General features: G+C 36.1%; 10 protein-coding genes, 1 long non-coding RNA gene and 2 pseudogenes across 13 annotated transcripts; 6 read left to right on the forward strand and 7 right to left on the reverse strand.

Annotated features, from left to right (window-relative positions):
• The first annotated feature begins 3,188 nt into the window (after positions 1 to 3,188).
• Positions 3,189 to 10,378, forward strand: LOC132624891 (transcription factor CYCLOIDEA-like). Of its 2 annotated transcripts, XM_060339631.1 has the most exons (3): positions 3,189 to 4,458; positions 4,555 to 4,605; positions 9,985 to 10,378. In XM_060339631.1, exons 1-2 carry the CDS (start codon positions 3,612 to 3,614, stop codon positions 4,593 to 4,595), a joined length of 888 nt encoding a protein of 295 aa, XP_060195614.1. In that variant the 5' UTR covers positions 3,189 to 3,611; the 3' UTR covers positions 4,596 to 4,605; positions 9,985 to 10,378. The 2 variants fall into 2 exon arrangements, with proteins under 2 accessions (XP_060195614.1, XP_060195613.1); XM_060339630.1 differs by lacking the exon at positions 9,985 to 10,378 and having other exon boundaries at positions 3,191 to 4,458; positions 4,555 to 4,804.
• A 26,843-nt stretch (positions 10,379 to 37,221) lies between these two features.
• Positions 37,222 to 41,818, forward strand: LOC132623105 (cyclin-B1-2-like). Its single transcript, XM_060337815.1, has 4 exons — positions 37,222 to 37,429; positions 37,506 to 37,606; positions 40,111 to 40,208; positions 41,607 to 41,818. The coding sequence occupies exons 1-4, from the start codon at positions 37,304 to 37,306 to the stop codon at positions 41,705 to 41,707; spliced, it is 426 nt and encodes a 141-aa protein (XP_060193798.1). The 5' UTR covers positions 37,222 to 37,303; the 3' UTR covers positions 41,708 to 41,818.
• A 3,847-nt stretch (positions 41,819 to 45,665) lies between these two features.
• On the forward strand, positions 45,666 to 50,521 carry LOC132621932 (probable translation initiation factor eIF-2B subunit delta). Its single transcript, XM_060336416.1, has 7 exons — positions 45,666 to 46,202; positions 46,472 to 46,594; positions 48,140 to 48,504; positions 48,895 to 49,639; positions 49,749 to 49,845; positions 49,939 to 49,993; positions 50,108 to 50,521. The coding sequence occupies exons 1-7, from the start codon at positions 45,758 to 45,760 to the stop codon at positions 50,168 to 50,170; spliced, it is 1,893 nt and encodes a 630-aa protein (XP_060192399.1). The 5' UTR covers positions 45,666 to 45,757; the 3' UTR covers positions 50,171 to 50,521.
• Positions 50,522 to 53,006: 2,485 nt separating this feature from the next.
• Positions 53,007 to 61,377, forward strand: LOC132623910 (nuclear matrix constituent protein 1-like). Of its 2 annotated transcripts, XM_060338720.1 has the most exons (8): positions 53,007 to 53,289; positions 55,414 to 55,623; positions 56,667 to 56,920; positions 57,067 to 57,337; positions 57,419 to 57,502; positions 57,938 to 59,949; positions 60,148 to 60,316; positions 60,730 to 61,377. In XM_060338720.1, the coding sequence occupies exons 1-8, from the start codon at positions 53,167 to 53,169 to the stop codon at positions 60,982 to 60,984; spliced, it is 3,378 nt and encodes a 1,125-aa protein (XP_060194703.1). In that variant the 5' UTR covers positions 53,007 to 53,166; the 3' UTR covers positions 60,985 to 61,377. The 2 variants fall into 2 exon arrangements, with proteins under 2 accessions (XP_060194703.1, XP_060194704.1); XM_060338721.1 differs by lacking the exon at positions 53,007 to 53,289 and having other exon boundaries at positions 55,477 to 55,623; positions 56,671 to 56,920.
• LOC132625374 (U6atac minor spliceosomal RNA) lies at positions 54,286 to 54,359 on the reverse strand (annotated as a pseudogene).
• Positions 61,378 to 61,690: 313 nt separating the features above from the next.
• Positions 61,691 to 74,680, reverse strand: LOC132623032 (probable histone acetyltransferase HAC-like 1). The gene is made up of 17 exons (XM_060337727.1): positions 74,547 to 74,680; positions 72,812 to 73,029; positions 72,589 to 72,688; positions 72,119 to 72,350; positions 71,716 to 71,958; positions 70,026 to 71,338; positions 68,537 to 68,824; positions 68,179 to 68,451; positions 67,937 to 68,065; positions 67,459 to 67,659; positions 67,219 to 67,361; positions 64,893 to 65,196; positions 63,796 to 63,935; positions 63,143 to 63,221; positions 62,689 to 62,931; positions 62,282 to 62,505; positions 61,691 to 62,200 (listed from the first exon to the last, which is right to left on the reverse strand). The coding sequence occupies exons 2-17, from the start codon at positions 73,006 to 73,008 to the stop codon at positions 62,140 to 62,142; spliced, it is 4,170 nt and encodes a 1,389-aa protein (XP_060193710.1). The 5' UTR covers positions 73,009 to 73,029; positions 74,547 to 74,680; the 3' UTR covers positions 61,691 to 62,139.
• A 1,607-nt stretch (positions 74,681 to 76,287) lies between these two features.
• Positions 76,288 to 81,308, reverse strand: LOC132622584 (uncharacterized; annotated as a pseudogene).
• A 4,523-nt stretch (positions 81,309 to 85,831) lies between these two features.
• LOC132623503 (uncharacterized) lies at positions 85,832 to 87,319 on the forward strand. Its single transcript, XR_009576258.1, has 3 exons — positions 85,832 to 86,000; positions 86,339 to 86,393; positions 87,026 to 87,319. It is a non-coding gene; the product is annotated as an uncharacterized LOC132623503 (long non-coding RNA).
• Positions 87,320 to 87,905: 586 nt separating this feature from the next.
• LOC132622227 (cinnamoyl-CoA reductase-like SNL6) lies at positions 87,906 to 90,398 on the reverse strand. The gene is made up of 5 exons (XM_060336791.1): positions 89,954 to 90,398; positions 89,643 to 89,812; positions 88,857 to 89,042; positions 88,550 to 88,703; positions 87,906 to 88,413 (listed from the first exon to the last, which is right to left on the reverse strand). The coding sequence occupies exons 1-5, from the start codon at positions 90,159 to 90,161 to the stop codon at positions 88,100 to 88,102; spliced, it is 1,032 nt and encodes a 343-aa protein (XP_060192774.1). The 5' UTR covers positions 90,162 to 90,398; the 3' UTR covers positions 87,906 to 88,099.
• A 25,605-nt stretch (positions 90,399 to 116,003) lies between these two features.
• On the reverse strand, positions 116,004 to 121,407 carry LOC132621554 (proline-rich receptor-like protein kinase PERK8). Its single transcript, XM_060335874.1, has 8 exons — positions 119,636 to 121,407; positions 118,901 to 119,314; positions 118,662 to 118,748; positions 118,198 to 118,268; positions 117,943 to 118,022; positions 117,690 to 117,837; positions 116,589 to 116,750; positions 116,004 to 116,494 (listed from the first exon to the last, which is right to left on the reverse strand). The coding sequence occupies exons 1-8, from the start codon at positions 120,588 to 120,590 to the stop codon at positions 116,303 to 116,305; spliced, it is 2,109 nt and encodes a 702-aa protein (XP_060191857.1). The 5' UTR covers positions 120,591 to 121,407; the 3' UTR covers positions 116,004 to 116,302.
• A 4,841-nt stretch (positions 121,408 to 126,248) lies between these two features.
• On the reverse strand, positions 126,249 to 128,841 carry LOC132623339 (glucan endo-1,3-beta-D-glucosidase 1-like). The gene has a single exon (XM_060338082.1). The coding sequence runs from the start codon at positions 128,507 to 128,509 to the stop codon at positions 126,413 to 126,415; it is 2,097 nt and encodes a 698-aa protein (XP_060194065.1). The 5' UTR covers positions 128,510 to 128,841; the 3' UTR covers positions 126,249 to 126,412.
• A 1,974-nt stretch (positions 128,842 to 130,815) lies between these two features.
• Positions 130,816 to 131,362, forward strand: LOC132624731 (uncharacterized). Its single transcript, XM_060339462.1, has 2 exons — positions 130,816 to 131,069; positions 131,179 to 131,362. Exons 1-2 carry the CDS (start codon positions 130,816 to 130,818, stop codon positions 131,360 to 131,362), a joined length of 438 nt encoding a protein of 145 aa, XP_060195445.1.
• A 5,678-nt stretch (positions 131,363 to 137,040) lies between these two features.
• LOC132621152 (glucan endo-1,3-beta-D-glucosidase 1-like) lies at positions 137,041 to 139,797 on the reverse strand. The gene is made up of 2 exons (XM_060335307.1): positions 139,584 to 139,797; positions 137,041 to 139,481 (listed from the first exon to the last, which is right to left on the reverse strand). Exon 2 carries the CDS (start codon positions 139,437 to 139,439, stop codon positions 137,292 to 137,294), a length of 2,148 nt encoding a protein of 715 aa, XP_060191290.1. The 5' UTR covers positions 139,440 to 139,481; positions 139,584 to 139,797; the 3' UTR covers positions 137,041 to 137,291.
• Between the last annotated feature and the right edge of the window lie 4,382 nt (positions 139,798 to 144,179).

A 144,179-nucleotide genomic window follows, 5' to 3' on the forward strand; every position in this document is an offset into this window, starting at 1 on the left:
AATAGTTTAAGGGTATTTTTGGACCTTTTCCGTATAATTTATGGTATAAGTATTCATTAGGTGTATAATTTGGAAAGCTCATTATACCAGTGAGGGAAGCTGTGTTCGTACACCGCACTTATATATAATGAAAATGAAAAAAATGTTCATCATAAAGCGTAACGAGCTTTCCAGTATTCACAAATCACAATTAGACTAATCTGACAGAAGGATAATTACTACATCACTGAGGTGAAATCACATCACTATGCAAGTATGAATGCCATTTTCGCCAAAAAGCATCTAACACATATTTGATTTTGGAATAAATTCTTGATGACTAAAATAATCAAACGCGTGCTAATTAATCAATAATGAAATTATTGACCAAAACATTAGTACCTCCCCTATATAAAAATTTAAATTACATCTAGACTTTTAAGCACCTCTTACATGTACGCATATTCTTGTACAAACCAAACACTCACCTACAACATCTTTGCTTGCTTGTTTGTATGTGCATACGTCGATACATGAGAAGAGAATAAATATTAAATATTATGACATATGTCTACGTGAAATATAAAAATAGTTAGATAAAATGTACAAGTTATATATCTCATGGTACAAGCATTCATTGCGTGTATAATTTGGAAAGCTCATTGTACAAGTGGGCAGCTGTGTTCATACCCCCACCACACTTATATATAATGAAAATATAATCAAATTTTGCTTTTTCTTCAAAATTTTCGACCAATATAGAATTTATTTCAACTTATACAAAAAGTGTTTAACAGAATGACGGATTATCATAATATTATTACACATCAGTACAACTATGTACATTCTAATCTTAATGAGAATATATTATATTGTTTTCACTTTTTTAAATTTAGAAATAACATTACTACTTATAATAAGGGGGAATTTAAAGATTTTGTAGTCACTTAGTTAGATTCTAACTAATGATTAGGCTTTCCTTTTGACTTTCTTAGCCTATTCTCATTTTCCACTTTATTTTCTTGCCCATTTCTATGTGGGTCCCTAAAATTGGTATATATTAATATTCATAATACTTTTTTGTGAATCTTTTTTATATGGTACTTTTAGTTTTTATATTTAGTCCAAATAGATATTTTTTATATATAATTAAGAAGATATTAATAGTTTTATATATATCAAATTTATCATTATTTAGATAAGTGAATTTTTACACAACCAAATAATCATATTAAATGGGACTCTTTAATTAAGGTGATTTAGTAAAAATGCTTCTTACTTTCTAAGGATAAGTAATTTCTTAAGGAGTGTGTCTAAGCTAATATGTACCGAGTTGACTATTAGATTACCCTTTATATTATTTGCCATTGTACATTTTGACAAATTTTAAGCAACTTTGGAAAGTGCATGCATTTGTTTGAAAATAAAAAGGAAGTCGAGATAGACTCTAAGAAAAATATTGTTTTCTAACTTAAGGGCCCGTTTGGCCATAAATACCAAAAACTTTTTCATTTTTTTTTTGGAATTTTTGAAGTTGGAGTTGTGTTTGACCATAGTTTTTAAAATTGTAGTTTTTGGTGAAATGTAGTGTAAAAAATTGAAAAAAGTTGAAATTTTTTGAAGGTTTTTCTTGTTTTTAGTATTCCGGAATACAACTCTGAAAAAAATTGAATAATTTTTATGGCCAAACGCTAAAAGTAAAAAAAGTGAAAAAAATTTCCAGAAAAAAGTGAATAATTTTTATGGCCAAACGCCAACTTACAAAAACTTCTATATGATTCAATATATTAGAAACAGTGAGAAAGTGTCGAACTACTTTTACAGCTATTATAATATTACAAAAACAAAACAAAATGCAAGAGTAGAAAAAAAACACAATAAAAAGTTATAAATATAAATTTTAATATATTTTGAGTCCGGACTCAGCATGGGTCGAGCGACACTAGTTTTAGTTATAACGGGAAAATGAAACACAGTGCACAGACATTCACACATGGAAAAAAGTGTACAATAGATACTGAATTGGACTTTCTATATTTGTTTGACAATGATTGAAGGACCCCCTCTCATAAATAACAGTTCCTACCAAAATTAATAAGGAGCTCCGGAGGATAGACATGTATAATTTCTAAAATATTTTTTTATTTAAATTTTCTATTTGAATTGATTTTTTAAAATATCAATTTTTGACTTTTGACTTATTTTTATATTTTTTTTACCTAAAAATAAGTGTTTTTAAACACTCTTTTTCTTTGCTAAATATCACAAATATTAGAAAAGTGCTTAAAAGTCAATAAACACTTACTTTTTTATGCATGATCACATCGTGTTATTTCTTAGGTGACCTAATTAATAATATAGAAATTTAATTAAACTCATGCGGACAAAATTAAGTAGATGTGTGGAGCGAAAATACAAAATCAGCCCATTTACGTTTGTTGTAATACCTCACTCAGAGATGAATAACTAAAGAATATACAATTTTATTTTCTTATTTCATTTAACATTCCTAGGGTCTAGAGTCTTAGAAAGGTATATCTATTATAGGCTTATTGTTCAAGAAGTAGATGAAAATGTATAAATTAGGGTTTTGTTGATGGTGAAAGTTAAATTGAATGAAGTCTGACGGAACAATAAAAGCAGAAACAGTGATAAAAGTTGTCGGTTAGCGTAGGACGACAGACAAAATAGTACAACTATACCTAGCCACATTTTATTGATAGAGTCTACACATGAAAAGCTCACGGCGTTAAATCTACATACTAATTAGACCTAGCTACTGGCCTTTTAACCCTCCCCGCTAGTCCATCCTTAACTAATTCGTCCGTCCCATTTTATGTAATGCACTTCGACATAAATTATGTGATTATAAAACAACTCATAAAGAGTGAAATATAAAGTTTAATGTTAGATGTTATCTAAAATTAGAATCATAGGGGTTGAAGCTATAGTTTTATTTACGGATTAGGCAAAATCAAGTGGCTTAACCATATATTATATGTTTAAAGAGTCATTTAATACTTATAAATAAACTTTTCTAGAATCTCAAATTCATAATGTAGGAAGATAAAATTGCTTTACAGACCAATTAAAAAATGAAGTACATCTCATAAATTGGGATAGAAGATTTACTTTATAACTATTGGAGTATCTGCTGTCCAGTAGCTTTTGTTGCGTTCCATCAAACCTAATGAATCATATCTTCTGTTTGTCTATAAATGTTTGCCTTGACTCTTCACTGGCTACTGCCAATAATTGTTTAGGGGTTTCCATCACTCTTAAAGTGGATGAGGATTACGTTTTTAAACTGTTAAAAGGAATAGTTGATGTTGATATATATGAACGGAAAAGAAGTTGTTTAAAAGATAGATTTTTAAGAGTAAAAGATGGGAAAGTAGAAACACAACGAACAGAAGAAGAAAGAGTACATCGTCACCGCACTTGAATTTAGAAACCCTTCAAATCTTTCCGTCGCTTCTCTACAGTATTTTTAGAGCGATAGTGATGGAAACAATAGAAAGCTCCCATCAAGCTTTCGAAAGGCCAATGCTGTAGTGCTACTAGTGTTTAATTGTTTATCAGCTATTTTAGTTCTTCAAGATTTCATACAGAGAAATTCTAAGGTTAAAAAAATGTTCCCTTTCGGAAACAGTAGAAATGGGAACCCTATTCTCCACTATTCAGTACCATCCTTTCACAGCTCTCTTGGCCTCAATGGCAACCAAATACTCCTTCATCAACACCAAGATCAGCTCTCTACTCATCATTACTTAGCCCCAAATGCTCACTTAATCGACAACAGCAGCTCGTTGGTCTTTGCAAATTACAATGTCATCAACAGCAACAAGTCATTTCAAGACCCTTCCAATAAAAAGAAACCTTTGAAGAAGGATAGGCACAGTAAGATTTTGACATCTCAAGGGCATAGGGATCGGAGGGTGAGGTTGTCGATAGGGGTTGCTCGTATGTTCTTTGATTTGCAAGACATGCTTGGTTTCGACAAACCAAGTAAAACCCTTGAGTGGCTATTCACTAAGTCCAAATTAGCCATTGAAGAGCTCACTGATCAAAATGCCAAGATCAAGAGTACTATTAATTCAGAATGTGAGGACGAGGTTGTTACTGCTGCCTCAAAACAAATGAAAGAGGAGGAGGCTATAGTTGCAAGAGAGTCAAGGGCCAAGGCTAGAGCAAGAGCTAGGGAAAGAACTATCAAGAAAATCTGGACCCAAATTGAAGCCAAATCTAACTCAAAGGAGCACACAAAGATGGAAGAAATCAAAGAAATGAATAACCCAAATATGAAGTCCTCCTTGGGTTTTCACTCGAATCTCATGAGTGGTCCGAATAAAGATGCTGCAGCTTCACATTACAACAATTATGCACGAAATTGGGATCATGACAACGTTAATCGAACAATTATGAGTTCCGGCTTAAGTGCACCCATCGCTGCTACCATTTGTTGTACCTCATCGCAAGGTAAAACCTCTAACGAAAGTACTATAGTACAATTTAGCCATGTACTTCCAGCAGTACACATTTGTAATTCCAATATATCTTTTGTTTAATTTGCAGTTCAGAAAGCATGGGACTCGTATCACGGCAGCCAAATCTAAAGGGAACAGTGTAAGCATAGTATTTCCTTCCCGTTTTCTAGGTTTATTTTGTATTACTATAGAGGTTGCCTTCCGTCGTTGTTTTTGCAATCCCTCTCTCAGCCATAAGTATTGGATGTGTGCTGAACATTTTGTATGCAAAACATTTCTATGCAATTTCCATGCTTGTAATATATATGTATCAATCGGTGCACTAAAAGTTCTGGAGTTTTTGGTGGAGTACTACTGTATTGGAAGTAAAACAAGATCACAAGTGAATTTAAAAACCAACCAGAAGATCTCAGAATCCTGCCTGTTGCCATACGTACCCCGAATTCGATCGGGTGAAATAACAGCCAGTTAATTCCAGAAATTGAACTGGAATCGGCTGGGCTTTCTCTGGTGAGTTTCTCTAAGTCATACACATCATTTGCAAGTTTTCTATATTCCAAAACATGGGGCAAAAGTATGTTGACCTTTAGCTTAATAGAAATTAATTAAGCTGGAGGATCATACTTTCAACTTGACCAATGAGAAAAGAAGGAATACTAAAACCAGATCAGAAACACTTGAGTTCTTCACATAACAAATTAAGGGCAAAATTCACCTGAGAGATAACTTACCCTATCAAGAACTGGTATCAGCCACAAATGTAAGCCCTTCTCTGATCTATCAGCCATAAATCTCACATGAAAAGAAGTCAAGTTACTTGCATATTAATTCTAATGAAACTTATTAAATTAAAATATTAATATAGGTAGAGGACTTCTGAATCTATAAACATCTACCACCTCTTTTTTAGTTAAAGTCCATCATCCAGGCTACATATTAACCCAGAAATATACACTGAGGAGGACATATACTTTAGCCTCCATGCTTACATGTAGTCCTCATTCTATAGAGATTATGTGCAAAAAAAGTAGCTTGTGATAAAAGGCGGACTCCTCACCCTTTGATATCTAAGTTCTATAAAAAGTTTAATTAGAAGCCACCTTCGAATAAGTGGGGGGTTAGGCATGACCCCTACCTCGTAAGTAATAAAAAGTAGCAAATACATGTGCTAGAGATATGTTACCTAACCTCTTCAAAGTTCTATATTTGCTTAAAACATACTAACCCTAGCTACTGTAACTCATAATTTTAGCCCAAATAACAGTTTTGAAAAGAAAAAAAAAGAGATGCAAATTACATAACTGATCATGAGTGGACGTTGTTAAATATTATAATATACTTCAATAATTTAGTATTGCCATATACATCTAACATAGTAAGCATATTTGTCTGCTCAAAGGCACAATTTGTCATAAGGAAACATGTTAGCATTCTGTTGTGTTGTGATTGATCAAGTTGCTTGGCCTATTTGCTAAACATTGTTAGGTTCACTAGTTCTTATTCCTTTATTTTTCTTTGATTTTGATTTTCTTGTATTTTTTCTTTCCCTGCTTTAGGGGTATGGTTCATGCCCTCCTCACTCTTACCTTCCTTGGAGCTATATATATTAAAGGAAAAAACATAGGGTTGATCTACTTCTAAGTATAACTTCTATAAAAAATTAGTCCTTTCAACAGACATATAAGTGCTGATTTAGGTTGCTCAGTTAACATTGTCATATTGAGAGAGCACGTAAGGCTGTCAGCATCCCACCAAAATCTTAAGGCAATGGGTGAAGTAGCCTGTGACTATTTTAAACCCCTTTGGAAGGTTTTATACACCCAAAGAGGGGCAATATTCCTCTAAGGTTTTGGGTTAGATGTTCACATTCTTTCTCATGGTGTAAGATCACGGTGAGATCCTGGATTCAAGTAGCCCTGTCACCCCATTGGACCACACATGAGGGAGCGTGTAAGCAAATATAAAAATGTTCATCTCTAAGCTAAAGCTTTAGATGAGGTGATCACATAATTGAACGAATAGCAAGGCTTATGCATCTCTAAGCCATTGGCTGCCTTTATTTGAAAATTTAAGGGTGTCATAAAAGCTCAGTTATCTTTATGAGCTATACTGCACAAGTTTGTGATCTTAAATTCTTGCTATGTACTGTTCTTTACATTTTTGTCATGATTAGCTAGCTCCGCTCACTGAAGGCCCCAATATATGCCCTAGCTAGATGCCTCCAGTTATTGAAATGATATTTAGAAGACACTTACATGTGCACATCATGTGAAAATATCAAAAGGCTCCTTCTGCTTACTGTGTTGCATACCACTAGGAATTACATGGCTTAAAGCGCATAAATCACTTAAAACTTATCTTGTATAATACAATTCTCAGTATTTTATGTTGCATTAGATAGTTGTAAGAATCTGGAACTCTGCACCAGGCAGAACCAGAAAGAGATTATTGACAATTAAAGATGTCCCCACCTATCTCTCTATTGCTAGAATCCATCTTCAGAAATGTATAGTATATGTTATACTTTTCTACACCAGCATAATTAGTTTTACACCAGCACTAAATTAGAATCTTCTTTCCTAGTGGATGTCTTTCAAAGCGTCTATGATTATACACAGGTCACTTTGTGTTATATATGATTCTTTGTTTCACTTTATGTGATGTAATTTTTGAAGTTTGTCGTTTTAAAGGTGTCATTATAATCGTTTGATGTCATAACGTTTGTGTGGCTATAAAAAACTTCTTATAGCCAATTATTTTCAAAATATAAAAATGATGTCACGTAAACTAATTAAAAGGGAGAGAATACTAGTTATAACCCTCCACCATGATTTTGCTCGTCAAAATGGTTAGTCGGCCACCCACCCAAGGGCGAAGCTACCAGCATGCACGTCTACAGGTTTGACAGAACCTAAAAAAATTGGTTGAACTTGTATTTGTGTTTATAAAACCCCTCAATATATATAAATACTTTATTTAGAACCCAATAAATTATTTTTTCTAGAATTCTAAACCCAAAACTCAAAATTCTAACTTTGACTCCACCCCCACTATTGATAGAACTTGCAGGAGTAAATGTTAAAACTAAAATTTCTAACTGGTGATGGAGAGGGTACCAAAGCTATTCTATTACCCATATTCAGGGATACCTCCTTGTTGAGCTACTGTTGTACCTGCCAGCACTGGGTCAAAATCCTTTGCAGTTTCACTGAAACTCCAGCAAACCTTTTTGATGGGAGAGATTGACCGTCTCCCAATTAACTAAGCAAAAACTTTTAATGCAAATCATTTGGCTGCCATAAAGTTTGGTGCGGTTTCTTTGACTAGAAGATAATTGTGTGCACCAAATTTTGAATTGGATCAATTCTGCACTTGTTTGATAAAAATCTTATATTATCAGGTTACTTTAAAACTAACTACAAGTAATTGTTAAACATGAATATCCTAGAGAAGATGATATGTAACATGTTTTAACTAGTTAAACTACGTTGATTATGCAGAAGTTCTTTATTATATTGTCATGTATAAATCTTAAATCTTTTGTACGAAGTTAGTGGACAATATAATTCAAGACTAGAACATTTTAATGAAGAAATTGCACGTTTTATCCTTCAAATGAGTGGGTCTTTAATTTTTACCCTTTGAATAGGTTGGTCTTTAATTGTTGCTCTTTAGCAATCGAACTTATGCCTAGTGGGACATAAGTTCTTTAGTCATGCGGGGCATAATTTGTGAAGTATTATGATTTTGACAATATAAATTTATGCCATGCGAAAAAATTGTTTGTTGTGAGGGTAAAAAATTAAAGACCAGCACAAAATAGGGTCATAAGTGCCAATGATTCCATTTTTTTCTCAGATTATAAGCTATATTGCGGTATAATATCTTTGTAGGATTTTATATTATTTGGTAGCATATTTGTAAGGAGATAATTACCATATATTAGTTAGTTTTCTTGTTTCACTAGGATCTCAGTTTCCTTGTTTCACTAGGGTTCAAGATTGTATCCTATATATATTCTCTCTTGGTGAATGAATGGGACAAGTCAAGATTGTATAGTTTCTACATGGTATCAGGCCACACATTTTTTTTTCTTCTCTTCATCGTAAATTTCCATGGCCGGTGACGACGTCCCTCCTCCACCACCACCCAAAATTGAGTCTAATTCTCCCTATTTTCTCGGTCCTCAAGACCGACCCGGGGACTATATCACGCCTACTATTTTCAAGGGCGACAATTTGATGAATGGGCAGCCGACATACAAATGGCGTTGGAGGCACGACGTAAATTTGAGTTCTTGGACGGCACTATCACTAAACCGCAGCCTCCTTGTACAAAGTCCGATTGGACTGCAATTAACGCGATGTTAATCTCTTGGATCACAAATACCATTGATGCTGATGTCAAATCTTCCTTGTCAAAATTTAGGGAGGTCAAACCCTTTTGGGATCACCTTAAAAGGAGGTTCGCGCAGACTAATGGACCACGAGTTCAACAGCTTCGGTCTTCCCTGGCTAAATGTGAACAGACCAAAACCATGTCAGTGTCCGTATATTATGGAAAATTACATGCTCTATGGAAAGAATTGGATCATCATGAGCCCCTGATTTCTTGTACTTGTTGCTCCGGTTGTACGGCAGGTCGTTTACATAAGGTTCGTCGTGAGCAATCTAAACTTCATGATTTTCTGATGGGTTTGTATTCCGAGTATTACTCTTCGTTGCGGACTAATATATTGTCTCAAGATCCGTTACCAAGTCTTGATAGGGCTTATCAGCTTGTGATTCAAGAGGAGCGTGTTCGTACGGCCAAACAAGAATCCGAGACACAGCCGACCGAGGCTCTTGGATTTGCGGTTCGTGCTACTGCAGGACGGAGTCGTGGTTCTGCAGATCGTCCTGTGTGCTCACTTTGCAAGAAGGTAGGACATGTGACTGAAAAATGTTGGTCGCTTTTGGTGTGCTTTCATTGCAAGAAGCGTGGTCATGATGTTAGTAAGTGCTATGACATCGTGGGTCATCCCGAAGGTTGGACTGAAAAGAATGGAAGGCTGTCTTCCGCTGGTCAAGGTCGTGGCTTACTGCGTGCAACTGCCACGCCTTCACCCGTGGCAAATTGTGTAACAACCGCATCAAATAACCCTGTCGTCGGTCAGCACTTTACTTCCGATCAATGGAAGACTATTACGGGATTTTTTTGTAATGCTACAATTCCCGAAAATCGCTTGAATGGTAAGTTTGATGTTTTTTCTTGGATTATTGACACTGGTGCTACTCATCATGTTACCGGTTTGAAATCTTGGTTGTTTGATGTCCATACGGTTGATTGTCCTGTTGGTTTGCCTAATGGTGAAAAGGTGTTTGCTTCTTTGGAGGGTTCTGTTCGACTGTCAGATAAAATCACCTTACATCATGTCCTTTAAGTGCCTTATTTACGTTGCAACTTACTCTCCGTCCCCCAACTTACTGATAATTTACATATTATTGTCTCTTTTATTTCTTATATGTGTGTTATTCAGGACCCACTGAAGGAGCTGATTGGAACGGGAGTTAGGAGGGACGGACTATACTATTTTAGCAAACTGGACGTGGTGCAACATGTGTCTACTGTCGTGGCAACGTCCGCATTGGAATTGTGGCATCGACGATTGGGGCATCCTTCCGAGAGAGTGGTTAAGTTGCTTCCTCATGTCAGTAGTGATAAGAGTAGTTTAGCAAAGGATTGTGAAGTGTGTTTACGTGCTAAGCATCCTAGAGACAAATTTCCTTGAAGTGATAATAATGCATCTAGAATATTTGAGAAAATACATAGTGATTTGTGGGGCTCATATCGCCATGTTTTGTCGTGTGGAGCTCGTTATTTTTTAACAATTGTTGATGATTTTTCCCGAGCTGTTTGGATTTACTTGTTGGTTGATAAAACAGAAGTGTTTCCGATGTTTATGGCTTTTGTTGCTATGGTTGATCGACAATTTAATCAAACAATTAAAGTTGTACAGAGTGATAATGGTACCGAATTTAATTGTTTGATCGATTATTTTTCCGCCACTGGTATTTTGTTTCAAACCTTTTTGCGTGGGTACTCCGCAACAGAATGGAAGGGCAGAGAGGAAGCATAAACATGTGTTGAATGTTGCGAGGGCTCTAAGATTTCAGGCCAATTTGCCTATTTTTTTCTGGGGTGAATGTGTTCTTGCTGCATCTCATCTCATAAATCGTACCCCACACCCAAATTGGAAAATAAAACACCTTTTGAAATTTTATTCAATAAACATCCTTCTTTTGATGCTATTCGTACTTTTGGATGTTTGTGCTTTGCTCATAATCAAAAAACTCAAGGTGACAAATTTGCTAGTCGGAGCAGAAAGTGTTTGTTTGTGGGATATCCATTTGGTAAGAAGGGGTGGCAGTTGTTTGATCTTGATACGAAGGAATTTTTTGTCTCTGGTGATGTAAAGTTTGTGGAGGATGTGTTTCCTTTTGCTTGTCCGGAAGATGTTAATATTTCGTCAAGTTTTTTTTATGAAGGTGCTTAAATTGATGGTGATTTTATGGTGTACGGGGATGGATTAGGGGGCGAAGTTGATAGTTCGGAGGCTGCCGAGCAGCAGCCGCAAACCACAGCCCAACCAGCGCCTGCTGGCAGCTAGGCCGAGCTGCAGCCAACGGCCACTGTCCAGCCCGCTGGCAGCGAGGGGGGGGGGCAGCAACACCATACCCCAGTCACGAATGTGAAAGGTGTCTTGGGGCGTGGTTTTCGGGAGAAATTTCCCTCTGTTGTACTTCGTGATTATGTGACACACTTAGTTTTTGCTAATAGTCCGTCTCCTACAACTCCTGTTAACAATCAATCCTCAGGTACTCCCTATCCTTTGGCACACTATATTAATTGTGACAATTTTTCTGTAAATTATCGTAAGTTTCTTGCAGCTATTATTTCGGGTAAGGATCCTAAGACCTTCAAAGAAGCCATGAAACACGAAGGTTGGAGACATTCAATGAAAGAAGAGATATGTGCATTGAAAGACAATGGTACATGGACTTTGGAACATCTTCCTCCGGGTAAGAAAGCACTTGGTAATCAATGGGTGTACAAGACCAAGTTTTTGTCAAATGGAGATGTGGAACGGCTCAAATCGCGCTTGGTTGTGTTGGGAAATCATCAACAAGCGGGGATTGACTACAATGAAACTTTTGCTCCAGTCGCCAAGATGACTACTGTTCGAGCCTTCCTAGCCATTGCAGCATCCAAAAATTAGGAACTTTACCAAATGGATGTTCATAATGCCTTTTTACATGGTGACCTTGATGAGGAGGTGTATATGAAGCTCCCTCACGAGTTTGAAAGTCCAGATCCTACGTTGGTGTGTCGTTTGCGCAAATCGCTGTATGGGTTGAAACAGGCCCCTAGATGTTGGTTTGCAAAATTGGTGACTGCCTTGAAAAGGTACGGTTTCCTTCAATCTTATTCTGATTATTCTCTTTTTACATTTAGTAGAGGGAATATTCAGATTAATATCTTGGTTTATGTTGATGATCTTATTATTTCTGGGAATGATTCCGCTGCACTTGCAACTTACAAAGCCTATTTGAGTGATTGTTTCAAAATGAAAGACTTTGGGTCTCTCAAATATTTTTTGGGTATTGAAGTAGCTCGTAGTTCATCAGGGTTGTTTTTGTGTCAACGCAAGTATACTCTTGATATTATCTCTGAAGCAGGATTGCTAGGTGCAAAGCCAAGTGGGTTCCCTATTGAGCAAAATCATAAACTTGGCCTTGCAAATGAAGATTTGTTGTCGGATCCGGAGGTCTACCGTATATTAGTCGGGCGTTTGATTTATTTGGGGGTCACTCGACCGGACTTGGCATATTCTGTTCATATTTTGTCTCAATTCATGCAAGAACCCCGGATTGAACATTGGGAAGCGGCCTTACGAGGGGTCCGTTATTTGAAAGGCACACCAGGACAGGGTATTTTATTACGTGCCGACAGTGAGTTGACTTTGCAGGGATGGTGTGATTCTGATTGGGCGGCTTGTCCGCTTACTCGTCGTTCGTTGACAAGTTGGCTAGTATTTCTAGGTCAATCTCCCATCTCTTGGAAGACAAAGAAGCAGCACACAGTTTCTAGATCTTCTGCAGAGGCTGAATATAGGTCCATGGCTGCGGTCACTAGTGAGTTGAAGTGGCTGAGAGGTATGTTATTGAGTTTAGGTATACAACATCCCAAGGCGATCAAATTGTTTTGTGATAGTCAGTCCGCTTTGCACATTGCAAAAAATCCGGTTTTGTATGAACGAACAAAGCACATTAAGGTAGATTGTCATTTTTTTCGTGATGCGATTAATGAAGGTTTGATTTCTCCGTCACACGTTTCGACATCTTCATAATTGGCAGACATTTTTACCAAAGGTCTCGGCAAAACTCAGTTTGACCTCTTGCTTTCCAAGTTGGGCATTTTTGATTCTCATGCTCCAACTTGAGGGGGGTATTGCGGTATAATATCTTTGTAGGATTTTATATTATTTGGTAGCATATTTGTAGGGAGATAATTACCATATATTAGTTAGTTTCCTTGTTTCACTAGGATCTCAGTTTCCTTGTTTCACTAGGGTTCAAGATTGTATCTTATATATATTCTCTCTTGGTGAATGAATGAGACAAGTCAAGATTGTATAGTTTCTACAAGCTAAGTTTCTCTTCTTTTTTTCTTCCCCTTTTTGGACTCAACCTTTTTTTTTGTCTTTTCTTCACCAAACGATTATGTGAGGAATGAATGAGCCCTTGGTAATCTCACAGAGGGTCACAGTGTAGTCATATATACTCAAAAGAGTTTAACTTAGTGTATTGACAGTATATAGTTTTTTATTACACTACTAAACTAACCTATGATAGTCTGCTACTTTGGTTATAGCACATTCGATGACATGCATATTTTTCAAAAAAAAAAAAAAAAATTGGTTTCTTTTTCCATTTTGAATATTGAATGGTAGAACTTAGATTCTAAAGAACCTTTTTCAAGAAAAGAAGATTGTACAAATAGTCTGCTACTTTGGTTATAGGCTTATAGCACATTCGATAACATGCATATTTAAAAAAAAAAAAAAAAAAGAATTGGTTTCTTTTTCCATTTTGAATATTGAATGGTAGAACTTAGATTCTAAAGAACCTTTTTCAAGAAAAGAAGATTCTACAAAAAAATAGTATTCCTCTCTTTTAATTTGTTTATCTTATTTTTCACCTTAATCTATTTAAAAAAGATCTTTTTTTTTTGTAAATTTGGCAACTCTTTAATTTGAACATTTCACGTGACATGTTTAAGACCATAAGATTAAAAGGTATTTTCATACGCTACACATACCTTTGACTTTTTCTTTTCTATGTTTCTACATCGGTTATATTTCTCTTGAGCCAAGTGTTTATCGGATACAACCTCTGTATCCCATAAAGGTAAATGTAAGGTCTGCTACATTTTACCCCCCCCCCCAGCAGACCCCACTTGTGAGATTACAGTCATTACACTGGGTATATTATTATTATACAGAAATATTTAATTAAGATCACAAAATTCAAAAGTCTTCTTTACATTAAAAACTCATCATCAAGTCAAACTAATTAAGACAAACAAATAAAAAAGACGGAATGCAAACTTAATCTAAAGTAAGAGTAGCAAGAATCAAGTGAATAAACCAATTTAGCAATACGAACAGTATATGAAATTCAATACAGAAGACGTACAGTAGATTTGTGAGAATCTTAACGGAACTCAAGTCCTCGAGTGCTCTTTAGTAGCTTTAGTTTATGGACTATGGCCAGGAATTTCATCATTACACCTTACTCTCTAGAACACAAAGGAGAAAACCCATTTGCTTTCTTTAAATTTTAGCTTTTTGCCTGAGTAAATACCATATTAACTATAAGCAAGCTTCTTTTTAACGGTATATAAGCGACAAAAACAGAACTGTTATTTCTACCCTCTCATAAACATCATCATGATCACTTTTTTTTTTTTTGTGTGTGTGTGTGTATGTAGTTAAAATAGACTAATATTAGTACTAGTAATTAAATAGCGGCATGAGTAGTCAAAAACATAATAAAGCAGTAAAAAATATCAAATGCAGTTCAAAATTTAAACACATGTAACTTTCGAGTAAACTCTTATAGTTTAAAATCGGCCCAGAAAAAATATGCAACTTTATATCATTTTAAGCATCTCTACACCATAGTAATAAAAACGTGCATATGTGTCCAGCTACACTACAGAATTCTGCTCATCCACCCAAACTAATTAAACAGTAAGTAGAAATCTTGCAAAAAATGAGATTTTACATGAGTACTCACCTTGAGCTCAAGCCTCAAGTGGTTGCTTCTGATGAGTCTCATTTTCCAGATCAATGAATTCTTTTAGATTATGAGGAGAAAGAGAAATTGGAAGTAACAAAATATGGGCTTTGACGTTTTTTAGGCGTTTCCTTATGTTTCTATTGACCATGTTAAGTCGTCTGGTCAAACTTATGCTCTGATGGAGACCCAAGAACTCACGGTCCTCTGATAGCATCATGTAATAATCCTTATTTAATTATATCCTTTCACTTCAGGTAGACAAGTAATGAGTACTACAAGTACTCCTACATTTAACACAAACAATAATATATATAACTGCAGTTTTATATTTTTTTAATATATAATTAATGACATCTCTGTACAAATACAATTATAGAAATTAAAAGAAAAGATTCAGTACCTAGTTTTAATGTCTAGCGTAAATCCTGTAACGAATAAAAAGTTAAAAACAAGTGCACAGAAGAAACTTTAGACAGGAGAGACTGTTTAGTTTTCCTCTTTTTCTCAGTAAAATTAAAGTTACTCCCATTTACTTCCATTAATCACAAGTCCAAAAATCTGAGTAGTAATAGTTCTTGACATCTTGTTGGTCCAGCAACCAACATTAAAGAGAAAGAAATGTGTAGGCATGCATTCCCAATACTCAGAACTCAGAAGATTTAGTAGACCTTGGACTTTATCCTATTTGAGGTTTGATGAGAAATAAAGTATTTGAAGATTTGGAAATTACTTAAATTTTTCATTTTAAGTTGAAGTGAAAATAATGAGCAAATAACAAACACTTACCCCCTCTGTCTCAATTTATGTGGCACAGTTGTAATTTCGAGATTCTAACTTCTAAACTTTGACCGTAAATTCGGACATAGAAGCTGTAAGTTTTTTGAAATACCATTTATATATTTGAAAACTATGTAAAAAGTATTATAAATCACAATAATTAACAACTTAAAATATTTAATAGACATATACCCGTAAAAAAAAAAAAAAAAAAAAAAAACTTGGTTGATTCTCGAATTCCAACTGTTTTACATAAATTAGAGAGAGGGAGTAATTAATACAATACTCTCCTTATTACTTAATTATAGCTTAGACATGTCTTCTCACAAAGGGGAGCTGATTCATTTTCATGGGCTAAACATATGAAAGTTTTCATTAATAATAGATGTCAGTAAACTTGAACTCAGGATTTTCCGTGGGCATGTATGACCATCCCATCTAAAGAGTTTAAATTGTTATGAAAAAAACACTTACATATATTTACTTAATCGTATCTTCGAGGGTTCTCCAATGAAAGAAGTTTTTCCCAAAGAATCGCCTTTTAGTGATCTCCCCACTTATTAGTGAGTTAAAATTAGCTAATAACAACATAATCCGTCCAAGTTTTGACGATTTAATGATCCACTCATTTATTACTTCAACCTATTTGATCTATCTTATTCAGCCTATTGGAAAGTTGGGCTAATTTGCGCTAAATAAATAACTCAAATTAATTCATGAGAAATTATGTTAAATTATTTCAATTTTTTTCGTCGGACAAGTCATATATAGCCATATTACTGATAAAAATATTAGGTAATTAAATAAATTATAAAAAACGTAAACAAAAAAAACTAAAACTTGGTAAGAGTTGGATGGGTTGGTTATGACCGGTTATTAGCCTAACTTTGCCCAACTCATCTCAACCCAATTAATCTTTAGACAAATTTCCCAATTATTAAACCATCTGTCTATTAACTTCGCCTACTTTCACTCGTCTAAATTTAGCTCAGCAGCCCCCCTCGCTCCCCCAATTTGAGACCCCTTCTACCTATTATAATTACCCCCTGATGCCTTTAACATAATCCTTATACGTACCAAGTCTCTCTGTAGAACTAGAAAGAAAAATAAATTTTGTACAGGTTTCAATTTAATTTGATTATTTCGTTTCACAGCCAGCCATCCGATGCAACACGGGATCGTTGATTCACTTTTCAGTCGCTTTGAAAGCAGACCAGATGGGACAGGCTAGATTTGTTTAATTAGTTTAATCGATTCTGTATTTTGTAGAATATTTTACTCTGCAAATTTGACCGAATATATGAATAAATATTGAAGTTGAAACTTAGGTTAGCCATCATGAGTAGTTAAATGGTTATTCCTAAATCCTAACGAGTTCCGTGCATACCTTTTCATTTACTTTGGTCAAATCATATTATTTTATCTTGCTCTAGATATAGCTTTAGGTTTTAGATATGAATTTCAAATGTCTTAAACGAGACATTAGAGATATCTTTTTACTCCAGCTCACTGCAGATACAGAGGAGTTGTACGCCCATATCTTAGCTGGAGAACCACGAAACCCAAACCACACTTTTACTACAGGATTCGACAACCATTACTAATGTTCTTATAATTTTATTAATTTAGTACAATTGCAAATATGTTCGTGTCACATAATGCGACGACAAGACTGAAAATTTGGTGGAAGATATGGGTACCAACTACCACAGAAGCTGTAGCTGGGGAAGCCAGAAAACGATAGTGTAGAAACTCTAAAACTTGAGAAAATCATTCAATAAATTAGTAACCCCTAAACCACAAATTAGTTCGAATCAGTTATTCCCTCGTTTCAGTTATGTGAATATACTTAATTGGGTATGGAATTTAAGAAAACAATGAAGGGTTTTTGACATATTTGTGGTCCTAAACAAGCTATACTAGTTTGGACATGATTTGAAGTTAAAATTTTGTTTGAACATGCAATTTAAATTTCTTAAGTTATATTGTTTTTCTTCTTATAGACATAATAAAAACCCTCCACTAGTTGTGAAAACTATCAAAATTTTCCCAATTCTTATACCATCTTACCAAATGAGCAAGTCATAGCTCATAACAAAATTAATACGCTACTAGAAGGCCTTTCTAAAAAATACAACATCGATTGATCAAACTTTAGTTCAGTAAAATGAAAAAATTGAACATAAGTTGTAGTGTAACTACTCTTTAATATAATCTCCCCACATGGTTGGTAAGACTGAATTTGTTATAAATAAACTACCAACTTGTAGATCTTTTAATATTTGTTATAAATGGTTGCTAAACATGATTAGTAAATATATATACCAATTTATGGATCCATTTTTACAAAATATAAACTAATAGGTCAACTTTTACATTTTTTTTTTTGAAATCATGGAATTCTAAATCATGCATTTTTGGATGATTTGGGATTTCATCTCATGTCCAAATACTGATTTCATCTCGTGAGATGAAATCGCCTGTCCAAACGCCTACTATGTGTGGCTATATAACTGTCACGACCCGGCTAAGGGCCGCGACGGGTACCCGTGCTAACCACCGAGCACCACTCGTGTTACTACTCCTTAGCCTCTTTGTCAATCGATTATCCACTTCATAGTTAATTTATAAGAAAAACATTTTCATTTGGAAACAAAAGTACTGTATATACTTGAGCCCTATAGGCTAGCAAAATAATACATATATGTACATGCATGCAAAATGACCATTACCTGAGACCATACAACCCACATCGAGTATCTACGAGCCTCTATGAACTGACACATATGCAACTGTACACAAAAGATTGTCATAGGCACCTCCGGAGCAATGGAGGGCTTTTAATCGGCTGGCAACTCTAGGAATCTGGAGGAACGTCTCCTCCCTGCCTACCTGTGGGCATGAACACAGCGTCCAAAGAAAAAGGACGTCAGTACGAACATTGTACTGAGTATGAGAGGCATAAACAATGAAGAAAGACAGTGATAATATAATGTGAACATCAATATGAAACATCTGAATCTGAATGGCAATCATAAAAGAAGTATTGCATGTTGTCTTACTCATACTCATCATAATCTCATATATGCATAATATGCAAGCTGCCCGTCCATATCGGAACGGTGTGATAATCAATAACATTAGCCCGCGTCCAGGCCTCCCGCGTCCGGGGTACCATCTCATGCCGCCCACTAGTGGTGTCTGCCCATGCCCGAAGGTCATGGTGTCTCCGTATAGCTGTCCGCCTTGGCGGTGACTGCCCGGCCAACTAGGCACGGTGTAAAATGCTCATGACATGCTCAATGCAAAATACTCATAATAATATGCTCATCATAAATTACTTATCTTATCCTAATGCGTATATAAGACTCATGATAAACTTTACCCTATCGGGGTGACGTAAGGTCGTGATCCCCCGGTTACGTTATGGAGCCATTATGGACATTCTGCCTCACCTTGAAAGGGCTAGTACATAAGGTGAGTGTAGGCAAGGAATAACATCCTCACATCGAATAGCTTAATCCACATAGACATTCATAGGCATAAGCCTCTAACTTCTTAGAAGGTGAGAGCTCATGAAAGGAATAGGAATTCAAGCTAAGAGATTCATGCCATTAGAAGGAAGGACTAGCCTCACATACCTTTGTCGTTTAGCTAAGCTATCGGTCTCTCGTTCACCTCCGATGTTACGCCGTCACCTTCATTAAAGAATGCGAGGTACATTAGCTAAATAACTATGAGAACGCGTCGTTATTTCTAGAAAAAATTGGGCAGCACTTCCTTTGTTTATACTACTTTTCCCATGTTCTATATCAACTCCCAACCTTCTCAATGCTACTCACAATATCACAATCAACAATCATCATCTATGTGCATTTAGCAACATCCACCATTTCTCTCCAATTTCATCACATTTATGGTTATAGGTTCGATATCGTATTTTCCCACGTATCACATTTATCTCAGGGTTTACAAGTCATTTATAACCTATTCATACTCACAACACCCTATAATCCATGATTCAATTCAACTACTAACCAAACATGACACTATTCACTCTTGAATGACCCATTTGCTATGCTTCTCTACAAGTCGAGTACCTTAACCTTCCAATATCTTAAACCACATGTAATAGTCATGAAACTTACCTTGGATGATGGTTGGACAAGCCTTGAGTGGAGTTTTCCCTTCTAGCACCAAAACCCTACTTTCCCTCTTTGGATTTCCTTGAGGAAGATGAACCTTACTTGGGTTTCATACACTTTGATTCATGGATTTGATGTTGTTAATCTTGGTTTCCCTTGATTTTTCTTGTGGATGAAAGTTTGGAGAGGGTTCCAAAGGTTTTAGGACTAAAATGGTGGAAAAAAATGAGTTAGAAACGAAATTGGGTCTATATATAATTGTCCAGAAGATTCTGGACTGGCACAACATGCGACACCATGTGCGAGTCGCATGTTGTGTCGCAGGTCTTTCCAGTCGATCGGTTCTCACTGGCACAACATGCGACACCAAGTGCGAGTCGCATGTCATGCCAGAACGTGATGAACTGTCTGTCGTAAAATGTCCATAACCTTTGATCCCGATATGATGTGAGGGCTCACGACCTATGGTTGGAAAGATATTTCAATTATCTACAACTTTCATACTGTGGTGTTTTTCCCAAATTCCGACTTAAAAATGGAGTTTTGACCCCTACAAACCAGATCCTCCGAAAGTGTTTCCTTAACTCGCCGTTTTTGGATGGCTTATGCCCATATTTGGCTTATGGGTCCTTCTTGAAACTTACTTGGCACTTCATTACCAACATAAGGGGAATTATAATTCTTCTCCTAAATATCATTAAGACATCACTAGTTCGATACTCGAAATTGTCCTTCGCCAGTCGATCCACTGTGCGCGAACGAAAATTTTCCGGGGTGTAACATTCTCCCCCCCTTGGGAACATTCGTCCTCGAATGTTAAACGCTCGGGAATTCTACGAAAATTTCGCCAGAGTTTCCCCTGTACTATGGCACTACTAACCTGTCACAACAACCCATAATATCATCGCCTCACAGGGCTACATCACAATAGCAACATATTTGTGGCCACACACGACCAAAATCATAAAAATTAGTGCATACATACCTTATCTCGTTGGCGTTTCGTCTTGGATTTCTCCTGGGGGTTGGAATAAGTGGGGATACTTTGACTTCATGCTCTCTTCCGCTTCCCAAGTCATTTCTTCCCGGTTGTTGTTCCGCCACAGGACCTTAACGGAAGCTACCTCTTTGTTTCGAAGCTTTCGCACTTGTCTATCTAAGATGGAAATAGGCACTTCTTCATAAGTTAACTTTTCCGCTATTTGCACATCATCTATCGGGACAATCTTTGTGGGATCTCCAACACACTTGCGGAGCATTGAAACATGAAAGACTGGATGGATTGATTCAAGCTCTGAAGGCAACTCTAGTTCATAGGCTACCTGTCCCACCTTGCGGATGATTTTGTAGGGTCCGATATACCTCGGACTTAGCTTCCCTTTCTTGCCAAATCTCATCACCCCCTTCATTGGCGACACTTTCAAGAACACCCAATCATGAATCTGAAACTCCAAATCTCGTCGGCGGTTGTCCGCATAGGACTTTTGGCGACTTTGGGTTGTCAACAACCGATCTCGAATCACCTTGACCTTTTCTATTGCTTGTTGGACCAATTCAGGGCCCACTAATTGTGCTTCTCCTACTTCGAACCATCCGATTGGAGATCTACATTTCCTTCCATATAACGCTTCGTATGGAGCCATTTGTATACTAGAATGATAACTGTTGTTATATGAAAATTCAATGAGGGGTAAATGATCATCCCAGCTTCCACCAAAATCTAACACACACGCCCGGAGCATATCTTCTAAGGTTTGAATGGTACGCTCGGCTTGCCCATCGGTCTGTGGATGAAATGCTGTGCTAAATTTCACTTGCGTGCCCAAACCTTCTTGAAAAGACTTCCAGAACTTAGCTGTAAATTGTGCTCCCCTGTCTGTGATAATAGACAATGGTATGCCATGGAGCCGCACGATTTCCTTGAGATATAGCCTTGCATAGTCTTCTGCTGCGTACGTTGTTTTGACTGGAAGGAAATGGGCTGCTTTCGTCAATCTATCCACGATCACCCATATCGAATCATACTTACCCCGAGAGCGAGGTAATCCCACAATGAAATCCATGTTGATCACTTCCCATTTCCAAGTAGGTATTTCTATAGCCTGCAATAAGCCTTCTGGCTTCTGATGCTCAACTTTCACTTGCTGGCAATTTGGGCATTGAGCTACGAATTCCGCTATATCTTTTTTTATACCATCCCACCAATACATTATCTTTAGATCATGATACATTTTGGTCGCACCTGGGTGGATAGAATACCGAGTACAATGTGCTTCTGCTAAGATTCGTCGGCGCAGGTCCGCCACATTTGGCACGTATAATCTCCCTCGGTATCTGAGAACCCCATCACTAGAAACTTCAAACGAAGAATTTTCTTTTCCATGAGATACGTCTCTATAATGACACAACTGAGGATCTTCGCGTTGCCGTTCTTTCACTTCCATAACCAAGGACGAAACTGTAGAATTTTTGATACTAGTACCTGCCTCACCCCCATCAAGCACACGCACTCCAAGATTAGCCAACCGATGTATTTCTTGAATCATTTCTCTCCTTTCCGGAGGGACTTCGCATAGACTGCCCATCGATCGGCGGCTAAGTGCATCGGCTACTACATTGGCCTTCCCGGGGTGGTACTAAATGTCAACATCATAATCTTTTAATAGTTCTAACCACCGCCTCTGTCGCAGATTCAATTCCTTTTGCTTGAAAATATACTGGAGGCTTTTGTGATCTGTATAGATATCCACGTGCACACCATACAAGTAATGTCTCCACATCTTTAAGGCATGAATGACTGCAGCCAATTCGAGATCATGTGTGGGGTAATTCTTTTCATGCTTCCGCAATTGTCTCGATGCGTATGCAATAACCTTATCATGCTGCATCAATACACATCCTAGCCCGACACCCGAAGCATCGCAATACACCACGTAACCATCTGATCCTTCTGGAAGTGTTAAAACTGGAGCTGAGGTTAACCTGTCTTTCAACTCTTGGAAACTACGCTCACAAGCGTCGTTCCACTGGAATTTAGCCGCCTTCTGGGTTAGTTTAGTCAATGGGGCTGAGATAGATGAAAAGCCCTCTACAAATCTCCTATAATATCTAGCCAAACCCAGGAAACTACGAACTTCTGTGGGCGTCGTAGGCCTTGGCCAAGTTTTCACCGCTTCAATCTTTTGAGTATCAACTCGAATACCATCATCGGAAATAACATGGCCTAGAAATGTCACCGAATTTAGCCAAAACTCGCACTTTGAAAATTTCGCATATAATTCCCGGGCTCGAAGAATGCCTAGAACAATCCTCAAATGATCTGCATGTTCCGATTCCGTGCGAGAATACACCAGAATATCATCGATAAATACGATCACAAACAGATCCAAGAGAGGCCTGAATATGTTGTTCATCAAATTCATAAATACAGCCGGAGCATTAGTTAACCCGAATGACATCACTCGAAATTCATAGTGGCCATATCTCGTTCTGAAAGCCGTTTTAGGGATATCCGCCTCTCTAACTCTCATCTGATGGTAGCCCGACCTCAGATCTATCTTGGAAAACCACTTGGCACCTTGCAATTGATCGAACAAATCATCAATCCTTGGGAGTGGATATCTGTTCTTTATTGTCACCTTGTTCAATTGCCTATAGTCAATACACATTCGTAGCGAGCCGTCTTTCTTCCTCACAAACAATACCGGTGCTCCCCACGGTGATGAACTAGGTCTAATGAATCCCTTCTCGAGCAAGTCTTTCAACTGCACCTTTAGTTCTTTCAATTCTGCCGGAGCCATCCGATAAGGAGGAATAGAAATAGGTTTTGTGTCTGGAAACACATCAATAGCGAACTCAATTTCTCTTTCTGGGGGAAGACCTGGAAGTTCATCCGGAAATACATCTGGGAATTCATTCACCACTGGAACTGTCTGAAAAGTTGGCGGCTCTGCCGCAGTGTCATGAACCCGAACTAAATGATAAATACAGCCCTTTGCTATCATTTTCCTCGCCTTGAGGTAGGAAATAAACCTACCCTTCGGCGATGCTGCATTACCCTTCAATTCAAGCACGGGCTCTCCCGGAAATTGGAATCGAACCATTTTTGTCCGGCAATCAACATTTGCATAACACGATGCCAACCAATCCATACCCATGATTATATCGAAGTCAACCATCTCTAGCTCAATCAAATCAGCTTGGGTCTGACGATCACATATCACAATAATACAATTTCTGTATACCCTTCTTGCTATCACGGGTTCACCAACCGGAGTGAGTACCTCAAAGGGTTTAATGGACTCGGGTTTCACCCCAACACAGCCGGCAACATATGGAGTAATATAAGAAAATGTAGATCTTGGATCTATCAACGCATACACCTTACGGGAGAATATAGACAATATACCTGTGACAACATCTAGGGAAGACTCAAGATCCTGTCGCCCCGCTAGAGCATATACACGAGGCTGAGCAGCACCTGAAGTGGATACTCCCCCTCTACCCCTGCCTCTACCTGCTGTCATCTGGGGAGTCGGTGTTCTCTGGCGTGCTGATGAAGAACCCGCTGCTGAACCTGTGGGCTGAGTCCCAGCCCTATCTCTCGCTGAGGGGCAGTCCCTCATCATGTGACCGACTTGCCCGCAGGTATAGCAAGCATCCGACCCTAGGCGACACTGTCCCAAATGCAACCTACCGCACTGATTACACCGCGGTACTGGGGGCCTCTGCTGACCCTGATCTCTCCTGGACTGAGAATCTGAGGCTCTCGAACTCTGTCCCTGTCCCGGCTGAAAAGAACAATCGAACCTCCTATCTGAGAATCTGGGGGGCGCACTAGTCGCGGACTGACCTGAGTGCCTGGGATGTGTCTGTCTCGGTCCCCCTCTATACTCACTGCTCTCTCCCATAGATCTAGCCCTCTTACCCCGTCTTCTGTCACCATCACGATCACCTCCTTGCTGTCGTTGTCGGTCCTTGAGATTCTGGGCATGGGCCTGTATCCGGGAAATATCCATCCCGTCTTGCAAGGAGGCCGTCAGACAATCTCTGTACAAATGTGGCCCTAGGCCACTCACAAACCTGTAAACCCGGTCTCCCATGTCTGCCACCATAGCTGGAGCATATCTTGCCAATGAATTGAACTGCATACTATACTCTCGAGCACTCATGCCTCTTTGTTTTAAATTCAGGAACCTGTCCGCTCTAGCTCGGCGGACCTCGGGTGGCAAATAATGGCGAGTAAAAGCATCTACAAACTCTTGCCAAACCGGAGGAGGAGCATTCTCCCCTCTTGATAATACCCAATTGTTGTACCATAATACCGCCAAGTCCCGGAGTCTATAGGATGCCAACTCCACGGATTCAGTCTCGGAGGCATGAACAACCCTCAATGGCCTCATTATATCATCGATAAAACTTTGTGGGTCTTCCTCTGGCTTTGACCCGAAGAATTCCGGAGGATTTAGACTCATAAAATCACGGGCCTTTGTACTTGCTGCCCGATCACTTGAACCCACGTTCTGTCGTTGTGCTTGTGCAGCCACCAACTGGGTCAATAACTGAATAGCCTCGGTCATTTGTTGGCCCGAAGCGACCGGCGGAGGAATTGGAGCTGGGGCTCCTGCTTGCCCTTCCACATTGGGCAAGGTAGAAGAAGAAGTGGGAGTGGCATGCGAGGAAGTGGCATCCTGAGCCTCGCTCTGTCCCCACTCAACTGGAGGTTCTCGGCTGGTGCCTTCACCGGCGGCATTTAATATCGCGCGAATTTGTTTCTTCTTTGGCGGCATCACTGAAATCATAACGCACAATTAGAATAAAGGAAATCTTACATCACAGTTCTATCGCACGATCTTATAGAAGAAAGATGGTCATTTTTCCTAAATGCCCTGTAGCCTCTTGTTTATCGATGTGGCGCGCAATACACCATAAACAAGACTCTACTAGACACGGCTCGTAGACACCTCCTAAGACCGAACTGCTCTGATACCACTTTTATCACGACCCGGCTAAGGGCCGCGACGGGTACCCGTGCTAACCACCGAGCACCACTCGTGTTACTACTCCTTAGCCTCTTTGTCAATCGATTATCCACTTCATAGTTAATTTATAAGAAAAACATTTTCATTTGGAAACAAAAGTACTGTATATACTTGAGCCCTATAGGCTAGCAAAATAATACATATATGTACATGCATGCAAAATGACCATTACCTGAGACCATACAACCCACATCGAGTATCTACGAGCCTCTATGAACTGACACATATGCAACTGTACACAAAAGATTGTCATAGGCACCTCCGGAGCAATGGAGGGCTTTTAATCGGCTGGCAACTCTAGGAATCTGGAGCAACGTCTCCTCCCTGCCTACCTGTGGGCATGAACACAGCGTCCAAAGAAAAAGGACGTTAGTACGAACATTGTACTGAGTATGAGAGGCATAAACAATGAAGAAAGACAGTGATAATATAATGTGAACATCAATATGAAACATCTGAATCTGAATGGCAATCATAAAAGAAGTATTGCATGTTGTCTTACTCATACTCATCATAATCTCATATATGCATAATATGCAAGCTGCCCGTCCATATCGGAACGGTGTGATAATCAATAACATTAGCCCGCGTCCAGGCCTCCCGCGTCCGGGGTACCATCTCATGCCGCCCACTAGTGGTGTCTGCCCATGCCCGAAGGTCATGGTGTCTCCGTATAGCTGTCCGCCTTGGCGGTGACTGCCCGGCCAACTAGGCACGGTGTAAAATTCTCATGACATGCTCAATGCAAAATACTCATAATAATATGCTCATCATAAATTACTTATCTTATCCTAATGCGTATATAAGACTCATGATAAACTTTACCCTATCGGGGTGACGTAAGGTCGTGATCCCCCGGTTACGTTATGGAGCCATTATGGACATTCTGCCTCACCTTGAAAGGGATAGTACATAAGGTGAGTGTAGGCAAGGAATAACATCCTCACATCGAATAGCTTAATCCACATAGACATTCATAGGCATAAGCCTCTAACTTCTTAGAAGGTGAGAGCTCATGAAAGGAATAGGAATTCAAGCTAAGAGATTCATGCCATTAGAAGGAAGGACTAGCCTCACATACCTTTGTCGTTTAGCTAAGCTATCGGTCTCTCGTTCACCTCCGATGTTACGCCGTCACCTTCATTAAAGAATGCGAGGTACATTAGCTAAATAACTATGAGAACGCGTCGTTATTTCTAGAAAAAATTGGGCAGCACTTCCTTTGTTTATACTACTTTTCCCATGTTCTATATCAACTCCCAACCTTCCCAATGCTACTCACAATATCACAATCAACAATCATCATCTATGTGCATTTAGCAACATCCACCATTTCTCTCCAATTTCATCACATTTATGGTTATAGGTTCGATCTCCAATTTCCCATGTATGGTGGAAAAAAATGAGTTAGAAACGAAATTGGGTATATATATAATTGTCCAGAAGATTCTGAACTGGCACAACATGCGACACCATGTGCGAGTCGCATGTTGTGTCGCAGGTCTTGCCAGTCGATCGGTTCTCAATGGCACAACATGTGACACCAAGTGCGAGTCGCATGTCATGCCAGAACGTGATGAACTGTCTGTCGTAAAATGTCCATAACTTTTGATCCCGATATGATGTGAGGGCTCACAACCTATGGTTGGAAATATATTTCAATTATCTACAACTTTCATACTGTGGTGTTTTTCCCAAATTCCGACTTAAAAATGGAGTTTTGACCCCTACAAACCAGATCCTCCGAAAGTGTTTCCTTAACTCGCCGTTTTTGGATGGCTTATGCCCATATTTGGCTTATGGGTCCTTCTTGAAACTTACTTGGCACTTCATTACCAACATAAGGGGAATTATAATTCTTCTCCTAAATATCATTAAGACATCACTAGTTCGATACTCGAAATTGTCCTTCGCCAGTCGATCCACTGTGCGCGAACGAAAATTTCCCGGGGTGTAACAATAACTTTTGAAACTTTGTAACTTATTATATAATTATGTCATAATATTTGTGGGGCTATAAAATCTTGTTTTTAACGATAAACAAGAAGTTAATGTTGAATTGTTTCCAAAACTTAAGCCTGAGATATCACAACTCGTGAACCAAACGACCCCATATGTGTATCCACTTTCGATTTAGGTCCATTTTAGATAATCTATGTATAATATAAAGTTAGACATAGACAAGGTGATGTGGCATCTCTCAATGACTAACATTTATATCTAAACATAAATAAGGTGATGTGACATCTCTCTATGACCAGCATTCACATTTATCTTTTATCTCCTTTTTTGACATTTTATCTTTGTTTTTCTATTTATCTTATTTTTTAAAATTTGAAAGTATTTGAATGCATACCCCATTAATGTTTTTATCACGTCCCTGGGACATATATATAATAACATTAAGACACCAAACAATTAATTGGGAATCACATCCCCGGGACATCTAATGTTATTAAGACACCAACAATTAATGGGGAATCATGTCCATCTGAAACATCCGTTTACAATTAAATAACAGCATTCAAGTAAATGAAAGATGAAAGATCAAAAGCCTTTCATTTTCTAAAACGATTCATTCTTAGCATATAAAATAAAAGTGTTGGAGTATCTACCACCAACAAAAGTTTGATTGAGGAACATATAAGAAGAGAGATGAGAGTGTTCAAAGGGTAAGAAAAATTATTTGGAGAAACAATCATATTTTAGAAATTCACGGCTAATTAGGAGGAGAATTAGGAATTTTCTTTTGTGATTTGGAAGAACATATTGTTCCACTGTTACTGAAGTGAAGAAGGTGATAGGCCTGGGAGGGAAAAGGAAGAAAAATATCCGTGAAAATTTAATAGTTTTAAGTTTAATTTCTATTTCCTTTTTTAAAATGCTTTTATAGTTTTTAGTTTGTGAATTTTTTTGACAAGAAAATGAATCCTATTTTGAAAGCTAGTACACTTAACACGGAAGGAGTAACGGAACAAGAAGTGATAACTCAAATATTGTACTCATTATTGAAAGAGATATATAGAATAACTGGATAGCCAAAATCTTGAATTGATGAGTTTGTTCTTATTTCTAAAGATCATTTTATGGCTCTGCACTCGGTAAGTGTTATATTTTTCTTGTCTTATCTTATCTATTGTGTAAGTCTTCTGGAAATTTTTATTTATGTCAAATGTTTAGTACGTATTGCAAATTTTGTTTTCTGTTGGGCTGTATTGCTGGGGCTTGCAAGATTCAACGTATTTGTGCGATGAGCGACAAATAGAGAAATATCAGGCGAGAAGTTACAATAAATACGGTGCAAACTTTGTCCGAAACCATTGTGCATCATTTTGCTTCTTATATCTCATGGAATCGCAATCATTTTTCATTTTTTGTGTCCCTTCTATTCTTTAAAATTTATCTGAATAGTATTGAAGTCATGTCATAAAAAAATTAAAACAGAATTTTAAGAATCACAAGAGTTCTCAAGACATATATGGCTTAAGGAAAAAGAAATCTAAAAATTATTGTTGGTACCTGATGTTAGAAAACAACGAATTCCTATTTATTTTTATTTTTTAAAATTTGCTAAACTATTTTGGAAGTATGGTTTGTATTTCAACCAAGCAGCCCTAAAAATAGCTTTCTGGCGCGATTTGTGCTTTCACTACTTTTCGTTAGGCCTTAATTGCACATTGTAATCAAATGTATAATCATTTGTGGAGGCCTCATTTGTTTATGGCTTAAGGAAAAAGAAATCTAAAAATTATTGTTGGTACCTGATGTTAGAAAACAACGAATTCCTATTTATTTTTATTTTTTAAAATTTGCTAAACTATTTTGGAAGTATGGTTTGTATTTCAACCAAGCAGCCCTAAAAATAGCTTTCTGGCGCGATTTGTGCTTTCACTACTTTTCGTTAGGCCTTAATTGCACATTGTGATCAAATGTATAATCATTTGTGGAGGCCTCATTTGTTTGCACTTAATTGAGGTCTGAATCTGAATGGTTCAGACTTTAGGTCATTAAGTGCATTTGTTTACATTAAGATCTACACACTTATTTGATCTGAATAGGTCTTAATAATTAAGATCTAGAACAAAGTCTTCATATCATTAAGAGGAATTTTGTACGGATAATTTTTACCACCAGCTCCACCCGCCCCACACTAGCCACCCCCAACCTACCCAACACTACGCACCTTACCTCCACCTTACAACCAACCAACCCACCACCACCCACCTAAACCCATCCCCCCAACACTACTCCCCCCCCCCCCCACTCACCACCACCACCCAACTCCACCCTAACCCCCACCTACCCACCACCACCACCCAACTCCCACCCCATTCACCACCCCTACCCCCAATCCCCTTCCATCCACCTACCTTAACCCCCAACCACCCCTACCTTACCCTTAGACCCACCACACTACCACCACCTATCAACCCCCCCCCCCCCACCCCAAAAAAAAAAACCCCATCCACCACTACTACAAACATCTCCATCATTACTAGCAAACATAATTATTCATTTTTTTATCAAATAATATTTTTATTTTATTAAATTTGTATTTATTTTCTAATATTTAGTTACTTTTTTATTTGAATTGTATATTTATTATGTTTAAATAAATACATTATGCACATTCAGATGTTGAAAAACAAACAGTCTTAATCATTCAGTGTTCAGATCTAGAGGCAACATCTTAATCATTCAGATGTGCATTCAGATTCAGACGTCTTAATCTTAATGAAAACAAATGAGGCCTAACTTTTGCTTTCCAATAAGCTGCATAAATCATAATAGATGATAATTATTTTCTATTATAATGATTTTAACGTGTAGCTTTGGTTTCTTCACTTTTTATTTACTGTTCATTTTGTTACGTGAAGTTTCAATTGTTACAGTTTTGCTATGGAAATTAGTGAAGTACATGATCAATTACTACAAAATAGTAAGCTTCTTATTACTAGGATTTGGACGAAATAATTTTGAGGATATATATGTACGTATAGATTAAAATATCTCATCTATTCGCCATCTTTTTTAATAACCGCGCGAAGCGCGGATAAATTCACTAATTTCCAATAAAACCAAATTAATGATTTGTCTGAGCCGACGTAGTACCACCACCTAAACAGCCTCAATAACTATCCCTCCATCTTTTCATATTCCATGGTAAGCAATTAATACCCATTAACGCTTAATTTCCTTGATGATTACTTATTCCACATTAATCATCGTCTATAGTGAAAGTTAAAAATTTATTAATATGTAGAGGTTAATGGATGAAGAGATTCATGGATTATTTAATAAGCTTAGCTTGTGAAACGGTGAGTGCAAGGATTGAGTCAAGTCACTCAAAAATAATTTTGTGTTCATGCACTTTTTGATCAGTAAGTTTGATACGGGAAGTCCGCTATTTCTATTTCTTAAAGAATTTGTGATAAGAGAGCTTTTCACAAGTTTTCGCTATTCTAAATCCTTTGATTACTCTTTTTGTAAGCTTCTTTGTTTTTTTTTCTTTTTCATTTTTTAGCGGTAACAAAATTGTATTGAAAATAAATATTATACGAAGCGAGCAACGTGGCTTGACTAAATGGAAAGAAAGATGAAGAAACTAGTTCATAGGTTCATCATAATAATCTTGTGATTATTTTATTAGCCTTCTTCAAGTGTATTCACCATCATTCTTTTAGCCTTCGAATGTTTTAGGGTCTGATTATAAAGTTTAATTGCGGGTACAATGCAAAATTAAGTGTTCAGCGCAACATATTAATCTAATGTATTACTCCGACATCTAACCGGGTACTTCTATCTTTCAGCTTTGCTCATATAATTGGTGTAAATCAGAAACATATAATATAAATGTAACTACTATGTAGCATAAAATATCAATTCATATTAACTGTTGCTTTATACATTAACGGGTCCAAAATGTTATGTCCTTATGGATGTTAATAAAATTTTAAATTTAGTTATAATTACCGTTGTATTTATTTTTTCCTTTCGTTTGGTAATCGGTAGGTAATTTTTATTATGTTTCTTAATATTCCTTTATTTTGTCCTCGGGATTGTAATTGGTTTTAATTTTAATTTTTTAATATTTTCATGTCAAGCAAATTCGAGAAGTTCAAGGCTAATAAACTCATATATGTTCTTATTTCCCTTTTTATGTTTTTCTCCGTATTTCTTTCTTTAATCTTTAGTTTTACTTTTTCATCATATATATTGTAAAGTTGATAGAAATAAATATTTTCCTTAATAATTAATTAAATTTAATATTTTTATATATTCGTAAAAGAATATATATTTCATAATCACTGGTGATCATTAATTGACATGACATAGTTACAACTTTGATCTCGATGGAGGATCTAATTGACGTTCTTACACTAAATACTAGGAGAAAATCTGGCATACTATTTGAATTTATATGACCACATTTAATTGCAAGATCCAATTTAGTGCATTCAATTTAGGGTTCTACTAATGTTTTGCAGTCCAAAGGGGAATTAGTCAAGCCAGTGTAGTACATTCACCACTGGGCATATCCCCGATCTCACTTCCTTCCCAATCCTCTCCCTGCGGTGTACCAAAATAAAATTGTGTTCAAGGGGATAAAACCTAAAATTAGATTAGTGAAGAATGAAGATATAATTTGGAGTCAAATTTCATCTAATTTCATTTATCCATATTACATTCAATCTAATAACTAGTATAAATATATGTTCATTAAACTCCTTTCCCCGATTAAAATCTCGCTTAATTAAGCATGTGATGTGTTTTTTTTTTCAAAAATAAAACTTTTTGGCAAAGGGTTGGACTCATAAATGTTTATTAATGGATTTATTTAAGTTATCATATGTATTTCATTCTAAACTCCCAAAACTCCACCATCATACATTCTACATTTCTGGTACAATTCCAGGGTTGTTGCTTCATTTCCTCACTCCAGTATGATTAGTTAACTTATCCGTGTAGGTAATTTGCGGAGGTTGAAAATTGCAATTTACGGAGGTTTTAGCCATCTCTAGCAACTAGTGGAGGCTAAAATCTCCGCGAATTGCAACTTTCAACATCTGCAAATTACCTTTTTTTTTATATATATATAGTGGTGCTTCACACGGCAAAAAGATTAGAGAATTCACGAAATCATGTTTTAAAATTGTAGTCGAGTTTGAAAGAGATCAATATGCTGTCAAAAACGACAAGTAAAAACGGCTACTTGTGCACTTGCCCTGTGAAAATATGGCCTAAGAAATCCCAAAACCAAAGGCTTATCCATGCCTTCTGGGAGGAAGTGCACAAATAGACGCTTGAAGGACCGTTATTTAAGCCAGTCAATTACAAATTATTTAAATTTTAACCATTTCAAACTTGAAATCTCAGATCTGAAGTTTCAACTTCAAATCCTTTACGTCCAAATTAGGAAAGTGGCAAGTCCAAATTCAAATATCAAGTCTGAAGTTTGTGTGGCAATTTGAACTTTAGTTAAGTTAAGTTTAACCAGTTCATAACCTCAATTTCATTTTAAAAATTCGACTTCAGCCACAAGGTGTGAAGTTGAGAACTAGTCAAACATACGTTAAATTTCAAACTTTAAATATTAGATTTTTCATACCAAGAAGCCATTTTTAATGTTAGATATTTAATAGCAAGGGTTTGTTCCCATTTGACTGAACTCTAACCCTCAGTTTGGATGGTTGTTTCCCGTGGTTCATTAATGTACAGTATGGTATGGTACAGTATGGTGTTGTATTATATTGTACTGTATTAATGAACACAATGTTTGGATAGACTGTATCGTTTGTTGTGGTTTAATAACATTTGTATTGTTTGGTTTGACTGTATGGTATTGTATAATAACTTGTAAGTTTACCAAAATACCCTTAACTGTTAATTAGAAATTAGTTTATATATATTAATAAAACTCAGGTAAAAAATAAAATAGGAACTTTAAAAAATAAGTAGGTGGTGGAGGGGTGGGTGGTGTGAGGTGGGTGGTTGTGGGATGAGGGTGGTGGTGGGTGGTGGTGAGGGGTAGTGGGTGGTGGAGGCGTGGGTGGTGTGAAGTGGGTGGTTGTGGGATGAGGATGGGGGTAGTGGGTGGTAAGGTGGGGGTAAGTGGTTGTGGGGTTGGGGTTGGGTGGTGGTGAGGGGTAGTGGGTGGCGGAAGAGTGGGTGTTGTGGGATAAGTGTTACACCCCGCACTTTCAGTGTTACACCCCGTATCTCGGAGAAGCACTGGTTAAATTTGAATGTAAGTATGTCGAGCTATGGCTAGGTAAAACAACTTTGAAGTGTGAGGAACGAAGCATTATTAAGTATATTGTTTAAGTAAAAGATGAATTATGATCTTGTAAGTTGTAACCGGGAAGGGTAATCTTGAAAACACAAATCTTGAAAACACGAGAACATGACCATTATCAAGTATAATAAATGATAAATATCATGTAGGGGGAGTTTTGGAAGATTTCAGGACCAAGCAAATTAAAGAAAATAAGTTTGTCGAAAATTTGGAAAAAGTTGGCAGAATTAAGGATAGAATTTTGGGTCAACTTTGAAGGGATATATCTCCAGGTATATTAGGAGTTTTAAGGTGTTTCAAAAGCGTAAAATGAAGTTCGTCGAGTCTAGTGTCTAACGCAACAAACCGCTCATCGATAGGACATCAGAGTAGAGAATTATGAACGTTACAAGTCAGGCTGACAGAGCAGAAACGCGTGCTACAGTACTGCTACAGTAACAGAACTGCTACAGCAAAATGCTACAGTGAACCCGACCCGAATTTGACCCTTATAAAAAGGGTAAGAACCTTTTTTTTCACCAGATTTCCCAGAAAATTCTAGAAAATTTGAAGAGGGAGTGAGGGAATCAAAAAGTAAGTAATTTTCAAGTGACGGATTATTAATCGAAGCTCGGATAAACGCATAGATGTTATTCTAGTATGGTTTTGCGGCGGATTCAAGGTAAATAGTGAAAATATCGTTGTTTTAACAAAAATAAGGTATGAATCTCTCCTTATTAATATTACTTTTGGTTTATTTACGACGATAGAGTGATGAAATGGTTGTATAATAAAGTTGTTGGTTGAGAAATTGGACAAACATCGCGTGAGATGTTTTATGGAATATTTTGGTATTGATGATGATGTTGTTGATGTTGGTGTTGTTGTAGTTGTTATTTTATTGGTATTGTGATTTCGGGCTAGGCATATAAACAGGGGAGGTGCTGCCTGAATTTCGGTAGATTATAAATGGATTTATTTGAAGGACTAAGACAAGCGTATAACGATGAGTCTAACGATTGTGTGAATCCTCTTAAATGTAGACTTGCGAGCTCGGACGAATAAGTGTAGATAATTGGAGGCTGAACAGGTATGTTAAGGCTAGTCCCTTTCTTCTAAAGGCATGATTCCTTTCTTATGAATCTAATAGGTGTTTTCCAAATGTCCCATGATCCCTTTCTGTGAATCCATAACTGTCTTCCAAGAACATTCTTATTCTCAAAAGATAGAGATTCATGATTCATAAAGTTCTTATGCTGCTAAAGATAAATATGTTTTATGATGACGATGGTCCTATTTCTAGAAACTCCTATGTTATAATTCCCTACATATGATTCATAACTTCCTTACTTCTAAAAGTTAGAGTTCACGATTCAAAGGTATGACTTCTTTCTTGATAATCCATAAATGTTTTCCAAAATGTCCCTATTTTCTGAGTCAAAGATTTATGATTCTATAAGCTTTTATGACAACAACAACAGACATGTTTTTACAATGTTAATGACGATGTTAAAGATGAGAATGTTTCTATGATGATTACGACGATGATTTCATATTTAAAAGTCCCAAGCTTATGATTTCAATGTAAATATGAGAATGTTGAGTTATTTTCGAGATTTTCTTGATTTTTATTCATTCTTGTTGATCTCGCCTTAAATTAATTGTTCCTTCAAGGTGAGATAGAATGATGATGATTATTCCATAATATAATCGGAGGTTACCGACCTTACGTCACTCCGATGTATTTATAGCTCTTATTTGGCTCTCATGCATGCTTTATATATATATATATATATATATATATATATATATATATGTATTTTCTCACACCGCGCCGCGCTATATTCGACCGGGCATGACACGTAGATGTGCACACCACTGCAGTGGACATGTTATGATATTGCCCCGGACACGGGAGGCCCGGACGCGGGCTAATGATGATAACACCGAGCCTTAATGGCCGGGCATGATACTATATATATGACACCGAGCCTTAATGGCCGGGCATAGTACTATGTATATATATAATTTTTTTTTTTGTTTTAAAGGCTAAGCATGCATGGCATCCGCCTTATGAGGCATCCAGATGTACAGGTTATCTCTCATATTCCATGTTACCTTTTATATCTATATTATGTTGTTATTCATGCCTTACATACTCAGTACATTATTCGTACTGACGTCCCTTCTTGTGGACGCTGCGCTCATGCTCGCAGGTAGGTAGGAAGACGGATCAGACCCGTAGGTGTTTTATCAGCGGATTCTCAGGAGCACTCCACTTACTTCGTAGCTGCAGTCTATTTGGTATTGTCCTTATAATCATTTGTATTCTATGTAGAGGCTCGTAGACGTGCGTGCATAGTTAGATGTTTTATAGCTCCACCGGTTCATATTGTTGTATAATATATTGGTGGCCTTGTCGGCCTTATTTTGAGCTCTTGATACTTTACTGTTAGCCTTGCCGACTTTATGAAATACATTATGTTGTGGCGACCTTGTCGGTCTGCATATGTACATATGTGCTGAATAAGCGGATATTCCTATGTTAGGCCTTTTCTGCGTGCAGATATTCGTTGAGTTATGGTTTATAATGTTCAAAATCACGGATGAGTCAGGTGGTTCCCGGCCTACGGGTCGGAGCCCGTCATACTCCTGGTAAGGGTGTGACAATAAGAGTGGGGATGGGTGGTAGGGCGGGGGTGAGTGGTAGGGTGAGGTGGGTGAGGGTGAGTAGTAAGGTGGATGTGGAGGGAGGGTGGATGGTGGAGCAGGGGTGGGATGAGGGTGGGTGGGGTGGATGGTGGAGGGTGGGTTATAATGAGGAAATGAAATATATAACCACGAAAAACCACCAAATCTGTGGTTACAAAAATTTAGACTTTTCAAGGTTATATAACCATGAGATGAATCACGGGTTTACAACACCATACCACATAATTTTAAGAAGAATAGAAACAAACATGATTTCCTACAAAACCATACATCAGTGAACCACGAGAAACCACCGTCCAAACGGGCGGGATGGATGGTGAACCACCGGATATGCGCACATCTAAAAGAGGCCATATGAGAAAATAATTGTAGAGAAGCCCAACTACCATAACAATAAAGGCCTATAGAGACTCCACAACTAAGAGGCCCAGCTATACTATAACAAGAGTCCGTCAGCCCAGTTCTACCCCTTGTTTTCTTGTTCAGAAAGATTTGTTTGCTTGAATTACTCTCACAGAGCAAGAAGAAGAAGAAGAAGAGAGCAATGGAAGATTCAAAGACGATAGCACACGAAATCGGAGGAGTGAGAAACGATGCGTTTCGATTCGGTCTTCATGGTGTTAAGAGCGACATCGTTGGATCTCATCCTCTCGAGTCTTCCTATCACTCTGTAAATCTCCACACTATTCTTTTGCCTATACATACATGTTTCTGATTATCTAATCTCTCTTTTGTTTTGGGGGCAGACGAAGGTTAGGCAAGCGGAGATGAAGCGGAAGATACTTGCAAACACTTACGGCTCCGCTTTACCTATGAAGTTAGAGCTTGATCGCCAAATTCTTTCCAGGTTATTGTTTGTTACTCATCGTTTAAACGCATTCTTAGTATTGATTTGGTTTGAACTGAATGAAGGGTTTTGATTGCCCTTTTTTGTGCTTAGCTAGGGTTTTATTCATGTACAAAATAAATACACTGTTTGGTTTGCAATTTAGAAACCAGCATAACTAATTACGAGGAAATGTATGTATTATTTTACCCAGGATACAAGGTGGAATGACAATACATGAATAACTATGCTCCTTTTTCAGTTTTTCTTTTCTATAAAAGTCTAATTACACTTGGATAGACCGAAATTGATACAGAGCTAGGTGTGGTTGATAGCGGTATTGAAGAAAGTCATCAAGAGGTGAATCCCTCTTGGTTGATTGATGAACTAATGAAGTTCGAGCTTTTAATTTAAATCGACAACTGCTATGCCTCTATCTCAACTATTTTGTTTAGACTCGGGTAAATTTATTGGGTTTTCCATGGTCGCGGTTTGTGAGTTGTTACTCATTTTTCTTTTTCTTGTTTGGATTTTGAGTCATTGACCAACTAAACTGAATCACCTTGTTACGTTGATTTGAGTTATATTGAGTTAGGAGCTTTCTCCGTTTGTATAGGTAAGGAAATGCTGTGTGGATTAGTTGAGAGTTTTGGATGTAGATGTATTTGCTGTTCTTCCGAGCCATTAAGTATTGATGAGGTCTTAGAGTGAACTGGGCATGTTCCTACAAGCATTAACTGTCCATTCATACTTGTAGCTGATATCATCTTCCTTAACAAGCATTAACTGTCCATTCATACTGGTAGCTGATGCTTATGTGTCTGATTCTTATATCAGCTTCAAGCCCTTCACAATATGGATATAAGAAGCATGCCTTTTTTATTTTGTCCTGCACCCATCATTGTGAATATGCACCAAGGTTTAATCACTTTTATGTGGGTGGACTTAAAAGGTCAAGCTTCATACTTGACTATTATCTTGATACTTGTTAGAGTGGGAAAAGAAGGTGACTTACTGATACCTTTTCTTAGAATGGGAAAAGAAGGTGACTTACTGATACCTTTTCTTCAGTTGAACAAAACTAAAAGGACTTCCTCTGTTATCGTTTAAGTGATACCAAAGACCACTTCTCTGGTCTGATGTCATTGCAAAGATTTTTCTTGCTAGTTGCCTCCATTACTATCATACTTAAATGGCTGTGATGGCGGCTAGAAACTCAGCTTATTTTTTCAACTTAGACTCATGTAATTTACAAAAACAATTGTATGGAAAAGAAAAAGCTGTCTTCAATTTCCAGATGTGTCAACATCTGACCCATAAGCTACACAAATGAACATTACTCTTAACCCCCATCCCCCCTCACTGCCACCACCCCCTCGGACCCCTTTACTATTGTCGACTTCTCCCACTTGCCACTTTCCTCCTTGCTCCCTCTCACTTTTGTCCCCCTACCCTGCAATCTCTCCGTCACACCATTATGTCCAGCATGCTCGTCTAGTTCAGTATATTTCACAAAAGAATATATGGTTGATCTTGATTGATAAGGGGGGAATTTGGTCAAATTATATTCATCATTTATGCAATAAGAGAGGGAAAGGTCTCAGGTATTCTCAAATTAAAGAGGAGGTCATTTTAGTTGCCAACTTGAAGAGGGTAGTAGTTCAACCGATAAAATCCCAATATTTTGAATAAATGGGAACTTTCACAAGAAAGGTGGTAAAACCAAGGGCTTAAATTGGGAAGATAAGCTAGTTAGGGCTTAGAATTACAATTGAAAACTTGCACCATTTTTAGTTTCATCTTCTAAGTCCATTAATATTTCTTTTACACTAGATTCAGAAAGCTCATTAGCGAGAGACACGGATGCCCCAGTGCGGAGGTGTGAGAGGTTGGCCATGGATGGTTTCAGACGAGGTAGGGGTAGGCCAAAGAAGTATTGGGGAGAGGTAATTAGACACGACATGGCGCAGTTACAGCTTACCGAGGACATGACCTTAGATAGGAGGGTTTGGAGGACCCATATTAGGGTAGAAGGCTAGTAGATAGTCTCATTACCCTGCCTTATTAATAGTCGCATTATCGTAGTATAATTTCTTGTGCTCTAATTTATGCTATTATGCTATTATCTGTTATTTCCTGTGCTTTGATTATTCTATGTTATCTGTGTCGCTTGCGTTACTTCATTTCCATATCGCTTTGAATCTCTTAGCCGTATCTGACCTCTTTTTATGTTTTTATTGAGTCGAGGGTCTCTCGGAAACAGCCATCCTACCTTGGTAGGAGTAAGGTCTGCGTACACTCTACCCTCCCCAGACCCCACGTTGTGGGATTTCACTGGGTTGTTGTTGTTGTTGTTGTTGTCAGAAAGCTCATTAGCAGATTTTCTAAGTAAAATTCTACTGTAAATTGTTACTTTCTCTTTTGGTGTAATTATTGAAACCTTACTTTCTGGGTTTTGAACATAGTACCCAGAAGTTGTGGGTCTCCCTTTGTTCTGAGTTTCTTTTCCCTTCTAAACTTTGCAGATTTCAGAGGCCACCAGGGGCAATACCATCTTCAATGTTGGGGCTAGAATCCCTAACTGGAGGGCTGGACGACTTTGCTTTTGAGGACTACCTGAATGGTATCAAAATCCCTATGATATACTATCTTGTTGAAGTTACTTTTAATTTGCTGCCAACGTAAAACTTGGCAAGTCATGATGAATCCTCATAACACCCCAACTTGTTTGGGAATAAGGTGTAGTATTGCCTATAGCCTATGCTATTCCATAGGAGATGCCTTTAGTTGATGGCTTTTCTTTGGTTTCCATTAACTCATAAGATATTGGAGCGTGATTGCTTATTGGCACTTCTCGAAGGTCTAGTAGAACTGTTTACCTTATGTGGACAAGTTTTAACTATCTACTCTCTCCGTATCATTTTATATGACGACCTCTGGCTGAATTTTAAACTCTTTGACACATAAGTTAAATGTATATAACTTTTTTGAAATTGCCTTGAAATATTGAGTCTTCATCATGCTAATATATTTCCAATAAAAGCAGATCATTAAAGGTAGAAAGATAATGTCAAAATTAAAATATTTGTAGAGAAATGTGTCAATATTTTTGGGACGGCCCAAAAAGAAGTGTGTCATAAAAAATAGAACTTGTGGAGTAGTAATTCTCATCTGCGGTTGTCTTTGCAATATACAAAGAAATTTGTTCTCATTATTCTTCGAACTAATCCAACTTCTCTGGTACTTCTACATCTGAATTTTAGGTAAGTAGAAAGTAGACAATCTGCTCAGCTTGATTAGACCCCGGTCTGCTGATTAAGTCAGATTATATGATATCAGATTGGATGAAAGCTGATTCCATTGTAAAGAATGTATTAACTTCTTCACCAAAAAAGAATGTATTAAAACCCTCAGGGGTTGGCCTGGTGGCAATTGACTTGAGCCTTGGGGTGCTCCCTTTCAAGGTCTCAAGTTCGAAACCCACTGGGTGCAAACAATTTCTGAGGGCCATCGGACTGGGGAAACCCTGAATTAACCGTGGTGCACTTGCGGGAAACTCCTTGCCGAGGGCCTGTGCACCCACGGGATTAGTCGGGGCTCAAAGAGACTCGGACACCCGTGGCTAATAAAAAAAAAAGAATGTATTAACTTGTGTCAAATGTTTCCTCCCACTTGCTGGAACTTGTTGATGCTAAACGTATAGGACATTTCCACGATTTTTCACCAAGTTCTTCAGTGCATAAGAATACCAGCTCCCCTCTAATGCCATCTAAGTCAATAGCTTTAGCTTTGGGTATTATTTTCCATAAGTTTCTTGTGACAATTGAGTACCTAGTAGTAATGTTCTGTTTCTATCCAGCTGTGTGTGGATTTTTTCGTGATATCTTGAGATGTTGGTGAGGAAGGGGATTCAGTTGGATACCATCACTTGATGACGTGACTTTGTATTGTTAAGTATGTCGGTATAAATGTATATACTTGAGGTCTTAACTTCTTATGTGTTTCTTGATGCTTCTTGCAGATCCTAAGGATTCTGAGAGCTTTCGTCCAGTTGACATGCATCATGGCGTGGAAGTGCGCCTTGGGCTTTCTAAGGGGCCTGTGTGTCCCAGTTTCATTTAAACCATTTGCAATTGATATGTAAACTTATAATGCTGCTGCTGTATACTAATCTTCTAAAAGACTTGGGTGTCCTGGGTATTCTTAATATTAGCTGGATTTGGAAACCAACAATTACTGCTCTTTTTTCCTTCTCAATTTTCGTCCTATTTTCATTCTTGCTTTTATTTCCTTATCTTCTGCTAATCCGACCACCGGTACCACCTCCACCTCCACCGCCTTCCTTTGTCATTTTATCTTTTCATGTTTGATTGAAGGAAGGTGCTTGTGATTGGATCAATGAGGGTTGATCCAATATCCTCACTAGTAACTTACCCTCACTTAGTATTTATATCAAATCATATATACCTTTAGGGGGATTAGGGTAAAAGGAAGCAGCATAACCGTATTGCTGTAGGGAAGGAAACTCTAAAGAGCATGAGGAAGAGAAAACTAAATAGCCAAGCGAAGAGACCAGTAGGGGTGGACATGGTATGGTAGATACTGATTAGCGATTATCATATCGAAATCAAAATTTTTTATATCGTGGTTTCGGTATTATGGTATTTGGTATTCGGTATTCATAAAGAAAATATCGAAATATCAAACACTATACGGAAGTATATAGTTACATATACAATTAATGTAACTTAGTATTATAATACTAATAAATATATAAACTAGTATTATTAGAAAATTAATTGTTTAAACGTTAGAATTTTGATTACTCTATCTTGATTTAAATGTATTTTTTGTATAATTGATTAACGAAGGGATTGCTTGTACTTTCTTTTGAATATTTTTACATGTATAAGGTGTTTAGTACATAATAATTGAGACGTTTCTTAAGTAGCGGAAGTTATAATTCTCCACGATATGAGTATATGTAAGTTGAAGTCGGACAAATTATGGTACCGATTTACTGTACCGTAAAATATCGAAATCGAACTTTAAAATACCAAACCATATCGAATTAATTAGGTATGGTAATGGTATACTATTTTTAGAAATCGAGAACTAAAATTACCGTACCGAAGCTTTAAATACCGTACCATGCCACCTCTAGAGACCAGGACCAGTCAGCCATATTTAGTGAGAGCGGCCAAGAGGGATCATCGGTTCTACTTCCTTGAGAAGTTAGTCCTTAGATGTTTTTGGAAACTCTTGTAGCCCAAACTCAAGGTACCCAGAAGATCTCACTAATTTTTTCTCTGGCTGCGTCGCATCTAATCTAAAAGCGTGTGTACCGCGTAATATAGTCTGTACACTTTCTCTTTACTAACGCACTTTTGGAAGAGTTAGTTGATAGGATTCACTCACAGAAAGAATTCAAGTGAAATTGTTTTTGAGTTCAAAGAAGACACCTCCAACTACATAGGGGACCTAATATGAAAAAGGCTCAAAGAATGAGACAAATCTAGCTCCCCGATGAACTAGAACCACTGCGAGTGATCTAAATTAATCTATCTCTCTACGAAATTAAAAAACTTTCTCAAAAACTACTATGAGCGATCCAAACTAATTTACCCCTCTCTACAAAAGCAAAAAACTTTCTCAAGAAAAGGAGTCTCAGTAACAACTCAATGTGCCAAGCTCCTGATATTTTGGTTTGATTTTAAAAAGTCGTTTATAGGTAGCGGAAGCATGCACATTTGGTCCATTTAAGTCTTCCAGCCTTTTTGACAGCTTTCGAGAGGAGTATTCCCTTTATTGCATTATTTGAATGGAGTCCTTAATAATGACATTTTTTTCTTTCCAAAAATCAGGTGATCTTATTCTCCCTTCGGTGAATCTTATTCATTTTCTTCCGCTTTCATAGATTGAGAACATAATATATGTAGTTTCCGCTTTCATAGATTGAGAACATAATATATGTAGTTTTCTTTTTTATTCTGCCTTCACCATGCCTATCATGTAAAAAAGATTTTCCAACTGATGATTTTTCTGTTTTGAATGTGAAGGTTTAGGCTTTCATGTTTGTTCTAGGTTTTCTTTATTCGCGCGGAGCGCTCAGTTATTACTTTTCGTAAACGTTCTATAATAACAATCCATAAATATAATTGGGAGCCATGGTTTTTGTTAAGAAGAAATCAAAAAATAAAGAATTGAATTACTTTTCGTAAACGTTCAATAATGACAATCCATAAATATAATTGGGAGCCATGGTTTTTGTTAAGAAAATTTAAAAAATAAAGAATTGAACACACTAAGAGCCCGTTTGGATTGACTTATAAGTTGCTTATAAGCTGTTTTCAGCTTTTTTGAGTGTTTGACTGGCCAACTTAAAGTCATTTTGTGCTTAAAATAAACTCAAAAAAATAATTGGGCCCATTTGACTTAGCTTATCTAAAGCAGCTTATAAACTGAAAACAGCTTATAAGCCAAAAAAAATAAGTTAGACTACCCAACTTATTTTTTTAGCTTATAAGCTGCAAATAACTTATAGGCATAAGTCTATCCAAACAGGCTCTAAAAAACTAAGGAGGTTCGATAGATAATAAATACACACAAGAAGTAGACCTACTTACGTAGCATAGTTTCCCGGCAAAAAATTGTCAATTGACTTCTCTTAAACAAGAATAGCGCTATCTAATGTTGGTTACAATGAACAAGTGATATGAAACTAAATAAGATTCCTAATGTGTAATTAGGACAAATGAAGTAATAGCATTACATCACTTCATTATAATGGCACAAAAATTTTACATCAATTCATCATTCTTCATAATGGCTCAAAATTTTTATTTACACGTTGCACCTTGCCTCCTTCGCAAACCCAGCCCACGTACAACTTACAAGTACTAGAAAGAGAAGTCAAAGACGGGTATGACGTGTGAGTAGATATAGCAATATTGTGAACAAAATTAGGCAAAAGTCATAGATAGCCCCTTAAATTTTGTCACATTTTTCTCTGGGCTACTTAAATTAAGGGTTATACCTATTGAATATCTAAACCAGTTTAAATTTGATCATATTGGGTACTTTTTTCACAATAATCAGTAAAATTAAGAGAGTGTATTACACTCTCCATGACATGACAATTTTGTCCAATGAAAACGTGACACGTGGCGGTGGAGTCCATCATAATAATTAAAAAATAAATTATACACTCTCTCTCCCAACTGGCCGTAGCTCCCCCACCACCGGCGCAACACCACCGCCCCTAATCGCCGTCTCCCCACCCCACCAATAATTTATTTCCCTTTTCTTCTCTTATTTAGGTCTATCAATGTCTTTACAAGACCCACCAACCTTTAATGAAAGGTGAGATAAAAAAAGAGTCATAGTAATGGTGAATCCCATTTTTTTCGGTGAACGAGTCATAATAATGGTGAATCTCTATTTTTTCCGGTGAACCAGATGGTAATGCTACTTTTCAAATCTAAAAAGGATAAAAAAAATGATGATAAAAAATAACATCCAATTCAAAAATTAATTTTATATAAATAATTAAAAGAAATAAAATGTTATAACGAAGAAGAAGAGAGAAAAAAAAAAAAAAAAAAAAAAGGAAGAAGAAGAAGAAAGGAAGAGGAACGTACGGTAGATAAAAAAAAAGGAAGAAGAAAGAGAGGAGAAGAGAAGAGACTAAAAAGGAATGTACAGTGGGTGGGGTCAGGGGACACACAGGCGGGGAGGAGGGAGGTGAGTTAGCTTTTTATTAATTTATCTATTAAATTTTATTTAAAAAAATAAAATTTTAATAAAAAAAAATTGAGGATGAAAGGCTGTCTACGCACTCAACAAAAAGTGAAATCAATTGCTGCGCCACGTAAGCATCACATAGGCAAAAGATACCCAATAAAATTAATTTAAACTGATTTAAATACTCAACAAGTATAACTTTTGATTTAGATAGCCCAGAGAAAAATATCACAAAATTTAGGGCTATTGTGACTTTTGCCAAAAAATTAGTTGGTCTACACAGCATCCACCATTAAAAAACGAAAGGAAAAAATAAATAAATTAACGAGTCGTAAAAGTACACAGTCGTTTTAACACTACCCAGCTGAAAGAAGCACTGTAATAAACCCCATCTCTGATTCTATCCCTTCAACTAAACCCTAGATTTCCATGGACTCTCGGCGAGTTCCTCGAAGCGTATCCGACCCGAAAGTTCGTCAAGTCGGGTTCTTCGCTCCACCCGACCGTTCCGAATCGGGTCCTTACATCCCATTTTCCTCTTCTTCCCCACCCGTTTCCGGTAACTCTCTTTCCCCCGTTATGATCCCTCCTCCACGTCACGTCAACGTTCCTCAAGCACCGTTATCCCCGTTACGCCGTGATTCTTCTATCCCTGTTGGTAGCTATAATCCGTCTGAATTCTCTACTCCTAGTACTACCAATGATTTGCCTGATGATTCGTCGTCGCCAGGGTGGCATCGTAGGGGCAGTTCTGGTAAATTTGCTGCTTCTCTTCCTTCTGCTGGATTTGAAATGCCTGTTGCTAAGCAGAATAGCTTTACCGCTTCGAGATTGACTACTGTCTCCAATGTCAATGCGCCATTGGGACTATCAGGTTTCTCTCTCTATCCTTCTGAATGTCAATACTCGAACTTTTTCATGAGTTTTACATCCCAACCACCGGTTGTTCCCTTTTACTACCTGAACTATCACTATGTATGAAGCTGATTAGGCCAAATATCTGTTGTTCCGCTTTCCTATCTGAACTATCACCATCTATATATTAAAACTCGCGAAAAAGTGTTAGTTAAGGTTTGTTTTTGACCATTATCTCTTTCTTATATTGCAATCGTTGATAAAATTAGCTTTGTGTTTTGAGTTCAGATAAGGATGGGGAAGTGCAGAAAGAACGAAGTGCAAGTTCAAAACCGTTGAAAGAGAAAACAACTAAGGCTGAGAGGCGGGCTCTCCAGGAGGCTCAAAGAGCTGCAAAAGCTGCTGCCAAAGGTTGACTTTTTTCGAGATTACATTTCTCCGCATCTTTTTGTGGGTTTTTCCTAATACATTCTCTTTTTCTGATATTCTTTTCTTTTCCTAAACGAATTACTACAAGTTATGTACAAAAAAAAAAAGGATAGTTTTAATAAGGTTCCTCTTTGTTTAAAGTGGACTACGGTGTTGTTATTCGTCTTATAAATGTATAAGGGATGGTTATATTATATGTAGAGGCTAATTGTTTGAACTAGGGGATCATAGTCCTTTGTGAATATATTGATCCCTTTACATGCCAGCACATGTTGTAATTCGAACTAATTGGTTTTAAGAAATTTTACGTCTTATGTCCTTGGAGAGGATCATTTGATTAACCTTTTGTTAATCAACGTTTTTTCTTTTCAATCTATTAGATATGAGTTTCTTTTCTTCTCGGAACATGATATTTTAGGGAAATCAAAAGCTGCTAACGTGGTGCCATTTGGCTGAGAAATATCTAGAACTTATGTGTACAGGTTTCTCTTGCAGAGTATGGACAAAGCCCTGCAAATTTAAATATCTTCCTTATGTTTGTTTATGGGGGGTTAAAATGGCTGTAACAACTAAATACTTTTGTGCATTGATATTATTGATTCTACACTTTGTCTCTACCTGCTGCGTAGTGTCAGCAAGCTGGCTTGTTTGCTGTCATTTTGTTGACACATCTATAGGTTAATGTGAACTGTTTAGTAGGGCTGTCATATGAATACTTTTTGGATCTACAGCTTGAAGAATGTGTTCTTTCCTTGTAGTTGGCAGCCATGCGAAATTTCTATTCCTCCTGCGATTTCACAGTTGTCATATTATTGGATATGTCGTGTTTTTTTGTGGAAGAAAGTATTTCGAGGGAGGGGGCACTTGAAAGACAGATGTCGGGGCAGCTGACCTCGTTGCTGTGGATTAAGCATTGGTACTTTAGGAGTTGATGGTGATTTCTCTGCTTAAATTGGACACGTCATAGCTCATGCTTCCTCATCTTGCTTTTGGGGTGGTGGTCTCTGTTTTCCAGATGGACTAAATTGACTTCTGAATGGATAAACAGAAATGTAAATGCATTAAAGAAAGAAAAGCTGGGACTTAAACGCATTAAAGAAAAAAAAGTATAGTATATATGTGGGTGTTGGACCTTTTCTTTCAGTAAATAGACCGTCTTATGGCTTCATGTTAGTGGTCGAGGGAGATCATACCCACACGAGTTTGTTACAGTATGACACCTCTATGTACCGCTCTCCACAATCTAGATATTCTATGAAATCCAAACTTTCTTTAGGTATTTTTTTGTGCCTTTTCTCTGCCAAGCATCCTCACTTGTCAGGATTAATATTCGTTGCAGAATTTCTCATCTTATTTGGATTCGATTCTTTAAAGTTGAAAATCATTCTTTATGGGAATGTGTTGTTTATCAAAAATATTACTGCAGGGAAAACAACTCTGGTTTGTTCTTTGATTCAGATTTAGTCTTGTATCCTTTCCACAGAATCATAAAACTTATTAAGAGTTGTCGTGATGATTATATGCCAGGTGAAGGAACTAAGACCGCCACTGCTGCTTCTGGAGAACATACATCAGCAAATTTAAACCCGGTAAAGATTGCCAAGGGCACCTCACAAAAGAAAGAAAATCCACCTGTTGCAGTTCCTGATAAGAAGGGCAGTGATCGTGCAACAGATAAAGATAGGAAAAAAGATGTTCCTCATCCACGGATGCAATTTGATGATGAGAGTCGTGTGGAAAAGGCTAAGAAGCGCTCAGTAGTGAAGCAAACTGAAGCCAAAAATAGGGTTGAACTTTTTAGGCATTTGCCTCAGTATGAACATGGAACAAGACTTCCCGAGCTTGAATCAAAATTCTTCCAACTAGATCCAGTTCATCCTGCTGTTTTTAAGGTATACCTGATTATATTATCTTTCTTTTCCATTTTATTTTGGCTTTGGGGAAAGGACTTTTAACTCATTATTACTGTTATGTTGCTTAAAGTTCACCTGTAGAGTCCCCCCCCCCCCCCCCCCCCCACACACACACACACACACAAAAAAAAAAAAAAAAGGAGGAACAAGAAGGGTATCATGGTTAATTATGGCCACTTTGACCATCTTTGTTAAATCTGGAAAATGTAATAAGAACTGTGTGGCATCAGTACTCCTGAAGAATCAAGGAGAGCTGCCAGAGCTTCTTTCTTATTTGCTACAAGGGTATATGGGTGACTAGGAGCTAGTATCCTGCTAATACTTCAAAATTTCTTGTATTGAGATCTTGGATTTTCTACTTGGTATTAGGTTGGGCTTAGATATTTGGCTGGAGATATATCTGGTGGGAATGCCCGCTGTATTGCGATGCTTCAAGCTTTCCAAGAGTCCATCAAAGACTATTCAACCCCCCCAGAGAAAGCTCTTATAAGAGACTTGACTGCAAAAGTTAATTGTTATGTTTCATATTTGATCGAGTGCAGGCCCCTCTCTATCAGCATGGGGAATGCTATTAGGTTCCTTAAAACTAGGATTGCCAAACTGCCTTTGACTTTGTCAGAGTCAGAAGCTAAAACCACTCTTGTGACAGATATTGATCGCTTCATAAGTGAAAAGATAATACTTGCAGACAAGGTGATAGTCAAGCACGCAGTAACTAAAATAAGGGATGGTGACGTTCTTCTCACTTATGGATCATCCTCTGCTGTTGAAATGATTCTGTTACATGCTCATGAGATTGGCAAGGATTTCCGTGTCGTAGTAGTAGACGCACGTCCAAAGCTTGAAGGGAGATTACTACTTCGTCGGTTGGTGGGGAAGGGTGTTAAGTGTACATACACGCATATAAATGCCATTTCTTATATCATGCATGAAGTTACTAGAGTACTTTTGGGTGCTTCATCAGTTTTGTCCAATGGAACTGTTTATTCAAGGGTTGGAACAGCAAGCGTTGCTATGGTTGCTCATTCATTCCGGGTTCCTGTATTGATATGTTGTGAAGCGTATAAATTTCATGAAAGGGTTCAACTTGACTCGATTTGCTCTAATGAACTTGGTATGCATCCACCCGGTATTTGGTTGTTTGTTTTTATGCTGATAGCTTCCCTGAAGGAGTTATCTGATGGTAGCCTGTTTCTTACTAGCTCGGTCATGTGTCTGTACAGGTGATCCCGAAACTATCGCTAAGGTTCCTGGTAGAATGGGAATTAACCACTTGGATGGGTGGGCTAACAGTGATAATCTACAACTTTTGAATCTGATGTGAGTATCAATATGTCAGAGATATGATATTCAGTTTTCATTGGCTAACCAGTCAAGTTCTTAGAGCTTACTTTTTATTTTCAACCCTTACAGTTACGATGCAACACCTTCAGATTATGTATCAATGATAATTACAGATTATGGCATGGTAAGTCATCAATACTTTTGTTTATATCATTTCCTCCCTGGATAGTTCCTGAAGTAAATTACCTAAACGAGCATGAGGGTGATTGTAACTTGGAGTTTATCTCAATATATGCAGATCCCTCCAACAAGTGTTCCTGTAATAGTTCGAGAGTATCGCAGAGAATATTTATGGACATGAGAGGAATACAACTGAAAGCTGCAAAGATCTGATAGTTGCCTCAAGAAAAGCAAAGGGAGACCTCTGAACAAGTTTTTCGTCCCGCTGCTACGTGCATCTCAAAGATATAGATAGGGACATGGGTTTTGACTACCTTTGCTTAACATCTGTTGATTTCTCCTTGGTTCATTTTTGGGATAATGATTTTGAGTTATGTGCCTCAGGTTTGGGGTTCTCTATTTTTAGCTGACCCCATGAAGAGTGCGATTTCTCCGCCTCTCAGGGCAATTTTTGGAATGTTATCTTTCAATGGAAACAGATTTGCGAAATTGTGATCAGATTTTCATATGAAAAAACAATTCATTAACTCAAGTCACCTTCCTCCCCTCCTGGGCCCAGAATCATGTTTCCGTACAGTGTATTTTAAAATTTGAATTTTCTTGTGAGCGAATAACAGGACTTTGGTATCATCTAGCAGGATGCTTAATCTTTTTTTTTTTTTTGAGATATAGTAAAGGAGGAACTAAATATACTTTGTCCAGCAAACAGTAATTTCCTTTTGGTACTTAAGAATAAACAGTAATTTCCTTTTGGTACTTAAGAATGCCATTTTTTTAATACAAAATAACAAGGCTCTTTTATACACCTTCCTGATGTTGTTAAAGGTGTATATTGACGCTTCTGAGAGCTAGGATTTCAATAAAAAGGACGGCTGCACACAGATTGACCAAAATCAAATCTTTATGTTGTATGTGGAGGGTAAAAGGGGCCATAGAAAATTAAGACAGGACCTTCAATTCCGAACGAGACAAATGGTGAAACTAGTCAATGATCGGACGTAAGACAATCAGTCGCATCGCAGAACATTTACTGTAGATTATTCGTTCCTTGAAAGATTAATAGGCAAGAGAAAAAAGGATGTATTAGTGGACAAAACAATCAATTACTATCTTATCTTTGCTATAGGTGAAATCACTTTGGCTATCTTTGGTCAGATAAGGGAAAAAACATCAATTTCTTTATCATGACCATACTCTTCACTTTATGTCATGCCAATTCCTTTGTCAATGTAAGCTGTAAAATCAGATGAAGGAGAATCTCTATAGGAACTAATCTCCGGTCAAAACACAGCCTCAAGATATTATTCAATAAACATGAAAAGTCAACACATATTTTCTCGATTGAGCAATTCATAACTTTATATGGTAATTCAAATTAAAAGGTTTACTGCAATTTTAGCCACCATTCTACAAAATAAGATTATCTTCCGTTGAACAATCCAAACTTTTTGTTGACGTGTTTATCATAACGTAAATTATAGCCACATAACGGCAAAAGATTTTCAGCTACAGTAATTATAATTTATAAAGTGAGCTACACAAGTGTGTTGTTAATCAATCTAGACACAAAAACTAACGCTCGTCTCTTTCCTTAATTCACATTACCTCCATTATTTCTATTTTTTCTCTGTTTGCTCCTCCCCCAATGACATTGTTCATTTTTTAAAAGATTTTTTTCCCTTGATTCGTACGACATTAAGAATCCAAAATATTCCGCGAGAGCCTGTGTGAATAAGACAACAAGATTTTAATATCTTATTCGCTTGGTTTAAGCCTTTAAGGCTTAGCAAGTTAGCATCATCAGTAAAACTAATTATCCCAAGGAAGCATTAAAGAACCTACCGTAATTAGTAAGCAAGGTAATTAATTATATAGGTCGCACGGTCTCCTAAGAACAAATGGTTGTCAAGAGTGTGCTTTTTATATTCTGAGCAGCTAACTGCCAAATTATCCTTTTTTTTTTTTCCTCTTGACTTTCAATATTCCGAGTTTATAACAGAAAATAAAATTGATAACTGAGTATAGGGATTGTTTTTATAACTCTTTTTTTTTTTGGGTGGGAAAAACAGCGGAGTAGTCAATGCTGATCAATAGCTATTTGAATTTTAATCTCACGATTTCTACTTTTAGAAAACATCTGGACCACCATTGTCGAATGAATCTTTCCTACTTTTTATTAATAAGGAGACATTTAGTTCACGAACTAAGCAGTGTAGAAATTTAAAGGCGGATTAATAACCATTGTGGCTACGCCCCAATAGAAATTATAATATGTTGAGTCCTATGCGGGATAAAAACTTAGGAGCATTATATCATGGATATAATATTGGGACTGTGGTAAATGGTGAATAATGTGTAGTCCACTAATTATTGTAGATAAAAATGACTATTTTAAAATGCTTTCGTCATTAGATATTCTTATTGCTGTATTACGAATATACCTAAATTTAATTCACATTCTAGTCTAGCATTCATAAAATGATACATAAGTTATGTCACTATTAGTTATACTACTATAATTAGGCAAGTGTTTATACTACTCTAATTAGTTACGAAAATTTTAAGCAAGACATTTTTTAATGCAAGTAAGACATCTGAGTGAGTCATCAACAGTTTCCAAGTAAATTTGACCAATAATGGATAACGCAAACTGAATTTGAGTATTGGTGAAAGTCATCACCAATTCCCAATGCCTCAACACCGTGGCATTCCTATGCAAGCATATTCCCTTTTGCACGCCAAAGTCTTCTCTATTTATTTAAAAGCCCCTTGATCCCTCTCTATTTTCTCTTTCACCCCCAACTCCTAACAGTACCCTTTAACTACCACTCAAGGGCAATCACGTCACTACACAAAACACAAAAGGCACTTTGGATCCAATGAGGGCTATCAAATTCCGCAAAACCCCCCCATTAACGGTTATAAATAGTGAAAGACGAAGGTCAAAATTGTAATACCACATAGGCGAACTATTGTCCAGCCTGGAACAGTCCATAAATAGATAAAAAAACAAAAATTGTGAGGTATAATTGTGAAAAAGCTTGTAAAATAGGAAATCTCCGGCAAGGGTTTCAATTGCCGGTATCAAATTAACGGTTTCATAATTTCCTTATTGTGAAAGTAATTACTTTTATGATTCTTGTTGGGGCGATCTGTAAATTCTTGGAGATCTTTTAGATGTCTACACCACCAAGGAAGTTATGGACCGGCTGGTTAGCGACACCAAGAACCGAACCGGTTGACAAGGGCAAAAGCGTAAATATGGATCAAGAACCGCTAATTCACAAGCTTGAAAAAGAGGTTAGGAAACTTAACCCCACTTGTAATTTGTAGATTTTTTTTTTTTTTTATATCTTCAAGCTTGTGAGTTGTTATATTTTTTGCCACTTAATTTTTATCTTTACACAAAGCACAGCTTTAACATGATTTTTTTGTAAGAATTCAGTTTGTTTCTGGATCTTTTGAAACATTTGTTAGTCTATGTGTATTTTAGTTGGTGCAGAGCTGAAACACGAGTAACTTTTCCAAGTAACTATTTAGTTTTATCAAGATGAAGAAGTATAGACCCCAGGTAGGAAGGTTTGGAGGTCGAGGATTAGGATAACCGAGTTTTGTAGTATTACTATTTAGGACTTGCGTTGTACCCTTTACTTTGTTTTATTTATTACCCGTTGCTTTATTGGTTGTGTTATCTTCATCCTACTACTGGAATGCATGTACAATAATATTGGTTGAAGTAAGAGAGACTTTTCCAAGTAGATGTTTAGTTGCACCGAGAGAAAGAAACTAGATTGAAGTATAACCAGATAATTATGAACTGTGAATTTGGAAATCATGCGACTTTCGTCCTACTACTGGGATGCATGTACAATAATATTAGTAAAGCTGAAAGGTTCACTCTGGAGCATTAGATCATCATATGGGAAGGCTGTAGTCATCCATCAAAATGCATAGTGATGTCTCTCTCAGTAAATATGAGTGGTTTGTGGATAATATTATGATTAAACTATCAAGTTGGCAGCTTAAGAGGTGGCTGAAGAGGGTATATCTTCTCGGGTTCAATGTCTAATGCTATGTATTAATTGTTTCCCTTGGATAGAGAGACTGCTTCATCTTTTTTGATAACAGAGATTGCTAACCTAAAGATCATTCCATCTGTTGCTTTGTGACATTTCTACCTTCTAGGTAGGGGTAAGGTCTGCGTACACTCTACCCTCCCCAGACCCCACTTTGTGGGATTAGATTGGGTATATTGTTGTCGTTGTTGTTGTTGCTATTGCTTTGTGACATCATGTTATAATAGGTAAAGTCGAAGGCTGTTCCCGTCCACGCGGGGGGAAATGCCAGCCATCTCTCCTTTTTACGAACACATTTAATGCTTTGTAAAGTCATCTGATTTGAGAACTTTGTTTAAGAAGTTAATCTACATTTTCTTTTCTTTTTTTGAAATGGTAAGCCATAATTACAGAGGGAAAGAAGCATGAAGACTAGTAAGCTAGAAAAAAAAACTGTCTACTAGTCTAAAGAGACTCTAAAACTTGTAGTAGAGACTCTGTGTCTTCTACGTACTCTTGTTTACACCAAAAATAAAAAAGCACAACGAAACTGAGTTTCATCTTTTGAATTGGATTGCTTTTGTTTTCAAAACATCTTGAATTCCTTCCCTTCCAAACAATCCACCAAATGCAGCCAGGGATTAAACTCCATCTTCTCTTTTGCTCCTTTGATCCCCCTCTTTGTGTGATACTTTTAGCGGGGAAGTGGATATCAAAACAGATTCTGAAGAATCAGTTTGATAGAAATGGTACGAATTAGATATTAAATGTGAACAGTTGGATGAATTTAAATTCTTGAAATTTGTGAATGTTGTATGGAATAACTTTGTACATTTGGGATGTATTGTAAAAGTTGTGACAATGTAAACCGTGTTTGCTTTAGTCCAACCTATTATTGTGCTCACATTATTGATGCTTTAATGTTTTTTGTGGTTATTTATGATTTAATACTATGCTTATGCATGAAGAAAATTCATTTTAGGCTGTGTTTGGGATCTATTTTACCCTAACTTGCCTGCACCCTTAACCCACACAACCTGCAAAAATATAAATAGAATTAGAAGCTGTGTTTGGGCCATAGACAAAAGACAGAAAGTACAAATGCTCACACATATATGCCAAAGCCACTTGTAGGGTAATAAGGAATAGCTGTTGCTTCTCTTCTTGGATTTTATGTTAGTTTTCTCAATATAACAGCTGCACTGTTGGTATACCTACTGTGGACATTCAATTACGTTGACAAGGTTGTTTACTGGATTTTATGTTAGTTTTTCTCAATATATCAGCTGCGCTGTTGGTATACCTACTGTGGACGTCCAATTACGTTGACAAGGTTGTTTACTGCAATACTGTTGTATTTCTTCTGCAGCTTTTTGACTACCAATATAATATGGGCCTTCTCCTGATTGAGAAGAAGGAATGGTCTTCTAAGTTTGAAGAAGTTAAGCAAGCCTTAGAAGAATCAAATGAAGCTTATAGAAGAGAACAAGCAGCTCATTCAATTGCTATATCTGAAGTGGAGAAACGGGAAGAGAATTTGAGGAAGGCTCTTGGAGTCGAGAAACAATGTGTGCGAGAGGTACAAGTTCTACTTCTTTATTAAGCATCCATAGGTTTTAATATTAATTGTTCGTTGAGAAATCGGCAACTCATCCCCCAATACATTCTGATCCATTTGCCAGTTCAAAAAAAGAAATCGGCTGCTTGCTGTGTTTGTTGCTCTGGGATATTTCATCAGGTTTGGCTAGAAAGCCTTAGAACTAGTACCAGATTGACTTCAAACTTCTAATGGTAAATTAGTCCTGGGAAGGGAAATGACCCTTTCCTTTAGACAAGTAGGTATATTACTCGTGATGCATTTCATCTCATATGCTATTTAGAACATTGCTACTTTGCTAGTACTTGTTGCTAAGGACTACTTCCAGTTTGGGAGACCATGTAATTTTAGGCATGGCAGACATATCCTGCACTTTTGCTAAGAGCTATCAGATGTTTATATGGGATGTTATCTCACAACTTTTTACCTGTTCTATCAACTTTTATTTCGACCTCTAAAATGATCTAGTGCATTTTATTCTATGCTGGGATTTCCTTTTATGGATTGGGATAGTTCCTGTAATGTAAAAAAATTTACTGTCCAGATTGAACTCGTGTGCATGTCTTGTAGTGGTAATGGCTGATTTTATTGACAACTCATGCATTTCGTATGTTGAACTTGCGTAATTCTCCTAGTTGAATGTGAAAAATTCCAGGTCTCATTTAGCAATTTCCTGATAAATGCCAACTTTTTAATTAATTATTGAGTTTAAGTAATTTACACCATCAGTGTAAACAATTTTTACACTATCATGTCATCTTACCTGTGGTAGCAGGTAACATATTTTATTTTCAAGATTTCAAATCCCCCATTTTAAGGAGGCTTACCTGTAAATATCCTTTGGATGACCTGATGGTGTAAAAAGTTGTTTACACCGACAGTGTATAGAACTCTTATCTAAATAGGGTCCTTCATGTTCTTAGAGCTAACTATCTAGTAAAGTTCTTTGCCTATTGAAGTTCTCAGTGCTGTGATGACTGTTAGTTTTGGTGACTAACTTCTCTATAATTGTTGGTTTGGTCCAGCTAGACAAGGAGTTGTGTGAGATGCGCTCAGGGTATGCAGAGACTAAATATACAGCTGATTCAAAATTGGCAGAGGCAAATGCACTGGCTACTAGCGTTGAAGAGAAATCATTGGAGGTAGAAGCAAAGTTGCGTGCAGTTGATGCCAAGCTTGCTGAGGTGAATAGAAAGAGCTCTGAAGTTGAGAGGAAACTTAATGAAGTCAACGCTCAAGAAAATGCGCTTCGAAGAGAACGGTCATCTATCATTGCGGAGTATGCTATTGGCTCTCTATGAGACTATCTTATCCCATATTTCACCTCTAATTTGATCCCATTTAAATTCACAGACTGATTAGTAAGAGTAATGATAGCTGCATTAATTCTTGCTTGACAGTGATGGCTTACTCTTGTTGTCTCAGGCGTGAAGCTTATGAGACTAATTTATCCAGACAAAGAGAAGACTTACACGAATGGGAAAGAAAACTACAGGCAGCAGAGGAGAGGTTGGCTGATGGCCGAAGATTGCTTAACCAAAGAGAGCAGCGAGCCAATGACACTGATAGAATTTTGAGGCAAAAGCAGAATGATCTTGAAGATGAGCAGAAGACAATTGACACAGCTAACTCAGTTTTAAGGAAGAAAGAAGATGATATGAGTAGCCGGCTAGCAAATCTTACTCATAAGGAGAAGGCAAGTTTCCTTTGAATTCCTTAATTGCCTAGCTGAAGTTGTAGTATAATGTTTACCTTAAAAGTTTTCCACTTGATACAGGAACTCGAAGATGTGAGGAAGGGCCTGGAGATAAAAGAGAAAGAGTTACTCGATCTACAGGAAAAACTGAATATTAAAGAGAGGGTGAGTACCTTTGTCCTTTTCTTTTCTTGGTTTGTCTAGTACAGATACTTGAAACTTATGACCTTACTGATGAAAATGGGCTCTGTTGTCTTGAGTTCATTTTTGTCTAGCAATTATTTCTGACCATAAAGCCATTAATCCTAGAAATTTTATCAGTCATTAAAGAGTATTTGTTGAATTTTTTTGAAGAGAGGAAATATAGCAAATCGCTTTTGTTGAAAAATTCCCTTTGAATCCTTTCTAATTCTTTGGGTTCCCCTTTGAAAACTTTCTTCTGCTTTACATTTTCTGTGGTTCAGTTTTCTGTTTTTCCTCCCTCTTCCACCTTCCAAGTCTTTTGAGGAAGTGAGTAACTTGAAAAAGTACAGTCAAGTATCTAAGCTACCATCAAAGTTTGAAATTTACCTTAAGACTTGTCCTTCTAATTGTAAACAGGATGGAATTCAAAATCTAATGGATGAACATCGAAGTGTCATGCATTCCAAGGAAGAGGAGTTTGAATTGGAACTGAGGCAGAGACGGGCATCATTGGATGAGGAACTGAAAGGTAAGGTGCTTGAGTTGGAGAAGAAGGAAACTGAAGTTAATCACATGGAAGAGAAGATTAAGAAACGAGAACAGGCCATTGAAAAGAAAATGGAGAAAGTAAAGGAGAAGGAGAAGGATAATGAGCTGAAGTTAAAGACATTGAAGGAAAAGGAGAAGTCATTGAGAAATGAGGAGAAAAATTTGGAAACTGAAAGGAAGCAGATAGTTCCTGAGAAGGAGAATTTGCTAGCTCTGAAGGCTGAGATTGAGAATGTAAGAGCTGACCTTGAAAAGCAACAGATGAAGATTAGTGAGGATACAGAACAACTTAAAATAACTGAAGATGAGAGAATGGAACATGCTCGCCTACAATCAGAATTGAAGCAGGAGATAGACAAATACAGACTCCTCCGAGAAGATCTATTGAAGGAAGCTGAAGATTTGAAGCAAGAAAAAGAAAGGTTTGAGAGAGAATGGGAAGAACTGGATGAGAAAAGATCTGAGATCAAGATAGACTTGCAGGAACTTAATGAACAGAGAAAGAATTTCGAAAAACTGAAGCGCACTGAAGAGGAAAGGATAGGCAAGGAGAAGCTGGAAACAGAAAATTATGTCCAGAGGGAGTTGGAAGCCCTTAGAGTGGCAAAAGAAACATTTGAAGCCACCATGGATCATGAGAAGTCACTATTAGCAGAGCAAGCTCGAAGTGAGAAAAGCCAACTGCATCATGCCTTTGAACAGCAGAAAAGAGAACTTGAAAGTGATATGCAGAGGAAGCAGGAAGAAATGGAGTCTGCACTGCATGTACGGGAGAAATTCTTTGAGGAAGAGCGGCAGAGGGAGCTCAGCAATATTGAATATTTAAAGGAAATTGCCCATAGAGAAATGGAAGAGATGAAATTAGCAAGAGTCGGTCTGGAGAAAGACAAACAGGAAATTTCTGCTAACAAGGGAATTCTTGAAGTACAACAGTTAGAGATGAAAAAGGATATTGATGTGCTTGTTGGGTTAAGCAGGAAGTTGAAGGATCAGAGGTTAGCTTATATTAAGGAAAGGGACAGGTTTATTGATTTTGTCAAGCAGCAGAAGAGCTGCAGCTCTTGTGGAGAAGGAATTCGTGTGATTGACTTTTCTGACCTTCAAGTTCTAGCTGAAGCGGAGAGTTTTGAGGCCCCTCCTCTGCCAAGTGTTGCAGAGGAATATCTGAAGGATGGTCTGCAAGGATCTTCGGGAAGGACTAGTGCTGAGCTGTCTCCTGGTGCTGGAACCATGTCCTGGCTTCGAAAATGTACATCCAAGATCCTCAAATTCTCACCAAGCAAAAACACTGGGAATGCTGCTTCTGATTGTCTGATTGATGGAACTTCTCTGTCAGAGAAGTGTGGGGGCATATCACCAAATAAACTATCAAATGAAGGAAATCCAATGGATCTGGCTACTTCCATGAATGTTCTTGACGATGAGAAGCTTCAACAGGGTGATGGCATTAGAGAGGTGGAAGTCGGGCAAGACGTTGTAGAAGACTCCCAGCATTCGAACATGAAAGCTGGCCAGCGCAGACCTATCAAGAAAGGGCGTGGTAGTAGTAGTAAAACAGCAAAAGCTGCAGATACAATGGCAGTTCTTGAAAAAGTTCCTAAAGAGGGTGAGAATATGCACGCCAATGGAAGTTTGGAGACTTCAGTTAATATGAACGAGGAGAGCCAGAGAGAATCTGGTCTTTTGCGTGGAGCACCAAGAAATTCCAGAAAGCGTAGTCACATGCATAGATCACAGGGAACGGCTAGTGAGATCGACGGCAATGATAGTGAAAGACAGTCAGATAGTGTAGCCAGTAGTCGCAGGAAGAGGAGACAACAGGCTGCCCCTAGTGTGCAGGGTCATGTTGAAAGAAGATACAATCTGCGCCGACCTAGAAGGTAAGTTGTTTGAATGCCTTTTTTATTGATGAACAGCATAGACTTGTTCGACCCACATAGATAAAAATTTTCATCCCTCCACCCCCCTCAAAATATATATATTCGCCAAGGACTAGGAGCCACTGCATTCACATGCTCAAGAGCCAATGTTGTTTAGACAATTCGTGGTGGTTGACTTGCACTTTTTTTTGTTCTCAGTGCTGCACCAGCAACATCCAATGGACCTTTGCCTGACCCAGTTTCACAAGCTCAGGAAGAAAATTGGAACTCTAAAGCTTCCCCGGAAGCTCCTCAGGTTGACAACAGTGAAGACGATGGAAAAGAGAGAAATTTTTCCACTGGTCATCCCATGGCAGCCGAGAGCCCTGTTAGTACTCTCTGAGCTCTCTCAAGTCTGTGATGCACAATTTCACACACATTTTCCAACTTCTTGGAATATATTTAATAAGTTCTTTATACTCAAGTTGCTTGTGGTATGCGCATATTGTGTTCTGTTTTATCTGTTGGAACACCCCTCCTTCCACTGGATTTTCCTACATTTTCCTTTTGAAAAGGTTATAAATATTATTCACAAAAGCAGCACTAGGTGCTGCGAATCTGTGCAGAGCGAATTTTTACCACAATTTCATGTTTGAAAATCACTAAGAGTAGCAGCATTTGCCCACAAATGCATAGTTAGGGCTGTAATAGACTGGTAGTTTCATCAGCGTGTGATATATCTGTGATATATGTTTTTTGTAACGAGCTGTTTTATTAACATTCATTATATTTCTCTGCCAGTTTAATGATGCGGTGGACAATCAGGAAAGCAGTGCTAACATGGCAAATGAGCTGGTAGATGGCACGGGTTTGAGCGAAGAGGTGAATGAAACACCAAAACAACCTTCAGCTTATGGTGTGAATGGAGATGAGGAGGAAGGTAGTGATGACAGTGATGATGATAGTAGTGATGGTGATGAGAGTGACGAGGAAGGGATTGAACATCCCGGTGAAGTCTCTGTAGGGAAGAAGATTTGGACTTTCATCACGACATAGTAGAGATCTAAATGACTTTGTAGTCCGGTCGCGCATTGGCGGTAGCTTACTAGGCATGTTGACTAGTATTTTGTTTCTTTTGCTGCTTGTAGAGTAATCTGATGATTTTAGAGTAATGTGCAGTGGTGTGATCCTTCCCAAAATTTAGTCAACCAGAAATCAGTTTAGGGTCGGAAATTTGATTGTTCATATAATGTCGGTTTTCGTCTTTGGGGTGCATGCATATTGGTTTAACAATTTTTAGTATCCATATGCTTGACGTCCCTAAGTTAGCCATTGCAACTGTAACACTAGAGTGTGCTTTTCTCCTGTATGTAGACCATTGAAAGTCAACCACTGAATAAGTGGATAATATTCTTCGATCTATTTGATTTTGATCTCCTTCTTGATGAATATTGTGGACGACTGTGTAGTCAGACATGCGTACATAACAGAGAAGTTATTTTATATGTTTTGTTACTAGAAAATGTTTTCCATCACAAGAAGAAAATGGCTTTCCACACTTGTGGTTAGAATCCTTACCACTATCTTAATTTTTAATTTCATATTACTTCAATTAATATATAAATGTTATAACTAATTTTTAATTTAAATAATATATTACTGTTTAGTACTCAAGTTTTATCAAGAAACTCACTGATGTGCTAAATATTATTATAATCTTTAATGTATATTCAAACTTTTGTGGAAAAAAATTCTTCACTCATTAATCAAACACCTATACTTTTTCAAGTAATACGAACTCGCTTAAGTGGGATACACGATAGATAAACAGGAAATTCGGCCACTGACGCCTACCCGCCTACTAAACTAACTACTTATATTATATTTATAGAAAAGGACAACTACACTTTGACGAAATTAACTATTTGTAATATACAAAAATATCTGGAGCTCCGCGGTATCTAGGGAGGTAAGCTAAAAAGTCCTAAACCATGTTACTCAACTACAATGGCAACTCTATGTACATTTAATGTTTAACATATACATTAGGATCTTGAGCAGGATTTGTGGCGATCTTCAAAAAAACTTCGCCACCAGTTGATGAGCCTTTGTCACTGTACATCAAGTCAACGTTGTCAATTACCGAACTGACTGTACACTTGCAATGAATTTACACCAGGGCAATCATGGCAATGTAATTTCATGTAGTCGCTAACCCCTTTCACCTCTCTGAAGCGATGAATTCCTTCTTGCTACATGCTTTTTAATGTCCCTGCATCATATTTGATGAAAGTGGCGTTACATCAATTGTGAAGTAAGAAATTTGAGGAGCAAAATTCAGGACTTAACATACTTGCAACGGGGAACTGGGCAACTGAAATCTTGACAGGTCTTTGAATGCCAATGCAGTAGGGACCAGGTTTTGCGACAAAGTACGCACCCCCCTGGAACTCTAACATTGCACCGGCTTGCATGTTGAAAAAGTTTCCTAATTTTGAGGCATGCTGAGTACGAGCAGGGATTACTTGGGGTTGGACGGCATTGTGATGCATGCACCAGTACATCCATTAATTTGACCTGAAACACCAAATATCTTGTTAGATGAATTGAGCAATGCTGATCAGAACTATCAAAAAACCTAAGGCCGTTACATGTATATTACAGTTCAGACATTTTGATTTAGTAGACCCTTCAAAAACACTGATAACTAATAAAACTGACTTGGCAGTTCTCTATGTTAAAAGATATAGCAATGCACACCTGCAAGGGTCTCTGCCCCTCAAATTGCTCCTTTCCGAAGCCAGAGTCAGTTTTGGACAGGTGAATGTTCTCGTGGAGATGATACACTATCATCATTGAGGAATGCTTGGCGCGACGGAGCGTATCGAATTGATAGTGATTTTTCTCACAGAAGCTTAAAAAAGAATGCCTATTCTCGAAAAGATCATTTTCAATAATGACATCTCGGTCCTCAGTATTAGCAGGTATATCGTCCACCACAACCTAGAAGGTATTCACCATACCATCCAATAAAACAAAGGGTAAGTGAGAAGAAATAATTTATTATTCCAAAATTCTTGAACTAAACTTTCTATTCCCCAACTACAGTTCTATTCATTTCTCTTGTGAATTTACTCTCCTCTTCTTTCCTGTCATTTCTTTCAGACCCATCCTGCAGTTGGTAAAGAACTTCGTAAGGCAAAGGAGAGTTTACCTCAGAAAGTAAATGCACTTCTCCACTAGTGGAAGTGTGTGTTTTCTGCTCACTAAGGTTTTCCTTCAGAGCAAGACACCTGCAATAAGAAAAATATAAGATTATTCATATTACAAAACATACTGGCTATTACTATTATGATTCTAGCAGATGTAGTCACCATTTCTACACAGCAGAAACAAATTCACCGTTCTTACACGCGTTTCCACACAAATTCACCATTATATACGTGTTTCAACACAAATTCACGTGACAAAACATATTGAATATTACTATTATGATTCTCATGGAAGTAACCGCCATTTCTGCACCAAAGACACCTATTATTGACTGGAGAAAGGGTGTACGGAGCTGAAAGGGCTCATTTGCGTTGTTTAAAAGGAGGCGCAGGGGATAGAGCAAAAGTGGAGAATTTTTTATGACTTAATATCGGATGTTAAATCCCTCCATAAATGGAAGAAAACGATGCAGTTTTTAACTTTCTTTTTAGTTGTCTGAAGCAGATAACATGAGTAATATATAATACCTTTAAGATGATGTGAAATATCAATCAGCTCCTCTCCCATCCCCAATTTAAACATAGTTCAAAAGAAAATTCTTCCAAAGAATAAAGAGACAATAAAGGGGAGAAAAAAAAGAGGTGGAAATATCACCTCGCACACATATGGAAGTTTCTGCACTGCTCACAAGACCATCGGCTTCCTGATAATATTGCTTCTTGGCAGTTTGTGCACACAATATGCAAGTTTACAATGATGAAATTTTCTTTCACAGGTAAGATTGTTTGCCCCAGCTGTCAATTCAAAGAATCAGAAATAATCAATTTAATAATTCATTCACGCTATTGGAAAGCATTTGAATTTTTCAGATGAACACACACATACATGCAGAGAGATACGAACACACATAAAACTTATATTTGTCTTAGCATGTCTCATCAATAACCTAGAGTGAAAATTAAGCAGTCCAGGCATAAGGATGCACAATACAAAACTCATCAAAAGTTACAATGCAAGACTCATCAAAAGTTATATTTCTAGTTCGTTGTCTACAGATCCAGACAAAGAGATCAACTTTACTAACAGCAAACTTCATAGCTTCTCATTTGCTGATAAAGACACCATTCATTCTAGGTACTAAAAGTTGTTTTTTCTATTACTGCAAAATCGTAAGATGTTCATTAGATGTTGCAACCACTCTAGATGATACTTAAGGTTTATCCTAATCTTCCATCCCATTTTATCCAACAGTGCAGACTAAACAAAAGTTTAAGATGCCAATTTCACTTATTTATTATATTAAAGTAACGATTAAAATGTTAGTTTGATTAATAAACATCAAGTTTAAAATTAAGTAAACTTGAAAATTGTGAAAATTATATAGAAAAAAATTTCAGCGTGATTTGTCAATATTTTTAGTGTATGTTTCAAGCATTTTGGGATGTCCCAAAATGAAAGAAGTACCATAAAAATTGAGAATGGAGAGAAAAGTATATTACACCTTTTTTTGTTTTTAAATTCTAAAAAGAAAAAAGTTCATAAAACCTCTATTTACTCCCTATTTTCTTTGCAGATTCCTGATTGTTCATATCTTCTTTTGGTAGTCTTCCACAATAATAAGAACTATGTGATAGATCTACTTCTACTCTCGCACCTACTCCAGCTAAGGACATAACTCAGAGCTAACAGCAAAAGAAAGGGAAAGATCCTTCAGTTAAAGTATGCAAACTGAGGACATAATGAAACCATACCTTTTGCATCACTAGAATATCTTTAGTTGTATCCGCAGAAAGAGTGTCATGTCCAATTGCTTTTAACGTCCTCTTTGTCAGTCGCTTTTTAACTTTATTCGGTGAATCACCTCTGCTCTCTTTGTCAATATTCCTAAGTATCTCTTCTGCAGCACCTGACCAATAGTCTCCATCGAAATATGGCAAATGAGAAGCACTTATCCTAGCACTATTCCTTGTACTCGGCACAAAAAAGTGGTCATACAAGTTAGTGTAGTTCACCACGATATCCTCTTCAGAAGCTTTCCTTAACATTGACCTATACCTGCAGCCCAAAATAACAGAATACATTCAATTCCATTGACATACTGTATGAGACCAAGAGGTACCCTTGAAACCATTTTGGTGAGTATTGAAAGCTTAAAGCTAATTTGTCTTGGTGAGTGAAGAAAGATTAATCAGATTCGAAGAATTTAATGCAACAGATGGAGAAAAAGTGACTCGAGTGGGAAAAGGTGACTCCCTGTAGGACTCGGACTAGACGCAAGAGAACATGACGGTGCGCAACAAAGCACTGTTTTGGAAGGGACTGTGAAGTTAGAAAAACAAGGTCACAGCAGACAACATACTTGAGAGGAGAGTTGGTTAACTCAACAGGTCACTACTTTCTACAGGACCACTTTGTGGAGAGACATCAGGATTAGGTGGATTCAAGGGCAAATTTGGTTCTGCAGGAGATTGGGACAAACTAAAAACAACGAGGGTAAAGTGGAAAAGGTTAGTCATTATGCCTTCATGCCCTAGTGGACAGTTTGGAGGTAGTGGAACAGAAGAATGTTGAAGGAATCCGAAGAATTTACTTCTATATATAGAGAGATTTGTTAAATTTTTTGGAGTTGACCGGACTTTCCCACAAATATGGATATGCTATGAACTTCAAGAATAGAAGGGGATCTTCATAAGTCTTACGATGAATTTGACTGGCAGGTTAGATGGCAAAGAGAAGGGGTATCATTAGCTTTTTATTTAGTAGTAATTGGTGAACTGACAGAATTTATAAGCATTTAACAGGCTCTGGAAGGAATTCCATAAGGGCAGAGAATTTAGGAATCCGATGTTTTGACAGATTAGAAGTTCATGAATGGAATGATTTTGAATATCAGTATATTAGTTATGTATCTTGGGTCTATTATGCAAGGCAGCGGGGAGATTGACGATGATGTCACACATCGTATTGGGGCAGGGTGGATGAAATGGAGGCTTGCTTCCGGAGTGCTATGTGACAAGAAGGTGCCACCACAACTTAAGGGAAAGTTCTACAAAGCGGTGGTTAGACCGACTATGTTGTATGGGGCGGAGTGTTGGCCAGTTAAGGTTTCTCACGTTCAAAAGATGAAAGTTGCTGAGATGAGAATGTTGAGATGGATGTGTGGCCACACCAGGAGTGACAGGATTAGGAATGAGGATATTCGGGACAAGGTGGGAGTGGCCTCGGTGGAAGACAAGATGCGAGAAGCGAGATTGAGATGGTTTGGGCATGTGAAGAGGAGAGACACGGATGCCCCAGTGCGGAGGTGTGAGAGGTTGGCCATGGATGGTTTCAGACGAGATAGGGGTAGGCCAAAGAAGTATTGGGGAGAGGTAATTAGACACGACATGGCGCAGTTACAGCTTACCGAGGACATGACCTTAGATAGGAGGGTTTGGAGGACCCATATTAGGGTAGAAGGCTAGTAGATAGTCTCATTACCCTGCCTTATTAATAGTCGCATTATCGTAGTATAATTTCTTGTGCTCTAATTTATGCTATTATGCTATTATCTGTTATTTCCTGTGCTTTGATTATTCTATGTTATCTGTGTCGCTTGCGTTACTTCATTTCCATATCGCTTTGAATCTCTTAGCCGTATCTGACCTCTTTTTATGTTTTTATTGAGTCGAGGGTCTCTCGGAAACAGCCATCCTACCTTGGTAGGAGTAAGGTCTGCGTACACTCTACCCTCCCCAGACCCCACGTTGTGGGATTTCACTGGGTTGTTGTTGTTGTTGTTGTAGTATATTAGTTAAAAAAAATCTCGGACTTCTGAATTGTCGAAGCAAAAACTTTGTGTCTGAGTAGACAAACCTCTTGGTTGGATTTACTTTTTAAAGCCTTGAAAGCAGAAAATTGATATACGTGAGAACTTGTTCCCTTTTAGCTATCAAAATTACAAAAGAAAAATTTCCCATTTGTCCAAGCATATCTAAAAATAAACTAAAACATGAGAATGTTGATATCTAACACTAGAGAAAAGGGGGGAGGGAAGGATGAGGAAGGGAAAACGGAGAGTAATAGGGACACGCATACCACAACCGAAGTTTCTCTGGTTTTGGTGTTTTCTGAGATTCTGGATGGCAATACAAGATGTAGTCTTCCCCTTTTACAGGTGGGCAAGCCCATATATAGCAGGTTGTAAAACCTTGTTTCTTGCAGTTATCCATGTATCCAATCTGATGTGATACCCAATAAGCAAAGATCTAGTTAATCTAGTGATTAAACAGATAAAACTAAAATCTAAGTATAAAAAGGAGAGTATTTTGTACTTGCCAGTATTTCATGGTATACAAAAGTACGCAGAGCTTCCCCTTTCACAGTTTTTATATTAGGTCTAAAGTACTTGATAGAATCAAGATATGATATATAGACACAACGTTTATTAGGAGGGGCACATTCTGATCCAAACTCTTGGACATACATCCCGAAGAGGCAAACATCTACTCCTCCAATTTTCTGGAACAAAAGTATCACCTATTTGGACATTATGTTAGATTCACCTCAAAAAAATATACAGGTAATTTCAAAAGATATGAACAAATTAAAGGGTGTGAACCACAAAGTGTTAAGGGATATCATTTAGCACTCTACAAACTCATAAACCAGGAAGTGCTGTTGAAAATATCAAGCTAAGATCAAACTTCATAATACAATAAAGCTAATGTTTGCATGGAGGTTATAGCTTTAGGAAGGGAACCTTATATTTTCAAGTCATGCTCAAGAAAGAATACTAAAAGTTCACTTTTCTCACCTTTGATTTGTACTGGAACTCCGGTGGATAATCTTCACTGTGAAGAAGATCCAAAAATTGCTGTTTTACTCTTAACTTTTTGTTAACAGACAATACCACTCTGACCGTTAGATCTGCTACACCAGGTACCTGCTCAAATGTAAAGATTAGAAAAGTGTTTGTTATGTGGGGAACACTAATCACACTAACCATATTGAAAGTTTATTGGGAACAACTACATTCGACTTATTTTAGTAGCTTACCTCATCAGCATCCTGTCCTTTCAATTTTGCTCTCTCATTTCTTTCTAGCTTGAGGCGCCTGAACAGTCTCTGCTCAATGTGATCGCTGAGCATAGTTCTTGGAAGATCTTGGGCTCCAATAGCAACTGGTAATGGCACATGCTCTCCTGCTTCTATCTCCTTTAGGCAACAAAATGGACATATGTACTTTGCCTGTCCTTCTAGATCTTTTTTAGCATTATAGAGAGCACATAATTGATGTTGCCAGCATTCGCACTTATCACATTGTACCCACTACAGATAGCCCAATGAGATAAATTTAGTAACAAAAGAAAAAACAAGCACTAACACTTGCAACAGAAAGTCATACTAAACTCACCGATTCTTCATTTTGGTCACAATTTTTTGCCTTTCGAAACTTATCTTTGCTAATTAATAGTCCTTGGGATGAGACATTATCGTCACGCGATTGCCTGAAACATTTTGTACAAAAATAGTGACGTCCCCCAGCTTCGTCATCAGCCCAATAATAAAGCAAGTTGCGCTTGATACAAGTACAACATGATGAACAATATATAGGTGTTGGGACAAAAACAAGCCTATCTATGCCACATAATTGGCATATATTCTCACAGATAGGATGTACTGTCATATTTCCCGTCGATCCCTGCAAAAAAATGCAAGAGAAAAGTAGTTGTCAAACTAATTAACTAATTGACGAAACAACATAAGTATATAAAGAGCCTCCACAGAAACACCCACACGTGCACGAATAAATAAATTTAAAAAAAAAAAAACCCCTCAGTCTCAAGCAAGTTAGTATCAACTACTCCATATGAATCCTCACTTATCATGCTACTCAATTTAACCTCATCTCAGGCTGATCATATAAAATAAAGATAATAATAGCAATAAGCCTAAAAAATACTAGAAGTTTTTTATATTTTCTACTAACGTATAAATCTCTGAAAGGCTAAACAACTCCTAGAAAAGGATAGGACGTAAAGTAAAAGTGCTAACGAAGGAGACGGTTGTGGTAGGTGTCAGCGTAAAACTAACCAACTTCATGAAGAATCCTCACAAACAAAAAATAAAATAATAAAGATAAATATAAACAAAAGAGCAACCGGAAATAATGAAGACGGGAAAAGAATTAAGGAGCTTAACACAAATACTTTTATCCTAATGCATGAACTTCAATAAGTTTCAAAGAACTGACAAGCCCCACAATGTGTGCAATCTTTTAGATCCCCCCACCCTACCCCAACTGACCAAAATGGCAGAAGCCACCCTTTTTCTAATTCTTTTCTTTCTGCAAGATATTTGCCTTGCTAAGGAAGACTTTTCCTTGAATTTAGTAGGATAGTAACCAAAAATGGAAAGGCTAATAAATGTCTTTATGTTATGCTTCTTTTACTTAGCCAACTCTGCAGTATGTGCTAATGCAAGTTTAATAACATATAGTTTGAGTAGGTTGTGACCTCACTTATGTATTAATGTGAGACCCTACTATCTATCCTTCTTTACATATATCTACTAATGTGCTCTTTACCATTTTAAAGCAATAAGCTACTCCTAATTCATCATTGATACCCTTATAAATGGGAAAAAAAGCGACGACCATAAAAGAGAACAAGAAACCATTATACCTAAAAAAAGAAATTATTCAGAAGAAACCATTATGCCTAAATAGTACCACTACAATATCACCACAAAATAAACAGGTTGAAAGAAAAATTTACCCAACAACAGACCAGTTCAAAAACAACCTATCAAATTCTTTTGCCTTTTGTTACTCAAAGTGTTTTGTAGTTTTGACATGAGAGAAATACAGTGAACAAATATCAAGGATATGTTACATTTCAAACCTGATTATATTGTCTGAGACTGTGGATGTGATCCTTCAACTGCTCAATAGTGAAAAAGTCCGTCAATGAAATACCCAGCCTCTTTGGATCTTCTGATCTCATTCCCACCTGATAATCAGCTTTTGGTTCAGTTAAATCTCTTCTTGCAGATGAAGTGGTCTGGTTATACTTAGATGTCCGTTGTAACTCCTCTCGTTGATCATCAGTAGGCTCTGTAGGAAGAAAAGACAACCTATCTACTCTCATCTGGGAAGAACTGTCAATCTCACTATAATCTGTTCCGCTAGTGCATGTATGCTCTGTCTTCTGCAGTTCACAATTATTAGTAAGCTCTGTAGAGGAAAAAGAACCATTGTCAACCTGCAAGATGTCGATGCTGGAAAGATTACATGATTCACCAGCTGTATTCCGGTCCTCCACACAGCTTGCAGATTTGTTACTGAGCTCTGTCATATTCTTCTCGCTACAAATAGGACCTTCAAAGTACTGCCATGATGATAAATGTCCAGCAGCAGGGGACTGCTGATTGCCAGAATCAGCATTAGAATAACCAAATTGAAGCGCAGGTAGATTTTCTACCCTCTTCCGCTTTGATGGAGGCAAAGCAGCTTCATTGATATAAGAGCTAAAGCCACTACATTCCTCATCATGGAGAATCTCTACCACGTTTTTGTCCGACTTCTTAACATCTGCAGAATGCAGCTCTCTGATAGGCTTGCACATCCCACAGCCAGCATATTGACAGTTTTCAAAATGAGATATCAGTGTCGAGTTCCTATCACACCAACATCTCTTTCCATTGCAAACAGTTGAATGCAAGTAATTCATAAAAGGAATTTGAATTCTCCCAGAATTCACTATTACACTATCGTAATTGATGTATAAAGCAAGAATATCATGTAAAGACAAATTATCTGAATTTGAAAGGTTTGCCGATCCGATTGGATAAACATCACAGCCAGAAACATTTGAAGAACCATTGTGAAGTTGATGAAAATCTCGTTGCTGAATACTAGTTAACTGCTCTGGGAAAGGCTGGAATACGCTGAGTAAACTGGATCTTTGTCTTGATACATTACTCATGGTAGCTTCTTGCTCCACCAAGTACCCATGTGATCTCGAATTAGGCAGCTCATAAGACATTGCAGCTGGCAAAGTGTTGTCTTTACAAAAACACTTAGCTTCCGATTCTGAAGTCCCACGATTCAGATGAGAGGACTCTACACTTTGTCCATGTAATGCTGGAACATTCTCATGATAAATATTCTGATTAGTTTCCAAGTATTCTCCAGAGTTTCTGAGATTGAATTCAACTGACCAAATCAAGCAAAAAAAGCAAGTGCAATAAGTGACTAGATAAAAAAGGAAAATAAAAAGTCAAAGTCACGGAGAACGTAAGTTCGAAATTCTGAACAGGAATAGATCATTAATTGTCTAGATTTATTTAATTAAAGATGGGTCTTAGCCACAGTTAAATAATAAATTTTTCAATGTATTTGTTCCAAAAAGTAAAATGGAAAGAAGGTCGGAACATTATGAGAATGAGAAAAGCAAAAAAAGGTTAGACCGTTTCACAAAATGATAAATTCAAGAGGTTATTACCAACAACCATTTATCCTTATTAACTTTTTCCATAAGTAGATTTAGGAATTAATACATTCCAAGAGTTCATAAGAAATAGAAATTTTACCTTCATCAGAATACTGAGGCTTAATTGGACTTTTTGATACCCACTCAGAGATACTCAGCAAACCGCTGTCTGAATACATTAGTCCATCTTCATAGGGTTCCTTATTGGCATTCCATTCTCCTTCAGAGCATACAGTAACAGATGAGAATGGCTCAGGAGAATCAACAATCTCTGTGGAAACATGTGACACACTGACCGGGGAAAGTACTTCTCCAAATTCACCTGGCTTCTTAGCTGAGGATCCTGTATTAAAATTAATACCTTAGAATTTTGAATTGCAAAGCATTAAATGTCACATGTAAATGATTGGGCGGGGGGGGGGGGGGGGGGGGGGGACGGAGGAGGTGCAGGGGACAAAAGAAAGACAGAATCCATGTCAGGGTGCAAAGCTACAAAATCTCACCTGTATGGACCATGCTGTTAGTCATACAAGAAGCCGTTAAGAGATCATGCTGTACAGATTGCAAATTTGAACTGAAACAAACAGGTGAATCACCCAGGTCTATCGTATGGGAAATGGGTGTCAAGGTGGACGAAAGAAAGTCCTGTGCTTCATCCTGCCATGGTTGTCGATAATATGCTTCTTGCTGGAATAGGTTTTGATATTCACGTGAAGATATTTCCCCAATATGATCCTGCTATTTTAATTCAAAACAAATGAGCTCAACTCTATAAAGCAGTTCTGAGACTCAAAATTAAACATTAGTCAACCAACAAAAGAAAACTCTTAGTTGGTGATGGGAAATTCATTCAGAAAGCATTGGACTATGAACACAACTCAAAAAAGAAAATATTTCCAACTAAAGAATCATGTGAGAAGGGAACTTGACATGTTTCTTGGATTAAAATATAATAATCACCAAAGAAAGAGACCTCAAAAACCGCATCTACTGATGGCTGACTATTCCAGTCAGCCAAATTGTTGAACATCTGCCTGCCCATGTCCAAATACCTTTTCCACATAAAACTTTTGCTGCAAGGGAAAATAGTTTAACAAGAGTAAGAAAATGAAGCAAGTGTATCATCCACATGATATCACACATCCAAGTATTAACAACTCTGTCCATGGAAAAACAAAAAGAAAATTAGAGCATACATTCTATTTCCAATCATTCCATTCATAGGAACCCTTCTTTGATCATTGGTCCACTCTATCTGATTATCATATTGTTTCTCACAGGAAAGCTGTCGTGAACCTGTGGTATTAAGCTGGAGGAGATCTGATTCCTCCTGGAACGAGTAGGTTCCTCCAGAACTGAAAGGTAGCCCAACGTTGACTCTGTTCAAATTCATCCGGCTCTCTACACATTCCTCCTGCAATCAAAATTGAAAAGCCAACGGAATTTAGGGGATTTCGCCACTTACCGGCTGACCGAAATGTGTTTTGTGTTACTTGCAAAGTTAGAAATTTTTAGTTCATATGTCAGCAACAGCAGATTCAAGAAAGAAAAAGATCTTCTCAACAGTTCTGCAAAGCATTATTCCATAAAACTATTGTATATAGGTGCGCATGTGTGTATTTCTGTGTGCGCATATCCAAATTATATATATGTCTACAGCATCTAGATTTTGTCCAATCAGATTTACTAAGAAGATATTTGCTGTCAATCTTGTCTCATCAACATCCTCTAGCCATAATGGTGATTGACTACAATAAATTGGTGCAAATAGAGTAGACAGCCATTTAATATGATCTTAAGAATGGGTCATATGATTATCAGTTCCTTAATTTCCAACATTCACCTCGTACAACACTAATCCCACATTCTAGAGTAGACAGTCATTTAACATAAATGGGTATTCAATTCTCAAGTATAAAGCTTCTGACTATGCACCTTGTCTTTCAAACTGCGCAATTCAGGTGATCATAGTACATTAGTACTTTAATTTATTTTCTTTTTGTTTTTCTTCTAGGGTAGGCAAGCTTGTCTCCCTTCTATTACAACAAGTCACTTGAGGTTATACTTAAGATCCCTGTCAAATTTCAAAGGTAACTTGTCAAAGTAATATTAATTGTGCACTAGAAAGTGTAAAAGCAATTAAGAAATTAGCAAGACACAGAAAATGGTGCAACATAAACATCACATTAAGTGCTTTTTAAGCTGGTGCGCAAGAGCACAATCCGTCTTCCCTTTACTAGTGGGGGGTCGAGTAATTCCTATGCACCCCCCTCCGCCCTGTTTCCCGGTCCTTTTCTTTTTACCAGGAGAAAATAAATCCTCCTTTGAAATTCCCGGACATCCTATATATGGTTTCATTGGGAGTACTTTAAATGGTCATCTCCTCACCACCTCGGGAAAGGAGGTGGCAGCAACCAAACGGAGTCCTGTTCAACAACTATGGTGAGATCACCTTAAACAGTCTCCATTGGATAAACATATCGAACTTACCAATTAACACAACGTTATCTATCTAAAAAACTTGAATAATGCAAGTAATTAGTAGCCATTATTGATCCAATACACTATACAACTAGATAAACAAAGTCTAAAAAGGCATATTAAAAATTCTAAAAAATCAATCCTATTCTATGATTGTAATAATGTTGATCCACTTGCATGCCGCTGCATAATTCAAGGAAGTTTTTCACATGCAAATTAATCTACCATCATAATTCAAGCCATTATCATACGTGAAGCAGTTAAGAACGTAAATTTTGACTTATAAAGTTCACAAAACCCTATGATATCCAAACACAATATTATAACTCAATTCAAAAAATAAATAAATCGTGCTTTACCATCAATATGATAAGGTTTTTGGTATAATTAGGGAGACAGGAGGGAAAATAAATATAAATATATATAGTATGGAGGAAAAGAGAAACATACAATTTTGATTTTTTGTTCGTAGAAAGAGAAGTTTGTGTTTGCAGCGATAAAAAAAGGAGGGTAAGAGCGCGGCAAGGAGTATTTGTTGTAAGAATTTGAGGTTGAAACGGACACGAATTTGGGTAGTATTTGGATTTCACTTAGTTATATTGTTTTCTAGCCCACGAATATATTTTTGCTTGGGTCAAGGTCCATTATTTAAATTAGCCCTAAATTCTTTTCTAATTCTCAAAATATATCATATCTAAATATCCGAGAATTATTTTCCAAACAAAAAAGGAATATCCGAGTATCCTTTTTTATTTAGTTTTACAAGAACTAATTATAACATAATAAGTTGAACAAAAATGTCAACAATTATACGTGAGTTAGTCCAACCATAAGTAGTGAAACTGTAATACCATGCTATTCATCATATTATTTTGTGGTCATACACCATCCCAACTAAAACTAAAAACTTAGAGGTTGTTTGGTTCGAAGACAAGTTATACTGAGGTAATTATGTTGGAATTAGTTGTCCTGATATTATTTTTTATTGATTGTTTGGTTTTTTATATTAAAAGTAACATGCATTATATAATTTTTAAGAAAAAGTTGTTTGTTTATAAAAGATACCCTTCAACTTATTTAGTAGAAAAAGGGTTTGAGGGACCTCAGGGGCTATTTTTGTCATTTTCATTGTTGTATCCATTACACCCTCTACTAGGGAAAACTTATCCCAGGATTAGTAACCAAACAAGGAATAAGGTGATACTAAATTTTTATCCCACGTGCGGCTTGATTCTTGTTCATGTGTTGAATACGTAAAAATTCTTTTTAATAACAGGTAAAGGTGAAATTTAGAACTCAGGATGCACATTTTTATTTATTTAATTACGTCTTTCAAGGCCCTGAAATTCCATTTCTGTTTTTCAAACGTATACATTTTATGAATTTCAACTACTACCGGAAAAAAGAAAAATCAAGTTACTATATATAGAAGACCTGCTCTTTCCAACGGTGGATGGTAGCAAATCTTATTCTTTCGAAGATAACTTACCAATATATTTATTTGTTCTATTAGTTTTTTCCTTTAAACATTGACCAAAATTATGGGGATAAATAGAAAATTTATTGATCAAACATTGAATGCCAACTGATTACGTGCAACCAACAAGGCTCTGACGATGAATGGATTTTGCGGACGGGAAAATTGAACTCTTAAAACTGCCGCTTCACAAGTTATTGGCACACTACTATGTCACACGATGGTATTTTTTTTCCAGGTAAAAGGGCCTTAACCATTATCGCCTATAATGGGAGGAATGTCTGTAAAATGAGATCTATATACACTTCATTTGGAGTCTCTTTCAGGAACACTCTATTAAATTGAAACTAGTGTGTTTCCTGAACCACAGCAGATACTCCTGACGCCTCCAATGTACAAGTGCAGGGCTACACAGAATTACATTTTTTACGGCAGCCTTTGACTGATAACCACCAACAACATCTTCGGCATTATTGGTACACAAGCAATTGAACCATAGTGGTCGAAGCATCATGTCACATATGAAACATAACCACAGAAGTGTAACTTGAAATAAAGATCAAGCCAAACAGTCCTTCCTTTAGAATAGCTGTCCGACCAAATGAGGGTAAAACAAATAGCAGCTCACAACATTTAAGCACAGATTTGCTCCAACAGTGCCTTAAAAAGTCACTACTCGCTGACTGTCAGTGTAAAGGACTCCTCCCCAATCACACGTCCCCAATCACACGTCTGACATACATGAGCAGTCGAAAGAAGACACTTCAAGCCCATTATCACTGAATCATTCTTCAACAATACAATAGATTACATTCTGGCAAGGTGAACTAATTTATAACCAAGGGGACAAGTCCCTTCACCATAGCCCCTCTGGGTAAAAATGTTAAAAGTTGGAAGTAGCCCCGAAGGTTATTACTAGGTCTATCTGCAGTAGATGATTCAAGTTAATCTTTTTTATAAAAGGAAAAAGTAAAAGTGTAGCCTATATTCGTCCTCTAGAACAAATTACAAATCTAAAAAAGCACTTCCAACCTAGTTGTCATGAATCGTGTTCTATTTCTTGCTGCTGTCTTCTACAGTTCTACCTTAACCACCATCCTTGAATAGTAGAGATAGGAGTATGCAAGAATGGAGTATATCGTTGAACCAGAGGATTTACACGCCTTCCAATATTATCCCACATGCTCTGATGGTAACTAGCAGTAGCAGGAGCATGATACATAAGCTTCAATAGCTGCACAAGAGTTGAATACATGTCAATGAGAATTGGGGATAGTAACTACCTGAGGTAATGTAATTTATTGACTGATATGATGGGACACATGTAACTTGCGTCAAGTTTAAACTCCCAAATATGAATGAACATATCTAATGCGTGGGCAGGTCGGATAATGGTTGGCAGCATATGGGTGTAACTGTAAATATTGTGCGCATAAGCAATACTAATGTTTTTCATATTATCTGTTATATATAACAAAATCTGAACTCGTCCACTCCAACAAGAATTGCTGTCATCACTAAGATGCAAAAAAGGTCGAAAAAGAAACAACAAAGAAGGTAAAATTCTAGAAATTTCGCACATTGCTTTCAGCAAAAGAGCTCACTCATCTAGAAATTCCAAGGAAAAAGAAGCTAAGTTACTAATGAAAATGACAGAATGACACATACCTGCCAGTACATGAAAGTTTGTAGTATGTTACGTTGCCACCTGCATTTTGAAGGATGTGGAAAGTTATATGCACAAAATGGAAAGAACAACGAGAATAACGAGTATAAGCACCAGTAAGCTCAGATACTGACGATATTAGGGAGACAACTAGAAGAAGTCCCAGCCCAATCTCAGCCTGTGAAGACAGTATGCTAAGAGTAGTTGTGTTTGACTCGACCCATACACAAGCCTCTTCCAAGTATTTCCTGCAGATATTGCCATATAAGTTTAGAAACAAGGAAAAAATTTCTAGCATCCCCTCCTCTCCACACACACACCCCACAAAAAATAATCAAGGGAAGGCACGAAGAGAAAAGGATATCAAATAGTACAATACTAAGAGATTTTACAATATGAATAAATATTTTGCCATGAAACCACAGATTTCCCTAGGATATTATTCAATTTCAAACATTTTTATAACCACTCATGTCAAGAGAAAGAACTCTTCTTTTCACGAAATTAAGGGAAGAGTTCTGCTACCTGTATAAAGAAGATGTGTTGAAGTTGCGTCGAAGAAACTTCGCAACATGTTCAAGTGCTTGACATAGAACGGGAATCAAAGCAACTGCTCAGCATTGACCAATAAACACATGTTATTGAACCAAGACACCAAAATTCTATAAAAGCTGCAAAGAACAAGAAGGACAAACAAAAATAGACCAAAGAGAAGCTCACATTTCAAGTGGAGATGTGAAGTGACAAAAGTAATGCAGTAAATGAAGTAGAGAAAATCTTTTGTCACAATAACTGACTGAAGCCAAACTTGCACTGCCTGCAAATTCCAAAGCCCTAGGCTTCTGCAAAAAGGTGATTAGAGTATCAAAGTCACCTCATAGACCCAAATGATACGAACTAGCCTCAAACAAAGTAAGAGAGAGGAAAAAAAAGAATCTGCATTCAGAATTTACCCCATATAATGCGTATAATGAATACAGGGAAGACCACGCAGTTCCTGCAAAGGCCAGTGAATATGCTCTATTTGACAGATTTGTAGGTATAAGTGGAAAGATTGCAAGAACTGCTACAACAAGGACCTGCACATAAGAGTACCAAAAAACCAACTGTAAGTTACTGAAGGTTATAAGAAGTCACAATGAAAGGCAATAGTCCCACAAGGAATTATTCCATTAAAAAAAAAATTATTCCATAATGCATCTCTGTTCATAGAGACACATCACTGCTAGCAAAAGTTGGCATGTGGTAAAGCAGAGCCCTATCAGATTCCATCACTGTAAAGGAGATAAGGTCCTATCTATGAAAGTATATATACACTTAATGACCTTTTTGTGCCAATAAAGAGTTAACCATTACCAAATAGAGAAGTTCAAACATTTTTAATTCGTTGGGAGAAGGACGAAGCCAATTAAAATTTTCTCGCACAGAAATCATGGTGCAAAAGTTAAAAGAAAATATTTCAAAACTCAAATCACTAAGATGAAAATATGGTACCCAAGCATTCACTGAAAATTGTATAGTTTGTCGGTTCCATCGCAGTGATGTTGCACTTGAAGTTTGAGTTGTGGATGTCCCAGAAGTTCTACTAGCTGCCCCTGAAATAAGTTTCATTTGGATGTAATACAAATTTACATTTGAAATGAAGATGTCTAAAAGGAAGAGGGGCTTTTTTTATTCATTCAGAATTCAGAAAGAAATTCACACCAGAGTTACGTTGTCTTAGCTGGTTGTTAGAAGTTGATGACGATGACGACGCTGATGAAGAAGATTGTGGGGCTACTGATTTTGCTGGTTGGGACGAACTGCTGGTAGTCATTGGTTCAACGACAAGACCAGGATCCTGGACAGATAGATACACAATCAACAATGCGAACCACAGAAGAGATCTCCCAAGATAATAAAAATTATAATCACCCCGTGATTATTTAGATCATCTGAAATTCTACTCAGTTACAGAAAACTTAATATTGGAATTCACATTTCATGTTACGGCATGTTAATTATGTCTCAGTGTACAGTCCATAATACTACATTCTACAAGCACAGGACTGCTACAACACTAAATAACAGAAAACCACCTTCTAGTCATATCCATCCCCCCATTGAAAATGGAGGATGAGGATTTTATAACCTCTGATACAACAAAACATTATCCCACAATGATATAAACAATAGGAACTTATACAGTTATTCAAAATAAACATATCATAGAAGCTAAGGAATAGGATGACAAAGTGCAGAAGCAGAAAGTAGGAGGAACGGTCAAATAAAGCAAACATGAAATTCTCTATCCAATTTCATCAAGTCCAAATTTGTCCAACACAGCAATTATCATCAATGCAAACATAATAACAAGCTAAGGAATAGGATGACAAAGTGACCTGCATGAATTTTAAGAGATAAAGTGACCAGTATAAGGACAAGGCCTACGAAAACCTCAAACTTAACACCCAACTCCACAAGGGCAAAAAGGATAATTTACTGAATTTATATCAGCTCAGACTATAAAAGCCCCAAACACTGAATAAGGGCAATGAAGACACCAAGAAGAACTGATATTATGATCAAGCCAAAGAGCAGTTGTGCGCATACGCAAACTCATAACCTAATGGATTCCTTTCATTGGACATAAAATTTAGGAAAGATATAGAACAAAGAGCCACATAATTAGAACAACACAAACAATTACAATCTAAATTCAGTAATAATGCTGATCCATTATACTGCTTCCTCTAAAACTCGAGTTCCAATAAGCTCGGCACCCTGCATCGAGATTACCCCGGAAATTAAGCCTTCCGAATTAACAGAGGGATACTAGATCCATTATACTGCTTCCTCCATTCACTTGTACTCATTTTCAAATCATTTTCCAAGTCTACTGAGACAATGCACCAATTAATATGGTCATTATAGTAAAAATATATACTGGCGTGCAAAGTCAAAAGTGAACAAGTAAAAGTGAACGGAGGGAGTATGCGAAAGCCAAGGATCCCGGAGTAGTTAGGGGGAATAAATAACAGATATACACATGAAACGCAAATTCAATCAACTAAGCAGCAAACGTCAAAACTAATTGGAGTCGTCTAAGTAAATCATCTTATATCTATTCGGGATATTACATATACAGGAAATGCATGATGAGTCAATTATAAGATAGAGAGAATTACGGACAATGTAGAACTTGCGTTTGAAGTGGTCGACAACATCGGAGCGAGAGCCCATATGGGGAGGAATGAGAATGTTGGACCAGTAATCGGCCCATTTTGGATCATTCTCATACTCATATGCCGCAGCCGCTATTCTCTTCAATTTCTGTGGATCTTCTCCCATCTCTCCCTCTCTGCTACTTGCTGTGAAAATTAGTGGACTCCTCGTTGTATACGAATGTTTCACACTCGGCTAGTCACAGACTTCTTTAACGGGGAAAGGGTCAAATTTGCCTTGAAAAAGATCAAATTTACCCTCCGTTAAAAAGTATCCGTTTAAAAATACCCTGACGTTATCTATATGGTTCAAATATACCCCTCCTCCGTTAAGTATGTCCTAAGTGGACATCCAATCTCACGTGTCATTGATATTTTGATGATATAGGCGCCACATGGCATGCCACCTCAGTGGCCCAACCCATTTTACTGCTCACCTCCACTTTTTCTTCTACCGCTAATATTTTCTTCCCCTCCATCACCATTGCCATTACTCCTCACGTGAAGAGCCTAATGCAAGTACTTAATCCACAATCCGAAGAATTGGACTCCAAATACCTTTTAAATAATGCTTGTTATCATTTGGGACTTCCATTTTTCCTCTCCCAAGGTTGTGGGCTAACTGCTGAATACAAAAACTTGCTACAAGGCTGCAATGCAATGTAATGTAATGTCCACACTAACACGAGTTTAAAAGGAAAAAAAAAATCCAGCTCTTATGTTGTCGTAGTCATAGCATGAACTTCTATAGTTTTAGACTGTTGCCTAATTCTTTTGTTTTCTCGTCTTCTTGTAACATTTCAACAACTTGAAAAATATCAAAGATTTTTATGGCATTTGTTCAAAAATTCCAAAATCAAAGTTTGCAGAAAGAAGTATTTGAGTTTGCAAACTATATTTGAGTCCAATTCTTCAGATTGTGGATTAAGTACTTGCATTAGGCCCTTCACGTGAGGGGTAATTTCAGCGTTAATGGTGGCAATGGTGGTGGAGGGGAAGAAAATGTAAGTGGTGAAAGAAGAAGTGGAGGTGAGGAGTAAACTGAGGTGGCATGTCATGTGTCATCTACCTCATCAAAATATCAATCACATGTCAGATTGAATGTCCACCTAGGACATACTTAACGAAAGAGGGATATATTTGAACCATACAGGTAACGTCGGGGTATTTTTGAACCGATACTTTAACGGACAGTAAATTTGATCCTTTTCGCATAGTAGAGAGGCAAATTTGACCATTTCCCCGTTCTTTAACTATTACAACTATTTTAACGGACAATACTAGGGAATGACGTCTTTTTCTTTATTTCTTTTTTTTTTTTTAACAAAAAAAAATTGGAATATTCTTTCTTGAAAACGCCGTGTTCTTTTCCATCGTGGACCTTCTGTAAGGCGGGTTAATGAAGGGCTAATTACGGATGTTTAAGAGAAAGATAGAAAAATAGTTTAGATAAATACTTTAATAATGTGTTTTCTTTATAGAAGTACAAAAATCTTATAACGATAAATAATCATGACTTACTAAGATACATATATCAAATCAACAAGTGCATAACGTGTGCTTTTTATATAAAATTTATGACTCGCAAAAAAGACATAAGATCTATGACTTAATTATAATTAATTAATACTATATTTTTACCTTAACTAAAATTATTAATTATTATAAATTAAAATCGTTTAATGCTTGACACCGATCGTAATGGTAAATGGCTCGTCTCGCCGTAACCTTCTCTCGAATTCTCAAAAAAACTTTTAGGAGAGAGCACTCATCTTGGGGTGGGCATACTACTTAGATGTTTTCAGCAGTTATCCGGTCCGCACTTAGTTACCCAGCATTTACCATGGGCATGATAACTGGTACATCAGAGGTACATCCTTCCAAGAGCTCGGATCGAATCGTTATTGTGTCCTTATGAACTAAGTGTTGTACACTTCTTACTTGGCATAGTTTGTTTTTTAATTACATAAAGCGTAGGGGAAGGAGAAATGGGGAAGGAAATTACAACGTGAGAATTCGAACCCTCACCAACAAGGTGAAAGTTCAAGTAGCCAACCAACTGAGCTACTAGGTCCCAACTAGTTGGCATATCTTGTTACATGGGTCGTGAGTGGGAGCCTAATTTTTGTCTGGGTATGTGACCTTGGATTGCTGTTGCATATTCAGCTCTTATTGCAGCTGCTACCGCAGTTTTCTTGATCTACCCAATCGGTCAAGGAAGTTTTCCTGATGGTATGCCTCTAATATTAATATGTTGGAACCCCTTTTAATATCAAAAATATTATAACAATGCAATTTTTTATAAAGGGCGGCATATATATAGTCTGAAAAAGTTTTTCCTTATTTCTACTATATTAGAAGAGTGGGTTGGATCTTCGTCCACCCACTCTTTTAATATAGTTAAATTTTTTAAAAAAAAAATTAAGGTGGGCCCATTCTTCTACAATAGTAGAAATAAAAAAAAAGTGGGGTCTACGTAAAGAAGTACGAGACAATTGCAAAAAAAAAGAACATTTAAATAATGATAATAAGTTCAGAAAATGGTAAATGTACGCTTAGAGAGAACTTGAAGAAGAGAAATTCATAAAAAAGAAATAACGATTTAAATTAAACACAAAAACCGCTAAAGAAGTCATAAAACCAAAAAGATTTAAAATTTATACCTTTGGGTATAAGTTTAGACACATACATCTCACACAAATAATGAGAAATAACATCAAGAAGACGAAATATAAACGATCAAGAAACGTATATACATATTTTCTTAAAATGGTGAAGTTGGTCTATACTTAAAAATTTAAGACTACAGCAGATGCTAACACATGAAAGCGCTTTTCAGTGTGATCGCATGAAACTCGGTAGGAGAAGGTGTATTTCAAATCTTTCAATTGGAGAACCAAACCAGGAAAGTCATATATGGGAGAAGCGGACTAAGTAAAATAATTTATTGATATTTTCAATTAAATGAATTATAATACTTTCTATAATAAAAATTCCATAATTATATTATTAAAAGGTACTCTCTCTGTCCTAATTTATGTGACATAGTTTGACTATGCACGAAGTTTAAAAAAGAAAGGAAAGATCTTTGAAACTTGTGGTTTAAAACAAATCATATATATTTGTGTGGATTTAAATCATTTCATTAAAAGTAAAAGGGAAAGTTTCAAGTTAAATGATTTCTAAACATAAAAATATATCATTCTTTTTAAGATAGACTAAAAAAAAAGTGTGATACTATTTTTTGTGTTGGACCCGTGCTAGCATGGGCTTTCATCATCTAGTACTATTATAAAGTGGTGCTATAATATTTCGACCATAATTCTAAAATGTTTTAAGCTACGATACTATATAACATTTTTTTTTTACAGAAAACTTTTTTTTTACGGACAATGTAACTTAATCGATTATAACATGTCATTTGTAATAATATTCACTTTACGCTTGCTCTTCAAGAGTTTATTGTTATTAGCTTTGTGGTAATTTCAAATTTTCTTATAATCAATTACATGGGCGGAGCTAGTAAGGAGCATTAGGTTCAATTAAATCTTCTTTATCGAAAAATTATTCTAAACAAAATAAAATCTAAATTCCTGACCCGTCACATCCATGTCCCACAAAGTTCTACTGTCAATAGGGGTGTCAAATGGGCGGGTTAGACTGAAATTAACCAATAAAACTGGGCTGAGGTAATAAATGGGTTGGGCTAACATTGGCCCAAAAGTTATTTAGGCTGAATTGGATTGGGCTGAAATGAACTAAAAATGGGCTGGGTCATGACCTGCTCAACTTGACCCAGTTTTTCTGAAGGGTCTATTTTCTAAAAAAAAAATTTTTTGGAAAATATTTTCTAGAAATACATTTTTCGCGAAAATTTTTTTTCTGAAAATTATTTTTACGGATTTTTCGTGGAAAATATTTTTTAAGAAAATAATTTTTTTGGTAAATATTTTTCGAGAAAAACATTTTTCGTGAAAAATATTTCCCTTCATATTGAACACACCACAAACTTATAAGATACATGATACAAGAAAAGTGTATATATTAAACAAATACACTAAATCTCAAGCAATAAACCCAAATTTAAGTAAACCATAAAAATGGGCTAGAATTGGGCTAGTATTGGGCTAAGTTAGAGATCACTTTAAAATGAGTTATGTTGGGTTGAGCTGAAATCAGCCCAATATAAAATTATCTTGAGCCCAACCCATAAAAGTTTGGGCGAGTTGGGCGGGTCATCATCTTTTGGGCCAAATTTGACACCCCTAACTGTCAATATCCCAAAATCTAGCTACCGTGATTGCTGAACGTTTGTTTTATTAGTAGAAATTGTTTGCAACAAATTATCTCAAGATAAAGAAAATAAACTGCAATCACAAAATAAATGTAACACCTCGTAGCTTCGAGTGAAAGTTCGACTCATAAGATGACAATATAATGGAACCAATATGAGGGTTATAGGAAGTGTCTTGAAAACTAATTAAGTCATAAGAAATGTCTTTGGGCAAAGCAAAGTTGAAAACCACTCTACAGGGCATGTTTGCCAATGAGTTTGTGGAAGGTCTTACTTCCTATGATCATAACCCCTTTAAATATTTAGAATTTGGGAAACCTTCCTTGATGAAAGTTGTAGATCTTTGAAATAGCTTTCCAACGATAGGTCGCCCAGCCCAAACGGAGCTACGTACAAAAAGTTATGCCCATTTTACTGAAGCCTGTCTTCGCTGGGAAATGGGTGACTTCGACGGGAAGATCGACGTTTCGTCGATCTGATCGACGTTTCGTCGATCTGATCGACGGTTCGTCCTTTGAACCGTCGATTGCGCATTGTTCACTGGAAATTGGATCAATTCGACGGAGCAGATCGACGTTTCGTCGATCTGATCGACGGTTCGTCCTTTGAACCGTCGATTGTGCATTGTTCACTGGAAATTGGATCAATTCGACGGAGCAGATCGACGTTTCGTCGATCTTATCGATGGTTCGTCCTTTGAACCGTCGAATGTGCATTGTTCACTGGAAATTTGGCCAATTCAACGGAGGAGATCGACGTTTCGTCGATCTGATCAACGAAACGTCGAATGAGCCGTCGATTGGAAGTACGTTTTCGGCTGATCTAACTTCGGGAGGCCATAACCCTATTATAAGTTGGGAATTTGGAAAAATGTATAACATGAAAGTTGTAGATAATTGAAATAGCTTTCCAACGGTATATTATGGGCCTCGAGGAGACATCTGGTTAGGGAGATATGAACGTTTTAAGACAGAAAGGTCATGCTGGATAGTGGACTTGGTCCAACCCGAACTCAAGTTGGGTCAGACCCATTTCCACTTAATATTTAAGGGAAATGTCCAACCCTAGCAGCCTCCTTCCCTCATATTTTCAGATTTTAGAGAGAGAGAAAGGATAGTTAGAGAGAGAAAGGAGAGGATCCAACAAGTTGAAGGCCTCAAATCCCAAGGCTCGTGAAGGATAAAGTGTAGTACAAGTTCTTGCCGTCGTTCTAAGCTACAAATCAAACTTTGGAAGTTGATTTCGTGGTGGATTCTCACAAAAGGTAATATTCCTACTCTCAAATCATTTATAGTTGAGAATTGATGAATTCTTGGGAGAATAACAAATGGGTTTGATAAAGGAAATTATATGAATTATGCTAGAGTTTTGGATTGTTGATTTGGGATTGTTGTATTCATGTGGGTGATGAAGAATGACGTTATTACACCTAATTGAGATTGTAGAATCACCTAGAAGTAATAGAATGGGAATTGGGTGAAGAAACACCATTAATGGAGATTGTGAAGCTTTATGCCCACTAAGTGTTTGATAAAATGCTTAGATGACCAAATCATGAATATTATTGCTAATATAGAATCCCTTTGACTTGTATTGCTATAGATCAAAGTTGAAAGGGGTGACGAACATTGTATTACGCTCAAAGGCTGGAATTAAGGTATGTGAGGCTAACTATCTACGTTAGGGAATGTTCATAATTCTCCCTACGCCTCATTCTTCATACTTGTTAGCAATTTGACTCAGAATATAGTTTAGCCCTAGTTTCATGATATGATATAGAACTGTTATCTTCAAAGGTTGCAGTTACAAAATTGGTTCATGGTTGTCACTTTGAACATCATGAACTCAACACGTAATCTTTGTAGACTTATGCATTATTATCACATGAGTCTCAGTCAGTGTATAGCCAGTTATTTACAAGAGTCCCATAATCAGAAACAGTTATCATGCTATCAGATATAGCCAGTCTCAGTTTTGTGAATTGTTAATGTTGAACACCTGTATCTGTACTTTTGGGCCCTAGGCCACAGTTTATGCATGCGTATTGCTTGGGCCAGAGGCCACAGTTTTTGTGCACATTATTTGGGCCCGAGGCCACAGTTATAATTACAGTTTTACAGGTGATTTTTCATCCAGAACAAGGAGTACTTCAGCTTCTTACTTTCCTGTTTAGTTCAGTTTCAGTTTCAGTTCCAGTATTTTATTGCTTCAGTTGCTTTACATACCAGTACAATTCAAATGTACTGATGTCCCTTTTTATTGCTTGGGGACCTGCATCTCGCGATGCAGGTAACGATACACAGGTTGACGACTCAGCTAATTAGGAGTGCACATATCAGCTATTGGTGAGCCCCACATTCATTCGGGGCGTTGTCAGCTATCCAGTTATTTCAGTTTATAGACAGCTCTATTATTCAGTACTCTTAGAGGCTTCATAGACACAGTTCAGACAGTCAGATATTTATTATGTTAGCCTTGTTGGCAGTCGTTCAGTTGTTTGGTTTAGCCATGTTGGCTAATTTCATATATGTTCAGATTGCTTAAGTATTTCCGCATTATGATATTTCAGTGAGACTTTCAGTTGATCAGCATGTGTTAGTTTTATTCTATAAATTAGTTATGTTTTGGTATCACATGTTGATTCAGCAGCCAGTTGGTTCGCTCGGTCACATGCAGTCAGGCACCGGGTGCCGTGTTACGTCCAGGCCCAGGTTCGGGGCGTGACAATAAATAAAAGAGTAATTTCATTTATCAAGACTGTGAGTACAAATCTGTTCATCCCTTGATTCTTCTCTCCTATTTTTTCTCCGATGATTTGGATATGTGTGGACTTTCTTGGGATGTATATTGTGGATCTTTTTGAAGTATTTGGTTGTCAAGAAATATCCGACCACATATTAACCTCTTTCTGAATACCCATGAGTTTATGAGATATTTGACATGCCTTTTCAAGAGAATATGTGTCCTCTTTTATAAGAATGATCTAGGGTTTTGGGTAGAATAGCCTTCAAGAAACCCTAACCGACTTTAGAGTTTGAAGATGGATTGAACTCATCTTGTAGAGTACTATTCCAAATTAGGTAAAATTTCACTTTCTACAATAATATTTTGCGGGCAACTACCATACAAATATATTACTTTTAAATAAATTCAGTTTGACAACGAAGTGTCCACGATAAGAGGATATCAAGTTTCTTATATACTCCGTATTCACTATGGATTGACTTTGAATCCTTTGGAACAAATAGGTACATGCTTTTTATATCTTCAAGATATTTTAATCAAAGTAAAATCATTTGATAGGTAATAGTATTGGTTTTTTAACCAACACAGAGCAAAAGAAACTGCATAACAATTTTCTAATCACTGTTTGCAAGAGAGGCGTTGTGACGATCGGAATAGTAATCTACTGAGCTTTGACTTAGTAATTCTGGGAGGAATTTCATCATTATCCACTGCTAGTGTAAGAGGGCTTTGATCCCCAGACAATTGGCCATGCATATTCAAGCCATTTTCAAGTTGTATGGCCTCTTCCAATGTTCCAACTATTTTTCCAAAGCAAATATATCTTCCACATGCTCCATAGTCCATATCTTCATAAGCGTAAATATGTGCTTCTGCCACCTTACTAACATCTTCAGCTGCTAGAATTCCTTGTCGTAGCATGAAATCGCCACCTACAATTAACATTCTTCGAGTTATTATACGAATCGATCAATCAACTACGTCCTCAATCAATAATTAAACTGAGTTCTCAATCATAATTAGTTCGGGATTGGAGTCGAATATGTTATACACGTACTAAAATATTACCTTTGAGGTATGGGAGAGAAGTTTCAAGGTGAGCATTTGGGAAAGTTGGTGCCATGAGAAGTCCAGGACATAAACTAACAAGTTTCACCTTCATCTCCCTTGCTTTCCTCCAAGCATCCGTTTCTGCCCTGGTCTTGGCCAATGCTAGCCAAAGCTGATTTTCCATGAAAATATTTTAATAATCGATAGGCAAATCCAGAATCAAGAGTTAGTGAGTGTAAATGATCTTATAATATGGGTACGGTTTAATTTGAGTCATATTCCCTCTGCTTTTTGACGAAAATGAAGAATGAAAGCTAACAAGTACCTTGTTTTCTCTGCAGAATGCCTCATCACTCCAAGAACTCTCATCTATGAGGTTTGGCAGGTCATTGCCTTTCCAGATGCATGCAAGTAGAGAGGAGGTGAAAATGCATCTTTTAACATATGCTGCTCTGCCACAAGCTTCTATAACATTCTTTGCTGCTTCAGCTTCAAGAAATGCCATTCGTTCCTGAATCATATCAGCTTGTCAACATATCTCTGAGATTTACATAGGTTAAATTTTGTATAGTACAACTTTAAAAAAAATAAAAAAAAACATTATTCAAAACAGAGCTGCACTTGGAGGAATTTAAAGAAATTTCTGGTCTTCTTTTAATATATTTTTCAGTAACCTGATGTGTATAAAGGAGGTTGAACAAGAGTTGCTGCTTCATTTATTCTGATTCTAACCAGGACTCAAAAATTAAAGAAGATAACTACCTTAGAGTTGAGAAAGATCAAATCCTAAAGGTTGTGGACAATACCATTGCAGGTTAGTTTCTTTTTCCCTTCTCTCATGATTGGCAACTACCAAATAAAGTGATGGAAGTAGCATTTAATGAGTAGCTCAAGTTCTATGTAGTGACTAATGAAAAATATACTTACATGATCAGATTAATTAATTTAAGGTAACCTTTTTGTAATACTGTTGAAGTGTTGATTGACAAACTTAAAAATGATTTTCATCTAATATAATAACCATATGTTATCTAATATCACAGATTAAACTATATTGATAGTGTCATAAATCTGTATGTGACTAAAATTCAACAGAAAGAATATGACTAACCGTGTATCCAGAGATCCCTCGCGGATCAATGAAAGATGATGTATGGAAAACAACATGGCAACCTCTAAAAGCATTGCAGAGGCTCTCTAAATCTCCCATTCTTGCCACCACAACACTTTCTAGTTGCTTCATTTCTTCCCTCATTAGCTCCTTCATGTCCTCAAAATTAGCTGCTCAAACCAGGAGTAACTTGCAACTTAATTTTAGCAACAACAAGCAAAGACAAAAGAAGGGGAAACTTCAAATTCTGTCATTTACCCAAGAAGGAACTGCACAAGTACACAATAATTAACGAAAAGGTTTGCTAATACCTTCATGTTGAATAATAACTCGAACAAGGTAACCACATGCCAAAAGCTTCTTGATCAAGTGAGAACCAAAATAGGAGTTTCCACCGGTAACACAAACAATTTTCCTATCTCTTGCATTCAAACTGCAACTAAAACCACTAGCAAAAAACATTCCATGATCATTCCTCTGCTTTGGGAGCTCCAATGCTGAGGACATTGCAACCTCCATAGTTCTCTGCAGCACAGAATCTGAAGTTTTTTCTGTTCAGATTAAAATGACAAATCTTTAAAAGAAACTAATGTAAGTCAAAACTCTTTAATGGACGTACCGAAAGATATGATATTAGTTAAGTAGTAGATAAAAACGGCAAAGAATAAAAGAAATATGGGATGATGTGATTGTAAGGAAGTACTAGTTGCAGGAGTGTTTGGCTCTAAATGTCAACTAGAGTGTTAGGTAGTGTTTGTGGGTATGAGTGCACCTCAATTTCTGCAGTTAGGTGCTATCAGTCAAGCACTATATATAGGCATTAGGCCACAAGGTAAAATTTTAGATTAGAAAAAGATATGTATATTTAATTATAGGCTAAAGTTTAGCAGGAGGACAAGCAAATATGCTGACAGGCTAATTATCACCCTTGTGCCTGGTGTGTCAAATAATCTATACTATATTAAAAGTATGAAGGATCTTATAAATATTGATTGGACTTTTTGTCCTTCATTAAAAGATTTTAGAATAGATAAAATAGTCATTTACTATTTTTTTTTAAATAAATAAGTATAATTTTATACAAAAAAATATATAGGAAATATCATTCAAGTAATTAATAACAAGAGTATTTTACCTTAATTAGATAGGTACTAGAACTCAAATGTGGTAGTAGTTTAAAGAATATCAACTTTTCAAATCCAGGATGCCTTATTAATCTTTGGAAAACCTTTTTCTACAACAACCAAAACGTGCTCCTCTTAATAAAGGATTCTTTATTATTATTTTTTGTTTAGGATTTTTTTACTTCCGTTTATTGCTTTTCTTTGTTTAGGTTTAGACTCAACTTAGTTTTTCCAAAGCCTTCTTTTCTTCAACGAGTATTATAGATATTTTATTTTCACTTGAAGTTCCGTATCATGTGTTATATATCCACGTTGGTTTCAAGATTTTCCTTGTTTTTTAACCTTGACTTTATAGTTTAATGATTATAATTTTTGTTACTTATTTTAATTCTTATTTTCCTTTCGGTTGAAGTTGAGGGAATATTGCCTATGATTGTTTTTTACTTCCGCCAAGTTACTATATATTTTCCTTGCATGTATCTTTTACTTTTTGTATCTGCCATAATATTGTACTATATGCGTGTAATTTCCTTTTTATCATACTTCATGTGTTTGAATCGCTGCAACTAGATTTTTAATTTTTGTCTTAATTGCTAATTCCTCAGTTTATTAAAGTAGATAGAATAATTTTATTTTTCTTTCATGGAAATTTTATTTGGATCACCACTATGAAACTTAATATTTCTAATCTATTCTTCATATATGTTTTTGCGGAATTGATAGGTCAGAAACTATCGTGGATAGCAGGAGGAATTATAGTGTAGTAAGTATTTTTAACCGGTCTAATCTTTCATGTATCTTTTACTTTCTATATCTGCCACAATGTTGTACTATATATTTGCGACAATCGATAGGAGATTTTATGTTACTTTGGTGTTGAAGCCTATATTTATGGTCTATCACTGAGTCAGCTAAAATAACATACAAAGAAAAAGCAACCACAAATTCTAAGAAATAAGACAAAAACCATGAGGTAAGCGAAATTGAAAGTTTCAATATTTGCCGATATTTGTCAAGCAAATAATTCGTTTGGGGTGAAATTTTTATTTTTTGGGTTTTCAAAGATACATATGAGGTGAAATAGTAAAAGTGGAAAGGAAGATGGAAATAAAAATCATACTAAAGACAATAAAAGAGAAGTGGGTGAAATACTAGAGGACAAAGAAGTTAAAATATAATTTAAAAAATTATTTACTGATGAAACAATTACAGGGACATATTTTTTGGAACTATGTCAATTCATCTATGGTTTTTGCACCCCGATGATGTGGTAGGATCAGTTGCTAGCAATCTGTCATGTTTAAGTTATGCTGCATCTCCACACATTGATTTTTCAGTTGTGAAAATAATTACCTTTGAGATAGCTGATCCGTTAGGTAACTAGTAAAATTTCAGTAATAATTTAATGGTTCTCTAATATTTTGAAACAATTATCCAATTATTTTCCTAATATTTAGAAATCGTTACATAATTATTTTTCTAATATTTAGGACTTGATTTTTTCAATTTCTTTCCATTATTGAGTTCTTGTACTTTGCTTAAAATTAAGTTAGCAAGTTTATACATCATAAAATACACGTGCGAATAATAATGAAGCAATTACAATAAACTTGCACTTAATTAGTTACAAAACATAAAATGCATTTTGCTAGGAATTACAATAAGTTGAGATTAGCTTCTTCATCTATATTTTCACTCAATACAAGTATTAGAAAATTACTCTTGAATTAGGACATACGGTATGATTCTGCTACATAATTAAACACAGAAGGCATTTAAATGATTTCTTTATAAAAATATATTAAATTATTTCCTTTGATGTTGCAAATAAATAATTAAAATTTTGAAACTAATAAGCAAAAGAGTTCAATTTATTCTTTTTTCAAGTTTCTCATATTAGTAAATTTATTTTTAAAATTGACAAAACTCTTTAGTATATAAATTTGTTCAATAAGAAAAATATTAGCGGTGAAAGATATTAGAAATAAAGAAAAATCAATTATAATATAATGTAAATGTCAAATTGGCAAAATACAAACTTAAAGTAACAAGGATGAAATAGTAGAAATTAAAATATATTCTAAATGAATTGTCATTTATTTTATTTTGTTACACTTATTCTAACAAATAAAAACTCTCAATATTTCACCACAGAATATCGACGAAAATTTAAACAATAAAATTCGTTATTAATCCTGTTTAGTGAGAAAAAAAATCTCTTAGCTACAATCAATTTTGTGACGGGTTAATCATGAAGTTCGTAATTAAATTTAATTTTTTCTATAATATTTATTATCAAATAAGGTACACGTTTTGGTCGCGCGTACACTCACCTAGTTCTACCAATTTATAAGACATGAAGGTGGCTTACGTGGAAACTCCAAAATCATCCAAAAGAAAAGTCGAATTGATGATGCTACTAGTGCGACGCTCATTTAATGATAAAAAATTGTTAAGGTGAGTGGCTTTTGAATCATACACATCGCAACTTCCCGTGAATCGTAATCTATTGAAACTTTTGGTCACCTAGCGCTACTTTCCATCAGATTGCAATTCGAAAACATTAAGGGCTGTTTGGAAAGCCACCCAGGTAATTAGAATTGGGTGTAATTACAAAGTTTGGTATATTTGTTTGACTAAATAATTACACAGTTAGGTGAAAATTGGGTGTAATTGAGAGTGTGTAATTACACCCTCCAATTCTCAAGGGGGGGGCTGAGAATTGGGTGTAATTACACCTTGTAATTCCAGGATTACTTTTTTGTTTTATTTTTATTTATTTTTTATTACTATTATTTTAATTTGTTTTTATTTTTACTTTTTAATTATTTTTATTTTTTAAAATATATTTTTCTTTTTATATTATTTATCTTCCATTTCCTTTCTTCTCAGTTCTTTTTACTTCTTGTGGTTTCATGTAATTGCTTGTATTTTTTTTATTTTTTTATTTTATTAATTTAGCATAACCATGCTATTATTCTAATTTTTGAAACTACTGTAGCGGTTCGATATTTTTTCCGATTCGTATTTGCACTTACCTCATTTAAAAAGGAAAGTGTCCCGGGGAGTACGGTTGTCAATCGTACAGGAAAAAAAGGAAAAATATACCTTTACGTAATGGTACTCTAAATGGACTTTATTTTAGAGTCTCCACCTAAATTTTAGGAAATTAGGAAAATCAGTTCAAAAATGGTTCATTCAAAACAGTTAAATTTTAAAAGAATCCTAATCTAACCAAAGTTCAGGTAAAGGTTCTGGTGATCCCCGGGGAAGGTGCTAGGCACCCCGGTATTAAAGATTCGTAAAATACGATTGACCTACGGGTTCTAATAGTATGCCTTTGTAGATATAAATTGCTTGTAATAAAAATAGTTTTTTGTTTCATATTTCTGCAAATAGAAATTAGTCATTCATGCCAAAAACACTCCTTTTCAAGAAATGAAAAATGGTAGAGTTTTGCCCAAAATTGGGCGTTTATGAATTTCGGACTAGAACACGTAGGTTAAAACCCGAAGGCGTTAACCTAGGTAGAACACTACATTAGCCCACCCGAGTTTAGAAAAAGGTTTTTTAGAAAAAATGTTTTTAAATATAGAAAATAGTTTTTTTAAAATAATTTTTATAGGCATACTAATATACTCCATATGTTAGCCATATTTTTAGAACTTTTATCCAATTCTTGGTTTTAATCTTTACAAAAGTCTCAAAGTTAACTCATTAGTCTTTTTAATAGTCATGAAAATAGTTAACCCAAAATGATAATCCAAGTTTACAAAACATCTTTTTCAACTCAAGTTTCAAATCAATCATACTAGTCCTAAAGTTTGCCTATAAGTTCAAATTCATATCAAAGGTATCCAAAATCTTCAAAATCATCCGCAATCCTAAATTTGCCTAAACGGTTTTTTTTTTAAAATTTTGAAAATCAATCAACTCTTAGGCGTGATAATCTCATTCAGGGTTCCAATTTATATACAAGAATATATATATATATATATATATATATATATATATATATATATATATATATATATATATTATATCAAGTAAATAATACAAAGAGTAGGGAATTGAGCCGACCAAGCCCAATAGAAAAATGCATAAATAAATATTTCCGCTACAAATTATGCTTCAATGCCTTAGTCCTTCCATAATAGGGGTTGACTCGATCTAGAAATGTTAGTGGGCCTCGAAAGATCCACCAACAAATTGGGGAGGTCACAAAAGATAGGTGTATAAAACATTAATAATAGGCCGAGGTCAATTATTTAATTTACAAAGCCAAAAAAAAATGAATTACAGTATTTTTAAACCAAGCCCATAATTATCATACTTATAAATAAAAGGACAATTTATGCAAAAGGCCCAATAGTTACTATAAATTAGTAACAAACTCACAAAAACTATATATATATATATATCAAAAGCTAACAAGAATGAATAAATCACACAAAACCTATCAACACAATATCAGTATTCTAACTTAAGCTACTATTTTCCTTTTTTTTATCAATTTTAATTAACCTAAAATCACTTAACATTGTCAAAAATAGTAATAAATCCATACGATACTCACTTCATTATCTAAACAAAGTTAGGCTAGCACCTAATCCTTTTCAACTACACAAGCATCATAAACGATATATAATCATAACTTAAAATGAAATAAAGGATGAAATTATTTTTGGGCATGTCCTCGATGTTTGACGGCGTTACCTACAAAACCCTTATACTAAAGTTAGTAAGGTATGATAGATAAAGTTGGATACGAAACCGTTTGACGTGGCGACTCTTGTCTGGTTGATGCCTTTGATAGTATCATGTCGCTTGGCAACGACGTTATTTTGAGTCTCAAAAATGGAAATTTTGAGGTTTCCTCAAAAATTCTGCCCCAGTGTAGAAGTGTATTCGCTAATTCTTAAACTTGCCGTACCAAAAGAATTTTTGAGATCCTCTCAAAAATTCTACCCCAATTAAAGCTGCGTTGGTAACCTATCGTGTCGAGTTTTGAGGAAGTTTTGAGATCTCCCAAAAATATCTCAAAATTTCTGCCCCAGTTTCTATCTAGGGATATCTACGATTTTCGTTTAGTGCGACCAAACTCGAAAAACGCCTATGTAATCCCACTTTGGGGATTATGTCATAACATAATTGGTGGTAATATTTTTATGATGTCATCTCGAATTTTCGAGACTAGCGTATCGTCCTATGACAATCCACTTTAGAGATAGGCAATGTCTACTTAAGAGGTAAGTGTCATTTTTTTAGGGTGGACGACCCTGTTTGTCTCATTTTTAGGGCAGACGACCCTGCTTGTCACATTTTTAGGACGGAAAACCCTGCTTTGTCACGAAGATAAGTTTGTTTCTAACCTACCATTCTCGCGTAGTTATAACCCCTCAGTTTTGATTTATAGTTATAACCTTCTTGGTATAGCTTGAGAACGGGTTTCTCGGCGTTCTTCGTAGACTTCTTGACTTCTTTGTCATCACTAGACCCCGAGGACTGTGGTTCTCTGGGTTAGATGGTTGTTTTTCCCTTTTTGGCTCTTTTATGCCGTCTTTACGACACTATGTCTATCTTATAGCCCTTCTTGATGGCATCGCCCTTGTGGCGCTTCGTCTATTTGTATCTTCTTTAGCTTGATTTTGTTTATAGCCCTTTCGGCTCAATTGTGTCGCCCTTGCGGTGTTTTGTCCTTTATAGCCCCTTTGGCTCAATTGACTCATTCCTTTGACATTGAGGACGATCACTACCTTTATGCCTCTTAATCTTATAGCAATCACCTGTACTTAAAGAAGATGATTAGTAGCTACGTGGTCGCTTTACCAGTGACTTTAGTCAAGATAATCTATAAAGGACTTTAGAAAGATATACGAAACCATTGAGCAATTGCTTGCTTTTGTAGGGGTAGGCCTTGCTCTCTGTCGGCTTTTTTGATCTTCGACCGTACTTTGTAGCCTGATGTGGAGCTCCTGTTTTTTCGGGAAGATACGACATTCCTCCTAAGCAAGTTGTCCCGTTTTGGGGTCGATGAGAGGCATTGATGACTTGAAGTTACCTCTACAAAATTTTAAAGCAAAGTCGTTAAAAGTAGCCTTTAAAAATTGGGAGAAGAGTTAGAGATGCTATCGTTTGGCCTAGGCCATTAAATAGGCTTTTGAGATTTTTGGCCGTCTTTGAAAGCTTGATGTTTGTTTTTCTTGTTTTGTGATGATTACGCTCGGGCAAGTGACAATGTTGATCCTTTAGTCTTGATGTGCCAGTCTTTGCCAGTGTTGATGCATGATCCTTGTGAGATTCGACTTTATTGTCAGTAGAATCATAGTGTTGTTTTGATAAGGATAACACAAAAGGTTAGTGACGAAGCCGTCTTGGCTTATGTGGATTGGTGAGGATCCAGCCAGCGTGTCATAATCTTGATTCCCGAGTTCAACTTTGCATAATGTCGTAACCTGCAATATTTTAAGAGCAAGTGTCAATGGACATAACGAAGTGAAAGGAGTCCAATTTGAAGGCTGAGTTAGAAATGAAGCTGCTTTTGGCTTATAGAGTTGAGGCGATGGTAGGCTCAACAACGCCTTTGGTTGGACTTGACGTCTACTTGAGGCTCGTTGATTTGTAGCTTCCTTCTCCCTGTGCTCAAACAAAATTTCTTTAGAGTAAAAGTGATTGACTCGTGTTGACCTTAACGAGCATGTCATGATAGACTGAAGGAAACGGGACTGTGATCCTCGGGATAAGTATAAAGTGAGTCGAAGGCTAAATAACCGATATAGGACGTCACGTAAGGCACGTTCCATTTTTTTTTTATTTCTATAAAAGGATGAATCGTTCGTTCGAAAGAAGCCACTTACGTTCTTATTTTGGATTCTCATAAGGGAAGGAGTTGTTCGTTTGATTGGGCAACTCTAATGAATGAAGATATCAGAATTGTTGAACTATTTTGAACCAGTCGCCTCGGCTTCCAGTCCTAGGGCACTTAGTTCAAGATGTTTACGCTTGAAAATTTGAATAGCTTGGTTGATTCAAAGACATTCCCCAGATCTGCTCGGAGAGTCTATATTTCGAAATAGTGGAAAAATGAAGTTTTTGAAGACTAGATCAAAGACGTACCCGATTCCTTATCGGGGTTTGTGGTTTGAAACAGTGGAGAAACTGCACCCTTATATAGAATTTCCTACGTATCTTGCTGGAACAAGAATCAGGTCTGACGTAGTTCGGAATTCGAAACTGAAGTATTTGGCTTGTCTATCTGAATAAGCGCAGGCTTGCCATTTTTGGATGTCGGACATTTTAGCGTAGTGCATGGGCGGTCTATAAAAGGTCGTAATCTTGAATTTTTTAAGGAGTTGTGATTTGGATTTTGTAATATCATGATAGTGTAGTGCATAGGTGAGCTAAAAAAAGTTGTGATTTGAATTTTGTGAGATCACAATACCGTAGCACATGGATGGCCTAAAACGGCTCACGACTTAAGTTTCGTTGCCGAAACCTCTCGGTGGTCCCCACGATTCAATCAAAAGAGAAGAAAAACTCAAGAGGTAAATGTGTTAGTTAATTAATCATAATAAGACATGTAACATCTGTTTTACTTGAAACATATTGTCCAAACTTCGACTCACATAGAGACTTTTGGAGATGACCCGGATGGACAGGATTTTGCCTATTCGACTGATTTTTGTGTGACTTTGGTAATCTTTGTATGTGACAGTGATCTTTGAGGATGACACGATCAACGAGTATTGGATGATGACTCGACCATTTTGGACTTGAAGTGTTTGGACTTTGAAAGGGCAAAGTATGACCTTAACGATCTTTTGGGTCTGATAAGAATGATTTTTTAGGAATGAAGTAGTTGTCGGCAACTTGCAACGGCTGGGCCATTTGTCTTAAAACTTTAGAGATTGCGAGGATGTCACGCCCCGAACCATGGCTTGGACGTAACACGGCACTCGGTGCCTGACTACATGCGACCGAGCGAACCACATGGCTTGCTGAACTATCATGAGGCATACATGAGCGGAATTATAATGTGAATACATGATGAGCCTTTATAAAATATGGTAAGTCATAATACTTAATACAATACTTGTTTAAACATGAGTGAGCCAAAATGGCTATATGACTCCGAATGTCTGACATAACATAACTGACTTGTCTAGTCTATGAAACCTCTATCATGAGTCTGACTGGAAAACATACTTACTGGGACAAGGCCCCCAGCATACCTTTAGATGCATAATTAATCATAAGATAAAAGTTGACTAAACCCCGAATGAGATGGGGCTCACCAATAAGCTGATACGAATGTTGTCCTACTGAGCAGATGTGTCGTCCTGTATATCAGTACCTACATCGTGAAATGCAGGCCCCCGGGCAATAAAAAGGGGACGTCAGCACATTGAATGTACTGGTATGTAAAGCAACCGAGAGAAACAACATGGGACATAGAACAACATGATAAGAACTGAAACTGAAAACTTGGACATGAACATGAGCATGAGTACATAAACATGAAATTGAAAATGAAACTGAGTACTGGAACTGAACATAAACATGAGTACTGTAAGCATGAGACAATCTGTAATGATCTGTAATAATCTGAATACCGACATGAGCCACCACGGGGAGAAACGTGGAGTCTGATCTCTGCCCGATCAGCTAAGCCATCTCGTACCTTGCCGAGGCACGAGACATGAACATGACATGAATGGATCCAAATCCCTCAATGGGGAACATATGAATGAATCGTCCTATCTGGGCGGAGCGATCCTTATCCTACGTTGGCATACGTAGTTTCAGGCTATCATGAGCCTTCTCGGTATTAATACAACTCCCGAACATGAGAATAATATAGTTGGCTAAGAAGCCCATGACTTTCGTGAATTAACTTGTACTTGTCTTGAAATCATGATTTCACGAATTAACTTGTAAACATGGTTTCATGAAATAGATTGTAAGCATGCTCTTGATCATGAGAAATACAATAGTTCATAATCATATATTTGTAGTTGACTTGAAAACGTGTTTATAACTTGCAAAATAACTCATGCAGTTTCATATGAACATAATGAGGACACATGAGGGAGAATTCATGGTTCATGGATTAAGCTAGGATTCCTAATGTCCGTAATGGAAGATTAGGAATACAATAACGAACATAAATACGAAATTCATATACATACATACATTATTACGGGCTACCAATATGTTGGGTTTAATGCCCTAGGATTTGAACTTCATAGATTTTACTAAACGGATCATGGGGAAGAACGTAGAGATTCCCGCATGTGGATGGAAGTTCTACATACCTTAACTTCCCGCTTTTGAGAGTATCATAATGTCCTTCAATCCCTTCAACTTCAATCTATAGCAATACAAGCCATAGGGATTCTATATTAGCAACAATATCCATGTTTTGTTCATCTAAGCATTTTATCAAACACTTAGTGGGCATGAAGCTCTATAACCCTCATTAATGGTGTTTTCTTCACCAAATCCCCTTCCTTTTACTTCTAGCTAATTCTACAATCCCATTAGATGTAATTAACATCATTTTTTCATCAACCATATGGATACAACAATCCCAAGTCAACAATCCAACAATTCTAGCATAATTCATATAATCATCTTCAACAAACCCAATTATTATTCTCCCAAGAATTCATCAATTCACAACTATAAGTGATTAGGGAGTAGAAATATTACCTTTTGGGTAGTCACCACGAAATCAACACCCCCAAGTCCGATCTTTGGCTTAAAATGACGATAACAACTTGTACTACAATTTATCCTTCACGAGCTTTGGGATTCGGGGCCTTAAACTTGGTTGATTTTCTACTTTCTCTCTCTAATTTCCCCTCTCTCTCACTTCCTCTCTCTAAAATCTGAATTTGGAGAAAAAATGGGCTGCTAGGGTTATATTTCCCTTATATACCAAGGGGAAATGGGTTTGACCCAACTTGAAAACGGGTTGGGACCTTTCTGTCTTAAAACGTCCATATCTCCCTATCCCGATGTCGCATGTGAACCCACAACCTATTGTTGGAAAGGTATTTCAATTATCTACAACTTTCGTTCTTTGAGTTTTCCCAAATTCCCAAGTTATGATAGGGTTATGGCCTCCCGAAGTCAGGTGACCCGAAACGTACATACGGACCAAGATACGGTCACTGTTACGGTCCCGTAACACGAGATACGGACCGTCACTTGGTACCGTACCTTGGTAAAACTTTCCAGTGAGGTTCTGGAAATTTTCGGGACATTACGGTCCACTGTTACGGCCCGTAACACGTGTTACGGTCCGTAACGTCACCGTTACGCTGGCAGAAATTTCCAGCGAACATGCTTCAGTAAAATGGGCATAACTCTTTGCACAGATGTCCGTTTGACCCCCGTAAGATACCGTTGGAAATCTATTTCAAAGGGATACAACTTTCATCAAGGAAGTTTTCTCAAATTCCCAACGTATTGTCATGAAATTTTACTGGAAGGCAGACATATCAAAAACTTAGCCGATTCTATAGGATTTCAAGTGCCTTACTATTAGCCATATTGAGACGATCATATCTCCTTGCTCCGATCTCTGATTGGCTTGATCCTTATATCGTTAGAAAGGTATTTCTACATACTACAACCTCAATGGGGTTACTTTCCCAAATTCCAAACCGATCAAGGAGTTATCGCTGCCCGAAATAGGCCTATCAACCATTTTCGCAAAACGTTCAAACCTTCCATGTTTCCACTAGAACTCTAATGATATGAGCTTAAACTCAGTCCCAAAATGCGGGGTGTTACAGAGGACCGAGGGGTACGGCTCTTAGCAATATTGAGTGTAAAAAATGTGCTTTTGGAAATGACGTGGTTCACGTGGATTGGATGATGATCGAATGACGTTTTAGAAATTTTAGAAAACTTGACTTTTGACATGGTGTTTCGAGATTTTTCTTTGGGGTGCGTTTTGGCGACATTTTAAGATTTTGGGAACCGAATTATGGACCATTCGTGTTTGAACCAAAACAAATGTCTTTATATGCGTAAATCAAAAATAGGCGTAGCAAAGCAGAGTATATAGCACGTAGCATGTAAATAATATATATCATGTAATCAATCTATCAACAAAAATATACTATGGTTTGAAGGTTGCAGGTACCGTTAGGACGTTCCATTTGCCCCAATATATACAATATTGATAAATATTGAATGGGGATACGTAATAGGAGAACGGGGTATACAGAATATTAGTCTCGCGCAGGGGTACAACTCCTAAACTAAAAAGTAAAAACCCAAACCCAAGGGCAAACGGTTCATATAACGGCATGTAAATCCTTCAATTTTTCACATAGTTAGATGTGGGCGGTCTTCCTGTCCGATTCGGGTAGGTCTGAGATACCCAAACCGGTCTATGGTTCGTATGCGCTATACCAGTAGGGATTTGGCTTCGCTCTACACTAGATAATCTAGAGTGGTTTTTCAAGCAAATGACACAGGTTACCCGAGCGGACAAGCTGGGGGTGGGCTCTTTAAGGACGTGGGTTGACCGCATGCCCACTCGACCTTAGAGACCTCCAAAAAAATATAGCAAAAGGTTTTTAAGTGAAGGTATTGATAACGTCCAAATCCACTCCTCAAAGAGAAAGTGTACACGGTCGTATGCAATATAATTTACCCAACTATGAGTCGGGGCTGATCGCACAGGGAACAATATACTAGGCGAATTAAACAAGTAAGGAATTATCACTTTCTACGCTAAGCTAAACACTTGATAATATTTTGATTTTAAGAAAATTATAACTAATGCAAAAATGTAAACTAACCTAGAAAGCAAGTAAAATGATCAATGGCCACAAGCATGAATACAAGGAACTCTCAAGTAACGATCCAGTATATTTTATGATATTACAACTAAGAGCGGGCTTATGTTAATAGATAATGGTTTCTAAAATCTCATTGAAAGTCTTCCAACCAAATCAATGAATTTCACTCTAAGATTTTCCAAGCTTTAGAATGTGATATCAAGCACAACCAATTGAACAAGATTAATTTAATCAACAAAGACCCACTTCAATAGCAATAAAAATCATTCAATACATAAGCAAAACAAGAATATTTCCATAAACAAGATTCAAGTGAAGAAAATAAATACTACATACTTAGATATACAATACAAAGCAAGGAATTAAAGAAATGAATTAAAAGTTTAAGAAATGCTCAACCAAATCTTCAACCACAAAGTGTGGTGTAGGAACCTAGTCTCCAAAACTTGTATGAAATGGCCAAAGATAATGTTTTACAAACCCTAAAAAGAGTATTTATAACATTAAAAAATGAGAACAAATTGTAGACAAAAATGCCCTGCGTGCACAACATGCTGCAGCAAGTGCTGCTAGCATATGCTGCCAGAAAGTGCTGCTTGTTCTATTTTTGCTCTATTTTGCTCCATTTTGCTCCGTTTTGCTCCGTTATGCTCTCCGGGCATCTTATCCTACAAAACGGCATAAATACACTAAAAGTAACAAAAAAATTGCTTGAAGAGTTACAAAAGCTTAAGAAATTAGCATCGAATATCTCGTAATTTCACGACATATCAGGTATGAACGCAGCTCATCCCGCGTCGTTACCCTTAGAAACAAAGTGTAAAATAAAATGCCAGGAGTGGCGGAGTATGTATGCATGAATGACAGTTATATTTTGCGAAATGTTAAACACATAAACAGTTTATATCACTTAAACAATTTATATCATACAAACACACAAATTATTGGAACCCTTATGGTTAGAACCTTAAATTTTTCCCAGTAGAGCCGCCATCTGTAGCGGTTTGATATTTTTTTCGATTCGTATTTGCACTTGCCTCATTTAAAAAGGAAAGTGTCCCAGGGAAGTACAGTTCTCAATCGTACCGGAAAAAAGGAAAAATATACCTCTATATAATGGTACTCTAAATGGATTTTATTTCAGAGCCGTCACCTAATTTTTAGGAAATTAGAAAAACTAGTTCGAAAAGGGTTCATTCAAAACAATTAAATTTTAAAAGAATCCTAATCTAACCAAAGTTCAGGTAAGGGTTCTGGTGATCCCCCGGGGAAGGTGTTAGGCACCTTAAGGGTTCTGGTGATCCCCCGGGGAAGGTGTTAGGCACCTCGATATTAAAGATCCGTAAAATACGATTGACCTACGGGTTCTAATAGTATGCTTTTCTAGATATAAATTGCTTGTGATAAAAACAGTTTTTTATTTCATATTTCCGCAAATATAAATTAGTCATTCATGCCAAAAACACTTCTTTTCAAGAAACGAAAAATGGTAGAGTTTTGCTCAAAATTGAGCGTTTTTTGAATTTTGGACTAGAACACCTAGGTTAAAACCCGAAGGCATTAACCCAGGTAGAACACTGCGTAAGCCTACCCGAGTTTAGAAAAAGATTTTTTAGAAAAAAAAATTTAAGTATAGAAAATAGTTTTTATAGGCAGACTAATATACTCCATAGGTTAGCCATTGTTATAGCCCATTTTAATCGGGTTAAATTAGAGTACAACATTTTGGTGATTCCTGAATTAATTAACTAAATTTAAAGAGTCGTCACCTAATTAATTTAGAGGTGAATTGGGACACCTATCAATTATTTAATATTAACTCCGTTTAAAGTCTACTAACCTAAGATTCTAAATAAGAGTTCAATTAATCTAAAAGGAAGGTGTTAAGCACCCTTTAAGATCCGTATTAAGACAGTTAACCGACCGGACTTAAGATTAGTTAGAAAGGTATTTTAAGCTAATAAAGTAGAAAAATACTTAAATAGTTCGCTAGTTTATAAAACCAAGGTTCAAAAGGTGAAGTTTAATTTATAAAATAAGGGTTTAATAAAAGAATTTGAAGTAACAGAAGTCAATATTTCCCAACTTAAAATGGAACTCAAAACGCATGAAACTGTTAAGGAAAACTAAATGGACCACAAGACTTGTTTGATTTTGGAAAAATCTGATTCTTTGTACTTAAAGTTATAAAGTGATTTGAACATGAAGTAAGTTGGATTTAAAGTTATTTTATCAAATAAGCTTGTTTATAGATTCGAAAATCGTTACTTAGACGTGAATCCTAAACGCTAAGTAGCAAAAAGGTGTTCTAAATTAAGACAAACTTCGAGTACTAACTTATCCCAAGCAAATACGAGTGTAGGGGTGGGGATATTTCTACTATTTTGATATCTTTTACATAGCCAGAACAAAAAGGAAATAATAATCCGGGAAGAGTGACTCCAGGTTCATGCTCGGAAAGAGTCTCGCATTGAGACTCAAATACGCTCCCATTTACGCACATGTAAAACAAAGGAAAGAAGAAAAAGTGGGAGGTTAGCAAAGATGTTTAGTAATTGACAGTGTATATATATAAATATACAAGAAAGAAATGCACACAATTAATGGAGAAGCTCACCATCATAATATATCAACATATACAACCAAATAAAACAAGAGAGGGGCATAACTGAACTTATTTTATAATCCCATGTAACATATCTCTTTGGCACGTATATGAAATGAGAATGAAGTCAACATGATTTTTCCATCATAGCATGAATAGTTAACTAACAACCTATAATTTGTCTACACTAATCTATATATTATTAAAAAGAGGATAGTTTTAGGACAAAAAGTGGTTAATTAGTTAGTAGTTATTGTTAATTAAAATTAATTAAATTAAAATATCTTGTCAAGGAAAAATCTGTGCGGTTGAAACTACTGTTCCATGAATCACGATGGAGTCCTAAAACTGTTCGGACTCTTTTTCTTTTTAAGAAGTTATCAACTTTTTTACATTAACTATTTAAACTAAAAAATAAATTTTAATTAAACTGATGCATTTGAATTTAAGTTAAAAGATAAATACTGAGTCCTAAAATCATGCACCATAATCCAAGGTACGTTTAGGACTCTTTTTTTTTTTTTTTTTTTGTGAAGTTATCATTTAAACTAAAAAATAAATTTTAAATAAACTGATGTATTCTAATTTAAGTTAAACAATAAAAATTTGCAATTCATTTTCTTTTAAATTCTACTTAGGAAAATGAAAATCTGAAGGGGGGAAAGAAAAGAAAAAAGAGAAGACGGTTTTTTCCCTTAAATTTTGACAGTTACTTAAATTTTTTACAGTTTTCTTTTAAATTGTTTAAGGTTTTTACCCTACTTTTGGGGAATTTAAGGCTTAATTTAAGGCATGTATCCTTATAATTAAAAAATGATTGTTGTCCATTTAAATTGAGTACATCTCAGCAGTTGATCCTAGTAATTAGAAATTAGGATTTATTTTAAATTTTAGAAATATATGTGAAAAAAATATACTTTAAATTTCATGGGAAGATCACGAAATCATATTTAAATGGAACGTGCTAGGATAGTTACAACCGTAATTAAGTATTATATATTTAACGGAAAAGGCTCATAAATACCCCTAACCTATTGAAAAAGGCTCATAAATACCCTCCTTCCACCTTTTGGTCTAAAATTATCCTTCCATCCACCTTTTAGGTCTAAAATACCCTTAAGGTTTATTTTGGCTCAAATATACCCCTCAAACTAACAAGTTAAAATTAACTCTTTTAAAAATCCAAATGGCATTTTGTAATTGGTCAATAATAAAATTCCGTAATTTAAAAAAAAATTCCAGATTTAAAAAAAAATTGTCAATAATAAATTGCCAGTAATTTAAAATTCCATATTTTAAAAAAAATTGCCAATAATAAAATTCCGTAATTTACATATTATTTTTTTAAAAATTGTGTGGAAACTTTAGGTTTAAGTGTTTTATTTTTTAAGGTTTTGATTCAAGTGTGTTATTTTTTTAATCAAGACATAACTTTATTTTGAACATAAATCTAATTCAATTATTCTACTATTTTTTGAAAAGAAATGGGTGGGTTTGCGTCTTAAAAATGTAATTGGTCATACATTTTAATTTTAGAATAAGTAAAACCCACCCAATTTTTAAGACGCAAACCCACCCATTTCTTTTCAAAAAATAGTAGAATAATTGAATTAGATTTATGTTCAAAATAAAGTTATGTCTTGATTAAAAAAATAACACGCTTGAATCAAAACCTTAAAAAATAAAACACTTAAACCTAAAGTTTCCACACAATTTTTTTTTAAATATGTAAATTACGGAATTTCATTATTGACAATTTTTTTTTTAAATCTGGAATTTTAAATTACTGGCAATTTATTATTGGCAATATTTTTTTTTAAATCTGGATTTTTTTTTAAAATTACGAAATTTTATTATTGACCAATTACAAAATGCCATTTGGCTTTTTAAAAGAGTTAATTTTAACTTGTTAGTTTGAGGGGTATATTTGAGCCAAAAACAAACCTTAAGGGTATTTTTAGACCTAAAAGGTGGATGAAAGGATATTTTCAGACCAAAAGGTGGAAGGGGGGTATTTATGAGCTTTTTTCAATAGGCTAGGGGTATTTATGAGCCTTTTCCGTATAATTAAAGGAACATCATTTAAAGGATATAACAAGCAATGTACGATTTTTATGGATTATTTTTATGGATCACAAGGTAAGAATTTGGATCAATTGGTTTACTTTCTGTTGTTTGTAGGCCTGTAGTTTTCTTCCTTGGTTTGTTTTTTGTATTCTCCTCTGCATATTAGAAAAAAACTTATCAAGGGGAACAATCGCTAAAGGTTGCAAAAAACTGCTTCATAGTGTCGTCGTCGGCTAATTCTGAGGTAAGGAACGGATTTTTCACTTCCAGACAAAGCTATAGAATTTTTTTTGTCTGGTTTTAATGTTCATATTGATGGTCTTCAAATTTTTTATGTTTTTAATTCTCCTCTTTTCTCTCTATATAGCAGGCCTTGAAAGGAAATCGTGCATTGAAAGAATCAAAGAGTTTCTTGAAGTAATTTTCAATTCGGTGAGTCACTGTGATCTTTATGACTATATTGTTTTCTTCAATTTTTTTGGTCACCTATTTTTTTTATAGAACATATAAAGTTCATGGGTAACCTGGTGTATCAGCATCCACCGTTACAATTCTTGAATCTTTTTATGTAATTGGTCAAATATTTATACAAATAGTTTATCCAAATTAATGATGCATATGATTAAGCCTACGTATGTTCAATAATACTAAGAATCACTTATCACTAGATTATATATATGTCGTTGAGAAACTATTTGATCATTTTATCCTTAAAACATTTCTGCGAAACTTAATAATGAAATAAAGCAAAATTAAAAAAGGATGGAAAACATAATTCATACAAATATATTAGTATATGGACCGTAGTTGCTTCCACTTTAATAACTAAATCATGCCCTCCAAAAATGTTTTGGAGATTGTATTTGGATCATGGCTCTTATGCATATTTTCTTTTCAATGCAGGAGATATTATTTGGCCATAAACCAATCTTCTTTTTATGCTTTTATTGAGCCGAGGGTCTTTCGGAAACAGCCGTCCTACCTTGATAGGAGTAAGGTCTGCGTACACTCTACCCTCCCCAGACCCCACGATGTGGGATTTCACTAGGTTGTTCGCTCAAATGCTAAAATTATATTGTATATTGTTAGACAAAATAACATGTCATAGCAAGAATTAGCATCAAGACTTGCGTTTCAAAGAGAATTGTCGGGGGAGACAAAGGATATAAGGTCAGGAATTGGTAAATTTCATGAAAATTCATATCGTTACACATAATGCACTAACAATAAACCCAGTTGAAGGATAAAGCATGCGTACTACAAATGAAATATTTAATCATGAAGTAGACATGAATCTTTTAATATACAATTATCCTTTTGTCAACATACTCAATGCAACTTGATAACAAGAACAACAAAGTACCCAATGAAATCCCAGAAAGTGGGGTCTGGAGAGGGTACGTGGAGTGTACGCAAACCTTACCCCTACCTTGGGAGGTAGAGAGGTTATTTCCGTAGACCCTCGGAAGTATTAAGAGTTGTAAAAGTTAATTGTTCATGAAAATACCATTCAATTTTTTGCAGGGCTTATCTAGAAAATCTTATCTTTGAAGGATAAGAATAAATTGGATCTTAAAATCCTATACATTATTTTTCTAATTAAAAAAATTATGTTCCGAACAGTTCATAAACTGATACTATTTTGATATTGAGTTGGAATAAATTTCTTAACCTCTTTTATCTTCTTTTAGTAAGCTCGGATATTAACTTATTAAGTCAAGTGATGTGTTAGAAAAAGCCACATGATAAAGTTAAAACATTGTAATAATACCACATTTCATTCAATGCAATGAATGCATCCGATTGTGAGTAAAATATGTTAACACTTGTCATTGATTTGTATTGGTCTAAAATCAAGTTAGGCTTCGAATATTTCATAATATAGTTGGTTAAACATTTATGCTCTTTTGTTGTTCTCTGTGCATTACGAGGGACATTTTCCATTGAATGTCGTATAAATGGATTGAGTTACATATATAGAAGAGATTAGAGCAAACATGATCAAGTAACCTATTACTACTTCAAGTAGTTAAGTAGGTTCTGTATCCCCCCTTTGCTCATACATGTTTAATCTGTTTATGTGTACTTAAGAACAGAGAAGGGAATCTTAGACTTCTCTTTATTGGTAATGTTTCTCTATTTTTTTGACTCTTTGATCTTCAACTTTTTCGAACTTGCACCTTTAGTTGTATTTCCTAAAATGATAACCAAGCTAATATTTTTACAACTATTCTCTCCATTTCAAATTAAGTGAACTTTTAAAACTTTTTATTTGGTCAAAGATAAGTGAATTGTTCAAAATCTAAGAGGTTACGAATTAAATATTTCCAAAGTTATCCTTATTTTCAATAGTTTTTTCATATCCAACACTTACTATTTCAATCTTTACAAAAAATTTAGGGAAACACATAGGGTAATTTTGCCAAATGACCATTTCATTAATGGTATTAATTAGGTTTTTTAAGGGGTCTGCCACACCCCAAAAATTCAATTATATTGAAATGGAGGGAGTACTAATTAGATGAACATTATGGCTCTCAATTAACACATTGACATTTATCCTTCAAGGTAACGGGAAGATGGCAAAGCAACAACTTTTGAGCCGACAGTAGCATCAACACACATTTATCTAGACTTGAATCCTCTTAATAGCATAGGCAAAAATTAAATGCCAATAAAGCGGTAGCAGCTACATATATCATAAAAAACATTAGTCGATCCACAAAAATGAGAATATAAAATCTGCAATATATCACACATGGTTCATACACATTTATTTCTATTATCTCTGCGTTCATTTTTTCTTTAAACTATCTGCGCATTGCGCGGATACGTATACTAGTTTATCTTTAAAACATGTAGCTTAACTTAGGGAAAGGAAAAGAAGATAAGTACTCTCAAACTCTTCTTTACAGAACATATGGACTACATGGTCTCTACTTTACAAGCAAAGATTACACAAAATCTACTCACCTCATGCTTAGCAAATGAACTTAGATGAAAATACTACAAACGTCATAAATTTAACTTTGAAAGATACGTGATTTTTTTAACCATCCATGGAAACTTAAAACAGAATTTAACAGAGGGGAAATCGTAAAGTTTAACACTAGAATAATGAAATTAAACTAGGATAGAATTTCACTTTGTCATCAAAGCTCTCTTTATTTTAAATCATCAACAGATTTCCACTAAAAGTGAAAAGGAAACAACATTACGATTTTTAAATGCTTTTAGGACTAACCTCCACCAAACAGAGAATAAGATGGTTCTAAAGTAACGCACATGTTCGGAAATTAGCGTTTTTGACAAAAGCAGAATTTTATACAGAAACAAACAAGAATCCTACACATGACATATAATATTCATCTTCAAATTTAATAAAGAAGAAAGAGAATAAAATACTAGGCAAGGGAAAATATTACCTAGAGAATAAAATACTAGGCAAGGGAAAATATTAGCTTCCACAGAAGCAGTGAACGGAGTGTTGAGGTTTCAGATCTACCCTCCTACGAACGAAATCAAAACGGATAGAGATCGAGAGAGGAAAATACTAAAGTTTCTTTGAGAGACAGTAGAAAAAAATTAACAGCTTAGATGAGATAGTAGTTTTATGGTTCTCAAAACTTGGTTTCGGCTGGAGGGTTAAGAGACTATTTATAGGTGGAAGAACAGTCTAGCTTTACAACTAGCTTTTCTCCGAGCGCAAAGTTATGATCATTTAAAGTTTGACTACTTTACAACTAGCGTTTCTCCCTATATTTCTTAAATATTTTTTTATCAAATTGAATTAGATTTTTATTCAAAATAAAGTTATGTCTTGATTAAAAAATAACACGCTTAAATCAAAATCTTAAAAAATAAAACACTTAAACCTAAAGTTTCCAAACAAAACTTACTTCGGGTACCTTTTCAACCCATTTAACGACGATCTGAACGCTTATGTATCCTTGATGTATTGAGCATACATTATAGTATGCAGAAAAAAAAATCACGTTCTACACGACTAATCGTTGGTCAAAGTAAGGAAAAGAGAACTCTAAGTGTTGCAAAAAATAAAAAAAGATTTATTAAAATAAGATGCTGCGATCTTTGTATGGAAAAAAACACTAAGTGTTTTAAACAAAACTTACTTTGGGAACCTTTTCAACCCTTAAAATGACAATTCGAACGTCTACGCATCCTTGATGTATTGAGCCTACATTATTGTACGCAGAAAAAAATATCAGGTTCTATATAAAATATTGAATTTTCGGAGTCTTGACACACGACTAATCGTTGGTCAAAGTATGGATAAAACACTAAGTGTTACAAAACAAACAGTTGGGTCAAACACTAAGTTTTTTTCAAACAAAACTTACTTCGGGCACCTTTGCAACCCCTAAAATGACAATTCGAACGTCTACGTATCCTTGATGTATTGAGCCTAAATTATTGTACGCAGAAAAAAATATCAGGTTCTATATAAAATATTGACGTTTCGGAGTTTTGACACACGACTAATCGTTGGTCAAAGTATGAAAAAATACACTAATGAAAAAAATACACTAAGTGTTGCAAAAAAAAAAAAAAAGTTTATCAATTTTTTTTTTTAGTGCTCGCTATAGTGCAGTATTTTACTGCGCTATAAAAAAAATCTTTAGCCTAAAGCAGTTAATGGCTCCATCTCCGTGAACTGCTTCAGCGCAGTATTTTACTGCGCTAATGGTAGTTTTGTAACTTTTTTTTGTTGGGGTATTTTGGTTCACTTGGTTTTTTATTGAGTTATTTTGGTTCCGGACTCCCCAAAATCTTTATTTAAATTTTCAAAATCATCCAACTAAGCATTTAGAATTCTTTGGACAAAAATAGGCCACTTGGCGGTATTTCCTTCCCCCCCCCCCCCCCCCCCCCACAAAAAAAAAGACCTTATCCAAATAGTACCAACAAAGGTACAAATGGATAAAATCCCCTTCTTATTTTTTATAAAATGTAGCATAGTCTTTATATATTTTTAGGTTAATTAGTCTAATACGCATCTTGTAAAATAATATTTTGACGAAATAAAAATTATAATATGTCATTTTAAAATACGAGCTTCAAAACGAACTCAATATTGATATACTTCCGAGCAATATTTAAAAATGTGAAAAAATGCGGTCAAAATGAGCTGTAATTCATACGTCATTTTTAATTAACAATTTTCCCGAGTTAGACGGGGCGGGATATGTATCTTATTTTCAAATCACATTTGTGAAACTAAATAACTCGTAATTTCTTGTAATTGTTAATTTTTATGAAAATAATAATTAAACGACAATTTTTGCAATTTTCTAGGGGTTTTTAAATTTTTAACTTTTTAAGGGCATCCTTACTCCGTCTTGGACTCGGAAAATTTGAAAATTAAAATACACGTTTTATGAGGTGAAAATTAGATGTTAACAACTGTACCTCTTAATATTAAAAAGAATGAGTCATTAACAAACTTGGCAAATAATGAGTGACGTTATTAAAGTAGAGTTTTGTTATGAATGAGGTTATAGACTTTATTTTTCCTTTCTTTTGAATTATATTTACTTAAATCACGTTGCAACTTACTTATGTAATGTTCGAATTTAACAAAAGAGTATTAGGTTAAACTTTTTTTTTTTTTTTGGATTTTGAATTTAGGTTATAGTTTCGATTTTAATTTATTTGCTGTAGTACTATTGACTTGTTATTTCACATTGCATGTTGTTTAGTTTTCACTTACAGTACATAGATTTTTTTGGTCAAACATTTGAATAATATTATGGCATTATATTTATAAATATTTTTTTTGTCAAACATCCCATCCATGATGTTCTCACAAAAAAAAGTCTGCTTTTAATTTTATAATTAATTAAAATTAAAATATTATTAATTTAAAATATATATATGTCAATTATTTTTTACAAATATTAGTTACAAATATATGATTATTAATTAATATACTTTCAAGAAACAATGTGTTATTAAATAACTAATTTAATATCATTTATAAAGGCACATATTTTTTTAATATTAATTTTAAATTTTTGATATTTTTTTTTAAATTAAACAAACTGTGTAATTATACTTGTGCAACCAAACAACATGCTTGTAACTATATTAATTACATTATGACAAACAAACATGTCATTGTAATTACAACACTGTGTGATTACTAGGCTGTGTAATTACTACCCTAGTAATTATATCAATTCCAATTACCAGGTGGCTTTCCAAACAGACCCTAAAGAATTTTCTCTTTCTCTTTTTTGCGTGGATTGCCCTTCATTTGGGGTGGTCTTTAATTTTTGGTGCGGAACCAAAATAACTCGGAAAAAAAGGGTAGTGAACCAAAATACCCAAAAAAAAAGGTACAAAAGTACCTTAAACGCATGATTTTCATGCGTTATTGGATGCTCTTTTTTTTTCCTTTCTTTCTTTCTTTCTTTCTTTCTTTCTTTCTTTCTTTCACACTTTTTTACATACTTTAACCATAGATTAATCATGCTTCGAGACTCCAAAACTTGAATATTTTATATAGAACCCTATTTATTTTTGTATGATTAATAAGGTAGGCTCAACACATCAAGGATACACAAAACTTCGGATTATCGTTTTAGTTATTGAAAAGTGTTCGAAGTCCATTTTTTATTGAAGACTTGTTGTCGTTAGCTTTAATTTATTTATGTTTTAGGGTTTCACGTTATTTTTATATTAATGAGTAACTTTATTTTTAGTGATTATAACTTTACTTTTATAATCAATTAACAAAATATCAATTCATGATCAATTATTTATGTGTATTTTTTTTTTTTTGCGTTATACCCTTCAACCCCCAACTAATTGGAGTCCGTAACTTAAATAATCCAAAAAGTGGATTTGGGTACAAAATAACCCATTAAAAAATCTTTTGCGATCTACTTTATTTGTAAGTTGGTGAAATTTTAAATGGTCATAACTTTGCGCTCGGATGTCCATTTGATGCGATTTTTTTTTTAATTTTGGGTATTTTTTCGGGATCTATGCGTCTGAACTGCCGCAAGGTTGTTCGTCCGCCCTGAATTTTCCAAAAACGTCTGTTATGCCATTCAATTTTCCCCCAAATTCGTGCGCAATTTTTATTTATTTCTTTTTAAAATCTAATGGCGAAAAATATATTTCAATTCCATAATCCCGTGATAATGATGTTTTCAATGTCAATTTTAAGGTTCCAAATTCAATTTAAGAAAACAAGTTAGATAGCATTAGTGAACATACAAAATAATAAAAAGTGTCTACATTGTTACTTTAACCAACTTGGCTTTTGACTTTTTTTTTTTATCTCATCCACCAGGGATCAAACCTCAGCGGAAGCGTTGAGAAGATATTATTAGTAAAAAACGAACTAATTTATTTAACGATTAACATGGGAAAAACGATTTCAGAAATAAATATATTAACAATGACATAATTAACAAATAATTAACAGAGATCCATGGAGGTGTCGTATTTGTAAATACTAAATTATTCATTATTCTTGAAATTAACTAAAATTTTATATCTAATTAGAACTTACTTAACTAGGATAAGTTATGGAGGATTTAGTTAGTTATTTTGAATAATCCATGATATTGTATTGTTGATTATAATTTACTTAACTCATATAGTTAAAGTAATAACGAACAAAATTTTATATTAACTAACTAATCCTTCATCAAAATTATGTTAACTAACTAATCCTTCATCAAAATTATGTTAACTAACTAATCCTTTTCGGAAATTATGTTAATGATGTTCAATCCAAAACTAAGGATTTAGCTTATCGTTTGTTATTCAGGATTTAGTTCATCGTTCGTTATTCGGGATTTAATTTATTATTCGTTATTTGGGATTTAACTTATTGTTCGTTATTCGTTAATGGATTATATTGGTACCCAAACCCACTTTTGGAGTTATTTAAGTTGCGGACTCCAATTAGTTGGGTGTTGAAGGGTATAACGCAAAAAAAAAAAAATACACAGAAATAATTGATCATGAATTAATATTTTGTTAATTGATTATTGATTATTAATTTGTTAATTTTTTATTTATTGTTAATTTATTTATCTGTGAAATTGTCAAAATAAAGTTACACATTAATATAAAAATAACACGAAACCCTAAAACATAAATAACTAAAAGCTAATGACATCAAGTCTTCAAACAAAAATAGACTTTGAGCACTTTTCAACCACTAAAACGACAATCCGAAGTTTTGTGTATCCTTGATATGTTGAGCCTACCTTATTAATCGCACAAAAATAAATAGGGTTCTATATAAATTATTCAAGTTTTGGAGTCTCGAAACATGATTAATCTATGGCTAAAGTATGTAAAAAAGTGTGAAAGAAAGGAAGGGAGGAAGAAAGAAGAAAAAAAAAACATCCAATAACGCATGATTTTCATGCGTTAAAGGTACTTTTGTACCTCTTTTTTATCCTGGGGATTTTGGTTCATACCCTTTTTTTGAGGTTATTTTGGTTCCGGACTCTTTAATTTTTGCCCTTCAAATTGATAATCTTTAATTTTTACCTAAGTGGTTACTAGTCTCTACCAATTAATTTATTACAGAATTAAGAAGGCAATGCCCATCTATTAAATAATATCTGTACGGACAAACTTTGGTTGATTAAAATAGATAAACAGTTGTTTGTCCCTTGGGAATTTCTATATGGTTCCAGTCAGCCACCTGAAATTCTGACATTAGAACATGCAACGATTAGTTAGCACTTAACAGGTATTTTAAGTCAAACGACCCTCGATTAATATATCTACATTGTATGAATAGAATGTTGAATTTCAGAATGCTACAAAACCATTTGTTTGCCTCGTAATCTAATAAAAACAACAAAACTGAGTAAAAAAGAATGCAGATTTCCACGCTAGCCGAAAAAAGAATAGCACAGTGATTTACAGGTCAATCTCCCAGTGGGAAATTCATTCGAAGATTGTGAGAAACAACTCGTCGGTGCGAATTGCTATGATTTTGCACCAAGTGGGAACACAATGGCGACTTTTGATGATAACCCAATTGAGAACTCAACTCTTATAGCTGCTGCCTTGGGAGTAATTGAAGAAATCTGAACTGTATTCTTGACTTCCAAAGGCCATCTTTTGAAACATTCTTATCTGTGCAGATTGTTCTCTTGAATCAAAAATTCCACTTTGCCCAGGTTTCATTCCATTGGACAGATCTGACAGCTCATCCATGGAATCTAGAGCTCTAACCACCTGAAAATGGGAACACAAACGGACAACAGAAAAAGAATCAGATTGCAACAAAATGAATAATGAAATGCCTGCCCTGCAATAACACTCTAATTACCTGACTCATCTTAGGCCTCTTAGAGGCTGAATGACGCACGCAAGCTGCAGCTGCTTCAATCATCCGGAACATCTCACTCGCAACATAGTTCTTTTCAAGCCTAGAATCTACTATATCATCAAAATTTTCAGTCTCAAGTGCTTGAGCAAGCAAAGGACGAGCCTACAGGATAGAAGGTAACATTCTCAACTTTCATTTAACGAAGCACTACCTGAGTGACTGTAAGAATTAAGTAAAAGCAAACAGGAAAAACTTAAAATGGTTTCATCTTTCGTGTGAATAGCCATGCTCATAGTCAGATGACAAGAGCAGTATCACCCACCCCTTCCTGACATTCTGTCAAATGTATTCAGGGTACAGGAATAAGAATGCTCGGGTTACTACATTTCACAGAATCTGGGGTAGGTTTAAATTGTCCCTTAAAATATACTTATGAGCAGTTTTAGTCCTTTAAGATTGCCAAATGTGAGCACATTTTTCTCCCTCGAATATTTAACAAACTCTGGATGTTAGATTAGCTGCAGTTGTTTCAGCCACAGCTAACAAATTAAGTCAAACAGGATGTCAAATAATTTACACTTATATCGATTCCAATTTTCCTTAAAAGCATCATATTATGGTCATTCTAAAGAACCTACATCTAATTATGGAAGTTTTTGATATGAAGGGTTGATTTTTTGGTACGATTAATTGAATTGTTATACTATAAATAATATGTAGCAGCTATGAGAATTGTATGAATTACAAGTAAAAAATGTCTATGCTCTCCCAGTGTATATGCTAAGTTGCTACATGATCCCAATTGTACTCCTTGTGCCAATAAGCATCCTTATTGTATTTTGATTTTTAAAAAGTCCTATCTCCCACCATCCATAAGGCTCAGAGCCTCTATGGTCAAATTTGGAAGACAACCTCTCTTCTTCCTCAAAAGAAATGAACATCCTAGAAGCCCCAGTTTCCCTCCCAGATGGTAAACATGAATGGCATAGGTTTCAGTATTTTGTTTCTCTTTAATTCAGCATACAAGGGATGCTAGGCCATAAACTCTGATTAAGCATCAACGTTAATCATTACAAGAAATTAAGAACAACTAGAACTTACCCATTCAACCAGGCTTTCATCACCTAAGGGCTGAGATTGGTCAACAGGCTTCCGCCCCGTAATAAGCTCCAAAAGCACAACGCCGTATGAATAAACATCAGACTTCTCTGTTAATTTTCCACTAGATGCATACTCCGGTGCCAAGTATCTGGAATCATTTACGTTAATGTTGTTAATGATGTTGCCAGATTGTAACAGCAAGAGGCCAAATTAGATTTCTTCAAATTTCAGACTCAGCACATGTATGACTTACCCAAAGGTTCCCATCACACGAGTTGTCACGTGTGTATTATTGGCATCACCTGCTAACCTTGCAAGCCCAAAATCTGCAACCTGAAAGGAGGAAATGCATTGTAAAATTGCACAAAGCACGAGCCATAACGCATATGATTTCCTATACACCATTACAGCATGAAACACGAGATTTTTTGGTTCAGATGGCTAAATTCAACAAACAATGACAACACCAAGTCACGAGCATAAGTTTAGGTTGGATAAATTGACATACCTGTGCCTCAAAATTGATATCCAAGAGAATGTTTGATGTTTTGATATCCCTATGGATAATGCGGGGATGACCTGAGAACGACATAATTAGCAAAATTTTAGAGGATAAATCAGTAAAGATATATTGCAAAACATAAAAACATGCTCTATTACCAAAGAAAGTCTGTTCAACTAGGCGACATTTACAACCAAAAGGAATGGTCTATTTTAGCATTAGTTCTCATGAATAAACAATGCAGTTACCTTTTACACTTCTATAATGAAGGATGATCCGAATTACGCATTGATGGAAAACACATGCTAAACGAAGAACATTGGGTATCTTGCACCTGAGGTGCTTTGGAGAAATCTAACAACTCCTTAAGCCACTTTGTCCCAATTATTCCTTTTATTAAGTCTCCCAAAGCCCTAGGTTTTAATGTGGACAAGAGTAAATATAAACATAAAAAGATATAAGGAAATTACAGTCTTCGTGCAGATAAGCAAGTCCACGTGCTGCACCAGCAGCTACTTTTACTCGGGTAGCCCAATCCATAACTGGCCTGCCTTCACCTGCAGCATTTAATCAAGTAATAGAAGGTAAGTTGGCATCATATCCGAGATTACAGAAGATCCTTCTCAATTTCATCTACGTCCATACAAATGTGGCACAGTAATCCAAGTACTTCAAATTCATCAGTTCCTTTATCTCAAACCTGTCTTACCATGAAGGTGATAGTCAAGCGTGTCGTTTGGCACATAGTCGTAGACAAGTAGCCTTTGCTGCTCTGAGATACAGTAACCAACAAGTGAAACCAAATGACGATGGTGTACACGGCTGATAATCTCAACTTCTGCTCTGAACTCACGTTCCCCTTGTCCACTTCCACTTTTCAGCTGTTTGACAGCGACTTCTCTTCCATCACTAAGAACACCTTTGTAAACACATCCGAACCCACCTTCACCCAAAACACTGTCAGAAGAAAAACCATTCGTTGCCTCAGATAATTCTTCATATGTGAACCATGATCTTGAATTTCCAATACCGCCATGGTCTGGAGAGTACATAAAATTGCTTTGCGAGCCGGTTGCAGCTAGATAAGTAGAATGTTGGGACCTTGATCTCAGGAATGATGTATCTGGAAAATAAAGTATTTCATTATGACTCCAAAGGTTGCGAAGGGGGTGGGATGTTATAATTCTATAATAAACTGTTAACAATACTCGAAAACAAGTTTGCACAATTAAGAAAGTGGGAATTAATTTTTCTTATCTGTATTTACATTTTAAAGCTGATCAATAAGTGGAAAGGTAAAAAAGAGAACATACATCCAAGTTACACAAAAGTTTGGGAAATGATAAATGCATTTAGTTACTCTGGGAAATTGGAATGATTTAGCAATAAACAAATTCCATGCAGCAAAATCCATAAGTAAATTCAAGAACCTTCAAAGAAATACCTGAATTTGGTGAGGAAGAAAATGGAGAGGGTGCCATGTAATTGAGATTAAATGCACTCTCTCTTTTCTTTCGCCGCCGTGTAAACCACACAGCAAGAATCACCAAGCTAAGAGCCAAAAACCCAGCAACAACACCAATTGCCACCACACCTCCCGTCTTATTTCCCCCGCCACCATTTCTAGAACTTGAATCTGCATTGATAGCAGTGTTCGGGGTGGTTGCTTTAGCAGTGGGCTTTTCTGTAGGAGGGCTAGGCACAGGTAATGGAGGGGGAGCTCCAGGTAGAAATGTATTATTATTATTAGCGGGAGCTGGAGCAGGAGGGGAAATAGAAGGGGGTGGAGATGTTAAGGGGACTGGTGGAGGAGCAGATGGCAATGAGGCTGGAGGCGGTGTTGATGCAATAGGTGGAGGGGAGTTTTTCGGTGGAGGAGCAGGGGGTGGTGATGGAAGTTTCACTGGTGGTGGTGGTGGTGGAGGAGAAGGTGAAACTGCTGGAGGGGTAGGGGGTGGGGAAACAGGAGGGGCAGGAGGAGGAGAATCTACGGATGGTGGGGGCGGAGATGAAGCTGGAGGTGGTGCATTGGCAGGTGGAGGAGCCTTAGGGGAAGGTGGTGCATTGGCAGGTGGAGGAGCCTTAGGGGAAGGTGGTGGTGGTGACGGTGACGCCTTTGGTGGTGGAGATACTTTAGGTGGTGGCGCCGCTGCTATAGGCGGAGGAGGTGGTGAAGGAGGTGGAGTAGATTCTACTGGAGGTGGAGGAGATTCTGCTGGAGGCGGTGATTTTGATTCTGATGGAGGAGGAGAAGCAGGAGCTGGTGGAGAAGGGGAGTCAGTAGGTGGAGCTGAAGAATCAGGTGGAGAAGGAGGTGTATTAGAGCTAGAATTTGAAGGTGGAGCTCCAGGAAGATCTGGAAGTGGAACAAGAGAAGGGGAAGAATCTGGAGAAGCCATTTTCAGTAGAGGTTTCAATTCTGATGTTTGTCTCAATTCTGATCAAGAATAATACAGTAAACATCCAAATTCCACATTGGCATTGTCAAAACACCTTATTTGCACACAAATAGCCAAAATTCCAGCCTTTGATCCAAGAATGCAAACCCCTTCTTCCCAAAAACTAAATCCTTACTACTACCGTCTATATGAAAGCCTCAAATTGAAGTGGCAATATAATATTGGTCAAGAATGAGCCTTTCAAGTCAAAACTAGTCCTAATTAAACCCTAAAATCAAAACTGTTAACAACCCAAATCAACAGATTCCAAAGAGAAAATGAGAATGCACCAACAGTTGAAGAAAACTTTGACAGACCAAGATCTTTCAAATTGAATGCAATGTTAGTAGTTCAAAAACTAGACTTACCTGTTAACCCAGAAATGGTGGGGGGTTTTCTGAATTAGAGGTGGGAATCTTGGAACATGAGGAATGGTAAATCTGTAATACTATACCCATGAAATGTGGGCAAATGGGAACGTGGGTACGACTTAGGAATAATCTTTTCTTTTCTTGATTTTGGTAATGTCAAAAGAGAATGAGTAAATCAGAATCTTGAATAAGGAAGACACAACATGGAGAGAGGTAGAGGAGAAAAGACTTGGTGAATAGTAATGAACTCAGCATTTACGTCAATAAAATAAATAAACATTCTGTATGTGTGAAAGAACGTTATCAAGAAGCCAAGTCAAATAAAACATCATGAAGCCCATGTTCAAGAAGGCCATGTTTTTGTGGCCTCTGCACAAAATTGCAAATAGACAATCATTAGTCACACTAAGTTTTGAATATTAAAATACTAGTAGTTCTATAGTTGTCTTCTTTGATCTTATTCTTTTTGTCAGTTTATAACTGTCATTGTCTATGGAACAAAAAATGGAGTATATACGTTGCTATTAACAGTAACTTATGAGTCACTAAATTTACTCCCTAATTACCGGGCACCCGTGAATAGAGCTACGTTTTCTTTTTCGCGTGCTGCTTAGGGTCTTTCACCTTGTCCTTTTTTCTCTTTTCTGCTTTTCTTTTTCCTTTTTTTTTTTTTTTTTTTTGCTGTAGAGTTTAACTTATGGAGTATATTCAACTGTTCGTAAAAGATAAGTCTATATACTTCCCATAATAAATGAGATTATAGCATTAAAAATAAGGTAAAAACTTATTGCCTGCTGTTTATATCAAATAATATTGCTTTATCGTGGTTAAGTAGAAAGACAAGTATAGAATATGTTTTAATAAATTATGGTTTAGCAGTAAGAAGACTATAAGTTAAGATATGCGATAGGAGTATGTATTTATCGGGTAGAATTTACATGCTGCTGCGACGTTACAGAATAACGTGGGAGTTTCGACTTTGAAGTCTGAATTAACCTGTTAGAATACCATAAATTAAAGTTTGTTGAACTAACGAGAAATTAATGTTTTACTTGAACAAAGTAAAGAGTGGAGCGGGTGAATTTTGCACGTTGATGTTGAAAGCAAAGTTGATTTCCTTTTTCATGACCTATTTTTTGTCATAGACTAGACTTGTGACTTCCTCCTCCTCCTGAAATTATAAATATTAGATTTTGTTTGGACTATTCAAACAAATTTTTTGCTCAAACCCTTTTCTCCAAAAGATTTTCTGTAAGAAACTTTTTAACATAACGTTTTTATATTCTCTTGTATTTACAGTCAGGTTCTAATTTTCTGATTGAAGAAACCGGTCAAGTGAAAGCTCCATTCTGATATGATATAATCACTAATCACTATCTATGGCATGATTATCATACTTCAACAATTGAAGTATATTCAAAATATACATTCCATTTCGTCTGTAACAATTAATTAGCAATAAAATTGAATGTCAATTTGTAGTTTGTGCAACAGAAAATCACCGAACTACTCGTCAAGTAGAGGTTGCTGTGAAAATATCTTCATGCCAATGAAAATGACATTATTTTCTAGATAGTATCTTTGTTTACAGTTGTATTCCATTCTCCTTTTTATTGTAATCGCATCAATAATTTTTAATTTGTTTGCTAAAAAGAATGAAAAATTTAGTTGTTATTGCTTAGTTGAACAATTCTCACTATCCTATTCCTGATGTATGGACCAGTTCCTATAATCGACTGCAGGGGGCGGCATACATGGCTATTCTTCATAATCAAGTATCCTTATAAAAACATTTTTCACTGAGAATATTAAGAGTTGGTGATGATTGTGGTTTTCTTCCCCTCGAGGATTTCCACGTTAAAATTGTGTGTTCTTTTTCGTTATCATTGCATAATTCTTGTTCTCTCTTAACACATCCAAGATCTCCTATGGAATATAAAAAACTTAAAAAGAAAAAACTAGTAATGAGCGTGTGTACAAATATATCAAAGCGTGCAAAAAACTAGTAATGAGCGTGTGTACAAATATATCAAAGCGTGCACGACATCTCTCTCTTAGTAATTTGACGAACATTTGGAGAAAAAAAAGATAGTAGAATTAAACCCACTCTCTAATCATCTGTAATTGCTAATTCTTTTTTCATGACGAGTAGTATGAAGTTTGAGTCAATGCCAAGAGTTCAGATGGCACCTCTCTTCTTTTTGTTGTCACTTCGCTGGAGATATCACACGCTGTCCACCAAACCATGATTAAAAAATGAAATTGAGATGCAAACACTTCAAAGAATAATTACAAAACACATCAATATCAACAGATCTCCCCCAAAGAAAAAACTAATGCTTTAAAATGCAGCAAACATGGCAGTTACACCAGAATTCAACCATCTTGGTATATAATATGTCTAGTCACAACCAGGCAACCATAGGAACCAGCTAATGTTTTACGTTGGCTCCCTGAGAGCCTACTTTTTCTTGCATCAAAAGGTTACAATCAAACTTATATTTGTTACAATCTATATAAAGGGAGATGAAAAGAAGAAAGGTTTTGTACTGATCATCTTCTTCTTCAATAGGAGGCAACATATTTGCGCGCAGTGGCGACGGAGACGGCTTTCTACAAAAGGTGTCATCCAACATTAATTCGCCGATAACATTCATTAAATACATAGGATTAAATAATGCAACATAAGCATCAATACGGGGAAAATGTAAAGCCTTGCCACTACATTTTTTGACTCAATCACATACACAAATCGAGTTGTTATAATTAGGGTTGGGCATAAATACCGAAAATCAAAAAATCGAACCGAACTTCAAAAAATCGAAACCGAAAGAACTAAACTGAACTAGTTTGCTTCGGTGTTTAGTGCCCACATTCAAAAAACCGAAACCAAAATAGCTGAATCGAAGTTTGATAAAATCGAACCGAGGAACCGAACGCCCACCGTAGTTTATTCTCATCTTGACAAGTATATTCTCTCACATTTGATGAGAGCTTGGAGAAATTAGGAGCTGCATTGATGTAAAGGCTACTCGAACCAATTTTTTCTTAATAGTTTTAATTATTTTGCCATTACTTGGTAGGACCATATTATGTGAAATCAACTTAGAGTTGAGATACTCTTAGGTTGATTATAGTTTTTTACTCTTGCAAAGCGTAGTTATTCATTTTGTAATTGATTTCGTTATTTTCATTATTAATAAAAAAAATCTTTTTGATTTCAATTTATCAGTTTTGTGTTTTATTACTTTTGAGAATATGAATTAGTGTAAATGGAATCGCCTCTAATATCATATCAAAAAACCGAAACCGAAAGAACCGAACCGAACCGAACTAGTTTGGTTCGGTTTCTACCTTCAAAAAACCGAAGCCGAAATAGCAGAATCGAAGTTTGATAAAATCGAACCGAAGAATCGAACGCCCACCCCCAGTTGACAGAACTGCTTGTGCAAAATTCTGCCTACAATACTGTTTGCACGAACAGACTACGTTAGGGCTGGGCATAAATACCGAAAACCGAAAAATCGAACCGAAACTTCAACAAACCGAACCGAACCGAACTAGTTTGGTTCGGTGTTTGGTGTCCATCGTAAAAAAACCGAAACCGAAATAGCCGAATCAAAGTTTGATAAAACCGAACCGAAAAATCGAACGCGCACCGAAATTTAATACATTACCCAAAAAAAAAAATAGTCCAGGACCATTAAGTTTAAAGCAAAAAAAACTCAATTGTAATAAGTCCTCTTTTACATTTGTATCCCTAATTTTCCACTTCAATTGAGAAAATCAAATATCCTTAACAAAGAAAGGTAACTAGGATGTGTCTTTAGGATTAATGTATGTCCTTTATGTGTTTTCTTAATTATTCTTACGATATGTATATAACACCTAGTAATCCTATATCATGATTATAGTTTTTTGTTCTTGTGTATCCTGTTTGTTTGATTTTGATTTAAATTTATCAGTTTTATGTTTTATTGCTTTTGAGAATATGAATTAGTGTCAATGAAATCGCTTCTAATATTATATCAAAAAAACCGAATTGAAAAAACCGAAACTGAACTGAACCGAACTTTAAAAAACCGAAACCGAAAGAACCGAATCGAACTAGTTTGGTTCGGTGTTCGGTGTCCACCTTCAAAAAACCGAACCCGAAATAGCCAAATCGAAGTTTGATAAAACCGAACCGAAAAAACGAACGCCCACCCCTAGACTACGTAACCCAGTGAGAATCAGCCCATTTGGATCCATAGGGGGTCGCTCAAGTGGCTTAGTGGATAACTGCCAATTGTATAGTATCTAGAGAGTTCAAGATACGTTAAGAAGCAGAATTTAGCAGCCACAAAATTCTACCTAGGAACTCTAGTGATCATGATGCACATTTGGAAAAAAAAAAAAAAGACAGCCCGATACACTAATCTTTCGTTATGCGCGGGATTCGAAAAAGGGTCCACAAGGGACTATTGTACCAGCATCATGATGCACATTTCATGTATATAAAAAAAAAAGCTTAATGCATATGCGACCCCTAAACTTACCTTTTTTTCTATTTTGGCACCTCAACTAAGTGTTGTTCCTATTAAATCTCTAAACTTGACCTCAAGTGTGTCTATCAAATACAATCTAACTTACAAAGCATGTATGGTGAATTTCTTTTTATTTTTTAGTCTTGCTTGTGAATGTCAACCGCATCCTACGTGGAAAATTCAACTAATTAAAACATCTCACCCATTTTAATTATACACATTAGATAGGAAGAAGTGTGCTACTGTGTTATACAAGTGAAGAACCACCACTTAAACCAATCAAATAACAAAACTGGAAAATAAGAAATCAAAATTGAAAACTAAAACTGAAAACTGAAACTTATATCTGGAAAATAAAAATCCAAAACTGGAAATGAAAACTCGAAAAATCAAAAACTGAAAAATAAGAAACCAAATCTGAAAACTAAAAAACCAAAACCAAAACTAAATCGCTGATGTGTATAATTAAAATGAGTGAGGTGTTTTGATTGGTTGAATTTTTCACTTAGGATGCGAATTGACATTCACACCCAAGGCTAAAAAAATAAAACTCACCATATATGTTATGTAAGTTTGACTGTGTTTGATAGACACACTTAAAGCCAAGTTCATGGGTTCAATAGGAAAAACACTTAATTGAAGTTTCAAAATGAAAAAAAGGAACAAGTTTAGGGGCCGCATATGCATTAAGCCAAAAAAAAAAAAAAAGCTTCAAAAAATGGTCCAGTGTAAGAACATGAACTTTGTGACATTGGTCATTAAAAACATTGATATTCTATCTGTTACACGAATCATATTTATTGAGGTTAACAAATTGAAGTGTTCAACCCATCAAGAATAACAATCTAACAAGCATAAGTACTGAACCTCTAAAATTTACTGCTGATCATTTTCTGCTATGAATCCACCACAAAAGATTTGAGAGTGAATTGCCATCATCATGACTGCTTAGGTCCATAACTTTCTTTAGAGCTAGCTTATTGCTATAAATTGCTTCCAAGGCATAAACAAATCCTTTCCAACCTTCCTCAGTCCTGTTTTTGGGTATACTAGTGAGTGCCCATTTCACAAGCTCCTTCACATAATCAACATCAGAAAACAAAACCTCTGTGATTGGCAACAATGGTAGAACTTGAATTCCCAGCCTAATGTCTTTCCTCTCAGACGGAGCAAACCAAAGAATGCTGTCTCTTTTTCTAGACCATAAAATACCAACCACCTTATTTTTCTTGACAAAACTCGGTGCATAGATTTTGTTGTCTTTTTTTACATGCCACCAAGTCTGTGCTGACAAAATCTCAAAGGCAGTGAGAGTCGATCCAACCGAAACAAGATCGGCATCTCCATACGCAGACCCCATCAAGGCTGCTGAATAATATGCATTAATAGCTTCACTTGAACTCTCTTGATTTCTCCCAAATGGAAATTCAGTCAGCCCTGCAGCCCAAGAATGTAACATCCACAAGTCAAAACACCTGAGACGCGTGTAATGCTTGTTCTCCTTGGGTCCCAAGTTCGTGTAATCTTCCACTAAAGAATAGGCTTGCTTCTTGTACTGCTTTCCCCATTGAGGGTCAAATCTGGTAAGCACAGAAATGGCATACACAAAGTATCCCAAATGAAAATGATGGTCATTGTAAACTCCAAAACCGAAATCAGCTGTTGTGTCATTTATCCCTTGTTTAGTTACAAGGCCACCCCATTTCCCGTCATACAAGAAGCCATTAGCACCAAATGTTCCATTCAACCAAGGCTCGATCGTATCCTTCAAGTATTGAACAACAACTGGCATTATCTTAGGATAAGAAACCTCTTCTGAAATCAATGCCAATCTTGCTGCTCTAGCAATCAATTTCCCATAAAAGTAAGACGATGTGGTGGATATGTTCGATGCATTCAAAGTCTTAACATCTTTACCAAGTGCATGAATAATTTCAGGGACTGATTTTTTATTCAAACCTCTAAACGAATGCCAAGATACCGGGATTCTCTCTGTTTCCAGCTCCCACGTCTCGCCAATTACACCAACGAGCTCACCATCCATGCTTCTATACTTGAAATCCTCCAAAACAGTTACTGAGGAATCTGCTTTCGAAAGAAGTCGACAATGGAGAGGGTGAGCCAGCATAAGCAACTTTCCTTCACCTTTCACATCCCATTTGTATTTAATACCAAAAGACCTCAAAGTGGCACTTCCAGACACAGGATAACCCGAGCTATACTGATCAAGGATTTTCTCAAATTTGGAATCAGAATTAGTCAAGAAAGCAATCCGAATTACACCCGAGAACCCACCAGACTTGATGGTGGATAAATTATGAGTCAAATAAATCGGAGAACTTGCATAAAGTATCCATGTTTGACGATTTAGGAGTCTGATTGTGTACTTAGTAAAAGAACTATCACAATAGAGTTTACGAATGGGATGAACAGTTGAGATTGAAATGGAAGTGTGTCCATTGACAGCAAAAGTCAAGTAAGGACTACCTCTCACCAAAAAGAATCTAAGGTTACTTGATGGTAAGTCCAAAGTAACACTAAGATCACTATATGATGAGATTATGTGGCGTTGCTTTGGGTTAGGATTCTTGAAAGCAGATATAGTTAAATCGGGGCAAAAAATCTGCTCTAATAAGGCAGAGGTAATGTTCTGAGATGGATAAGAAAGGGAAATGGAAGAGTTAGCTGAACGGATTAAATAAGGTTGAATGTACTCAGGCTGGTCACCATTCTTGAGTACAAAATTTTGGAAAAATGAATTAGTGGGCAAAGGGGTGGAAACAAGCTTGCTAGAAAAGTAATCTGATGGATTAGGCAAGACTAAAGATTTTGCTTTGGAGAAGACAAATTGGTGATTGTGGGATTTTTCATCTGTGTTTGAGTGTGAAGTTAAATGAGCATTGTAACCATGAACAAAAATGGAAAGTGTATAAAGCAGTAAAAGTACCACCATTTTCAGGGAATTTTGAGTGTTAGCTCCCATTTGAGATGATTGTTAAACAGATTCTTGGCAGACCCTTTTAATATTTGGCTGCTGGGTTTACGGTTTACTTTAAAGGGAAGGTGGACATGTCTAGTTGACTGTTAGCTTAGAAGAAGCATATAATTTGGAACGTGACATCGTCGTGTTTCATATTTCACATTTCTTTCCTTCTTTGAAGTGGTCAAGACTAGCTGGCTAGCACCAGCTTGTGCTTAACAAGTGGGGCTGAAAGTCCAAGATTTTTGCAGATTTTAGTGACCAACGGGGGAAAGAAAATGAAGAAAAAGAGGAGAACAGAAGAGGGACAGGGGAAGGATACCGGGTAATTGCTTTGTTGTGTAATTAAAGTTGAATGCTGCACTTAATTATAACGTTACAGTAATTCGTACGGAAGGAAAATATAGTGACCGTTACTAACAAAGATTTGTTTGGGCCTTTGGGTGCTAAAGTCAATTTCCAATTACGTAACTCTCATTGGATGGAAGAATGTGATTATTTTAACAGTGAAGTTGGTGGGGCTGGTAATTTACATATGGGACAATAATTTAAAAGACGAGGCCATATTTTATTACCATGTCATAATCAGAAAGATAAAGATCTAGATTCTTAAGGCAACGGGAAAGAAGGAAGACCAAAGAGTATAATAATGTCTAGTTTAAGAAAGGGCTTCAAGAAACGGTAGGTTCAAAGTTGCTACCTAAAACAAACTATCCCTTTTTTGCCTGTCAGATGCCAGCTAAAACAAGAGAAAACGTAACCATATTAATAAGTATAAAACTATATGTATTACCAATTAAATGTGTAACTTTAAGGCTAAGTACTGTAAATACAGAATGCAGGTAACTATATTTTCCGGTTCTTGGTGAACGGTTGTATTAAAATGTTGAGCAAAATTATCAGGCTCCGTTGACTGTCACCCCTAGCCACATCATGTAGGCTGCGGTCAACGTGTTTCATTTTCGCATCACATGATTCACACTTGTGAAAAATGGTAATCTAGTGCGTCACTTTTTCTTTTTTAATCAAAGTCAATGAGAATACCTCTAGAACCATACAGAACAAGCTGACTTTTTTTTTCCCCGGCAACAAGCTGACCGAATAAACTAAAGATTAAAACTTATTTGGTGGGTGCAGTCAACTGTTTAGGAGATGCATTAGAGCAAAATTCATCCCCTCCTGTCTACTCTCCAACTTAGAATGACAGAGGCTTTGGCGTTGGATTGAAGTTGAAGGACTGATTTGGCACAAGAAACTTGTGAAGTATCGGATGAAGAATCGAGTTATTCAAGCTACAAGAATGTAACCAAAACATTTGGCTGCTAAAAGCTGGTTAGTGTGACACTGAAGATCTCACTGCAACATTGATAGTTGCAGAATATTGACAACTTTGCAAGGGTGCCACGAAGAATAGAAGAATGAAATATCTGTTATGAAATATAGTAAATATAGAGTATGGATGTCCACTACACAAATATAATGCCTCTTCCATTATCTTCCACCATTTTAATGGTTCTTCCATTATCTCATATATTGAATGCATATGTAGCACTATAAATAGAGGCATAAGTTTTCATATGGGATATACTTGAACACATTTGGATGAATAAGAAATCTCTCCTCTCTTGTCTCTCTATTTCTATTGTGTTCATCATTTACTATTGTGACTCTTTTAGCTTCATTTTATAACACGTTATCAGCACGAGTCTCTAACTTCATTACCGTCGCTCCAATCACTCCAAGTTGAATCTACTTTTTCATCTGGTATGCGTTTTTACCACCCTTCTAATATAAGTTATGCAAACAGAAAGTTAATTAGCTTCTAAGTCATCTGCCAATTCTATTTTTATGCAAATATTTTTGTACCATACATTTGGTCTGTCAATTGATATTCCGCTGCCAATTCGCTTTTAGTATTCTCATGAAATAATAAATCTTTATGTGCTATAGTAGTAAACATTTAACAGTTAACAACACTAATATGGTAATTTTTATAAAACAGTACTTTAAATATATATATTGGTTGGTGGTTGTGGATTAGTTGTTCTTTTAATAAGACCATGATTATATGTTACTGTTAATTTGATTGGGTTATATTGACTACAAGTTTGAGAGAAGAAACAGGTTGTTTTGTGAAAAAATTAAAAAAAAAAGTATTGTTTGAAAAAAAAAATGTTTTTGTGAAAAAAAAAAAGGAAGGTATTGTGTTTGTAAAAAGTATTGTTTTGTGGAAATTAAACTTACTATTTTTGAGATTATGTTGTTTAACTGTATCTAACTCAAATATTTCTATGATAGTTTTGATCATCATGTCGAATTTGTCGAAGCTTGAGTTTGTGGCACTTGATATCTCGGGAAAGAATTACCTATCATGGGTACTTGATGCTGAAATTCACCTAGACGCCAAAGGTCTTGGTGCCACTATTACTCAGGATAATACAACATCAAGTCAGGACAAAGCGAAGGCAATGATTTTCCTTCGTCATCATCTGGATGAAGGATTGAAGGTTGAATACCTGACAGTGAAAGATCCACTTGAATTGTGGACTGGTTTGAAGGAAAGGTATGACCACATTAAGGTAACGGTATTGCCCAGGGCTCGTTATGAGTGGATTCACTTACGGTTACAAGATTTTAAAAACTGTATGTGATTATAACTCTGCTGTCTATAGAATTACTTCCCAACTGAAATTATGTGGGGATAATATAACTGACGAGGATATGTTGGAAAAGACTCTTACGACTTTTCATGCCTCCAATTTGGTATTACAACAACAGTACCGTGAAAGGGGTTTTAAAAAGCATGCTGATTTGATATCATGTCTTCTTGTGGCTGAGCAGCACAATACCCTTTAATTGAAAAATCATGAAGCCCGTCCCACTGGAACTGCTCCATTCCCGGAAGCGAATGTGGTAGCAACACATGGCCCAACTGAAAGAAGACAAAATAATCGAGGCCATAATAATGAGCGTGGGCGTGGCAGGGGCAAGGGACGATATAATAATCGTCGTGGTGGTGGTCACCATAAAAGGGAGAACAATATGGGTTATCAAGGCAATCCTTCAAGGAACAACTGTCATCGTTGTGGTTTGAAAGGTCACTGGAAAAATGAATGTCGGGCGCCTGAACATTTTGTCAGGCTTTATCAAAATTCCTTCAAAAGAAAGTCAAATAGAGGTGGTGCCTCTTCTGCTAATGCCCGGGTGGAGTCACACATGACTTTTAAAAATAACGATGAGGCAGGGCCTTCACGAAAATATGATGATAATGTTGAAGCTAATTTGGCTGTGAAAGATGATGATTTTGATGGGCTTGATGATATTACTCATTTGGAAGTTGAAGACTTCTTTGGAGATCGAAATTGAGATTTGATCGTTTCACTGGGGAATGTGTTATGTTATTATTTTTATTTATGTGTTTTAAGTTGTCTTTATGTTGTTTTATTTTCGAGAAGTACTTAAATTCTCTATGTTGTTTTATCTTCTGGATTAGTAATTAAGTTTTATATTGTTAGTTTCCGTATTTCTTATGATGTATTTTTGTTTTTATGAAGATAAATAAAATTCCTCAGTCTTTAATTGGATCCGAGATGAGTAATAGAGATATGTGCCTTTTGGATAGTGCTACAACTCACACTATATTAAGAGAAAAGAAATATTTCTCTCATTTGGTTATGAAAAGGGCTTGTGTTAATACAATATCTGGTAGTACAAAATTAATTGAGGGCTCTGGAAAAGCGACCTTATTACTACCTGGAGGAACAATATTGGCCATTAGTGATGCACTATATTGCAGCAAGTCTCGAAGAAACTTATTAAGTTTCAAGGTTATTCGCCAAAATAGTTATCACATTGAGACTGCCAATGAAGGAAAAGTTGAGTGCCTTTATATTATTACAATGAAAGCTGGGGAAAAGTTTGTGCATGAAAAATTACCCGCACTTTCTTCCGGGTTGTACCATACAAGTATTGGTGCGGTTGAAACACATGTTGTAGTAAATAAAAGGTTTAATGATTCTAATGATTTTATCATTTGGCATGACCGGTTGGGCCATCCCGGTTCTAGTATGATGCGCAAAATAATTAAGAATTCACATGGGCATACTTTGAAGAACCAAAAGATTCTTCAATTTAAGGAATTCTCTTGTGCTGCTTGTTCTCAAGGAAAATTGATTATTAAACCATCAGCAACTAAGGTTGGGATTGAATCCCCCGCATTTCTGGAACGTATACAAGGTGATATATGTGGGCCAATTCACCCTTCATGTGGACCATTTAAATATTATATGGTCTTGATTGATGCATCTACAAGATGGTCACATGTGTGCTTATTATCAACTCGCAATATGGCTTTTGCGAGATTGTTGGCTCAAATAATAAGGTTAAGAGCACAATTTCCAGATAATGCGATAAAGAAAATTCGTCTTGATAATGCTGGTGAGTTTACATCTCAGGCCTTTAATGATTATTGTACGGTCACGGAATAACAGTTGAACATTCGGTTGCTCATGTTCATACTCAAAATGGTCTGGCAGAATCAATGATTAAACGCCTACAATTGATAGCTAGACCATTGCTAATGAGGACAAAACTTCCTGTTTCGGTATGGGGACATGCTATTTTGCATGCAGCAGCACTTGTGCGTATAAGGCCAACCAGTTATCATGAATTCTCCCCATTACAATTGGCTTTTGGTCAAGAGCCAAATATTTCCCATCTTCGAATTTTTGGATGTGCGGTATATGTTCCAATTGCTCCACCACAACGCACAAAGATGGGTCCCCAAAGAAGGTTGGGGATATATATTGGGTATGAATCTCCTTCAATTTTAAAATATTTAGAACCGATGACTGGAGATTTATTTACAGCAAGATTTGCCGATTGTCATTTTGATGAATCAGTATACCCAACATTAGGGGGAGAACATAAGCAGTTGGAAAAGGAGATAGATTGGAATGCATTATCACTATCTCATTTAGATCCTCGAACAAATCAATGTGAGCAAGAGGTTCAAAAGATGATTTATTTGCAAAATGTCGCAAATCAACTGCCAGATGCATTTACTAATCTTCCAAGAGTTACTAAATCTCATATTCTAGCTGCAAATACTCCAGTTCGAGTTGATGTCCCGGTAGGACAAACGGTTAATGCAAATGATTCCAGGCCACGTCTGAAACGTGGTAGACCAATCGGTTCCAAGGATAAAAATCCTCGAAAAAGAAAAGAAATAAATGATCAAGATGATCATCCTGTGAGGGAAATTGCTCAAGAAGAGGCCCGAGACATAATAAATGATAAGCCCACAGAGAAGGTCCAGATACTGCAAAATAATGATAGTGAAGAGATCTCGATAAGTTATGTCTCGGCGGGGAAAAGGTGGAACCGAAATGATATTGTGGTCGACAATACTTTTGCATATAATGTTGCTGTTGAGATAATGCAACAAGATGAGGATCTTGAGCCAAAATCTGTTGATGAATGTAGACAGAGAAATGATTGGCCAAAATGGAAGGACGCAATTCAAGAAGAATTGACTTCACTTGAAAAACGTGAAGTTTTTGGACCAATAGTCCGAACACCTGAAGATGTCAAGCCAGTGGGGTACAAATGGGTGTTTGTGCGAAAACGAAATGAGAAAGGTGAAGTCGTAAGATATAAAGCACGACTTGTGGCACAAGGATTTTCGCAAAGGCCTGGCATTGATTATGTGGAGACATATTCTCCTGTGGTGGATGCAATTACCTTTAGGTATCTAATAAATCTGGCAGTTCGTGAAAAGCTTGATATGCAACTGATGGATGTTATCACAGCCTATTTAGATGGCTCATTGGACCAAGAAATTCTTATGAAAATCCCTGAAGGATTCAAAGTGCCCGAAGCATACAAAAGTTCGCAGGAAACCTGTTCAATAAAACTTCAGAAATCTTTATATGGATTGAAACAATCAGGGCGGATGTGGTACAATCGTCTTAGTGAATATTTGCTAAAGGAAGGATATAAAAATGATCCTATTTGTCCTTGTGTTTTTATAAGAAGATATGGGTCTGAATTTGTCATAATAGCTGTGTATGTTGATGACTTGAACATCATTGGCACTCCTAAAGAGCTTTCAAAAGCTATAGAGTGTTTGAAGAAAGAATTTGAAATGAAAGATCTAGGTAAGACAAAATTTTGTCTTGGCCTACAAATTGAGCATTTGACAAATGGAATATTTGTCCATCAATCAACATACACTGAAAAGGTTTTAAAGCGCTTTTACATGGATAAATCACATCCGTTGAGTACCCCGATGGTTGTGAGATCGCTTGACATAAATAAAGATCCATTTCGACCTAAGGATAATGATGAAGAGCTCATTGGTGATGAAACTCCATATCTAAGTGCAATTGGGGCATTGATGTATCTAGCCAATAATACCCGACCAGATATATGTTTTGCAGTAAGTTTATTGGCAAGATTCAGCTCCTCCCCAACAAAAAGACATTGGAATGGTGTTAAGCATATATTCAGATATCTTCAAGGAACAATTGATCTGGGATTATTTTATTCTTATGAATCCAAGTCAGATATGATCGGTTATGCAGATGCAGGATATTTATCTGACCCACATAAAGCCCGATCTCAAACAGGCTATTTATTTACATATGGAGGTACAGCTATATCATGGCGTTCAATGAAACAAACAATAGCTGCCACTTCTTCAAATCATGCGGAGATAATAGTCATTCATGAAGCTAGTCGGGAGTGTGTTTGGTTGAGATCAATGACTCAACATATTCAGGAAATGTGTGGTTTTATTTTGAAAAGGGATATTCCAACTATATTGTACGAAGATAATGCTGCATGTATTGCTCAACTGAAGGGAGGATACATTAAAGGAGATAGAACAAAACATATTTCACCAAAGTTCTTTTTTACTCATGATCTTGAAAAGAAAGGTGAGATAGATGTTCAACAAATTCGCTCGATCGATAATTTGGCGGATCTGTTCACTAAAGCATTACCAACCTCGACATTTGAGAAGCTGATATACAAGATTGGAATGCGTCGTCTTCGAGAATTAAAGTGATCTTTTCATCAGGGGGAGAAAATACGCGCTGCACTCTTTTTTCCTTGGTCAAGATTTTATCCCATTGGGTTTTTCTGACAAGGTTTTTAACGAGGCAGCAAATAATGTGTAACGAGGCACATATATGGACATCCAAGGGGGAGTGTTATGAAATATAGTAAATATAGAGTATGGATGTCCACTACACAAATATAATGCCTCTTCCATTATCTTCCACCATTTTAATGGTTCTTCCATTATCTCATATATTGAATGCATATGTAGCACTATAAATAGAGGCATAAGTTTTCATATGGGATATACTTGAACACATTTGGATGAATAAGAAATCTCTCCTCTCTTGTCTCTCTATTTCTATTGTGTTCATCATTTACTATTGTGACTCTTTTAGCTTCATTTTATAACAATATCATGATGTAGCCACTGAGATGTAGTTTTCAGCCATTACATTCTGCCCACTGTAATCAAATATCTATCAAGACTATCATTAAACAACGACGAGATGAGCTAGAAAGATTTAAATAGCAATCTAACTAAAACCTAGTATGGCAGAAAGAAGAAATGCATTGTTCCAAGGCTACGCAATGCATATGCCATACAGTATGGCCGATAAAGAGCCAAACATCAGATATTAGAGGCAATATGTTTCCACAACAAATACTTAGCAAGTATGATTCGAGAACAATATCAAACTAAGCTCCAGGCAATACCCATTCAACTAGCTGGTCAGATTGTATGTAGCCTTTTACAAAAGCCTTTCCAGACTGACAAATTCCCAAAGCCTGAATCTGGCACCAGGCAAAACAAAGATATTCTACTGTGTACGCCATGCAACTAACTGAAGCAACCAAGTGAAACTTCTGTTCAGAAATACATACCCGTATACAGTTATACAAGGAAGAGGTCTTTTCTACAAGAGAAATAAGCAGCAACATAACACCTTTGCTTATGGCTTCAACGTGATCAGGACATATATACAGAGAACCAAAACAAAAATCAATTAGATCAACCATGCACACTCCTCTGATAGAGAAGACAATATACACGCAATTGAGTACCCGAAAATATCTGAGAATGACATCCCAGAATCCAAAAAGGCGTTACAGCATCTTGCGTCTCAATAGAGCCAACATATAATACACTGGTCAATTCACAAGCCATAAGCAGAGAACGCAAAGGCAGGAAAGAAGTTACATCATCACCACAAATTCAACAGATATTACTCCTTAGTCATCAGCAGTATTGGTATCTCTACTCCCAACTGCGAGACACACATGATGTACATGCGACATATTAAAAGTCAGCAAGTTCTCCTATCAGACATTTTAAACGCGGAAACAATCAACAGTCGCTGATTAAACAGCAATTACACAGTGTAGCTTTAGTAGATTATGAACCTGAAGGTGACGGTTGATCTAGTTTTTCAATTGAACTATCAAATATCTGGTGCATGAATGTACTTAGGTATTGGCAAAGTTGGACTTTTATTTATAACTACTCAAGATCTGAGGAAAAATTACAGCAATCATATCACAGAGCATTGAGCTGCAGACTAGCGCTCCACTTTATATACAGACAAAAGAAAAGACAAATATCAACCAAACAAAATAACCCTTTTTCCTTTTTTTTTTTTGGTTCCCATCAGGTCATATATATTGAGAATACTCAATTAAAACCTTATAAGGTCATTCCAAATGTAACACACCATAAAAAAGATCAATGAGAGTAGTGTCTAAACCAGCAGAACTTGCTTCCTCTATCACATTCCTCCACTTCATCATCTCTAGAATGAATCCACCATAGAAGATTTGAAAGAGAATTTCCATCATCAAACCCAGTTAAGCTCCTAGTTTTGTTCAAAGCACCCGCTTTATCATATATTGCTTCCAAAGTATAAACAAACCCTTTCCACCCTTCTCCAACCCCTTCCCTTGCCAGAGCTGGCAGTGTCCATTCGACCAACTGCTTCGCAAACTGAACGTCTGAAAACAGAAGTTCAGTAATGGGCAATATTGGTAAGACTTGAATTCCAAGTCTACACTCTTTCCATTCAGGTGGAGCAAACCAAAGGCTGCTATCCCTCTTGTTAGACCATAAAACACCAACCACCCTGTTATCTCTTGTGAACTCTTCCCCGTATAAAGTACTTCCCTCTTTCACATGCCACCAAGTCTGTGCAGAATGAATCTCAAGAGCTGAAAGAGTTGATCCAATGGCAACAAGATGGGTATCCCCATAGGCCAAACCCATTAAAGCTGCTGAATAGTATGCATTTACTGCTTCACTTGTGCTCTCCTGGTTCCGTCCGTCGCCAAATTCTGTCAATCCCCCAGCCCAAGAATGTAATTTCCACAAGTCAAAACACCTCAAGCGGGCATAGTTGGAACTTTCTCGCCTGCTTAAATTCATAAAATCCGCCATAAGTGCATATGCTTGTGGCTTATACTTTCTCCCCCAAATGGGGTCTATCTTGGCTAGCACTGCAATTGCATAAAGGAAATGGCCAATATGGAAATGGTGATCATTATAGACCCCAAACCCAAAGTCAGCTCCCGTATCAAACGCCGATTGTTTAGTCACAAGTCCACCCCATTTCGTTTCATAAAGGAAACCATTTGCTTCAAAAGTCCCCTCCAACCATGGTTCAACTGTATCCTTCAAGAATTTACGGATTGTCGGGATAACATCAAGGTAAGAAACCTCTTCAGCTATCAATGCCAGTCTTGCTGCTCTTGCAATCAATTTACCATAAAAGTATGACGACGTTGTCTCTATTCCCTTCGAATCCAAGGAAGCGACATCCTTATTCAAAGCATCAATTATTTCTAAACATGCCTCCTCCTTAACACCTTTAATAGAATGCCATGTTACAGAAACAGGGTCACTCTTCAATATCCATGAGTCTCCAACAACACCAACAAGCTCACCATCAATACTATTATACTTAAAATCCTCCAAGACAGTTACCGAGCAATCGGAAGCATAAAGGAGCTGGAGATGGAGAGGGTGAGCCAGCATAAGCAAGTCACCCCATCCCTTCTTTTCCCACTTATACTCCAAACAAAATGGCTGACTAAAAACAACGCTACCACTTGTAGGATAACAAGAACTGAAACGATCAAGAACTTCTTCACATGTTGGGTCCAAATTTGGCAAACAAGCAATCCTAATAATACCCGAAAACACACCAGATGTGATAGACGATACATCATGACTCAAATCAATAGCGGATGAACCATATAAAACCCAAGTTTGCCCATTGTTGAGTTTGATAGTATATTTAGTACGATTACTATTGGAAGAACATTCAAGAATAGCATGAATTGTTGAAATCGAAAGCGCTACATTTTGAAAAACTTCACAAGTAATAAAGGGGGAACCTTTAACAAGAAAGAACCTGAGATTGCTAGAAGGAAGGTCTAATGTGACACTAAGATCATCAAAAGATGAAATTACATGGGGTGTATTTGGATTAGGATTATTCAAAGCAGTAATTGTCAAATCAGCAATAAAATTCTGGTAAATGAAAGCAGGATTATGGAACTGAGATGGGTAACAAAGAGTTAGGGATGAAAGTGAAGATTTTATAAGATAAGGGGGTATGAATTCAGGTTGGTCACCATTCTTGAGGACGAAATTTTGAAAGAAAGAATTTGTGGGTAATGGGTTTGATAAGAGATGTGGAGCAAAAAAAGAAGACGGGTCGGGTAGAACAGTGGATTGGGTTGTTGGAAAAAGGAAAGGCTGTGATGATGACATGGCAAATGATTGTGATGAAGATGAAGATGGTGATTCAGGTTGTGGAGGGGTTATATAGGGTTTAATGATGGCTTTAACTTGTCTTTTGATTTTCTTCAATCCCATGCTAGTACTAAGATATGGAAACCTTAAGCGCGTTAATCTGATCTGAAATTGTGGAAATATAAAAATTATTAGTACTTATTAGTTAAGTCAAGTACATATTTAATTTTGGTACGTCAGAGTGGAGTAGTTAGTTGAGAAACATACCGGTTCGAATGGCCGCCAGGAAAGAGGAAACAAGGAAGAAAGAATGAAAATTTGACTAAGTTTAACGAAATTTCAAGATAGTAACCCCACGAAAGAGAAAGAAGAGGGCAATTTGAAAATAATAAATGGGACCTTGTTGTATGGTGGAGATGAAAGGAAGGGATGAGTTTGATTGCAAGTGAATGAAATTGGATAATTTGGGATGTGGTATCACTTGCTGGAAGCAAAGAGAGCAAGAATCAGATGTCAATTCTTTTCTAATCCGTTCATTTTCGTGGAAAAATATTATAATAATCCATCTTTAATTGGAGGCTATTTCTGACATTTTGAGAATATAGGTATTATTTCCCAAATGCAAAAAGTAAGGGTACCAGTGGAATTTACTTTAATTTTTTTCTTATCACAATTTAAAGGGAAATTGAGTTTGGTCAAGAAGTGTTCAGAATGATGTGTTATAGTTCAAAAACACTATCTGCGTGAACAAACAAACTCACAATCATCATTTTACGTGCAAAAGATTCTATATTTTGTGTCAATAGATTTGTGCTAATATTCATATACTGAGTCATCAAATGAGCCACGTTAAGAAAGCTCAAACTTATACGCAAAAGGTGAAAAGGTTATATGTGTATATATATATATATATATATTAAAAAAAACTTTGCAATAGGATAAAGTAATACTAATAGTTTCTATTAATTTGAATTTGGAGGAAGAGAAGTTGTTCAACTTGAGGAAATAAGACAAATATTTTGTAATCAAAAGTGAAATACGGTTATGAATAGCATTATAATGTGAAATGTACGCAGCAGCAACAACAACATACGAAATGTGAAATGTGAATAATGAAATATCTACCTTTAGATTGGTGGGCACATATTTATACTTTTACAAACTTTAGATTTATTTTTTTGTGAGATCAAAAAAATCTCACATAACTAGTATCGGTTGTGTCACGTAATAAAAAAAAATCCTGGCAGAGTGTCAATACATTATGGAGCTGGAATATATGAAGTAAAGGTGTTAACCGGTTGGAACCGGAACCTGTTATGGAACCGGTTAGGAAACCGGCCGGTTCCGGTTCCGGTTTAACCAGTTCCGGTTTACCGGTCCGGTTTGGAGTGATTAAAATCTTTTTTTTATTATTTTTTGTATTATATATATATATATATAATAGTATTTATTTGTATATTGTAGCTATATTTTCATATGTTATACAACTTTATAATTAAAGTTTAAATATTTACTGACTAACAGCCTAACAACAAGTCAGCAATACAGAATAGTGCTTTTCGTATGTATATATATGTACTCTATATACTTATATATATGTATAACTTAATATATATACTATATATACATATCTACTATATATACTTAATATATATATATATATATATATATATATATATACTTACTTATATACTTTAGTTTTTTTTTATTTTTATTTTTTTTTACCGGTTTAACCGGTTCCGGTTTTTTGGAACCGGTTTAACCGGTCCGGTTACCGGTTAAAACCGGTAAGACCAAACCGGTTACCACCCTTAATATGAAGGATTGCAATTCCACCAATCAAGACACCTGTCCTGCATTTTTTTTGCGTGAATTGTCCTTCTTTTTGGGTGGTCTTTAATTGATGTCCCTCAAATTGATGGTCTTTAATATTTGTCCTTCGCTTAACATTCCGAAGTCCTGGGTTCGAAACCAGGCCCAGAAAAAAAAAATCACAACCCAAAATTAAGCTTTAAGGCAGAGGTTTGCAGAATTCCAGCAAAATGATTTATTTTTTTTCGTCTTAATGCAGAGTTTGAACCCTGCGAATCCCAACTTATGCCTTGCGAGATTTTTTTCAATTTTTTACTGAGCGGAGATTTAGACCCGGAACAAGGAGCTTTTAGCGAAGGATAAAAATTAAAGACCACTGATTTAAGAGACAAAAATTAAAGACCACTGATTTGAGAGACAAAAATTAAAGACCACTCCACCGAAGGTCAATCCTGCAAATTGTCCCCCGTCTTGCTAGGGTATTTGGCACAGCATATCAACTAAGACAAGCAATTGGCATACAATAGCCAAGTTTTAAAAAGTTAGCATAGAATGACCCATTCACACGTTTAAAGCCATTTTCCTTTCTACTCCATAAGACCATAACCCATAAATTATCCCGCTAAAATAGCTTTTCAATTTAATTCTCTCTCCTCCAAAAATTTCTCCTTTTCTCTATTTCATCTCCTAAAACTCTCTATTAACAATCAAAATTGGGATAAATGCTTGTAAAGTGATGTATACCAATAACCCTTATGTATATAAATAATTATTATTGAAAAAAAAAATTAAGGCATGTATTCATGGAAACTGTCGTTCGAAATTGAAAGTTAAAAATTGTTCTATAATTAAAAGTTATTTTGGTAAATTAAACCAGATAATTTTATCAACAAACATAAATTTTCATAACAAATATTTTCACTGCCTCTTTAATTTATTTGAGATACATTAGTATGCATAGCTGAAAGTACATAGTTTTTGCACTCTTTTTTGTACTCTCTCTCTCCCCTAACTTTCTACCAAAATTTCTCCTTAAAATTAGCAAACGAATATAGAATCATCCATAACGAATATAAAATCATCCATCTAGTTAAAAATTTAGTTAAACATGTTCAACTATGACTATCCTCTTTCTAAAGGGTATTCTTTGGAATTCACCACCCACAAAATAAAACACGTATACCAATTTGTAATTCTGTATAGCAGTTTGAATACATATGATGCATACATTAAATTCATGAATACATATATAGCAGTTGGTATACATATGATGTATACATCAGATTCATGAATACCTGTATAGAAGTTGGTATCCATATGATGTATACATCAGATTCATGAATACATATGTGTGTTTGTGTGTGTATACAATGCATAAAAAGTACAATTATCACTGGTTTGTATCCGTGAAATATCTCTATATGCATAGATGATAGGCTAGTGATAAATCTGGGACGAGCTATACACATGTTGATTTGTATACTTAGGCTAGGGTACACATATTCCATAATTTGTATACACATAACGTGTATAAAACTGTTCTTTGATCATTTGTATACATCTAATGTATACATAGGCTAGTGTACAAATATTTCATAAGTTTCAAGTTACATGCATACAATACATGAATAATATATTTTTTTTAAATACATGATGTTTGTTTAAAATTTATTATGTGTGTTGTATATTAAATAGTCGATTTGATTTGTTTTATTACACATAATGCGTATAAAAGCTATCTGTTGATCATTTGTATACATTTAATGTATATCATGTTAAATGAGAGATAAAAAATATTCATCCCTATTATATAGCCACTTCTTCGCTTAGTTACCATTAGATAAGGGATAAAAAATATTCATCCCTATTACTTAGCTATATATATATATATATATATATATATATATATATATATATTAACCTATAATGTGTATAAAAGCTATCTGTTGATCATTTGTATACATTTAATGTATATCATGTTAAATGAGAGATAAAAAATATTCATCCCTATTATATAGCCACTTCTTCGCTTAGTTACAATTAGATAAGGGATAAAAAATATTCATCCCTATTACTTAGCCACCTCTTATATATATATATATATTAACCTACACGTTTAATAAGGGAAAAAATAGTTATATCCCTATTATTAAGGAAGCTCTTTACTTAATTGGCCACTTTGTGCCAATACTTTTATGGCTGAATTATGCTCCCACATTTTTTGTTAAAGTTATGCCAATACTATCTAACTCTTGTATCAAAATGTCAATTTCCCGTCTTGCTAGTGCTTCTAGCTCTTGGACATTGGTTAAGGGCAGGCTTGGTTGGGCTGAAAATGTAGCCCATAACAAATGGACTAAAGTGGTCTTTTATCGGCCTATTGTTTGGGGCAAGAAAATATTAATGGCCAATTCGCAGAATTGTTCTTCTTTTGGGGTGGTCTTTAATTTTGTCCCTCAAATTGCTGGTCTTTAAGTTTTGGCCTTCGCCTAAAATTCATGGGTTATGGGTTTGAACCTCCGCTTAGGTAAAAATTTTAAAAAAATTTGCAAGGCAGAGTTTGAATTTCGCTCTGGCTCCTCCGGCAGACTCTTAGTTATGCTTAACTAAAAGTCTGCCGGAGGGGGCAGACTTTGCTTTGAGGCATATATTTTTTTTTCTACTTTTCAAGGTATATACTAAAAGTGTGCCTCATAAAACATAACTAAAAGTGTATCACATAAGGCAGAACTTTTTCTTAAAGCATAACTAAAAGTTTGCCTATGCCTTAAGGAAAAGTTCTGCCTTATGGGTATACTTTTGGTTATGCCTTAATTAAAAGTCTGTCCCATAAGGCATAACTAAACTATGCCTTATGGGAAAGACTTTTAGTTATGTCGGATCCGGCATAACTTTAGTTTTTCCTTAGGGAGTATATGCCAGATCCGGCATACACGCCTCCCAGCCTTGCCTTGCGAAATAATTTTTTTATTTTATGCCTAAGCTGAGGTTCGAACCTAGAACCTCAGGTATTTACCCACCTTTTCAAGCGATGGACAAAATTTAAAGACC

The sequence above is a fragment of the Lycium barbarum genome, chromosome 12 (assembly GCF_019175385.1).
Source record: "Lycium barbarum isolate Lr01 chromosome 12, ASM1917538v2, whole genome shotgun sequence".
Lineage (NCBI taxonomy): Eukaryota > Viridiplantae > Streptophyta > Magnoliopsida > Solanales > Solanaceae > Lycium > Lycium barbarum.

Excerpts from the sequence above, each read along its gene's own strand:
- LOC132621152 (XM_060335307.1), bottom strand. The coding sequence starts at position 139,439 with ATGGGATTGAAGAAAATCAAAAGACAAGTTAAAGCCATCATTAAACCC.
- LOC132623105 (XM_060337815.1), top strand. The coding sequence starts at position 37,304 with ATGGAAGATTCAAAGACGATAGCACACGAAATCGGAGGAGTGAGAAAC. Across the intron at positions 37,430-37,505 it reads TCGAGTCTTCCTATCACTCT|ACGAAGGTTAGGCAAGCGGA; the intron begins GTAAATCTCCAC and ends TTTTGGGGGCAG. Across the intron at positions 40,209-41,606 it reads TTTTGAGGACTACCTGAATG|ATCCTAAGGATTCTGAGAGC; the intron begins GTATCAAAATCC and ends TGCTTCTTGCAG.
- LOC132621932 (XM_060336416.1), top strand. The coding sequence starts at position 45,758 with ATGGACTCTCGGCGAGTTCCTCGAAGCGTATCCGACCCGAAAGTTCGT. Across the intron at positions 46,203-46,471 it reads TGCGCCATTGGGACTATCAG|ATAAGGATGGGGAAGTGCAG; the intron begins GTTTCTCTCTCT and ends TTTTGAGTTCAG. Across the intron at positions 49,640-49,748 it reads GATTTGCTCTAATGAACTTG|GTGATCCCGAAACTATCGCT; the intron begins GTATGCATCCAC and ends GTGTCTGTACAG.
- LOC132622227 (XM_060336791.1), bottom strand. The coding sequence starts at position 90,161 with ATGGAGGTTGCAATGTCCTCAGCATTGGAGCTCCCAAAGCAGAGGAAT. Across the intron at positions 89,813-89,953 it reads AGTTATTATTCAACATGAAG|CTAATTTTGAGGACATGAAG; the intron begins GTATTAGCAAAC and ends TGGTTTGAGCAG. Across the intron at positions 88,414-88,549 it reads TTCTCTCCCATACCTCAAAG|GTGGCGATTTCATGCTACGA; the intron begins GTAATATTTTAG and ends TGTTAATTGTAG.
- LOC132623032 (XM_060337727.1), bottom strand. The coding sequence starts at position 73,008 with ATGAATTTGAACAGAGTCAACGTTGGGCTACCTTTCAGTTCTGGAGGA. Across the intron at positions 67,362-67,458 it reads TTGTATACCATGAAATACTG|ATTGGATACATGGATAACTG; the intron begins GCAAGTACAAAA and ends GTATCACATCAG. Across the intron at positions 62,932-63,142 it reads AAGTGCATTTACTTTCTGAG|GTTGTGGTGGACGATATACC; the intron begins GTAAACTCTCCT and ends AATACCTTCTAG.
- LOC132623910 (XM_060338720.1), top strand. The coding sequence starts at position 53,167 with ATGTCTACACCACCAAGGAAGTTATGGACCGGCTGGTTAGCGACACCA. Across the intron at positions 53,290-55,413 it reads TTCACAAGCTTGAAAAAGAG|CTTTTTGACTACCAATATAA; the intron begins GTTAGGAAACTT and ends TTTCTTCTGCAG. Across the intron at positions 56,921-57,066 it reads CGGTCATCTATCATTGCGGA|GCGTGAAGCTTATGAGACTA; the intron begins GTATGCTATTGG and ends TTGTTGTCTCAG.
- LOC132623339 (XM_060338082.1), bottom strand. The coding sequence starts at position 128,509 with ATGGGAGCTAACACTCAAAATTCCCTGAAAATGGTGGTACTTTTACTG.
- LOC132621554 (XM_060335874.1), bottom strand. The coding sequence starts at position 120,590 with ATGGCTTCTCCAGATTCTTCCCCTTCTCTTGTTCCACTTCCAGATCTT. Across the intron at positions 118,749-118,900 it reads GCTTGACTATCACCTTCATG|GTGAAGGCAGGCCAGTTATG; the intron begins GTAAGACAGGTT and ends TAAATGCTGCAG. Across the intron at positions 116,751-117,689 it reads ATGAAAGCCTGGTTGAATGG|GCTCGTCCTTTGCTTGCTCA; the intron begins GTAAGTTCTAGT and ends TCTATCCTGTAG.
- LOC132624891 (XM_060339631.1), top strand. The coding sequence starts at position 3,612 with ATGTTCCCTTTCGGAAACAGTAGAAATGGGAACCCTATTCTCCACTAT. Across the intron at positions 4,459-4,554 it reads TTGTTGTACCTCATCGCAAG|TTCAGAAAGCATGGGACTCG; the intron begins GTAAAACCTCTA and ends TTTAATTTGCAG.
- LOC132624731 (XM_060339462.1), top strand. The coding sequence starts at position 130,816 with ATGTCGAATTTGTCGAAGCTTGAGTTTGTGGCACTTGATATCTCGGGA. Across the intron at positions 131,070-131,178 it reads TGGACTGGTTTGAAGGAAAG|AATTACTTCCCAACTGAAAT; the intron begins GTATGACCACAT and ends TGCTGTCTATAG.